Source organism: Lemur catta, chromosome 17, assembly GCF_020740605.2.
Source record: "Lemur catta isolate mLemCat1 chromosome 17, mLemCat1.pri, whole genome shotgun sequence".
Lineage (NCBI taxonomy): Eukaryota > Metazoa > Chordata > Mammalia > Primates > Lemuridae > Lemur > Lemur catta.
In genome coordinates, this window is record NC_059144.1 from 19,139,851 (window position 1) to 19,284,029 (window position 144,179).

Below are 144,179 nucleotides of genomic sequence, written 5' to 3' on the forward strand. Positions count from 1 at the left end.
TTTTAAGGTTGCTGTCGAGGGCAACCTTACAATTGTAGCTATCGATGCCCCTATTAGAATGTTTCATGTAATGTGTTTCTTTTCAACTATATCTGTAGCAAAATACATAAAATGAAATGGAACCTATTATTGCCCCATAGAAATTGACCTATTTCTTCCTTTTGATAGACTTTCCTTTCAACCCTGGCCACCAGGAAGCTTAAATACATTACCCAATTATAACAACTACATTACTCTTAAATTTAGCACACTTAATTCTCCAAAGATTCAATTTCCCTGTGCATATATTCATAATGTTCTTTCTTATATGTCATGTGTTTTTGTCACCTCAAGTCCATTTTAGAATGCCTTGTGTAGAAGCAAGCAAGCCTTTTCTAATAATTGTTTAACAATAGTTTAGAACAAAATGTCCACAAACATTTGTCAAATCTAGACCAAAGCTATTTCTTAAGGACTCCAGAGTAATCTCTGAAACCTTCTATATGGTCTTTCAACCTTGACTTTGGAAAAGTCATCAGGTTGTCAACTGCTTTAGGGATCATAAAACAAAGTTTGTTCCTAAACAGAGGAAAAGGCTCTAAGAAGGAGAAACTTACACACAGAACGTGGGGTGAGAAAAGGTCTCTCCACAGGGTTGCTGGCACGAATCCCACACTCATGTTACCAGGAATATTTACATTAAAAATATATCTCCGACTTGACCAACCGCTCTAAGGTCAAGCTCCAACTCCTGCCTGGGAGTTCTTCGGTTTTATTACCATGTGTCAGTGCAAGTTTTGGCTGTGATTTCTCTGCCTTCTGAGGCATGAAGGAAAATAGGGCAGAGTGAGGGCTGAAAACAACAGCCCCGATGGTATGAAGCGGGAAGAAGGGGCTTCGGAGATTTTTCAGCAGGAAATGTCTGGTTGCAGGTCTGATAGCCAAGAAATTCTCTCTCACATACCGACCTTTTTACATGCGAGGGAACACCTACACCAGGAGGTGAGTAGGACTGTGTCTTACCTTCTCTTCTAAGGCCTGCTTCTGGAATAAACTTATTTGGTCCTCTTTCCCCATCCACCTGGAGCCCCATGAGAGGCCTTGCCAGCTGTCAGAGGGAGAGAGGGAGAGATTTATGGAGTTTCCATTGTAATTATAGCCTTTGTTTTCACTAGGTTGCTACTCAACCTTAAATATTTTATCCTGAGCCAGACATGAGTGAACACCATTCAGGAAGGCATGTAAAATATACTTTTATTATTATTATTTTGTTTTAAAACCATCTATAGATCTATGTTTAAAGAAAAATTTAGTGAATAAACAATTCCAACTTGGCTCTCTCTGTAACACCACCAGTTGAAGTAATTCTGTGAATGATCACATGGTACAGAAGAAAGATCGTGGTCACATAGAATTGGGGTTGGGGAATGCCACCACTATGTTTATATGTGAACAACATATAAACAAAGCTCCAGCTCTCACTCCTGTTCCTAGTCCTATTATGAACATCTTGTCCCAAATTATGTCTCATATTTCACTCAGGGAAGCTCTCAGGCTTCTTAGTGGATTTCTTCTTCACCAGTGTTGGCCAACTTTTGCAATTTGAACTTGACAATAGGCACTGATCATTTTTTTTTTCAATGCTGCATTCAGATCTATTTTCCAGTTCATAGATTCTCTCTTCAGCCATGTCTATCATGGTGGTCAATTTGTTCATTGAGACTTTTCTCCATTCTTTCCCACAAGTATTATTTGGTTCTTTTACAAATATACCTATTCTTCTCTTGTACCATATTTTCATTGTGTTTTCTATTATATCATTTAATCTTTAATAACACTTAACATAATTTTACTGTCTAGACACTTCCAGACTGTCATACTTATTTCTTGGAGTTAGCAGGCTGTGTGTATGTGTGTGTTTTTAGTGTGTGCATGAGTGAGTGTATTGCATCATTGACTCTCTTCTGAATTTATACCCTAACTCCTGGTTCTGCTCCCCCTCTAGGCAGCCCCATGGGGAGAGCATATCCCTTCTGGGTGGTAATAAGGAGATGGGAGAAAATATATATACAGGCAGCAGACTGCCTAAATGCCTCCAATTCTAGGCTAACTGTCCCATAGGGAGCAAGGATTTTTTTCATTTTCTTACAGCACAATTCCCTCTGGTCAATCACATGGATGAAATGAACAGGGAATAGAATGTGGACGTGCAACTTCTTGATTAATCATCTACATTCTCTTGAGACAGTAGGAAAAATAGCAAATGAACAACAGTACCTAGAATCTCTTTGGAACGCATAGCCTCAGGTTAGTTCTTACAATGATCTTATCCCTTTGTCTGTAACACAGACTGTTCCCAGTACAGCCCCTAGGTGGTGCTCACCAGACTGCAGGTGGCTCTTGCTGTCATTCTTGGGTTCTTGTGAGAAGGACGGCCCAGGAATCAGGAAGTGAAGCAGGTACACTGTAGTTTCCGTTGGTCTCTCTGCTACATTTAATCAAGTGTGATCTTGACTCATCTGATTATTGAAGGTGCAAGAATAAGTGCTTTAGGCAGTTTTCTTGTCTTTATTACATCTTTGTATACTGAAGATTGGGTGACTTACAGAAACGCCCCTGTTTTCAAATATAAGGAAACAAAGGCTTAGGAACAGTTTGACAATTTCTTAAGGTCACACAAGAGAGCAAAGGAACCGAAATCTGAACACTGGTCTTGCCGGCTCCAAACTCTAGGTCCATTTCTCAGCATGTCTGTCAGACGGGGTGGATACCTAAGCCTACTGGATAAGAAGCCTTCCAAAATTGAATAATAAGGCCAGATTTGTTTTATGTCTTTGATTCTGTCTTAAAAACTCATGTGAATTTAGTATTCTACTTCATAATATTTTGTGTCAGTTTTAAAAGGAAAGTGAGATGGTTTTAAGTGTGTGTTAGTACTGCTGCCTGTAGAGTTTGCTACGACTGCTGTAACAAATCACCACAAATTGGGTGTCCTAAGACAACAGAAACTTATTTCCTCACAGTTCTGGAGGCTAGAGTTCAACATCAGTTTCATGGACCAAAATTAAGGTGTTAGCAGGGACTCACTGCCTCTGGAGGCTCAGGGGAGAATTTCTCCCTTGCCTCTTCTAGATTCTGGTGGGTTCTGGTCTTCCTTGGCTTGTGGCTGCGTCACTCGAATGTCTGCTCCATCTTCAGATTGCACTCTTCTCTGTGTTTCTCTAACGCCCTCTGCCTATCTCTTACAAAGACTCTTGTGATCAGATTTCAGATCCACCTGTATAATACAAGATCTCTCCAAGTCAAGATCCTTAACTTCATCATACATGTAAAGACCCTTGTCTTCTATTAGGTAACTTTTACCAGTTGCAGGGATTAGGAATCGATGTCTTTGGGGGGGCCATGAGTCAACCTACTAAACTATCCAAATGGCTTGAGCAAAGTTCCAGAGTCAAAGATGATCCAAGAAAGAGCTTTGGAAGTGGGGAGGATGGTGAGCTGGGGAATACTAAAATATTCCATTAATTTCTTTAGAGATAATGAGAAAATATATTTTACACACATGAACATACACGCACAGTGAGGAGAGAGGTTTAGGAACTCTGAGGGGAGTCTGGAGCCAAGCAAAGACCCTCCTGAACAGCACCTTTGCAGGAGGCAGCCGTGGGCTCACCTGTATTTCTTTCATTTGTTCAGTCAGCAAACATACCATCCAGCACCTACTATAAATCAGACATTCTGCTCTGCACTGTGATACATTGGAAAAGATGCAAGCAGAAGTCCTTATCTTCATGGGGCTTACATTATAGCCAGGATAAATATGAACAATACACTTAATTAGTAACTAAATCGCGTGTAAATAAAAATATCCCATGTGTCCAGTTTCCAATCTCCTGGCATCTCTCATATTTCCTTGACTCCCTGAAGATTAAAAGTAGAAACCAATAAATCACATCTGGGGACTCTCCCTTCACCTGTTTGGCATTTGGCTTGTGTTTAAAATAGTTGGCTCTTCTCCTACAAGTATTTTTAATTTCTTTTTATTTTGTGTACTTTCTTTTCTTTCTTACTTTCTTTTTTTTTTTTTTCCAGCACATAGAAAGTTGTTGCATAATTTCCTATGGATTTGTGGGTTAGAAAGAAATTTCCTAGGGCAAAAATGCACTTTGTGCCAGACAGCTACAGCTGCACGGCCTTGTATTTTAGTATTTATATGTTCACTCATCTTACCTTGCATCGTTACACTCCTCCTGCCCTCCTTTCTCCCCATTTCTCCCATTTAAGCTCACACTGGGCTGCAGTGGCAGCCAAGAGACAGACAACTTGTCACCGCCCCTCCGACACCCGGCCACTCCTGTCTGCCCCGTTCTCGGCCCAGCCAGATGAAAAGATGTCACTGCAGACAAGCATTTAACCTCCTCACCTCTCCCCTTTGCCCTCTGCCTTGTCTGAGCAGCAGTGGGGGGGGGGGTGGGAGTGAGAGAAGAGATTAAATCAGGTGGTTGAAAGCTAATACCGTCTCCCAGCAACTCTCAAAGTGAACCCAGGAATTTAGACTATAATATTATCCCCCAGGAGAAGGAGCAAGAACATGAGAAAATCAGTGTCCTTCTGGGTCCGGCGTTGGGGTGCTCAGGCAGGGCCGGCGATGGATCGGGGCCTTCGCTGAGTTCTATCTGGGAGAGGAAGGAAAAGCGGGGCTCACACAGACATCCCTGTGGGAGCGATCAGCATCGTGCCTGCCAAACCTCCAGGGCTCGGGGAACGTTCAGAAACTCCAAACAAGTGCATGGAGAAGATATGCTTTGTTTTCTTTTTGCCCCCGCTGAGAAATGCTGCCCATTGTGTTTCCGTGGCAGGCTTTGGTGGCTAATTTTGAAAAATGAAGTGCACAGGTAAACTGGAGCTAATGGCCTCAACCCTGGGGCAGACATCTGGGGCGATGTTGACTTTGTTGCCGGAGAGCCAGCTGGCCTCTGCACCTCACTGCCCCAAGAGCCCGCGCCCCGCTGGCCTCCAGGGGGGCTTCGGCTTCTAATGAACCAACTGTGGAGTCCCTGACGCTGCTGCTGCTGCTGCTGCTGCTGTAGCCCAGGCTCTTGCTGAAGCTCCGTAAATGTTTGTTTTATGAACAAGCATGTGCTCGGCACACCTTGAGAGGTGACAGTTTCCCAACTGCCCTTCCTTTGTCAGAGGAAAAGAGCACCACCGGAGAGAGCCTCTGATGGCAGAACTTGGGACAGAAGCATTCCTCCTGAGTTTCTTTTAATGACAAAATGAGGGAAATAAAAATAATCTCCTATATGCCGGATGCTGCTCTGGATAGAGGCTCAGCACAGCTTATTGTTACAATCGTGGGACTCAAGATTTTCTTTTCATTTGTAGATAAGAAAAGTGGAGTCCAGTGCATGGGGCAGACCTAAAACCACAAAGTCATGTAGTGCTGAAGTTGGATGTAAACATGAGTCTAATGATTTAGTGCAATGCTTAAGAGTGTTGCTCAGGAGGTTGACTGCCTGCCTTTAGTTCCAGATGTGCCAGTGACTTGCTCTGTAACCTCAGGAAAATGAATTTACCTCTCTTACGTGTTGAATGAGAAGGATAATGGTCCCTGCCCCTTGGGTTGTTGTGATGACCGATGAGATTATAGATATAGAAGATTTTAAAAAGTGCCCCATGCAAAGAAGTTCTCAAAAGCCGTTTGCTATTGATACTGCAAGGTCAGTGATCTTTGCACACAGCTGCAGATTGTGTCTAAAGAGCAGAGAAAGGCTTGGTTTCTAATAAATACTGGAGAACACTAAGTATGTGTGGATGCTGCAGCTGGGCTGTGGTTGATATAATTTAGATAATCACACGTAGGGGGGACAAAGTGGCCTTCTCCATTCAGAAGCAGGGTCTGCTACCAGCGCTGAGCACGTGTGTGTGCCGGGAGGTGGGGAGAGAAGGCCTTGCCACACCTAAGCTGAAGTGTGAGGTCTGGTTTCCCTACGTTACCCTGGTTATGGGAGCTTATCTGTCTTCGGCACCAGAAGTTCACCTTCCCAGAATTGGTAGTAATCAGCCCATCAACAGGCGGGTCCACAAGGACATCCTAGAATGGAATTCCCTCGTGCTTCTTTTCCTATCCTTTGCCTTAGTCTGGTGCCATGAACAGAAAAGACAAAATGAGAGTTGGCAGGTCCCTTTCCCTGCTAAATGCTCCCATCTCTGGACAATTCATTCATTCGATAAATTTTCTCAGCATTCCTCATGTACCAGCCACGGTGCTAAGCACAGTACAAGCAACAGAGAGGAAAAGACATGTACAATTACACACAGATATACGTGCACTGCAAGAAAAGCACCCAGCCCCTCGGTAGGCTTAACTGTTGATTAGAAGTTTGGTCGTATACACAGAGGCTTGAATCCAAACACACAAAAACACACCACAAGTGAAGAGCAGGGAGACCTCTGTTGATGTGGACGTCACTAATCATTTTGTTACCCGCACAGAGAATTCTTGTGTCTGCTTTTCCTCATCCACCCCTGCCCTTAGGCTTCAGATTTCCCTGTCCCAGCACCCCACTGTCTGCTCCCTCTGCACAGTGGTGTCCCCCTGACTTCACGTTTGAGGTTACTGGGACTGGCAGGCAGGCGTCAGAGCCAGCCCCATTCTTTCACAAAGGGCAATTCTGCATTTCCTTCCTCCGGAGCATCAAACAGAGTGTCTCCCCCGGGCCCTGATATCCTTGTTGCCACCTCATTAATGACTCTCCGGAGGGAAGTTTTATGAGGTGTCAGGGCAGATGTGAACAGATAGGGGGAATGGATGTCTTCTTGCTGACATCATCATGGGGCAAGAGCAGTGCTGTCCTTTCTGTGTGTTTCCCATGTCATCAGCATGGATTCCCTGGGCTTTTACCCTGTGCCTGCCACTTGTTCACGAGTCTGGGAGACATGAGAAGGCACAGTTACTTTGCTGGGGGAGTTTGATGGCTCAACTGCAAAGCACACTACAAATTCATGTGACAATAGACTTTCCATCCTTCCTGCTGTTGCCGTGGCTGCGGTAGAGGGTCACAGTGTTATTTCTGTGTCCAGAATAGCAAAGGCATGGATACCTCAGTTTCCCAGTGGTGTTATCTGGTGGCTGTCCACAAAGTGGATGTTCAATAAATATTAGTGGGATGGGCCATTCAATAAATTAACGAATGAGCAAGTGATGGAGGGGTGGCAGTGCCTGTCCCCAGATGGTGATGACAGGAGTCAGTACAATCTGGAGATACAAGGTAGGATGGGCAAGAGGCAGACTCCAGAGACAGCCAAGATGAGTTAAAACTAAGTTCTGTGTATTCCGCAAAGGGGACAGGGCTTCAGGGCAGGTTTCCAATCATTGCAGGGAAACTGAGGCACACGCCCAGTCATCAGTACTAAGCCTAAGTAACTGGTGTGATAAAAGAAATAAAAATACTGCCTAAAATATATTGAGCTATCACTATATGCTAAGAACTTTTTAAATGCTTTACATTTACTCTTCATAACCAAATGCTATCGCATAGATATTCTTCATATTTTTTTTTCCAAATTTGTAAAAAGCTGAAAAGAAAGAGAGAAGTTAAAAAAACTCTTGCACTCTCTTAGTGCTGAGGTTCAATCCAAGTAGCCTGACTCCAGAGCTTGCATTCTTCAGACAACTATTGGGGCAGGGAAAAAATTCAATTGAGTAGGCAGGTGAGTGTCTGGGGCTCCTCCCAGACAAAACAGCAAGAGCATGTCCAGACTCCGCCTCTGGGGGGAGCTCAACCAGTCCTCCAGGGCTGGCTCAGGGACTGGACAGAGGTGTGACTGCAGGTGGCCATCTCCCTTCAAGGCGGGTGGGGAGCAAGCTGTATCGGCTGCAACTGTGGACAGTGGTGGAAAATGATGCACCTGACCTCTCCTTTCCTTTCTCTCTAGTCTCTCAGCCCACATTCTCATGTTCTTGCAGAGCTTTGGATCTCAGCTGCATGTAGGGGGACCCCCAAATCTACATCTCAACTCCTAATTTATCTTCCACATCCCATGGTACATTCCCAAATGCCTTCTGACTGTGCCCTCCTAGCCCTACTATGCCCTGCCAGCAGCTCAAACGTTCAAGGCCCAAATCCGAGCTCATCTTCCTCCCCAACTCAAACTGTTCACCTCCCGCACCACTTTTTGTCTGTCCCCGACACTGTCATTCTCTCAGTTTCTAGGGATCCAAGCCTCAAAGTCTCAAGATCCAACTTTTCCCGTTTGCACAAGAACTCATTTATGAACTCTTGATTAATGCTCCTCTTTTGACTTTAAAAAATTAATATTACAGAAAGATCTGCTAATGTTCTATCTCTGAAACTGCTTTTTCATCCGCATCCCCACTCCTCTGTCCATCTGTGAGTTCAGTTGCTTCTTGTTTGAAATAGTGCGTGGATTCTAGTTTATTTTTGCCTGTAGTTTCGCCTTGGATCCTTCTTCCACCTGCTGCCAAACCAATCTCTCTAATATACATTTCTGAACATGTCACTCCCCTGAGCTGCAAGCTTCCAGGGCTCCCCATCGCCTGCCAGGTAGCGTCCAGATTCCTTGTCGTGGCTTTTCACATCCACTTAGATCTGGTCTCAACTCAGTGCACATTTATTGAGTCCTACTTAGAGCCAGGCCCTGCACTAGGTGCTGTAAATGTAAAAATAAACCCCAGGCTGCTTCCAGCCCTTGGAGAAGAAAAGGAAAATAAGTTGGTCCCACAGTCTCTAGCCAGCACTTCTTCCCGGTCCTGCCCACTGCTGAAAGTGTAAAGTTGGATTTTTTGCTGTTCTCCACAACATCCTCAGTGCTTTCCTGCCTCTGCATTCGGGAACCTTGTCATTTTAATCTCCAGCCAAGCCTCTTCTGTTTTAACATGTCTTCCTTCGTGAAGCAATCACACATCTCCCTTTCAAAGATGAATGCTCCTTAGCGGTTCCCTGTGCACATCTTTTTGTGATGGATCGTGATCGGTGTGCATTTCACAACAATCCAATGTGTGGCTACTAATTTTAACCCATTTTTCAGATTAGGAAACAGAAGCTCAGAGCAGGTAGGTAACTTCCCCAATGTCATTAACATGAAGGAGGTAGTTAAACTGCAGCCTGAGTGCAGGCTATCTAACCCCAGAACCCACGCTCTTTGGAAGAAAAAAGTCTGCTTTGAAAATCTGTGATCCTCTTTCCCCTGCCACATTCATAATGGCCCGTGATTCTTGAACACACTTGTGATTCTGGTTTTGTGGTCAGATTTTGCATTTGTGCTTTGAAGCTTCACAGCACAGAGAGTAGAAAGAACACCGCTACACTGCTTCTAGGCTCAGGAGACCTGAGTGTATGACCCCAAATCTGCCTTTAATTAACCATGTGTCATTAGGCAAAGAATTTCTCCCCTCTGGGGCTCAGTTTCCTCAGCTGTAAAATAAAGCGAGGCTGGAGTCGTTGGTATCTGAGGTCCTTTAACCTCTCTTTACCATGCTCTTCTCTTTGCCAAGTTTCTGTGATTAATAGAATTAGATGAGCCCTTTGTTACCCATTGTATCTGCCATCAAGAGCGCTGGAGCCATCCCTCAAAGGAATCCATGCCATGGTCAATTCACTGTGTTGACTCTGAGGCCACTTCAGTGACCTACAGCCACTGGCAGCATGAGAAGCAAAAGCACTTATCTTTTACCAAATATGTTCTTCCTTTATTAGAAAAAAAAGTTTTAAAAGTTGTGGAATATCAAATAGATTTCAAAATTTTATTTGAACGATGTAAGTATAAATAAGTAAAAAATAAATAAAAAAGACCAGATGGGATGCATTTCCCTTGCAATATATATGTGATTAAAAATTGCGAAGAAAAATGTTTGTAGTGAATATGTTTTGGATTTCCTGAACCAAAAGCTCTTGCAGAATCATTTGAGACGTCCAACCCACCAATACGCAGCTGCTTTGGCCATCCTTCAGTGAACCATCAAACCCCCAGTTGTCTTGGAAACTCGCCTGTATCCTGGGATGTGTTCTCCATTGAGCAGCTAAAATGGCTTAAAGTCTTTCAGGGTAACTTGGTTCGACTGTAGTTTACCCCTTGGGAACCTTCATAAAAACAAGATGTCTATTTCCTGACCCCAGAGCTGTAAGTGGCACGGCTTAAAGAAATAAAACAGCAATTGAGGCTAATGGCAGTTTAGGGGATTTTCTAAAGCAAAGCACAGAATTTCAAAGATGGAAAATTTAGTCTGCAAAAAGGGTTCCCACTTAATCATTCCTACTTAGAGAATGAAGAATTCTGAATTCATGGAGAATGAAGAATGAAAACCTGAAGATTCCCTTGTTAATTAAATACTCTGAGACTGGGTTTCACAAGGCTTGGATTTTAATGTGAGTTCTGCACTAGTTAGGATAATGCTCATTGACATGATTTGGATATTTGTCCCCTCCAGATTTCATGTTGAAATTTGATCCCAGTGTTGGAGTGGGGCTGAGTGGGAGGTAGTTTGGGTCATGGGGACAGATCCCTCATGAATGGCTTGGTGCTCTCCCACCGTAATGAGTGCGTTCTCGCTCTGTCTGCTCACTCATGTCATGTGACACATCTGCTCCCCTTTCCCTTCTGCCTTGAGTGGAAGTTCCCTGAAGCCCTCATCAGAATCAGATGCTGGCACCAAGCTTCTTGTATAGTCTTCAGAGCCATGAGCCAAATAAACCTCATTTCTTTACAAATTACCCAGCCTCATATATTTCCTTTACAGCAACACAAAACAGAATAAGAACACTAATGCTATCATCTTAATATGGCAGCTAGCATTTATGGAGCACTTCCGTGCTACATCTTTAAAATAGATCATCTTATTTATCTTTTTAACATGTGTAGCAGATACTGTTGGTGTCTGGCCCCATCACATCAGCTTACCCCACAGGTCACCTGGCAGCAGTCCCCATAGATGCCAAAGGGGGCTGCATCTCTCTGTCACAGAGTGTCCTCTAGCCACAGGAGAACTTTGGCCCACTACACTGGACAGACAGAAACCTGAAGGTGCTAACACCACCAAAAGTAACTCCCTAATAATCAGGAATAAGAGTTGGTGAATAAAATATCCCAACTTCCTTGCCTGGCAGTGGGCCAGGTCTGAGGCATGTTCTGCACAGGCTCCCAGTGACTTCCTAGAGAGATCAAGCCCCGTTTCCCATGGAGGTAACACACTCATTAACACCCCCTTCCTTGCCTTTCTGCCCTTCACTGTCTCGTTTCCCCACCCCTTCACTGTGGGGTCTCCTCCCAGATTAACTACTTTTACCAAAATCCTTGTCTCAGAATCTGCTCTTGGGGGATATTCAACTAACACAACCATTTTATGGTAGAAGAAAGTGAAACTGGGAGAGGCTAAACAGCATGTTCCAAGAGCACTCAGTTATCCAGTGAAAAAAACCACCCATGAGACATTCTACAGGGAAAAGCCCAGAAAAATTTGAGTCACACTGATCTGGGTACCACCCAAACTGGAGATTCAGAGAGCAAAAGGCAGTCACTACTCTGGGTTTGTTGATTATCTATATGGGTCTATGTGCCACAAAGATATCTTGGAGGATAGCCTCGGGGCCTCTCCAAATGGCTTAGTGGCATTGGAGTTTTACAAATGTCACATTCAAGAACCATACTTCTGGTTTATTCAAAAGGAAAAAAGAAACTACTATTTTCATTGTTTTTAAAATAGCATTTATTTTCTAATTATAAAATAAAATATGTGCATCTTATGAAGTATGAAAATATCAAGTATATACCCATAATCTTTCTACCCAAAGAAAAGCACTGGTAGTTAATGCTTCCTAAATGGATTTCCTTGTCCGTAAAATGGGGATAATGAAGGAACATACTTCATTGACTTGTTATAAGAAATAAATGACTTAGCGCTTATATTTTGCTTAGAACAGTGCCTGGCACAGAGATTAGCTATCATTATGATTTTCAAAATATTCCAAACATTGTCCTGTGTAATTAACATGGCATTGTATTTTATCTTCACACACACACACACACACACAAACAGTCCATGTGAGAGGTTTACCAGCTCACCTATGTACCAAATGAATAATCTCAGCATTAAATGTCTTCATATTTTATAACTAGGATATGGCAAAGCTAGGATTTAAAATCATCTCTGCCTTCCTCTGATTGTTTTCCTGTAACTCATCATGTGTGTAATAACATGAAAATGTTCTCGAACCTTCATTACTTCCACATATTTGTTATCCTTGTTCTTCTTTCATCATTTCTCTCTAGTTAATAATTAGTAGCAAAACCACTAAAATAAAAATGGCCACTATTCTTCTCTTTCTTGACAGCAAAGCACAGGAGAACAAAAGATCCTGTTCTGGGTCACTTCCTTCTGTGCCACAGGGAACTTGCTCTAACGATTATCCACTCTCTCATTTGCTGTTTCAATTTATCTTCCCTGGCACTATCCCCTAAGCATCTAAATATAGTCAAGGCCTTCCCATTCTAGGGAGAAAATCTTCCCTTAAATTTTACACCATATATGTGAGTTACCAACCAACTCCAAAATCTCAGTGGTTTTATGCAATAACAGTTTGCATCTCACTTATTTCTGAGCACAGTGTGGGTCTTTGTGGAGGGTCTCTGCTCCATGCAGTCTTTCAGGGATCCTGGTTCATTCCCTCTTGTGGTTCTGCTCTTCTGTGGGCCCTTGTATTCCTCTCCATTCTGCTGCACTACAGGGAAGGATACAACGGAGAATCTTTAGTGGGCAGCTCTATGGCCCAGAATAGTAAATCCTGCACGTTACTTCTGCTCACATCCCATTGGCCAAAAATAATCACTTTTTCCCACCTAGATACAAGAATGCTGGAATACATAGGTAGACCGCTATGGGGAAGAAAAGAGCCCAGATATTGTGAGTCCTATTCATCCCATCGATACCATCTCTTTCTATTCTTGCCCTTCTATAACTCTTAAAAGAAAAATAAAAGTCACCAACCTCAGTGTAGTGTGCTCATCACCAGATATTAATTCTTCATTCCTGGAAATCCTGCAACACATAAATGTTGCCCTTATCATATTCTGTCCTTTAATATGGTTGTCGCCACACAGGGAATGAGGCCCCTCTGGGCACCTAAGTGATCAGCTGAGGTTGTCTGAGCTTCAATTTAAGCAGAAACTCTATGAGCCCTGTAGAAAAGATGGTGATGATGATGATGATGATGATGATGATGATGATAGAGACAGAGAAAAAAGAGAGGGTGGAGAAGGAGAGAAAGGGGGAGAAAGAGAGAGAGAGAGACTTAATTTCTTATTTTAAATTATTCTTGTAGCGAGCTCTATCTATACCTTATCTGTAGTTTGGTATTTAGCTGCAATCTCACATTGTAAAAATATATCCCACCTTTTGCCTGAGGTAGTGTGAGTTGGTATATGTCATGTGAACTAAAAAATGTTCCACCTAATACGCAGAGAGATAATATGGGTTGAGAGCCTTTTTATGCCTCCTCACATTGGCTTCTGAGCCAGACTTGGCCTACGTACATTCCTCTCTCTCTCCTTCCTTCCTTCCTCCCTCCCTCCCTCCCTTCCTGTCTTTTTCTCTTTCTTTCTTCTTTTTCTCTCTCTTTCTTTCTTCTCTTCCTCCCTCTGTCCCTTCTTTTAACATTTTCTTGAGACTCTCCTCTATGCAAGACTGAGTTCCTGAGAAAACACTGTAGTAAAAGGACCTAGAACTTATTCTATGACGAAGTTCTTGCAAGATGGTGATGAGAAACTAAAGAATGTGTGGCTTAATACCAAGAACAGGGGTTTTGGCTGAAGCAGGCTTGTATTAAAATTCTAATTCTGTCACTTACTGTCTGTGTGATCCTTGGAAATTTATCAGTACCCTGTGAGTTCCAGTTTATTTTTTTGTCAAGGTTTCCTGATTGGGAATATTTTGCCCCCACAACCCTCTTAGATTAGGGCCAGGACTAGGGTGAGACAAGAGGGACCCTGAGGGTGCAGACGTCAGGAGGTGCTCGCTCTTCACAGCCCTGGTGGGGGGCACGTGCCTAAGTGTGATCCCTGGGGGCTCACTCACCTCACTGTAGTCTAGGCCTTGAGAATGGTGGTGAGAATTGAATGACTTATTACTTGTAAAGGGCTCGTAATAGGAAACAGTAGATAGTAAGTGTTCAGTAAACACTAAGTATTATTGTTTTATTATAATTACTATAACTTCTATTCCTTTTTTTAGTGTTACCCACCACAATCGCCATTATTACTATTTCAACTACCATCACTAATATAAGTAATGCATTGATTCTCATTTGGGGTTATAACACAATTATTTTAACTTTTTTGCAGGGCATCTTTCCCATGTCTCATAGTTTTTGAGCAAAATGTCAACCAAACACACAGCCTGGAATGATGTCGCTCTGCAGGGGAGGGAAAGCACTGCTGCAGCAGAACTGAGGAGAGTTTTATCAGTACAGCAGCAAGCTTGGAGCAGAGTCTTAACCCAGCTGGCTTTGGGAAGGATGTGCCCCAGAAATGTAGAAAACTGGGAGACTGGTGAATCCCAGAAGGTGTGGCAGCATGACAGTTAAGAGCTCAGGCTTTGGCGTTCCCAGGCTGATAACTGGCTTCACAACTTCTTGATTGTGTGGCTTTGTGCAAGTCACCCCTTCACTCTAAGCTTCCACTTTCTCCTCTGCAATAATGGCCCCAGCTCAGTGGGGTGCATGAGGGCTCAGCACGAGGCATGGCACGTACTCAGTGCCCCACTTAAAGGAGCCACTTTCCCTCCCCACATTCTCTGCTATCACTGCTGTTGTTGTGTTACTCTTACCCTCCTGTCCGTCGTCCGTCCCTTTATTCTTAAGCCCAGTCTAAAATCACTTTCTCCAGGCTAATGTGACCTGGGAGACCACGGCATCCTAACCTCTGTCTGCTGCCTGGTCGCAGGGCCCGGGAGGTTGGCCTCACTGGTATCTTCCACCACGCATGACACATGGCCACCACCCATAAATGTGAGTTGGATTTAGAAGTCCAGCTTCTTCAGTCAAGGGAGAGGAACACTTTAACTCTAAATTTTCTTTGCTACATCTAGCCAGAAATCCTCCCCTCTATTTTTTCTGGTTCTCCATTGGCCCAGTTTGGTTAAGTGGCTGATACCTTGGTGACAGCTTTCTGCCACCGTCCTTCAGCTCCTGATTTGGAGATGATCATGCCTTCCATAGGCCCCTGTGAAGACCATGCATCTCCACTGATCCCCTGGGGGGAGATGCCTTGTTTATATATTTTCAGTTTCAAACTAAGTAGAAGGCAGGGATGCAGGGTCAGACACTACATAGGACTGGATGGGACATGGATGAGACTGTCCCTGACAAACAAGACACATACTCCGCCTAGCCACAGCCCATTGGCCCTGCTGTGGTCACTTTGGGAAGTGGCTATTACAGAGTTTTGTATTAGCCTATAATTGGGTTTCTTTCTTGAAAGATGTCCCAGACAATGCATCAGTAGAAGCAGTCTTTGGCATGCACCTAATAGAAGGGGAGAGAAATGCCAAAAGTGGCCTTGGGATCACTGCCTCTGAGCTTTCAGTCTGAAATGCTATCTTGCTCTCTGAAAGCAACAGAGGAAGAGGTTGGTCTAGACCAAGGTGCTGCAACACCAGGCCTCTTGGCTGAAATTCCATGTACACCAGGGTGTTCCTTCCCTCCCACATTGCTTAGGGAACCCACACAGAGGCACATCTGGCCAGATGCAATCTACAAAACACGCTGTGAAACATATTAGCTCCCTCAGGCCGACGGGGGCCCACCTAGTAAATGAGCAGAAAAGGGCCCCCAAGTGAATTCTGGAAGCTGAGATCCATCCCACATGGGACCCATCTTTCTGTAAAGAGTGAAGTCCAAGCCAACAATTCATGCTGACGTCTGACAGCATCTGGGAAGCTGTCTTAGGAGTCAGGGCCCTCAACACAAGGGATCAGTCAGGACCCGGGGCCATCATCTTCCAGCTTGTTGCAACAGAGAGGAGCCAGGGGAAGGGAAAAGTAGCCCTGCATTGTCAACAGCAGAATATCCACCCACAAGGAGCTAGCCTTTACTCAACAATTACTGTGTCCTTCAGTGCTGTGCTAAGTGCTTTAGAAGCAACATTTCATTTAATTTTCACAACAAGCATTGCTCTATCTTTCCCATTTTGTGGATCAGGCCTATGAGGCAAGAAAAGATACAAAACTCACTCCAGGCACGTGGCTGGTGAGTGTGGAGCCAGGAGGAAAACCCAAGTCTGCCTGCCCTTCCAGCCCTTCCTGATAGCCACACTGTGAGTCAAGCATCAATTTTCTGCCTCTAGACACCTTCTCTAGCTCCCACTCCAGCTTGGAACCCTCTAGATCAGGAGGGGACCAAGTTTGCTCTTCTCCAAAGCACCATCTCCTGGGGCATTTAGAATGTGTGTTTATATTTTCTCAGGGGACCGGGATGATGGATAGGTGTGGCTGATTTCTAGGGTTAAAGGTGGACATCTGTCTGCAGAAGGGGCCCTTTTCTCACTGGCCATTGCTCAGGTGTGAAGACACAAAGGGGGAGGAAAAGGGAGTAGTCACTCATAATTAATTGAACAATTAAAAATGTTCCAAACTTCTGATTCCAATTAACCTCTGAACTTGGTGCTGGCCTGATGTGCCGGCTCTCAGCACAATGGACCAAAGCCTTAACTCTGGTCTGGGGTGTGTTTCTTGGCTTCCACAGGGTCCTGATGAGGAAAGGAGAGGCTGAATCCATGACCAGGCCTGCTGTGCAGGAAAACAGGCCAGTGATTACAGGGAGAGACCTCGGGCTTGGGGAAGCTGGTACAGGGCCAGCACCTCGGTTGCTTTCGAGCACAGAACATCGGAGGACAAACAAATGACTCACAACCGTGAGCCTGAGACCTGAATCAGCAATACCACAAATAACCACCTGTCCATTTGAACTGCTCTCTCCCACTTAACTGCCTCATTGTCAACATCACACTTTCCGTAGCTCTTGTTACTTCTCATTTACAGAGATTGATGGGAAGCGGATGCTCCTTGGAATGGTTCCAGTGGACTTTCTCTCCACAAAGTGAACCAGGACACAAGATTTGGCATTAAGGTGGTCTGATTCAAAGTCTTGCTGCCTCTCTTCCTACCTATGTGACCTTGAGAATAACATTTAAACTGTCTAAGCTTTAAGCTTCAGTTTCCTTATTTATGCAATGGGGATAGTAATTGTATCTATCTCAGAGGTATTTGGGATGGACAAAAATAAATAATGCACATAAAAAGACCTAGCACATGGCTGGTGCATAAGTCTTGTTCAACTCAGAGTTTTTGTCGTTATTATTCCTACTATTGTTATTAAGAGTATACTTAAAAGTGTATTACTTTGCTAGGGTTGCCATAAACAATAGAGCAAAATTGATGGCTAATACACAGAAATTGATTATTTCACAGTTCTAGAAGATAGGAGTCCAAGAACAAGGTGTCAGGAAGGTTGGTTACTTCTGAAGCCGGTGAGAAAGAACCTTGTTCACACTTTGTCCTAGTTTTGAGGTTTGCTGGCAATCTGTGGTGTTCTGTGACTTGTAGCTGCATCACCCTCTTTTCTGCCTTCATGTACACATGGCATTTCCCCTGTGTATGTGTCTGTCTCCAAATTTCCCTATTTTGTAAGGACATTAGTCATATGGCATCAGGGGTCCTTTCATCTCTAGTATGACTGCACCTTAACTAATAATATCTGCAATGACTCTACTTCCAAATAAGGTCACATTCTGAGGCATAGGGATTGCGACTTTAACGTGTACGTTTTGAGGAGACACATTATTATTACCCATTATAAGTGTAATATTTACTTAAAATTATATTAGACCTATGTAATCATAGCCATGTGTTTTGTGAAGGAGTGCCACATTCAACGTCCTTCAGACTGTTTGTTCATATTTTAGGATGGCCATGTTGTCATGTTGGGACCTAAGTAGCAAGACCGGGAGAAGATGGTCAAGAAGCCAGAATCTGTAGCTGGGACCACACACATAGCTGGATCGTCTTAGTGAGTGGAGAGCTCACGTATGCAATAGACAGTGCTCAAAATAATCTTGCAAAAGCAAGTTTGATTCAGATTAATGTAGCTATCCAAGGCATTCTGATCTAGTGGGCTGGGCATGGGAAAACTGTGACCAGTAAGTACTGCTACCATTCTAGATGGACAGATTAGACAGAGTTTAGCCACAGCTAGTGAACAGCAATGGGTCTATAGAAGATGCTCTGGCCCCAGGTGGAAAGAATGGAGCTCTGAAGCGCTCACCATCTGCCAGGCAGAACCAGAATACCAGGAGGGGCAAAACACTCATTTCACGGCTTACTCACAGTTAGTATAATATATAAAACATGTTTTCACTTTACGGTGAATGAGAACATGCATTGAAGGGATGCTCCAGTGTCTGAAAACCAAATATTTCATTATCATTCTTTCTTGCTTTTGTTTCTTCTCCATGTTGATATTTCACACTTATGCACATGTATATACATATGCATATATCTCTCAAAGCATTTTCTGGAATTTTTTTACATAATTTACTCTTCACAATAACTCTTTTACATAGTTCTACTATTATTACCACTTTATAGATTTAGAGACTGAGATATAGCGATACTATGCGATCATCTTCACCCTACCCAGCTGTTAAAAGAAAGAGGAAAAGAAGAGGGAGAAGATAAAAGAGGAGGAAAAGACAAGGAGAAGAAGAGGTAGGAGAAGGGGGAGGACTGAGAAGAATCCATTTCTGATGGCAGGTGTGACCCCAAAACTCTTGGCCATTTATTAACCAACACTAAGATCATCTAAACCAGGGGCCCACAAACTATGGCTCATGGGTCAAATCTGGCCCACCAACTGCTTTTTCATAAATAAATTTTTATTGGAACACAGCCATGCACATTTGCTTTTGTGCTGTCTGTGGCTGCTTTTGAGGTGGGATGACAACGTTGAGTATTTACAACAGGTACGGTATGGCCCACAGAGCCAAAAATATTTACTAACTGGGCTTTTACAGAAGATATTTGCTGACCCTGTCCTAAATCAACGGGTAATGTTGACCTTTCAGACCCATGTTACGCAGGTGCTCTATGAGCTTCATTTGAGCAGTGGAGCTGGGTTTGTTCCGAATCATTCCTGTTTTTCTCACCATGGTCCTTGGACTTAAAATACCGTATAGGTAAAATGGTGACCAGAGTGAAGCGTGCAGCCAGTGGGCTAACCAAAACACCAACTGGTCCATGGACATCACTTCTCCCAGCCTGTCCCTTCCATCCAGTGAACTGTCAGGGATCCAGCCATGCTGCAGTAAAAAGCCCACCCCAACGACTGACACCATCGGTAACTTTCATCTCAACTTTCTTCTCTAAAGATTGCATAAATTATGACATATATGCAAATATGACTATGACTTAATTACTAGAGCTGATTGGTGATTAATTTTTTGGTTAAGATCAATCACTCCTCACAAATCATAGGAAAACACTCAGGGCAATTGGCAGGATGCTAATAATACAGGTTTTCTTCAAACCTTGTAAGAACCCCCCAAACCGGTCAGAATAAGCTCTGCTGTAATCTTCATTTTGGAAAAGAATTATCTGAAAAAGTTCATATGGGGACAAAAGTCAATAAAACTATGAAAAATGATTAATGTTACTCATAAATAAAGAAATGCAGGATGAAGGGAGTAATGATTTTAACTCATCAATAAACATCGATGTAATATTTTTGAAGAGAATTTATCAAATTTGCCCAAATTTAAAATGGACTTAGTCTTAGACACAACAATATCACTACTAGGAATTTCTTCTATAGAATTTTTATAAAATTTATTTTATGAATATATATATGTAGGCATGTGTATGTGTGTGTGTGTGTGTGTGTGTGTATATGTGTGTGTGTGTGTGTATATATAACATAATACAGGCTTTTTATTTTAACTTTATGATACTAAAAAACTTGGAAACAGACATCCATGTGGGATTGCTTAATGAAGTGTGGTATATACATAAGATAAAGTACCAGGTGGCAGTTTACAGAATGTATTAGATATCTATTCAATGACACAGAAAGTTGCCCAAGTTCGGCTAAGTGAAATAAGCAGGTTTCAGAGTTACATGTAGAGTCAGAATTAATTATGCATCAGAATCACCTGGATGTTTTGTTAAAAGACATATTGCTGGGCCCACCTTCAGAAATTTTGATTTGATATCTGGGGCAAGACCTGAAATTTGCATTTCTAACAAGTTCCTGGTACCACAGTTTGAGAATCGTTGATGCAGGCTAGGATACCACCATATGCCTGCTTACATATGCACAGGTATTACATATACATATTCTGAGAGAATTCAATATTGCTGGTTTCAGAGCCTACGACTGGGGAATCAAAGATAGTTTAAATTTTACTTTATAATATTCATACTATTATAATTTTTATTATTAACATTTATGACTATAACCACATTCATATTTTTTGTTTTCTAAAAAATAATTCCTGTCAATCACTTGATTCATCATCACCTCCCTTTTATGCTAAACACTTTTCTTACGATCAACTTAATAAATTTCAAATTTTTTCTCCTTGTCTGTAAGGAGAGAACACATTGTTGATATGGACTGTATTTGTTTTCTACTGCTCTGTAAGAAATTACTATAAACTTAGCAGTTTAGCCTTGGCAACAAAGATTTATTATCTCATACAGTTTCTGAGCTTTAGGAGTCCAGGTGCACCTGGGTGGTTCCGGCTCTTACAAGATCTCAGTCAGGATGTTGACTGGGATGAGCATCCTCTTATGCCTTGAACTGGGGCTAGGAAGAGAATCCAATTCCAAGTTTACTTATGTCACTGTTGTCAGACCACCTACATGTCTGTAGACAGATGAATGGATATAAGAAGTATGCGATATATACCTGCAGTGGAATATTATTCACTCTTAAAAAAGATGAAATGGAACAGCATGAATGAACCTTGAGCCCGTCACAGAAGGACACACACTGCATGATCTCACCTAATATGAGATCTCTAAAATAGTCTAACTCACAAGCAGAGTGTACAATGGTGATTGCCAAAGGCTGCAAAAAGGGGAAATGAGAAGTTGTTAGTCAGTAAGTACAGGATGACTAAGTTCCAGAGATTTGCTGTATAATATGGTGCCCATAGATAACAATACTGTATTGCACAGTTAAAAATCTGTTAAGCAAGTAAATCTCATGTTAAGTGCCCTTATCAAAATAAAATAAAAGCAATAATAACAACAGTGAATATTTCTTGAGTGTTTAATATTCAGCAGACACTATGCTAAGTACTTCACAAGTACTATCTTATATTTTCTCCTAAGAACAAGACACGTATTTATTTTACCAGAATTTTGCAGAATGAGAAAATCTAGGCACAGGAAGATTTATCAACCTGCTTGTACACACACCACTCACAAATACTGGAGTCAAGATCCATTCTAGGCCTTTACATTCAGAACCTGTGTCTTAACCACTATGTTACATGGATGCATCATTTCATCTTAGTTCTCACAGAGATATCCTTTGAAGAAAGGGGTGGAAGTGGTGTACATTGTTGAGAGGGCAGACACTCTTCAACCTTATTCAAGGTGCCAAGGAGGCATCGAGTTCCATCACGTATTTTCAGAATAAAAGATGATGATGCTGTTCAGAGGTGACAGATTCAGTATGACCTGTCCTTAGAGACAGGTGTCTTTCCTTTCCCCTCCCACACCACTAGTGAAGATGCATTTGCTCTGAATCATTAACCCTCCCTGGCTGGGTTGCCCTGGTGACCAGTGGCATTTGCAAGGCAGCTGGTGAAGGCCATGGGTCAGGCTCTAGCTATAGAAAACACACCCTGGCCTTTGCCTCCTCAATAACCAAGCTGGTCTTACCGACTGGGAGGGCTAATTGGCCCCATCCCTGTGAAATGAGGACCTAGCATCACTGAAAGTTAATAAAATGTATCTAAGAGGGCACAGGTCAGTGGTTTCCAAACATGGCTCACATCAAAATCACTAGGGAGGAGTTGTGCACATGCAGATTCCTGAGATCCTCATGAATCAGGATCCTTTGAAGGAGATTCCAGAAACCTGCATTTTTTTCCCTTAAGTTACCCAGGTTATTGTTATGCTCAGCTAGATTCGGAAACTAGTAAAGGTAGACTCCCCATCTCCTGTGCTTCGGAGGATGATCAGGGGGCATCGAGCTGGAAAAAAGTGGAGGTAGAATCAGCATGAATTATATCTCAAGTTTACCCCTCAGGAGTGCCTGTGCCTGGAGGGGGAGGTGACAGTAATAGTGGACAGTGGCACAGGCACAAAGAGGCAATTTAATATTCCTGCCTTGCTGGGAAGGAAGGAGCTGCTGCTTCTGGATGCTCCCAAGGCCCAGATGGCAAGTGCTAAGCATATAGAAGAGACTGCTGATGGAAATGCTATGCCACACCCCAAGTTCCTGCAGAAGGACCCCATTTGATTGAAGCAGTGGCACCTGTAACTTTCCATTACTCCCCAGGAGCCCATGGTGCAGCAGAGGAAGGCAGCAGTCATGGAGAGCCTCTGTTCAATGGAGATGATGCCATCCTTGACTCTCGGTTACCCTGTTTCCCAAGCTGCAAGGGGCCATTTATGGAGGGCAAGAGAGGCTGGCACCAATTTAAGGTCTTTTCCCTGAGCGACTTTGGCAGGCAGCTCAGATGAAGCCCAGGCCTCAGGCTTTCCATCTCCCCAGACACCTTAGTTTCCCTTAACATCTGCAGGTATCTGAGTATCATACTCCTGCAACTCTCACTTTCTAAACTTGAAGTCACATGGGGACTGGCAAGCTGGCCTCATTCTGAGTCCCTGCTATGCCTCGAGCATTAATCCTTGCCATATTTATCAAGAAGCGACTTCCAGCATCTCTTCTAGGCATTTCCGTGTGCTGTTGGTATGTTCCAGCATTAGACTGGGAACCCAGTTCTTACTCCTAACTGGGTAAGGAGTTCCTTCCCCTGGAGTCTGGGCAGGCTAGATGGTGGCTGTGACCAACAGGATGCAGCAGAAGTGACCCAGAACTAGGGTCCAGGACCAGGTTGTAAGAAAGCAGCAGCTGCCACTTACTGTTTTTGGAAATGCTCGCTCTTGGAGGGCTGAACAATCATTTTAAGAGGTCCAACACCTGCTGAATAGTCACTGGAGAGGACCTGACAATACAAAGAGAGGGAAAGGAGCTCAGGTGAGTGCAGGCTCCTAAGGGAACTTGTCATCTCCAAGGTGCCAGACACATGAGAAAAGCCATCTTGGAACTTCAGACAAAGCCAGTCATCAGCTGAATACCTCCTAGAGATCCCAGGCAATGTCTTGAGGAGCAGAAGAACAGCCCTGCTGAGCCCTGCTTGAATTCCTGACCCACAAAATCCCAAGGTACAATAAGAGAGTTGTCGTTCAATAAGATGGCTAATAAGACTGGGGTACTTTATTACAGAGCAATAGAAACTAAAACAGAATCTGAAAGTCTAAGTAAAGCCCTCCTGAAATGGTGGGTGGTTATATTCCAAGTCAAATCCTCCTCAAAGCTACGGTGTCAGCCACACTTCACCAGGTGAGAGACCCAGCACTTCTGGGAGTAGTGTCCATTAGTTTCCATATTATGAAGCTGACATACACACAGGAGGCCAGATGGATCAACCTATTCCACGAAACTGCCCTCTCCAGCACAGGTTCGTCATCTCATTCTTTCCCTAGGAGTGGATGAGCCTTTAAGGAAAAGCTGTCAAACATTCCACTTATAAGAGTTATCCCTAGTCAAAGGTTTTTATTGAAATGGGGTCAAAATAAAGGAAAGTCCCTGAAAGTCCAGGAGGGGTAGTTTGGAAAACTATAATGCAGTCACTTTTACTATGATGACTCAGCTGACTTAATCCTGCCCCACGAGGAGGCTAGGTCAGGGGATAGAATTTTGCTTCTGGAACCCAGAGCTGAAGGCAGAGGATTTCAATCAGAACTATTATCCAGTACAGGTTCCAGCCCCACCATCCCTCAGAGAAAAAAGGGTAGTGATTTTTCAGCTAAAACATGTACACATTCTCTCTCTCTCTCTCTCTCTCTCTCTCTCATTGTTCTGTAGCCTTCTTGTTCGATGAAACCAGAAGCACCAGGATCCCCTAAAACCTCAGCCCCAGAAAGACAAAGGTAAACCCCCCGGTCGTTATGTGCAACAAAAACCAGATCCGTACATGCAAAGAGGAAGTGCCAAGGCAAGGGCCCTGCTAAGATTACGGGCTGTTAATAAGGAAAGACAGAAGCCAGAAGGTTTGATGTACAACCCGACAAGCAGAGGTTAAGGGGAGAGCCGGGGCAGGCTCATTTGCAAACTTGGTCCTGTTTCATTAAGTGAGAGCAGAGACAGCCTGTCTCAGTCCAGCAGAGAAGGAACTCATTATCCACGTAGGGAGTAAGAGATAAGAATCTTTTAATAATTGCTGGGAATTTTTTTATTATGATGTGGAATGCCAATTTAGGCCTCTCCTCACAGACGGGATACAAACAGCCTCCTTGGGAGTTAAAGCCGCTCCCCCCGGCTGTGGTCATTAAGGACAGCGAGGAGAGACTGATGTTTGCTCTGAGACAGCTGCTGTGGAGGGGTCCCCGCTGGCTGCAGGAGCCAAGTCTCCACCGGGCAACTCCTGGACTGGCCGTCCTGCCTCCAGATCCTTCCCAGAGCCCTCAGAGCCCGGCTGCCGGTGACGGCCATCCAAGGCCCCGTCTCCCTTCCTCCAGCTGGCCCTGGGGCTCCTCAAGACGTTCAGAGTCTCCGCAAAGGGCTACGCTGTTATTTCATTTCACTTTTCAAAACTGAATGTAGAAGATTTAAACAGAAACTCTGGATCATTGCTTGAGAGAAATGACGAAGATTCCAGCTCGGAACAGTTCACTGAAAATGAGCATAGTGGAAACTGGACAATTTTAGTCTGCGCTACCTGGACAGCCGGGGTATCTGCCTCTTCGTTTAAACGGGAGCTCAGCAAACGGTTAGATGTTCTAGACACACTGGCACTAACCTGGTGCATCTCCCTTCATGTAATCTGAGGGACTGAAAGAGAATTAAAAAGGGAATGGCTTTTTTTTTTCTTGATGTGATTCTACCCCACAGTCTGCAGAACGATCCAGATGTATGGCGCTCTCGTTTGGGGGTCTCCTGTTGCAAGGCAGAGCAGGCCCCAGTGAGAACCCCGTGTCTACCCTGAGACAGCATTCTGCAGGCAGGGACTCCCCCTCCTCAACGCAGAGGAGCGGTGAGACCCAGGACTAAAGAGGCCAGAGCATTGCTGACCCTGTGGCCCTGGGTGGTGCTGGGGGCTGCCCTTTGATCCCTCCCAGCTGGGCTTTTAGCCCCAACACCCCAGAGGATTGCCACAGAGTGGGTGTCTCACTCTTTCCCCCGGCTCCTTCCCTGCCTCCCGCCCTGGCTCTGGGGGGCCCTTCCCTTTCTCTGCCCTCCTCTCTCCCCACATCACGCCTGGCAGGGTAGATGCTGAGCGACAGTGATGGTGGGATTTAAGTCCGAGGTGTCAGGGGCAATGAGGCATTTCGAGTCAGACGCGCCTCACTGTTCCCATCTCCACCAGCGAGGGCACAGTGCCCAGGGCCGCAGGCTCCGGGAGCCGCCTGAGTGTTAGCTCAGCGCCTGCTCCTTGGCTGGATTCCAGAGTGGCCCGAGGAAGCGAGGGGTGTTGCTCGCTCCCTGGTGGAATCTGTGCTGACAGCTCTCAGGCTCCAGAGGATCTCTGGTGCACTGCAGACAGCAGCCCCAGGGTGGACGTGGCCAGTGAGCTGCCCTGATCCTCACTCCCCTACTTTCTGCTGCACTTCCAGTGTTCCCCCAAAAGCAGTAGATTTCTTGATCATAAAGTAATACTTATCTAACAACCACAGCTACTGGGTGTTGGGAGGCAATGCAGTGCTCTCATAAAGAGCAGGGTGCCCTTGGGTTTAGTGACGCATTGGCCACTTCCTAGCAGAGTGACACTGGAGGAATTGTTCAATGTCTCTGAGCCTCAGTTTGCCCATCTGTAGAAATGGGTATGTGCAGTGCCTACCTCATTGGGATTCCAAGAGACAGAGGCAAAGCTGACTGCGACCTAAACCCGTGTGCCTTGAGACGCGGCAGTGCAGGAAAGGACGAAGTTGTGCACAGCTGTGAAGACCCAACACTTGAGTCCAAACCCTGCTTCTCTCCCCTTCCGTGAACCCCTCGGAATCTCAGTTTCCTTATCTAGGAAATGGGATAATCATACCTCCCAAAGATGTTTCACAGATATTATATAAAAAAAAAATCTTCCATGGGGTGTTGGGGAATAAGTCCAATTAACACCAAAGGGAAAAAAGAGATGATACATAGAGGTGCAGGAAGAGAGTGCTCAGATCTGGCTTTCCAGGGCCCGGATTGCTGGTCTCCTTCCACCGTCCTGCCCCTAACCACGACGCCTCGCCAGCACGGGCCTGCTCCAACCTGGCCGCCTGCACGAGTGCAGAAACCAGTTCACACACCCTTGAAAACCAGCCCAGCCTCTTTCTTCTTGCTGGATTGTGCATCTTTCTCCTTTTCATCAACTGCCATCACATAAATCCTTATGTCGCCTCCTTCAAAGAGATTTCCTTGACTGGTTTTGAACCCTCCAAAGAGAAGAGATCAACATTTTCACATAAAGTCACTTGTTTTTCTCACCAAGGTGTTAAAAAGAGGTGGCCCTGGAGCTGGGTGAGCTGCCCTGGTCCCCTGCTCATTGCAGGCCTGAGCCGCCAGCCCTGCTTGTCAAAGAATGGCTTCAGAGTTGACATCCAGATTGTTTTGTTTCTCCAGTGACTTGGAGCCAAGGAAATTCTCCAGTGGTGTGTTCTCAACTCCCGAGAACATCAGGAATAAAACAGAATGTTGCAAAAGGAGGCTTAGTCCACGTGGTTAGAGATTTAGGAGAAGAGAAAGAAGGCCGTGTTCCTAGGTCACATACATGCACCACGGTATTCGAAATTAAATGTCCGAGACAGTGTCTCTGCCACCCTGATCGTGTGCACCCCCAGACATGCACAAGCTCTTCCACTCTGCAGCCACCAGCCTTGTCTTCTGACTCCCTGAGTGAAGCCCTCTTTCCTAAGGTCCCCCAACGCCCGGCTTCTTCCCTTCCTCCTGGCTCCCACTTAAATGGCACTTTCTCCAAGAAGGCTCTTCTGAAGATGCTATCTAAAACCAGGCAACCACATTATTTTCTCTCCCTGCCTCCTGTTATTCAATATTCTTTGATGATACCTATTATAATACAAAATTATTTTATTCTTTAAATACATATAATTATTTACTTGGTTGTATTTTCATCTCTCCCTGTACAGTAAGAGTTTCAGAATTTTAAAGCCTTCCCCTCTTTGCCACCGTAGTCCCAGTGCCTACAACAGGATCTGATATTAATGAGCGTTTGATGAATGAATACATGAGGATCAAAAGAAGCTCTGGGTGGACCATAGAATATGATTTTTCACTTGAAGAAGTAACTGAGTAAAAGCAGTTCATAAACTGCCCAAAGATCCTTGGAGGCATCATCTTTGCTCTCTTTGCCCTTGCCCGCTGCTTTTAACCACAAATAGTTGCCCATAAATCAAGGCCAGGGCAAAATTAAGACTCTATAATATAATGACTACTGATTAATTAAGACTTCTTTTGTGTCTGCAAACTACGTGGGTAAAAGAAGGACTTGGCTTGGATGGTGAGGTTGTTAAGTAGGATTTGGGATTGTGAAAAGTATTGTGCTAAGTCATGCAGGTCCTCCTTGTTTTGCACTTTAAACTGTTGACATCTCAGAGAAGCAAGTCTGTAAACCCTACCGGAGCCAGACACTCCGTAGGCTCTGCTGCCTTCTCCTACATAATTCCTCAGTTCACTGCAAGCCCAGACTCAGAGCTCATCCCATACAGACCAAGAGGTCAACATCCCCCCCTGTGAGAGGGGACATTTCTACAGGGGCTAAAAGCTCATGTGTTGAAGCTGCACAGAGTAGGCTTTAAATTCTGGCTCCCACATCACTATTACTTGTAAGACCTTGGGCAATTCAATTAGCCTCTGTAAGTAAGCCTCAGTTTGGCATCTGCAAAATAGGAATAAAAATACCTCCCTAATGGGATTTATGTGAAGGGCAGGTGCATCAGTCTCTAACACATTTTACACATAGGAAGGATTAAGAAAAAACCTGCTAATATTATTATAATGTGTTTTGGGATTTTCTTTCTCTACCGTAGGGGTGACTTACTGTGTCGTTATATCCTTTGCTTATATGATTTGCCTAAATCTACTTAGGGTACTCTGCAATCAACAATACCAAATGCCCAGTGCATGGTGCATGACAACATGGAACAGCTACTGCCCTCAAAGAGTTGATGTACCAGTGTAGGATAATGCCACACACAGGGATAATTGGAAAATAATTTGGGAAATCTGAAATGAAGTTAAGAAAAATGTCTGGTGTACCTAGAGGGGTAAGTGATCTCACTTCCTGGGCTACTCATGGAAAGCTTCATGGAAAAAGTGACTTTTGAACAGGATGCTGGGTCATGAAAATGACAGGAGAGAGGGCATGTGCAAAGGCAAACAAGTGCACCTGGGGACAGTGTCCTCCCAAGGAACAGAGGATTCAGGCTGGATGTCAGAATACCAAGCAGTGGAGTGGTGACTTGCAAGACAAGTTACACGGGCTCAGCTGTATTCTCTTCTGGGGCCCTGGGAAAATCAAAGATGGGAGTCGGGTCATAGAGCACTTGCTCAGGTTTGGACTGGAAAGGGGGAAAGAATGATGGCAGGAGGAACGTTTAGGAGGCTTGTGCATTAACCCACTCCAGAGATGCCTTCACCAGGGCATCAGGGGCAGAGGGAGAAAGGCTGGAGGGATATGCAGAAGGTGGATGGAAGGATGTAGTAACTGGTTGCATAGTAGACATCTGGGTGATGGTGGCTTCTTGGAGCAAAAAGCAACCAAACTTAGTGAACCTTATTGGAATGGGACTGTGTCTGCCAGCTGTTTGTCATTCTCAGGAGGAGAGGAGCTGAGGAAGCCGAGAGAAGCCCCTTGCTATTGCAGTAAGCCTTGGAAGATGGGGCCAGCTTATGACCTGAATGCCAAGGAGATCAGAAGGACAAACTAAAGGGACAGTCCAGAGCTTGCCAGACCATCTTCCCAGAGAATATTGTCTTTGGAACATACCTTTTCTAGCTTTCCCTTTGATTGTTAATTTGTGGCATCATCTTTGAGGTAGAGTAGTGAGGTCTCAGAACTGAAAAGTTACAGGAACTGATACCCATTGGAAATGGCCTCTCCTTGCTGAACTCGGGCTGGACTTCAGGCCACATATAGGTTGGTCTGACCATCGAGTAGGTCAGGGAGCAGCAAGGAGAATGGGCAGAAAGGCGCTCCATAGATAGGGAGACCAGCTGGGTTTGCATTTGGGCCCAAGCCTGCCAGGACACCCTGCTTTGGAACACTTGTCTCTAGTCATTAGCACCAGCACATGGGGGCTGTGGATGTTCCCTAGGGTGGGGTGGACCCTCTGATGATCCAGCAGCACTAGCTCCTCAGGAGAAGGGGCAACAGGTGCTCCCTAAATAAGGATTGGGAAGGCTGGGCCAGGATCCTGCATGTGTCACAGGTGCAAAAGGAAGGCGTGACAACCAAGGGAGGGTTAATAAGAATGGCATAGGAGAGGCACCATTTCCTGCAGTCTTAACTTGTGCCAGACAATACACCAGTGAGGATCGTGTGAGTCAGGAGTGTTACTATCCTCACCGTCTTTCCCCCGGATACTACAATGAGCTCCTAAGAGGTCCCACTTTCATCTTCACATGATTGATCCTGCATACAGTGGCCAGAGATACCCTGTCCAACCGTGAGTCAGGTGGTGCATGGAGTTGCCGGTTTCAGGGTCTTCTGAGGACTCCCCATCCATCTCCTTCAAAATAACATCCAGAGTCCTTATCACGATTGCTTAGGCCACCTGCTTTCGCTCATCTCCTACCTGTCTCTCCTCGCCCACCCTGCTCCGGCCCCCTTAGCCTCCAGGCTGCTCCACCTGTGCTCACTGAAAGCACAGAAGCACACACCTGCCTAGGGGCCTTTGCACTTCCGATTCCTCTGCCTGGAACCTCCTTCTGCACATATGCATAGCTCTCTCCCTTCACTCACGTCTTTGCTCAAACATCTCCTCAGGGAGGCTTTCCCTGGATGCTTTAGCTAAAAGAGTCATTCCCGTTACTCTCTATTGCCTTAGCCTATTTTATTTTTCCTTCCTAACACGTATCATCTAATCTATCACATCTTTGTTTGTCTTTGCCGGGTATTTCCCTCCCCAACTAGAAGGTAATTTCCACGGAGGCAGGGATTTGCTGCTACTGTTTACCGCGGTACTCTCAGGATTGCAAATGTGCCTGGTTCCCAGAGAATGCCTGATATGAATAAATACTTGCTTGGTAAGTATTCCTCTTGCTGAATAAGAGTGACTAGAGAACTTATTGTGGGCCAGGATAAATGCCTTTAAGTTATTTCATCCTTCCATCAACTCGATGAAGTATGTTCTGTTACTTTTATTGTATGAATGATGAAATAGAAGTTTTCAGAGATTGAATAACTTTCCCACGACAGCACTGCTAATGAGCAGCAGAGCAGGGATTGGAACGCAGGTGACCCAACTCTCTGGTCCACTAGGTGAGGTGATCTGTGAAAGACACCTGGAAGAAAATGATGATAAATTAAGTCTCCCACCCCTGAAATTACCCAGGTAAAGACTAGTTTCATTCCCAGGTATTTGCAATCTGGTCTCTTCCCAGAGTGAATCCCTTTGGGGAAAAAAATCACACTAATGCTTCTGTCTCATAACCCAGAGAAGACAGAGGCTGTAGGAACTGCTCCTAGAAGACACAGCTTGTAGCTTCCCCATGTAACCTCAGTCCTGCAGCCTTCCGAGCACCTCTGATTCACCCCTGTGAGCTGACTCCACCTCGGCCTCAAAGCCAACACCAGCAAAAGGCAAACAATTCCTTTAGGACTTGGCAGTGGGTATTGGGTCTGCATTGTTTCTGATGCTACTTCCATCTTGCATTTATGTCTGGTTTTCTTGTGGTAGGAGCCTCACTTTGTGCCCCCACTCAGGATCCATGGCTTGCCCCAAGTCCAGCCTAGCCCCTTTAAGGCATTGCCAAAACTCATCTTTTAATATGATCCGGCACCTTCTACCTGCTTCCAGACTTTCTCAATACCAGCCTGCTACCTTCCCAGCCCCCTCTCCCACCTATTGGGACCTTTCCAGATGCCCACCCTTTATGTCCTTCCCTATGACCCCCACCTGCATGTCTTTCTCATTTCCTTCTCTGGATTCCAACCAACACACAAACCCGGATGCCACCTCAGTCCCAGTTTTGATATCTTAGCAGAAATTCAACACTAGTATTTAGATGCTGGAAATTTGGTATCATTAACAGAAATTGCAGGGCCCAGGATACTGGGGGATACTAAAGGAGGGGCTAATTTAAAATTTAAATTATTTGCACACTCTGAGCCTGCACATATATCCTGGTATTGATCGTAGCTCTTTGGAAGCTATTTATGTTTTCAGCACACCTATAAGGTTGAGATTTATACTGCATTTGGTGTTTAACTAGCCTCTTAATGCATCCTGTTGAGCCATAGTATTGGTGGGCGTATTGTAAATTTCAGCCTCAGCACTGAATTGATTTGCTTAGTGGAGTTGAATTTAGGCCATTAAAATAAATAAATAAAGTGAATAAGAAGGACTTTCAGGACCTCCTGTCATATTAAAATCAAGCAAAGTCAGAGATGCAACTTCAAGAGTCATACTTGTGTATGGCATACCAGACGCAGGGCATGAAGGAGTCCCTCTGATGTGGCCTCACCAGAAATGTAGAATTAAGGAAGGGACCAGGGTGCAGGATATGCCATTGCTGATTTGAAGTTAAGAAGACCTGAACCCAAATCCCAACTTCATCCACATACACATAGCTAGATTGTCTTGTTCCTGGTTGGCAAAGTGAGTGGCCCAGCCCAGTGATTAGCTAGAGTTCTAGTCCCCTTCCAGGAATCTCATCCTATCATAAGTAATCTTCCCATGCTCAGTTGGATTCTGAGATATGCCCAGGCCTTGGGTTGGAACGAGAAGAGAGCAGCTTTCAGCTCTTGTCTAGGGTTGAGATTTGAAGGCATCTCTTGCTTTCATGATCCTGCAGAATCATTGAGAAATCTCAATTACATCAACGTTCTAGTGAATCTGATGGCCTCAATGTACCTTAGGCTACCAGGATCCAAGCCAATTAGAACGCAGACCACCTATTTTCCAAAATATTCACTCCAGATGAAAGACTTATTTTGCCTTCTAACTAAAAATAGTCCCAAAATCAGTGAACAATTTATAACCTCTTGCTGTTCTCCTGGTTCTCTGAAATGTTATCATTTTCCTTTGTGGTCAGTATAGTGATGCTGGTCATTTGAGCTGTTTTTTTTTACTGGGACTCAAAACATGTTGGTCACCAGCCATTTTCAAGTGTGGGCTGCCAGCAAAGTTTTCCTCTGATGGAGGAACAGGTCCTTGTTGTGACAAGGGTCCTGGTGGCTCCAGGGGCAGATCAGCCAGCACCAGCAGTGTCCTCTCTCCTCAGATGGGTCAGAAAAGGTCTTCATCACACTCATTCAGCCTGGGGTCCCTTGACCACCCACTTAAGAATTTTCCAAAGGGGGCACAGTCCTTTCTTTTGGTGTGGACCAATGTCTCTGTGAACACTTGACTCTGAAATAAAAGGCAGACTTCTTTTATCCAACCTCTCAGTAGTCCTCCCTCTAAGACTGATATATGAGCAGATGAGTCTCATAGAGGAGTTACATATTCTTGAAAATACTGGAGCAATAGATAGCAAGGGACAAAGAGGAGAGAACATAAACAGATGTTGGTATTTGTGCACCTCCTTCAAGTTTCTTTTATGTTTTCAGTAAAGAAATATTTACTAAGCATCCTCTCAACAGCATGAGTAGGTCTTTGGCATGTAGACATGTCCAACTGGAAGATAAATGACATAGCAGGACCCTGGGGATTTCCTCTAGCTGAAACCTAGGACATTGGTGTGCAGGAGGCCAGGTAGGCAGATGCTACTCGGAAGGGACCTATAAATGCCAGGTTATGGAGTTTGGACATTATTCTGTAGGCCAGTGGCCAATAGAAAAGGGGTTTTGAGCAAGGAGGTGACATTATCCATTTTGTATGTTAGAAATATTTTGCTAGTAGTGATATGAAGGGTGGATTGGACATGAGTGAGCTTGAAGGCACAGACTGTAAGTAACGACAGTGGTTCTGGGTCAAAGATGATGAGGCTCTGAAATCATGAGTAAATTTTAATGCCACTTACAAGTGAGAAGACATATGAAGCCAATTCCCAAATTTAAAATTATTCCATTTACTACAGATACACACATGCATTCTCTCCTTCTCTCTCTCTCTCACCCCTACCTCACACCGTGCCTCCATACCACAGCAATTGTATTCATTCACTTCTGAACTATCATAAAACATCTTAAAAACTCATTTCAAAAACAATATGGCTCTTAGATTTCTCTTCGAATGTGATCTTTTCAAAACCTCAGGCCTGAGAGGAACTGGAGTGAGAATCAACACTGCTGACTCTGTAGAGTTCTTTTTTGGCTTCCTTCTTTTTAGTCCAGCATGAGCATTCGGCTTCCTCTTTCCTCCAAGGACATCTGCAGATCGGGCGAGAGGTTGCCACAAGCCTCTTCTATGAAACTTGGGTCCTCTTCAAAGCAGTGATACTGTTTCAGTAAAAAGTCTGCACAAAAGCCCGCCCCATTATAAAAATCCATTTAAATAGGCTCTGGTTTATTTACTGTAACCAGAACAGAATGGAACTGGAGCTGGGATAATCAAAGCCTAATTTATCAGCACTTCAGGGAACAGCACATTTGAAATGGAGAGCTTAAAATTGGGATGAATGGCCAGCCTGAGGTAGGCTGGCTTTGGCTGGATTCTGAAAAGGGGCAAACATTTTCATGAGTTGTCCACTAATCAGACCTATACAACCTGTGGCACGGTCCAGTCTAAACACCAGTTATCCCAGGCCTCACCTGCCATGATGCCCTCATCTGGCTGCAGGGAATATGGGGCCAGCTGGGGTCATAGTCCACCTTGGGGATTTTATGTACCTCTCATAGGCTGAAAAATGGGACAGTGGATGTTGGGAAAGCATTGAGCATCTTCTCTGTGCCTGTCACTGTGCTACTTTTTAAAAGTAAAAATAAGTCCTAAGTTACATGCCAAGAAAAATCTCTTTAAGATGGATTAAAGAGATATGTTGACAGCCTACTGTCCACACTCATTTCTGGCCATGCCTCTGAGCCTATCTGCCTCTCCCTACCTACTCAAAAACACCAGCTATTTCTGGGACAGACTGTGATTTTCTGCCTGTCTTTTGCACATGCTATTCCCTTAGCCCTTCCCTGCATTGTTCCAATAACTCTGACTCCTCCAGGCATCTCTCAAGTATTTCCTTCTCCAAGACTTTCCCAAGAAGAGTCATGTCTTTCATTCTGCTCACTTCGATATCCATTCATTCATTTGCTCATTTGTCCATGCAATCAACAAATATTGATTGAAGCATTTAATTACATATCAGACATGGTCCTAGTTTCTGGAATTATAGCAGCAAACAAAACAACACTCCTGCCCTCATGGAGCTTACATTTTTGAGCAGGGAAAGGAAAGAAAAGAAAAGGTAATATATCAGGTGGTGATATAACTAGGAAGAAAACAGATATGGGGAATAGGTCTGGAGAGAATGGGGGTTATTTTATATAGTGTGGTCAAGGAAGATGTCCACGACAAGATTATATCTGAGCAGAGAGCTGAATAAAGTTAGGGGGCCAGCTTTGCAGATAATTGGGCAACCAGTATTAAGCCATAAGGAACAGTCAATGTGAAGGCCCCGAAGCAGGACTGTGACCCTACTCTGACCTATTTCTATCGTGCACATACATAATGTATGGCCTTGCTAGTTTCCCACCTGTTTTCTCCCTAGATGGCAGGCCCCAGAGATCAGGGACTGTATTCACATCTGTGTCCCCAGGGCCTAGCGGGGCTTCTGGAACATAGTCAATGCTTAATAAATATTTGTTGAATAAAATAATACATAATCCCGCAATCCTAGTAATCCTTTTAACAATCATATGAAAGAGTTTGATAGTTGAGGAAACTGAGACACAGGTTAAGTAACATTTGCACAGCTACAAAACAGGCAGCGTTGTCTAGATTCTGACCCATGACTGTCAGTCTCAGAGCAAAAATACTTTCACAGCAGTCTTGCTTGTGGGGTCCAAGCAGATCCTTCTGGAAGCTTGGGGTCAGGTGCCTGTAAGGTGCAGTTAGTGTGGTATCCACGGACATCCCTGAACCAAGCTGGCTCTGCCCATCTGCACATCCCACCTCTCTGGCAACCTTCCAGCATGTCCTGGGGAGTGACTGATGCCACATTTGTGACATTCAGTCTTCCTTGTGGCCTCCTGGAGAGTGAAGGGTGAACAGAGCAGAGCTCATATGGAAACTATCCTGGGCTGTGTCCATCTCCATAGCTGGGTGATGGAAGGAATAAAAGGAATTCAGAATACCCATGGAATATGGGTAAGGGCTGGAGTGGAGCAAGGGACAGGGTGCAAAGAATAGAATAGAGCAAAGGTTCGACAGAAGGGAAGATGGAGAAATTCTCTGTCCACCTGCCTAAAGTGTGCTGAGTCAGGTATAGCTCCAAACAGCAGGGTTTTCACTGGGGCCCAGGTTGGGAGTGAGAAAAGAGGGAACAGTGGAACCATTCCTGGGCTGGGCAGGTAACAGAGCAACAGGGCCATCTGGGAACAGGGGCAATTGGGTAGCAGGAGAGGGGCAGGGGATGGGGGCCTGCTGTGTCCACAGTGGGCAGGTGCAGGCGTCCACGAGGTGCATGCAGTCTGGTGGGAGGTCCCAGGCGCCTGGCTTTGGTTGGTTTACCCTGGGCCTGCATGTTTGCCTTGGCAGCGCTGGAGCGTTAGCCTTGGCCTCGGCATCACTCCCCAATGGCCAGGCAGCAGGGCCAGCACACCTGAAAGTCATTAGCTTGGGGTCCCATTTTGTTCTCACATTTCCAAGCAATGACCCGCAGCCCTGTGTGTCGGGGCAGGCACTTTATCATTTGTACTTCCCAGCCCACCCCACCCTCTGCACTTCCCCTCCCACCAGTCCCTGCCCAAGGCCGACCAATCCCCCAAAACCCAGAGCTAACAAGGACCCTTTTCTTTCCTCTTTAATAAATATTTATAAGTTTGACTATTATTTTCACAATCTTTTAGTCATTCTTCATTCTTTTTCCATTAGTGAGGACATAGAGGCTCTGAGTGCTTAAGTGACTTGTCCAGAACCACACGTCGAATCAGGAACGGAATTTAGACAGGTGCCAAGGACTTTCTGATAGTAATGGGCCCAACCATTCTACCAGGCTGCTTCCCACCTGTGACATCTGAGCCCACCTTTTCCCCTAATGTTACCTCATTGCTCAATTTATCTAAACATCAGTTACTGAAAAATCAATTATATTTTGGGTGTATTTGTAATCACTTGGGCATTGAATTACTTTTACCTTTTTTTAAAATTGTGATTCTAAATGTATTCCTCTAGAAACATATTTTTTCTAGCTTCTGTTTGTATTTCTTTAAAGCAATGGTTCTCAACCAGGGACATTTTGCCCCCCTGGTGACATTTGGCAATGTCTGAAGATATATTTGGTTGTCACAGCTGGGGCAGGAGGGTAGTTCCTGGTATCTAGTAGGTAGAGGCCAGGGATCTGTTAAACATTCTAGAATGCACAAGAAAGCTTTCCAACAGTTTTATATATATATGTGTGTGTGTGTGTGTGTGTGTGTTTTTGTATATATGTATTTATATATATTAAAAACTCAAGTGTCAAGAGTACCAAGGTTGAGAATGTCTGTTCTAAAGCTGTCAATAAGTATACATGAATATACATTCTTTAGACCATTCTATTTCTGGAAATAAATACTTAGCATGGATACCATGACACAATGAATCATGTAGGTAGCATGTTACAGCCAGCTTATACCAGCTCACTGGGGCCGACTGTGTGCATCTCTTCCCAACTCCATGTTCAGTGACAATGTACAGAGCTTGAAATTGACCAAGGTGGAGAATATTTATACCATGGAAAGGGACAAATGCTATATCAGGGCTTTTTTTTTCATTCCTTCTGGAGAGCCAGCTTCTGAGCACACTGTTAATAACTTTCTATGTGATAGAGATTGTGAATTGTCTTATTTAATCTTCACAACAACACTCCGAGGTAACTAACATGGTTATCCCAATTTAATATTAGGAAACCAAGACACGGAAAGTTAAAGCAACTTGTCATTCATAACAGCATTATTATGTGGTGGGGACAAGATTTATAACCAACCAGTCACACTCCAGAGCCTACACTGTAAGTGCTGCACTATTGATAGAAACAGAAGTTACAAACAACTGGGATGCACTGTGTATCCCTGAGTCGGTCCACTGGCGACTGAAGAGTGGATATTTACATTAAGCGCATCATACTCCAATATCATCTTACCAATTTCATACCTTGATAAACAATAGACTTGGTATGAAGTACTTCCTTTCAGGTAAATGTACACATTTTAAAATGGATGATGATTAAACAAATTCACTAAAGAGTTCTTAAAGTCTTAAAAGTCGTTCTCCTTCAAATTGCCACATAAATGTCATCTTTTCAGTGAGACCTCTCTTAATCAATATTTTTAAATTGCAACCCCATTACCTCTCAGAGGCACACTCTACCCGCCTCCCTTCCTTATTTCTTACATAGCATGGACTTCTTAAGGCTGTGTTTTGTTTCGTTTTATTTCACTTCAATATCTCCAATGCCTAGAAAAGCATGTGGCACATAATATACTCTCCAAAAAAGATTTGTTAAATGAATAAATAAACGACAAACACAGAGGCTTCCCTAAGAGTAGAAAGCAATCCCATCACTCATGAAAAGGTCTGAGTTCAATCCATACTTATGAGAAATGCAAAGTAAGGCAAGATATACCCTTAGACAAATTTGTTACACATCCTTCTAATAACCAAAAATGGAAAAGACAAATTATATGCCTAAAACAATTGAGCTAGTTTAGCTGAATTGATGCTGGTCTCGTGAAACAGTTGGAGCTTCTCCCCAAGGTCACTTCCCAGAGCAGTGAGCATTTGCCACCATCATTTTTGGGGTAGACCTGGGACCCAGACAGCCGTCAGTCATAGGTACTGAATACATGTATAGAGAATTGAATCTTTCAAATGCTAAGCCTTGCAGAAGACCATGTTTATTAAAGAGGGACTCCCTCAATATCACTGCTCCCTGAGTGACTCACAGAAACAGGAGTTCAAAATGTACCCTTCGAAAGGAACATAGTCTTGGTTAGTGTTTCAACCCACCCAGTATTAGATAAGTATAGGGAATGGGGTTGCTAGATGTAGCAATCAAAAATACAAGTTGTCTGGTTAAATTTGAATTTCAGATGAACAACAAATACTTTTTCAGTACAAGTCTATACATATATATTGTTTATCTGAAATTCAAATTCAACTGGGTATTTTATATTTTATCTGGCAACCCTAGCAGGGAGCTCAAAACAAGTCAGACTCTAGAGTTGCCTGGTTACTGTCAGGCCCTCTGCCACCTGGGGTGCTGAGGCCAGGACAGAGAGCAGGGACAGGAAGCAGTCTCCAGGACACGGTCAGTCAACAATTCTAGGCACAGGCCGTCCCTCCCTTCTGCTCCAGAGGAGCACAATATTTGAGCATCAGATGGCACCGTTCACGGCACTCACCTACAAATCTTGTTTTTGTCTTGTTTTCATTTCTAAATGCACCCACTGTTTTCTCTCTCATCACTTTGATTGTAGCCACAAGGAGAGTTCTGTTGGGCTCACAGAATACAAAGGACACTTTTTAAAAATGCAGATTCCAGGTCCCACCTAACAAGTAAGTCTGGGATTAGACCTAGGAATCTTTTTTTTTTTTTTTTTAATCTCTTTGGGAGATTCTGGTAATTAGCCATTTGGGGAAACCACCTGTTTTAGGCGTGCTTGCGTCTGAATGCCTGAGTTCCAGCAAACATTATACATTATTATGCAGTTTCATAGGAACAGGGATTGAGGCTGGAGTCAAATTTGGTCCACCCAGGGATTGGGAGAGATATGGCTCATGAGGCCATGAAAGGAAGGACAAATAGCCTGGTATATGGAGGGTGGCCCCACAGCAGAAATTGGTGAAAGCTGGCACATGGAATGCTGGAGAAACCGGGATAATGGGAGTGGAAAGTAAAGATGAAATAGGGTGGTGGCTGCCATGGAGAATCTAGCCCACGATTCTAAAATCCATAGAGAAAAGCAGTTCGTGTAAGGGAGGCGGTGCCTTGGGCTGTTTGGCAACAGAAAATCAAGTGATCTGAAAAATCAATTCACCTTTTTAAGCTCGAATGTCCTTATTATAAAATGAGAACTTATTAATATTTTCATTCATTTATTCAATGTGAGTGCCATGGGCCAATCATCTACTGGAGTGTTGCAAATACAGCAATGAATAAAATATGCAGGATGCCTGCCTTCATAGAGCTTTCAGGCTTGTTATTAATATAACTAGTTATAGCTAGTTATTGCTAGTTAATTCTATAACGGGAACAAGCAATTATAGTAGAGGATGCTTTCGATAAATTAAGCACGTGCACATACACATAGACAAAGCTATAGACGTGTGCTTATAGAGGACAAGAGGTAGAGAAGCCTCTTGGTTTAGTAAATCCAGGAAAGCAAAACACATGCCAGGAACTTCAACAGAGAGAATTTAATATAGGGAATTACCTTCAGGGTATAAGAAGAGCTGAAACAGCAAAGAAGAGATGAGGCAATGCAGAGATTAGAAAGTGACTACCTCATCTAGAGCTGGTGGACAAAGGAAGGAAGCGTTTTTGCAGAAGCCCAGGAGCCCTGTGGAAGCTGGGACTGTGGCAAGCCTGATGGGCCATCAAGTGACAAGCTGTTCAGTGAGAGCAGGAGCCACAACAGAAGCATAATTTCTGCCAGAGATGCTACCCCAGTGGGGAGAGGTGGAAAATTACCCTGGGTTTGTCCTGTCCTAACTCTTATCAAGTTCTCCGGTTGGCCATATCTAGCCAGAAACTGATAGTCAAGAGCCTGAAATGCAGTTTCCTGGAATACAGAGAAGGTGGAAAGAAGGGTGGGAAACGTATGTGAGTGCAAACAGAAAAATGAGCCACACAAGTAGTAAGTAATAGATTGGACAGGTGGGATAATGATGGCACCAGTCTTGTTGGGTTGTTACCATGCGGGAAGGATCACAGGTGTGAACTGCTTAGCACAGCACTAATATGATTGTGTCCCTGGTGTATGGTACATACTCAATGCATATCAGTTTAATGACCTAATATTAGCTCCTGGAAGTTTTGACAACTGAATTTATGCCTGGTGTCAGGATATCAGGTCAAGAAGGATGTCAGGCCAGAGACAAGTGGGCATAAGAACATGGCAAGGACACAGACCTCAGAGAGAACTGTCCTGCCAGATGAACAGGATAGGAGCTATAAAAGGGCCCTAGAAGGTACGTGGCTTCATTATAACTCTCACAAGTCAGACTGTGCCTGACATTAGAGCCAAGGCCTGGCTCTCAGAGCAAAGCATGAATCATGTTCAGCCAACTGGTCAAGGTGAGTTGATGGTGTGCCCACCTGGGTGAACAAAGTTGCGTGTGGAAGTTAAGAAATCCCTATATTGGATTAGGTATTTGTCTGTTCCCTTTTCCCACCTATAGTTGGTCATCGGGCAGAGATAATGGCATGGATGTGATGGGGTGAGCACAATGAGAACATAACATAGAAATGTGCTCCACCATATACAGCTAGTGTCAGAGCTGCAGTGATGCAGGGAGAGAGTAGGTGCATATATACTCCCATTCTCTCTTCTGCCTTCATGTCTTTTACCAGTGCCTTCTTTTGTCTGCACTCAACCAGAAGCAAGAGGTCTAAGGACCATGGATAGTGCAGTCCTCAGGAGTCAGCCTCCAGAGACACTGGGTTTTAAAAGACAGATAACTGATCAGGGATGAGGGTCGTGGTGAACAGAATGGACCACACATAAAGGGTCTCAAACTTTGATAGCATCAAGAAGACAGCTGGTTCACTCTTAGTTGTCCAGCCAGAATCTTGAACCACATTCCATCGGGCAGTTTCACCAGAAGACCTTCCTTTCTTGAATTTAGGACAAAGATCTGAGTAGAATCTAGAAAATGAAGGATTTATTCAAGAGAGAGTCTCCTAAGTGGTCTGCTGAAGTCAGGTTGTAACCGGCTCATGAGAGCTGATTGTTAAACTTACAAAAATTTTGTGTGCTAGTTATTAGATATAGCCATTAATAAAAAATAAATTAATAAACTTTCAATTAATAAATTGCATTTAAAAAGGTAATCATCTGCAGTCCCAGATACTTGGGAGGCTGAGGGAGGAGGATCATTTGAGCCCAGGAGTTCAAGGCTTAGTGCATTATGACTATGCCTGTGACTAGCCACTGCACTGCAGCCTCGGCAACATAGTGAGATCCCATCTCTTAAAAAATGGTAACAAATAAATGCTCATTGAGTCACTGTTTCTGATTATTTTACTACATTTTATTATTATCAATGCTTGTAAGGTTATTTACATCTATTTTATCCATTCGATGGAGAAGAAAACTCTATATCCTTGCTAGGTCTTCAAACAATTAGAGCAGACATGAGTCTGACACTCTGGAATAGAAGGGTAAATTGAAAAGGTGCCAAGAGTGTGTGAACTGGCAGGAACTAGGATTAGGCAGCATCTGTGGTTCTGTTACACAACTCGCTGAGGTACAGAGAGACATACAAAAGTGAGAAAATCTTTATTTATCAACTTTCCTTCTTACTGGAAGACACTATGGAAGAGGGAAAACTGAGAAGTCAGAAAGACCCGGATTTGGATTTCTCAGCATGGAATATTAGGGAAAGTTTCTTCTTGTTTCCTTGTCTGCAAGTTGGATAAAAAGGGTGGAAAAGATAGAGTAATAAAGTACATAAAAATAGTTGACACAATTCATTCAGTTTCGGACTCATTTAGCAAATATTATCATTCTGTATTCAAAGAACACATTGATGAAAACCAATGCAGAACTGCCCTCATGGAGATCATAGCTTGGCAAAAGAAACATACAATAAACAACTGTACTTTAAGTAATTTGACTATTGTGATGATGAGCCTACTGAAGGAACACAGGTGTCAACTGAGCTAGACCTAGAAGGATCAGGAAACACTTGGCTTCTGAATAACACTTGTGTTTTCTCTACTCCGTCTTTCCCTCCTATAGGAGACAGTATCAATGCTTGCTCATATGTCTTGGGCCTCATCCCTTCATTGTGCTCAGAATATGCACATGTGTCCACAACCCTTTGCTTGTAGCTTTTCCCCAAAGCAGATGAAGGCTGCTCTGTGCTCCAGCAGGCAGGGAGGAAGTGATGGAAACGAAACCCTTGGGAGTATCTTCACCCATCATGGGGAATAATGCTGTGGAATTTCTTGTCTGCCAGTGTGTCCTCAGTGGCATCAAGCTCCAAGTGTCCAGGGCTTGCTAGCACACTGGTTTTGGCTGTGGTCCCTTTTGCTCAAATCTCCATTCCTCTACAGGTGTCTTCTCTCCCTCCCAAGTACACTACTTGCACCTAATTGACTCAGGTCTGGTCTCATGGGAGCCCAAACCAAGAGAACTCATCTCTCAAACTTGTCTATATTCCAAAGCCGTCATGTCTCCCCAGATTGGGCACAAATGTGGCCTACAATGCAAGAACAGACTTCTGGGAATAGATTGATTGTACAATGTACGAGCTACACCAGGACATCGTGAAGGGTAAAGGAGGAACCCTTGAAAGCAGAACAAAAGCACGACAGGCATAAACCGGGACTACCTCAGGTGAGCTGTGATGCAGGGCCAGCCAGTCTCAGGGAAACTTTAACCCTTCCAGGAAGATGTCAAGGCCAGGGTGCTGGGGGCTGACTGGTGGAGTCTGCGCAGTGCTCAACAGAACGCTGCCCCGCTGTCCAAACCTCAAGACTTCTCATTGCCGGAGCTGGCAGAGCAGCTGCCCTCCGCGCACGGGGCGGGAAGCATATTTCGACCCAGATCCCTCACACAAACTCACAGTTTTTAGGGAGAAAAACAACACAGATTTGTTAATGTTTTTCACCTCTTTTGGGCAGCTGCAGATTTTTAAGAGCCAACGGGTCTCCAGTGAATGCAGCTCACACCAGCGCATGAGAAATGATTGACTCTGAGAGCTTTACTGAAATGACTGCTAATGTTGAAATCACACTCGGCTCAGTACGTTTCCTGTGCACTGGGGCTGCCGTGGGTGTGTTGGGGGCAGGCAGGGGGGATTCCCAAAGAAGGAAGTTTCTATGCAAACCCTGCAGCAGGGAGAGATCGGGTTTCAGCCTCCCTTTGCTAATTCCCCCTGCATTTTTCTTTCCCCCCAAACATTTAAACTTAAATAGCTATATAAGTTCAAATGTTCTTTTATAGAGTGAAATAAACAGCTTTTATAGCCTGAAAACAGCAAGCTTAGAGATCAACTGTTCACCACTCAAGCGGGCATGTTTAAGCTAAAGAAATAGATGGCATTCTCTTCCTTATTGTTAGCTGTATTTTTCCCCCCAAACTAAAAGGAGGTAGCATATAAATTAGCTACCATATAAGTTGTCAGGGAAAGAAGTTATTGCAGCCTTCGGGCATTTTGCTACAAGGCTGCCCCCCTCTGGCTCCCACCACAACCCACAGCATGATTTGTGGAGACAGCAAGTTATGTTTAAGAAGGAGCAGCTCTGAGTTGGGGGAAGTCAGTCAGTCACAGTGGTTGGTCACTCTCTCTCCACCTCCTGGTTACTACTCTGGGCTTCTCAACCCATCTTATACTTTTTCTAAGTTCCAAAAGATATAGCTGGGCTTAGAGTGAACTTTAACAACCTGTGGTTCCTAAACTACACATGATCAGCAAGTTAGGTTGAAGGCAGGGAAGAAAGAAGCACAAAGAACACACTTTGATCTTTGCTAGGGCTGACTTTTTCATTCCAGGGAAAATTATAGTGCCTTGCCTTTAGGGCTCTTCCTCCATCTGGGGACTAGAAAGCAACTAGAATTCATGCGACAGGCTGCATGGTAAAGCCTGATGCTGGGTGTCCCACGTCTTGCGTGTTTGCACCAAAGTAGTCAATTCTTGTTAATTCATTCAACAAGTAGAGCTTTGGAATGTCTATTGATGCCTGATCTTTCTCTATAGCCACACTTCATATCACTCTCTAATATGCTTTCCAGAAACACGAGACATTTTGACATGCTCCCCTAAATTCATTTTCCTCAAGCAAAGGAATCCCTATTCCTGCTCATCAGCCTGAAGGACCAACCCTTCTCTCAATCTTTGGAACCTAAAACATGTCTGTATCGGTGTGCTAGAGCTGCTATAACAAAGTAGCACAAACTGAGTGGCTTAAACAACAGAAATCTATCCTCTCACACTTGCAGAGACAAGTTCCTAAAGGAAGCTGTCTGTCAGCAGGGCTGGTTCCTTATGAAGGTTGAAGAAGAATCAGTTCCATGCTTCTCCCCTAGTTTCTGGTGTTTTGCTGGCAATCTTTGGGGTTCCTTGGCTTGTAGAAGCATCACCTCGATCTGTGCCTTCATCTTCATGTGGCATCCTCCCTGTGTGCATGTGTCTGTGTCCAAATTCCCCCCTTTTTATAAAAATACTCAGTCACATTGGATTAGGGCCCTAACGACCTCAGTTTAACTACTTACATCTGCAATGACCCTGTTTCCAAATAAGACCACATTCTGAGGTAGTGGGCGTTAGGACTTCAATATACGATTTTGGGGGGTGCAAAATATAACCCATAATAATGCCTTTCCCATGGGTCAATACAACAGAGTTGAGGATGCTCCCTCCTCCCTTGTCACCTTCCTGGACACTCATTTAATTTTGTACAGTGCCTATAATACTGTAATACAATGATCCTATTGAACTTCAACTGTTTGTTCAACTCTCTCCTGGGCTAGTCTCCGGTCTGCAAGTTGCCTGAAATCGTGACCCCATTGATTCCCTTCAGATGCTCAGTGAATATTTCTTGTATGAATAATAGCCTATTCCAAATTCTCCCTCTTTGCTGAGTGCTGGGGAGAAAGCGTGCCGAGTAAATTCATAAAGACACCTCCAGCCACCTTCCTTTATACAGGGGTCCTAAGGGAGGAAGGGGTTTTCCTGGGTTCCCAGATTCACTTCTTCTCCCGGCTTCCCCTTTAAAGTCATTATCCTTCTACCAATTTCTCCTGCTCGTGCTGTTTTGTTTTGTTCTTTTTCTTTATTTCCAACCCTGCCTACTTCCAGCTACCACCAAGACACTTTCTACATACATCCCAATGTGTGTTGAATCTAAATAGCTATTGTCATGAGGTTGAGGGGAGGATGGAAAACTGGGAGTTTATCAAAGTATCCCTAATACAATTTATATAGGCTGTCAGCAGTTGTTTATGCCTTCGTATTAATTCTGGGATTTATACTTATTTTATTCTGATGATATAATATGATGTATAATTGCTTTTGAGAGTATGGAATTGCTTTTGTGGAAATATGGGGCTTGAGTCATGAATCCTAATGCCATGCTGCCAAAAGGCTTTTGTCATTCTGAGGAGGATGCTTCACGTCTCTTCTTATTCAGAAGAGAAACTTTCACACCCTAGGGAGTTCATAAAAATGGAGAGGGTGTGTGATTTTGATCTTGTTGCAGGTTTTCTGGGAAGCTCTTAGTTGGGGCTACATGTACTATATACATTTGAAGTGCTTCCCAAATCCATAACCCTCATTCGGAAATGAGTCTCCCAGTCCAACCTAAAGAAGTAGGCCAGGGCAGCCACACTTGTACCAGGCGACTGGTCTTATCTGAAAGGAATATGGGCAGGTGCCTGACTCAAGTGGAGCCAATCGGCTTTATTCCTGAAAAGATCAACAAAGCCTCACAAAGTATGCTATGAGATTGGAATTGACTCTGGATCAATAAGGTCATATAAGGTTAGAGCCTGGGTTGCCACCACAGACCAAGTTATAGGGAAGCAAAAACTCACAGCCTTACAAAGGAAGTGGGCTGTGTAGAGGAGAATGCAGTGGGTGTGCAGAGGAATGCAAGGACACAGAGCCACATTGACAAATGTCTACCTTCCAGGCTGCCTAATGACATGTTTCCCTTTAATATGCCACTGAAAGGTCTTCTATTCATTGTGGCAACACAGTCCATGATGAAGATTCCTTTGTGTGGAAGCTCCAGGAAAAAAGACACAGCATAGGTCTATTCAGATACAGAGTTCAAAGTAAAGATAACTTACTCTCACACAGTTTCCATGAGTTGGGAATCTAGGAGCACAACTGAGCTGGGTGGTTCCAGCTGTTGAAGTAGTAAACGGGCTATTGGCCAGGTGTTCCTTCATACAAAGACATGATTGACATCATTAGTCATCAGGGAAATGCAAGTACAAAGTACAGTGAGGTATCATCCCACCCCGGTTAAAATGGCTTTTATGAAAAAGACAGGCAATAATGAATACCAGAGAGGACTTAGAGAAAGGGGACCCTTGTGCACTGTTGATTGGAATGTAAATTAGTACAACCACTATGGATAACAGTGTGTAAATTCCTCAAAAAACTAAAAATAGAGTTACCATATGACCCTACAATCCCACTGCTAGGTATATATCCAAAAGAAGGGAATTCAATATATCGAAAGATTATCTGCACTCAGATGTTCATTGCAGCACTATTCACAATAGCCAAGATTTAGATTCAGTGAATGAATGTACAAAGAAATTTTGGTACATATACACATGGAATATTATACAGCCATAAAAAAGGAAATCCTGCCATTTGCAACAACATGAGTGGAACTGGAGAACATTATGTTAAGTGAAATAAGCCAAGCACAGAAAGACAAATCTCACATGTTCTCACTCACATGTGGGAGATAAATATTAAAAACAATTGATCTCATGGAGACAGAGAGTAGAATGACGGCTACTAGAGGCTGGGAAGAGTAGCGGGAATGGGTGGAGGGATAAAGTGGGGATGATTAATGGGTGCAAAAGTATAATTAGATAGTTAGATAGAATGGAAAATATTTGATAGCACAATCAAATGACTGTAATCAATAATAAGTTAGAGTACACTTCAAAATAACTAAAAGTGTGGAATGAGAATGTTCTTAACAGAAAGAAATGATAAATGCCTGAGGTGGTGGATACCCCAGTTGCCCTGATTTGATTAATTCACATTGTAGGCCTGTATCAAAACATCATGGGTACCATATAAATATATATAACTATTATGTACCCATAATAATTAAGAATAAAAAAAAATTAAAAGACTTGATTGATCTGCGAAATTCACTCCTGACGTGTCTCACTTACCCACCCGGAGAGTGAGTGCTGGTTGCTGGCAGGAGGCCTCACTTTGTCACCCCATGGCTTCTCTGCAGGACGGCTTGAGTGTCCTCACGGTATGGCTGCCGGCTGTCCCCACAGCTGGTGAGCCAAAAGAGAGCAAAGTGGAAGTGTATCTTATGATCCAGCCATGGAAGTCACACCTCAATTTTGACAGCACCAATTGGTCACACAGATCAGCCCTACTCTGTGGGAGAAGGGGATATATAAGACAAGAAAACAGGGAGGGGCAGACCCCTGGGGGTCACTTTGGATCCTGGATTCCAAGTTCGTGACCAAGAAAGTCCCTAAATGAATTTGTAAGAGAACAAATTGAGGCAGCTTCTTTCTCCAAGCCTGTTCCCAGACATTACCCATGTGCACATGCTCTATCTCCCAGATACACCTGTCTTCCCCCTGGTATACATACCTTTCCTGTGTCTTCAAGGTCCCCCCTTTCCAGTCTTCCCTAAGCTCCCTACTTATCCTCATCCTCCAACGCCTGTTCATATGTCACACCTTTTCTATTTAGATCTCCCTGATCTACCAACACCTGGCAAAAATAGATTGCAGCCTTTTCCCTGCTTCACAGCACTCCCTGCATAGCTCTCTCGTCACATTGACTCCATTCTGTGGCTACATCTTGAAACAGAAACTATGCTAAATATTGAAGACGGGAAATAAGGCAGGGGTTAGTTAGACAGGTTTTGGAAAGGCTAGAAAGCCAACAAGCACAGTCCTTCCAGCCCTGTCTAAGACTCAAACTGGGATATGAATCCCCAGAGCCCAGTGCTAGCCTTTGGGTTAATCTCAAGACTTCCCTAGAACCACCAAGTCCAACGCAAGACGGCACAATCTGCTGAAAGCTGAAATGCACAACACTCAGTAATTCCAACCCAGCCTTGAGAACATCTTAGAATATGTGTTCTTTCTCCACTCTTTCAAATTACTAAGCTGCTCTCATCTGTCACTTTGTGGTGAATAAATCCAGAGTGATTCCCTGGAAAGACTGAATTGGAGCTTATGCGCCATTGGGCCAATGACCACAGGTTTCCTCTTGCTTTTTCCTCTCAGCCTCCTGGGAGGGAAAATGGGTCAGGAGAGTCCCCATTCTCCTCCGGGGAATAGGGGAAGATGTTCTGGGGAGAGGGGTATGTGTGTGTTTTCCTCGTAAAGAAGTGAAGTATATACCAGGCCCTGGGAGGAGCAGCGGGAGAATGGATGAGACAGTTCTGTTAGAGACGTGTTTAGCAAAATCTAGGTGCAACTTTTTATTGGGATCTTCCCACCCCTGAGAATTAATCCTGTTAACTGTCATTTATTGCTACTTATTATGCACCAGGCACCAGGCTGACCCCTTTACACACATTGTTTCAATGGAAACTTATGTTAATAACCCTGGCAAGGTAGGTATCATTATTGTCATTCCCATTTTACACATAGGTGGACTGAGGCTCAGAGAGGTGACACAACCGACTCAGAGTAAAGTGAGGTGGTGGAATTTGAATCAAAGGGGTCTTTAATTCTGGGCCCACACTCTAACAGGAATGCTACATTGCTTCAGCACTGAGTCTCCACAATATCCTTGACTCTTCAGGTCTACCATTGTTTACCTCTTAGTGGAGATGAGTGCATGATTCTTAACACCCAACGCACGTTGATAAGTCAGTCAACAACTGCCTCCCTGAGAGCGGGGAGGTATGAGCAAGGCCACTGTTCTTCCTAGTCCACCCAGTTAACGCCAGTTGCCTCAGTGTTCTATTGGCTTTAGAATTTGTCCCACCCCCTATTACCCTCAAAAGTCCCAGTTTAGATGACACATCATACGATCACTCCATGTAGAAGCCCTCTTTGATTCAGTGCCTGGAACGGAATAGCCTAATGAGAAATATTGGCTAGTCTGAAAGACATTTAGTGCTCTGGGGAACAGTGTCATGCCCAGGCAGAGGTGGTAACCCCTAAACACAACCTGTTCCTCTTAAATGAAGCAGATGAGGCCCCCACAAGTAGAAGTGCGACCCCCCAACCACAACTGCCTGCCCCAGTATGTCCCAGACATGTCACCTTTCAGAAACACATTGGGGACATAGGTTCAAGTGTCCATGGCTTAACCCAATGTCACGGAGCCTGAGGGTCCCACACCGTTGACCTTGGGTCCTGGCACCACGATGTGTCTAGACCTTTTTCCTCCCACTTTCCCTCTTTCCTCTGGCTCCCTGCACATGTGTTCCCCTCTCTCCCCTGAGCCTGGTAACTAATACTGCTCACTCCTGGTGAAAAGCCCAACTCTGTGGGAATCACACAGCAAAGGAATGTCCGCGTCTGCAGGCCTCCTGGGTCACGCGGGTGTCAGGGGCCTCAGCCCTCTCTGTGGTCACTGCTGGCCCAGGTTTAAAGGCATTAGTCAGTCCCAGCCATACCCCCACCCTTGGGGGCCCACACCTTTGATCCTTTGCAGGCCTCTGACCATAATAACCACATCCTAGGCTCTCGCGAGTTGTAAACTGCTATGTCTGCCCTCTTTGGATGCCTGTGCTACTTGGTGCTTCTTTCTTCCATTTCACTCACACTCGCTGGCCACGGTGCCTGGGTTCTTCCCCTAGATCTCTGTGCGGCTGGCCCTTTCTCACACTTTCTATCTCAGCTGCCAAGCCACTGATGCTAAGGGGCTTTCCGTGACTACCTTACCACGTTAGCCCTAAGCACACAGCTTATTAAAAGTCAAATCACTATATTTAGTTTTACTGTTTGCCTTCTACCCTGGAATATAAGGCCCACAAAGCCAGGTACAATGCCTGACTTCCCCTGCTCTCTCCCCAGTGTCTGGTGCTGGCTGAGTATCAATGCTGGCGAGATATAGACATATTTCCTTTTGCACTTGGCTTTATCTCCCAGGGCTCTGACTATTCATATTCCTCCAAAAACAATCACTTCGTGTTTCCCTTTTGCATTCGGCTAGGGAATGATTCAACTTTCTATATTTTTCCATCTGACACCTTCTTAACCTCCATGAATTCTCTAAAGTTGAAGACAATAATTCATGCTTTCAAGTGGTTACTTTATTATCCTAAGATGAATTGTTGATAGTTATGACTGAATGGGATTGGGTGAAAGTGAGATTATGAAAATTATTGGTTTTTGAGGGCTATTCTGTGCCAAGAACTGGGCAAGGAATTTTATATACTTCAAAGCAACTAATAAAATGCATGGGAAATTGCTTTGCAAACAGTGATCTGGTATCTGGAAATCTGTTTAGAAATGTTAGTTTCCACGGTTTGGTGATGGTTACGGTTAATCTTTGCAGCATTAACTTACCATTTCTTGCTTCTCTGTCCTATCCTTTGTTTACAATATGCCCAGGTTTCCTTCATGTCTCATTGTAATTTTAGCCATCCAATGATCTCATATGTATTAGGACTTTTATAGTTGCATTGAAGAGATACTTTAACTCAAACTGGCTTAAATGATAAAGGGAATTCAATGGTTCTTGTAACTAAACAGCCCAGGGGTACTCACTTCAGGTGCAATATGACCAAAGATTTAAATGAGCAATGAGGACTGGGTTTCTACCTTGTTTTTCTTGGTTCTGCTTGTTCACTGTGAGCAGCATTTTCTGAAAAGCTCTTCTGTAGGTCTGATAAACATTAGCAACAGCTTCCAAGGCTTACATCTTTCTTCCTGGCTATCCAATGGGTATATGTTAAGGGGAGGAGCTTCTAACTTCATTCTGTAAAGAAAGAGAGTGTTCCCTCCGTGCAACCTCAGAAAACACCCTCTTGGACCAAGGATACTGGTTGGGTTACATGCTCAGTCCTGAAGTCACCACTGTAGCCAGGATGGAATAGGCTGGTTGTCCTAAGCCAATCAGAGATGCTGAGCTGCCAGTCAACCTCACTTCAAATGCACAGTGGGGTAGGGGGCAGAAATGAGTTCCCCTACTGGAAATTAGCACACAGTTGGAGAAGCCAGTAGTGAGTACTGGGAAGAAAAACAAGAAATGTCCCTGCTATAACCTACCTATAGAGTCAGATGAGTTTGTTGAGATGCCAGTCAATTGTTAATTTGTTCAGTGGAGAGACTTTATTCTAGCACCTGCTGTGTAGCAAAGGAGCTGAGGATACAGAGTTGAATATATGGGACAGTTGCTAGTGAAGAACTCGCAGTCTTCTGTCTGGCTTTCTTGGCAGAAAAGGTTGGGTAAAGGTGGAGAATATAGGGAAGTCCTTGCAAGGCAGAGGACTGTGTGTGCAGAGGCATGTTGGCCTTGACAAGCAGCGTGGACACCAGGAGAGGTGGAAAGTGACATGAAGGCAGAGCCCAGGGTGAAGAGATGAGAGTCACAGGAGTGAAAAAGTCAAGGTGGGCCATGCTGCCATAGGCCAGACACACCACCGTTCAAAGAACAGGTGATGTTTTACAGCAGTGGAGCTTTAATCACAGATCAGAGAGAACTGGCTAAACGAACAAACAAACAAAAAGTTAGCCTTTTGTCTTTCACTATAAAAGAATATAAATTATTTATTGCTTAAAAAATTAAATTTCAGAAAATGAAAACATAGAAAAGAAATCTTCTTGGCCTAGAATAGACATTGTTATTGAGTATTTCACAAAAGCTGAAGATCATAATGACTATTAATAAAAGGGAGGCATCAATATTTAAAGTCTCTTAACATTAACAACTAAACATATAAAATAAAAACTTTTTAAAAAGGGGGAAATATCAGCCATATACAGGAAAAGCAAATGTTTGAGATCTTTAATATTAAAAGAGATCTTATCAATTCATTAGAAAAGAGCTACAAAGAAATAACAAATGATTGGGGAAAGAATAAACAATAAGATCATGGGAATGTGTTCATTCTTATTCTAATGAAATGAATGCAAATAAAGTAGATCATAAGGTTTCTATCTAATTGACAAAGATATTTTGTTCTTTTTATTTTGTTTGTTTTACCTGATACTTACCCTCCTACTAGCATGGTCCTTCTCAAGGACAGTGTCCCAAAAGCTGTCAAAAATGTTCACGACAAGCCTTCAATGTCACCGATTAGAACTTATCTAAAGTACATAATTAAGGATATGAACACAAATGTACACACAAGCATGTTTATCTCAGGATAGTTTATAATAGGAAAACATTTCAAGAAAAGGAAATAATCTCACATTCAGTAACAAGTAAAATCACATAGGGCTATCTGCACCGTGTGATATTGTTCAGTCAATTAAAATGGATTTTGTTGATAAATACCTATTGACATGAAAAGATAGATATTAAAGTTTAAAAGTATGTTTTAAAATGTTATGTGTATTACAATACCAGTTTTGTTAAAATTTATGTGTGTCTGTGTGTGTGCAAAGAAAGAGCAGTCATTTCTGAGTGGTAACATGGTAGACTTTTTCATTTTTTGTGTATCCACATATTCATTCCTTCATTCATCTTTGTCTTTCTTTTCTGCTAAATATTAAACATATAGTATATAATGAAATATATCACTTTTATTTAAGTTATTAAGTAAGTCATTTAACTTAAACGCAATGACCGTCGTGGTCAGATGAGGAAAGTCTGGGTGGGGAAGAGGTAGAAAGGAGAGATGGAGATGTGAGGAGTGGAATGGAAGCCCCAGAGGGCAGGAGTCTGGCAGAGAGCACTGAGCTGAATGGCTGTCAGAAGACCCAGGACACACATAGCGCTGGGGTGGGGAGGAGGTGCTCAGTGAAATCTGCAGAGATACAGATCAGGTAGATGGGTGATTAGACAGATGGTTGGATGACAGAAAGCCTAAGACCTTTAGTTTCTGCAAAATAGGGATAAGAGCCCTTCCCCTTTTCCAAGAGTTTCACTGAAAATCAGTGACATGAGGCAGATTGATTAATAGGAGAAAAGCTACACAAATGTATTTACCATGTATACACGGGAGCCTTCAGAATGAAGACCCAAAGATACAGGGAAAATCGTCCATTTTTATGCTTAGATTCAACACAATACAGACAGCCATGTAGAAATATGATTGGTCAACAGGCGTATGCTAAGTTGGCCTGATGCTTGTAGATTGAAACCCAGCAAGGCCCATCTGTCTAGATGCTCCTTGGCCTCACTGAGCGGCGTTCCCTCCTTGTGGGTGTGGGGCAGGGCCCTCTCTGGAATGGGGGGGTCTTCCGCCCCACAGTCAAATAAGGTAGGTCAGATAATGTCGTTATGGCCAGTTTTTACACAGACTATTTTTAGGTTTTATGCTTTTATGCTATTTTTTTATGATTATCAAGAAAAGGGGTTCTGGTTTCTAAGACCCATCTTGGGGAGGTAGGATTCTAGTTTCCGTGGCTTGTCTCAAGGGAGAATGAAACAGAGAGACAGGAGGAGAGGAGAAAGTCAGAGCAAAATGTTTGCTTCTGAGGATGCTTTTGGGGCCTTCATTTTGGGGTACTGTTTTCTGGGCCCCAACATAAGGGATTCTCAACATATTCTGAGTATGAAGTGCTTGCAAGCGTTGATGGCATAATCAGATATGAGGGATCACTACTTTCCCTCGATATTGATGACTGTCTTGGGCGTGATTAAGGGTGGTGTTTCCAGAGTGGAAGCCTCCGCAGAGGAGGAACTCTGGCAACACAGAGGCTCCCTTCTTTTCCCCCCATAGGCTCTTACTTAACATTTGCTCACACTCATATAGGGCTTAGCCAAGCAGGAGCTTAGCCAAGCACGAGCTTAGCCAAGCACTTATATATGTATTAACTTATTTATTTGCTTAAGAAATGAGGTACAGTGCAGTCATGTGATGAAGATCTCATGGTTAGTAACAGGCAGAGCAGGGTTTTGAATGCGGGCATTTTGGCTCCCAAGTTTGTGCTTTAACCTCTGTCATTCCATGTCACAGGTTTGATCCCATATGCAATGGGACAGGTGTATGGAGGAAGAAAGATACAAAGATTAGGTGGGAGGAAAGAGAATGAACATTATAGAAACATTGCCCTATGTGAGTGACAAGCGATATTGAGGAGACTATTGAAAAAGAGATCAATCACTTCCATTTAACTCATCAGGCATTTTGGGGGCCCTTCTCTGGCAAGGACCAGAACCATAGAGGGGTGAGCAGACAGAGAAGGTCCTCTCTGTTCCCAGAGAGCTAATAGGGAGAAGCAGTTTCTAGCAGCCACGTTTGCTTCAATAATCAGGGAAGACTCTGTTGAAAGAATATTTTCTCTGTCATAAATTCACAAATTATTCTCTCTGCCTGGCTCAGAAATGTGGAACTTGACCTTGCCAAGAGGGAGAGGTGCACCCTCATGGCCCGAGGCATCCCTGAAGGCAGGTGCCTGGCTGACAGAGGAAGCTTTCCTCCTTAGAAACCATAGATGTGGAGCCTGGGGTCTGAGTGTCTCCAGCCCAGATGAATATTCTTGGTCCTCCTCCCTCTGTGGGTGCAATGTTCCCCTGAGGACTTAAGGATTCTTGCTCAGCGAACTTACACAAGAAACAGGCCATCCTGCCACGTGCTGAAGGAATGTTTGCTCCAATCTGGAGTAGGGATGGTGCTTTAGGAAATGCAATGAAAAATTGGTAGGCTGTATGTGCTAAACTAAACCAAAGCCTCCACCATGATCCAGCAATCCCACTCCTTAAGACAGATGACCACCATATTCACCAAAAGACATTTATTAAATTTTAAAAAATGCTAAAAAATGCTTAATTCAAATAGCCCTGAACTGCAACCCATGTAAGGGTCCATCAACAAAGTAGATAAAATTATTGTGGTATATCATACCATACATAAAATGTTGGTACACACACGACATAGATGAGTCTCACAGACTTGCCCAGAAAAAGGAGCCAGACACAAAGACAATACACTGAATTTATAGGAAGTTTCAGGACAGGAAAAACTAATTATAGGGTTAGAGGTCAGAGAGATCCCTCTATGAGGGATATTTATTGGGGAGGAGCAACTGGGAGCTTCCTGGGTTGCTAGAAACATTTTCTCTTGTGTTCTGAATGGTGGTTACACAGGTGTCTACATCAATCTGTATAGCTGATTTGTGGACTTTACTGTATGTAAATTATGTCTAAAAAACTGCAAAGATAACTGGGCAGAAAGACTTGTAATGTCTTGTTTAGTGTGTCGTGAAAATGTGTATGGAATTTAAATGTGTAGAAGTTGAATAATTGATTTCCATATCCTGAGTGATTCATTTCCCCCAAAGCCAAAATAGATTATAAAATTCCAAATAATATTAATACATTTCCAATATGTCATGCATATTCACCTTTGAACACAACACTGAGCCCAATAAGAAGCATTTCATTAACAGTAATGACAATAGCTAATGTTGATATAATGCTTACTGTGCAGTGTGCATGGTCTAAGTCCTTCAAGTACTCCATTTAATTATACAAGAAAGCTATGAGGTATCACTGCCACCAGGAACATTCCTATGTGCTATATGCAGGGTGCAGAAAGTGTAAATGATTGCCAAGGTCACATAGCCAATAATTAGCACCAAGTTCCAAACCCAGGCATTTTGGCTCTAAAAGTCATGTGCTTAACCCTACCTCATAGTTATTCTACTTAAATAGTCCCCTCTCTGCAAGTCTAACAGTTGCTGTCTTTATCTGAATTACATTATATTTAGGAAACTCGCATTTTTCAGTACTGGCATTAGCTTTTTAATTTGTCTGTATTCTATTCAACTTGAAATAATATTATGTGCAAACTGCAATTAAAGATTACATTCCAAATGTTTTATTACAGAATTCAACATCTCAAATAAAATTTTATCCTGAATCCCAAAGTAACTAAAAATTTGAGCTCTTTCAACTGAAGTAGAATGAATAGGTTGGAGGGAGGGGAAATGTAGAGATTTTGGCAGCTCCCCCGACCCCCCACCTCCAGACTGCACCTAAATTTTCTCCTAGGGAAGCTTTGAGCAGTAGAATCCCAATAATAGTGGCAAAATAAAAACAAAAACAAGCAAACTAAAACAAAAAAAAATATGAAAACCTGCTAAAAGAGAACTGGAAACTAACAGGCGACACCATACTGTGTCAGTTTGAAATTGGCTTTTACCAGCTAATGCAAAGTAGCTGAATTTGGTTTAGAAATACTGTTGTAGAGTCTCACTCTATACTGTATGAAAGGGTGAGTTTGAAAGCATTAAATGTAGTTAACCTCAGGACCACATGTACTTTAGGATAGACAAAATAGAGTTTTGTGGCCGAATTTCCCGGCTCTCAAGTTCTTAAATCAGACCATCTACTTCCTTCAGGAAATCTTCTCTGTGCTGGGATGCTATGTGATTTCCAATATACAGACATCCTTGATCTTCCTATGATCCAGTTTGAAAAATCTGCACTTTCAAACCTTATTTTTGACAGCCCTGAACTAACTTTTCTCTGTACATACTGTTTTTAGTTTTTGATTTCTTTTAATTAAAAAAGTAATATGTATACACAGTTAAAAATGAAATAAATAAAATAAAAACTTCAAGTGGCGTTGAAGGGTCTCATGAAGGTAAACTTTCTTCCCATACGAGAATACTAGATGCAAACACTGTAATGGTTCCCATTTTACCTTTCCAAAATTTTCGCTGACTTGTGTGTGCATGTCTTTTGTGTTTTATTTTATACACTCTTCTAAATCATGTCATCATTTTAATTTGTTTGTTCTTCTGTTTGTTTTTACTTGGAAATGTATCTTACAAATTTTGTAAAAGTTTGCTTCATTCTCTATTGAGATGGGACATTTTCCTGCCTATTGATGAAACAAATTATTCAAGCAGTTTCCACTGATGGGTATTTAGGTTGTTTCTGATACTTTGTCATTGTAAGCAAAGCTACAATAAACCTCTTCATATATATGTCATTACAACACTATTCAAGATGCATTTCTGAAAATCTAAGTGCTGGAGCAAACTGTATGTGCATTTAAAAAACTGATAGATGTTGGCAAACTGCCCTGCAATTCACACTCTGAATAGCTTAGGACAGGCAGTTTCCCTCCACTTTTTCCAGCACTTCATTTCGTCAATTTCGAATGTCTTCACTTCAGCTAAGGAAAGGGGACTCGGAGGGTGGAATGTAGGTGCTCTTTGCTGGTCATTAGTTCAGTTTCTGCGGAGGCACGTCTTTGTCTATAGAACAGTGATTATTTGGGAAACAATCCTGGTTATAGACCCACTTGAGAAGTTCTCCAGTGTCTCTAAGAATGGGGAGGCTGAAATGGGGTCAATTGCATCCTATTTTGGTTGGCTCATGCTGCCTGGAAGATACTGGAGCCTATATTTATAGTAAATGTTATCATGGTATGGTGGGTAATTTCTGAACACTAGAGAGAAATCTGAGAAAACCAACCACGATATCCAGCTGCCTCAGAAGCAAGGTTCTAAGGTGAGCAAGGCCAGTGAGTGGGGATCAGTTAGTGTCCTCAAATCCACAGCTACCACACACTGCATGTGAAGCACGGAGCCAAGCTGGGACCACTTTCAGCACCTTGAGAGCAGCCTGCTCCTCAGGTAGGTAGGGAAGCCACACCTGCAAGACCAAGGCAGACAAACCTGCCAGCCTTAGGCTTAGATGGGCATGATCTTCATTTATAAAGTTCCTGCCTCAGAGATCAGTTTAAAGAAAGTCCTTAACACAAAACCTTCGGGTCAATAGGCCAAAGTAGGTGTGGCTAAGTGATTAAGGAGAGACCTCTCTATCAGATTTCTACCCCAAATTCAACATTCATGGAGATAGCATTAATGAGATTTTACTATGCAGAACTCTGAATGCACAGAATAGATAAATCAGTAGAGGCTTAGTGTGAGGCTCAGAATTCACCCTGGGCTCAATTTAAGAAGCTCTCTATGTACGTACATTCAGAATAAGATTTAATTTGCTGGGGCAGCTGTGGTGCAGGGAGAAAACCGGGACCCATTTTCCTGGCAGAGTGGCCATTTATGGGCTGTGAGGCGTGGGAGTAATAACACCTCCCACACAGGTGTCAACGTGAGCACCGAGACAGATGATGTATGCGAGGGCTTTGGGAAACCAGAGTGCTGTAGCACATGTGCAAGCTCGGCTTCCCAGGCCACGGCAGCCCTGAAGAAAAAGCAGGTCATGCACACACATGTCCAGTTCTGCCCCAAGGCCTCTCTTCACTGTGGAGGTCTGGCCTAATCCACCTGCATGACGGTCACCTCTTAGGAGAGAATTATCACCTTCTAAAGAAAGGCTGCCATTTTAGGATTGTCCCTTGAGTGAGTCATTAATAATGACCCTTGAAATTTTAATAATGTCCCAAGAGCTAAAGCACCCTCTTTTCTAGGACACAGTGAATGATCCATCTAGATGATAGGGGACCTAGGGAGGTACATTGGGCTGATTCTTATCACAAAACACTCAGTGAAGAAGTCTCTAAGACACACCAGCTCATCCGTCTCAAGTGCTAATTGGTTTGCAATTCCCCTAATTAGTGTATCATCTACCTGGACAGCTTAGCCGTTGGCTGGAAGCCCAGACCCTGCCCAGACATATTCACAGCTCCCAGAATTTGGAAATGCAACAGCAGTGACAATTCCGCACCTCGTCCACACGTGGGCATGCCCACCCGCACATACGCACCTTCTTGCTAACATGGAACGATAACAGGTTCTCACAACGTTGCTAACAACCTCATTAGGCTGTTTGGTGTGAGGAGGAAATCTGAGCAGTTCTAACTTTGCTCTAACACTTTGTGAACAGACTACAGAGTTGCTCAGATGGGCTTCATCATTATTAAGCGAAGGCTGCATTTATGGGTGAAAGGTGTCAAGGATGCTCAAAGCTCCCAAATATCTCCTCCATCATAGATACGAGACACTGTACCACAGGATATATTAGCCCCTGGGGGTTAAGAACTTCCTTCTGTCCACTTCTCACAAGTTCTTTCAACAGCTGGGACACTTCTCAGAGTCCCAGGCTTTTAAACTTGGGTAACATAATGGTCTTATATGAAGGAAAAAATAAGTACATGTATGTTCAGTGTTGATATGAATTATTTCTGTGACAATATAGCTTCAGTGTATGTTAACATAAGGCTCTATCTTAACTGTTTATGTTCATGCCTCATATTCAACTATAGCAAAAAACACATTTACAACTTGAGTAGAAACAAAACAACAGTAGCCATTACATTTTAATTAACAATATTGATTTAGTGTGTCATCTTATATTGTGTTCTTGAAACTAAGTTGCCATTTGAAATCCAAACATGACACCGATTGCTATGTTTCTATCTTTTCTGTCTGGCAAGCCCGTGCTACAATGCTGCTGTGAGATGATTAAGTTCCCATCCCCAGCCCTTCACGTGGCTTGTCTGTTTGAACTGCTATGAAAGCTTTGTTCATGCAAACGAATCGAGGGTGTTAAAGGACTTTCCCTTGGAATGGACACTTCATTTATTCAGTAAGATCCCTCATCCTTTTTTTTTTTTTTTTTGGTAAAAACACGAATGCAAGGATAGGGAAATAAAAGTAAAACTAGGGGTAGTGATCTTTGTGATCCAGAATATATTTGTATTGATGTTTTTTCTATTGTTATCAAAACAGTAAAGACAGTGTTGGTCAAATAATTAACACTTGCTCCTTGTGGAAAATTGCACCCTCTTTCCCAGAAGGTTCCTTTGCTCTGCATGCAAATTGGTCCCCAGCAGACTTCCAGATGCCCCTTAATATTGGTGTGAGTGCATCTCAGACTAATGTTACAATTCTACATTTGTGCAATTATGGTCTTTGCAAGATGTGTTTTTCAAACCAAAGCTTTGTAAAGCCCTGTGTTTCTCTAATGTAACCTAGAATAGGCTAAAGTCACCAAGAAAATGAGACACATACATGCCTGGAGAATAAGACAGCAAATATCAGGATCCTCTTCAGTGCACAGAAAAGTCTGCAGAGCCGAGGCTGCTTGGGAGAAGCTGGTGTCTGCTCTGAGAAAGGTCCAGGACTAGCATAAGTAAGTCACTCAGTCATAAAATTCAAGAAGTGTCAAGAAACTCTGTAATTAAAATAAAATAATAATTTAAAGCAATTTTTGGATATCAAAATTAATTCAAAAAACTCCATGATATACAAAATATCAACATTTTAAATAAAGATCATTATTCTATTGAGCTATATTGAGCCTTCGGCAACAGAGAATTAATATGTGTCTCTATACATGTGCTTTTATGTATTTTGTTAGTGTTCTTTTTTGGGGGAGGGGATTAAAGTAGTTGAGAAAATACTGAAAAATGTAATTGTCTATATTAAAACAAATAACATTATTTCCAGTTTAAGTATTTTATTTTTACTAAAATAGAATTTATGATCATTTTACTTCAGCTTAAGTTAATTAAAACTTACTTAAAATTGTCACTTGGTAAAGAGAAGTTGTCAACGTGACAGTTTTCTCAATTGAAAGTGAGATAAGTAATGAAGTAGATTTTGAAAATATTGTTGATATGTTTGCATCCATTAAAGCCAGAGCATCAATTTTGCCTTCTGCCTCAGGGAACAATAAGTGCTTGGCACTGTGGCATCCTGGGCAAGGCAGAGGGTAGATTCGAAAATTAAGTAATGCCTGGAACAGAATAGATAGTTATTAAACATTAATTTTTATCATCAATATCATGATCTCTTGCCATGTACTCCAGAGAAGAACCAGGACTTCTGGCTGACTATGCAGACACAAGTCTGAGCAATTGAGGGGAAGATGGGGGAGCAAGCTGGACAAGAATAAAGGTTTTTAAAAGTCTCTAAGTGCCACCCCTGACCCATGCTGTTGGCTTCTGTTCTGCACTGTCTCCATGACAACCTCAGGTGTAAGGTGCCTCACACTTCCCCTTCCCCCAGCGCCCTCTCCCCTCCTGGAGCACATGGGCAGGGGAAGATTCAAATGGTCAAGAAACATGGAAAAATGTTCAACATCACTAACCATCAGAGAAATGCAAAATTAAAACCACAATGAGATATCATCTCACACCAGTCAGAATGGCCATTTTAAAAAAGTCAAAAAACAACAGATGTTGGTGAGAATGCAGAAAAAAGAGAACAGATACACCACGGGTGAGATTGCAAATTAGTGCAACCCCCATAGAAAACAGTATGGAGAGTCCTCAAAGAATTGAAAATAGAACTGCCATTCCATCCTGTAATCCCACGACTGGGTATCTACACATAGGAAAAGAAATTATTATTTCAAAAGGACGTCTGCACTCGTACTTACGGCAGCACTACTCACAGTAGCAAAGATATGGAATCAACCTAACTGTCCATCAACTGATGATTTGATAAAGAAGAAGATGTTTATATGTAGACACACACACACACACACACTCACATACATATATCATGGAATACTACTCAGCCATGAAAAAGAATGAAATCATGTGTTTTTGCAGCAACATGGCTGGAACTAAAGGCTATTATCTTGAGTGAAATAACTCAGAAACAGAAAGTTAAATACTGCATGTTCTCACTTATTGGTGGGAGCTAAATAACGAATACACATGGCTACCTAGAGTGGGATAATAGACATTGGAGACTCAGAAGGGTAGGAGGTAGGTGTGGGATGAGACATTACCTGATGGGTACTCTATACACTAATTGAGTGAGGGTTACACAAAAAGCCCAGACTTCACCACTATGCAATACATGCGTTTAACAAATATGCAGGTGTATCCTATAAATCCATAAAAATATTTTTTTTAAAAAGAAAACATGTTTACACTTGCCTTTTATTACTGTGTATGTAAAATCGTGTAGTACAAACCAATGGGAAAAGACACGTGTTCTAATAACAGAATATATTCTCATTCTTGATGTTTGCTTACAAACGTGTTACTCTGTCAAACTCTTCCATTTACTGAAAGAAAACAGTTTACGATGCCTCTTAAAAAATTCTTTGGGAAAGAGAAGGAAATGAAGATAACATACTGTTGCAGAAGGATTTGGATTAGAGTCCAGTTTCCAAAATTTATAAACCTATGTTTATCCTTGTAAAATGGGGGTATTAAAACTTACTTCTTAGGAGATTGGATCAAGTGGCTGAATAGATGCGGGTAGTGTGTGCCTCCTCCACAAAGAGGAGCCAGAATAGTAAGTGGATACTCAACATTTCAAAGGGATTGTCTAGGAGAGAATGCTAGGATTCACCATAGAAGTGATGGGCACACGAAACATAAGAAGAGGGTTCAGGGCAGTCTGCCTGGCTGGGGACTGGCTGAGAGCTGGGAGAAAACCATAAAGGAGAAATGCCCAGGGCTTCTTCACACTCCAAAATGGGCTTTTAGGATCTTAGCTACAGGAGAACTTTTCAACTCACACAGGCCTTGGGCCTAACATGGGGAGCTGCCTAGAAATTGCACAGAGATACTGCTCCAGAAAGGGAACCCACACGGAATCCCACAGGCATCCAAGCCTGGAGCACCTCCAGCTGGGCACCAGTCTGAGAGCCTGGATATCAGGAATCTACAGAAGTGATTGTTGCTGCACCGCTCTGAAGAGGAAGAGGGGAGGCTGGGGGCTCCTATGCCACTCTGGGGAGTTCCCTGCCACCTGCTGCGGGATGCTATTGAGACTGAGACCGGGAAAAGTTAGGGGAAACTCTTCTGGACATTGATGTAAGCAAAGAATTCATGACTAAGACCTCAAAAGCACAGACAGCAAAAACAAAAATAAACAAATGGGACTTAATTAAACTATAAAGCTCTGCCCAATGAAAGAAAAAAATCAACAGAGTGAACAGACAAACTACAGAATGGGAGAAAATATTTGCAAATTATACATCTGACAGGGGACTAATATCCAGAATTTACGAGGAACTCAAACAACTCAACAACAATAACAATTAAAAAAATTAACCCCATTAAAAGATGGACTAAGGACATGACTAGATATTTTTCCAAAAAGGAGAAACAAATGGCCAATAAGCGTATGAAAAAATGTTTAATATCACTAATCATCAGGAAAATGCAAGTTAAAACTACAATGAGATATCACCTTACACCAATTAGAATGACTATTACTAAAAAAACAAAAAGTAACAGATGTCGGTGAGGATGGGGAGAAAAGGGAACTCTTATGCAATGCTGGTGGGACTGTAAATTAGTGCCACCTCTATGAAAAACAGAACAGAGATTTCTCCAAGAATTAAAACTAGAAGTGCCACGTGATCCATCAATCCCACTTCTGGGTATCTACTCAAAGGAAAAGAAATCAATATATTAAAAAGATACCTGCACTCATGTGTTTATAGCAACACTATTCATAATAGCAAAGATATTATAGAATCAACCTAAGTGTCCATCACCTGAGTAGTGGATAAAGAAAATGTGGTATGTTTACACAATGGAATACTGTTCAGCTGTAAAAAAGAATGAAATTGTGTCTTTTCCAGAGACAAGGATGGAGCTGGAAACCCTTATCTTATGTGAAATAACTCAGACACAGACACACAAATGCTGCATGTTTTCACTTATAAGTGGAACGAAATAACATGCACACATGGCAGCGGAGTGTGGAATGATGGACAAATGAAGACTCAGAGGGGTGGCGGGGGTGAGAGAGGGGGATAATAGGAGGCTGCCTGGTGGGTACAATGTGTGTTGCTTCAGTGATGGGCACACTGAAGGCCCTGAATTCACCACAATGCAATATATCCATGTAACAAAATTGCACTTGTACCCCATGAATATATGCAAATAAAAATAAATGGGGAAAAAACTTACTTCTTAGCAATGTTTTGGGAATTAAATGTCCTGATTTTTATAGAGTGTCTGAAGCATAGCACATACTATGTCAGCAATAAATGTTTATTAATGGAAAAAAAAAGGAACAAAAGGATGTTTATTCATTTCCTATTGCTACAGAGCAAATTACCACCAGATTTAATGGCTTAAAACAACACTCACTCTATCTCACACTTCTGTAAGTTTGGAAGGCCAGGTGGGCTCTCTGCTTAGCACCTAGAAAGTCTCATGTTAGGGTGGCAGCGGGGCTGGGCTGCTATCTGCAGGATCTGGGGAAGGATTCCCTTCCAAGCTCATTCAGGTTGTTGTAAGAATCCAGTTCCTTGTGGTTGTAGGACTGAGGTCCCCATTTCCTCACTGGTGGTCAAATGGCGGCAACTTAGCTTCTTATTTTTCATTACACAGCAACCCCCATCTTCAAAGCCAGCATCTAATTCTTATGATGAAAATCTTTCTGACACCTTCCACATTCTTCTTCTGTTACCAGCTGAAGAAAACCCCTAGTTTTTAAAAGAGCTGATAAAATTAGACTAGGCCCACCCAGATAATCTTTCTATCTTAAAGTCTTCTGTGCCATAAAACAACATATTCATGGGGGTGCTATCTCATAGGTTCTAGATATTAGGGTATAGAAACTCAGTAGCCATTATTAGAATTCTGCCTACCACAAGATGGAAGGACAGAAAGAAGAAAGAATAAAATAATAGCATATTCTTCAGAGGGCAAGGCTGGTTCCATGCAAGATCCTTTCTCCTTCACTTAAACTTAGTAACAGCATTACATGATAAATAATGCTCTCATTTTATAGACGAGACAACTTTAGCCATTAAACCACTTGTCCAAGGTCTCAGTGTTATTAATTCTAATCCATGACTCCAAATATTTATCTGAAAACAAGGAGAAGAACACATTGAATGTGAAAATTAGAAAATAATTAAAGACTTGAATTCTTCTATGGAAAATGATGTGATTATTGACAAGCTTACCCAAGACAACTATCCACCATATTATCCCTGCTTCCATAATTTCACTTCTCTTCCCCCAACTCCTTGGTAACCTCAGACCTATGGATTTTATAAACTCAATAAGCTGTAACATTCCCTGAGTATTCATTTGCATATGACTTCCTTTTCTAGTCTCCCAGTTTGGAAACTATAGTTCTGGTGCTCAAATACTGGAAATTCAAAGATTTACAAAAGTTTTTTGGGAAGAACATTCTGATAAAATGTAAGTGCATGTTCACTGGATCACCTACTTTATTCCAGATTTTGTGGAGCCTCTGGAGATTCATCTGTGAACACCACGGACATAGTCTTAGCCCTCATTGAGTTGGGAGTGTTGTAAGATTATGGGACTATACCTTGGTCCCTTTCCTATAAGATGGAATCAGAAAGTAGTCAAAATTCAAAAAGATGCCACTCCACCAAGGGCTTTCCCTAAAAGATAAAATGGATGGATGGTATAGTGGTCACTACTTTGGGTCCCACTATTCCAACTTGGACCCCTTAATATAACTTGTACTCAAAATTAAACTTGATATAAACCTTTGGGGTCTTTTAAAACTATTCACATATTTAACTTTTTGATCTCTGTTTTATTCTTTTTCTCAGTGGAAATTCTTTTTGAAAAATTCTAACTTCTTCTGAAGAACCAAAAGGAAGATGGATTCTTTTCCCCCCATTCAGTCAAGAGAGACAGGGAAGCAATGTGACCCTAGATCATTAACTCAGGAGTTCTGGCTGTCCTTGGGAGGGAGCCAGTGGCCCAGGAGAGAAGCCAGATGGAGTCGGAGACCTCAAACTGACAGATGTGGCAGAGGAGGATTCCAGGAAGAAAGATCAGAGGCTGGCCAGGACAGAGAGCCACTTGCCCAGATGCAAAACCCCAAAGAAGTGAAGGTAAAGGCTTGGGCAGTGTTTTGGCTGAGTCATGGGGGAAACTGGTCATCAGCTAGGGTCAAGTTTAGGACAAAGAAACACCTCCCAGGGTGCTTGAGAAAAGAGAGGGAGGGCAGGGAAGAATGTGTCTGTAGGACCCTGAAGAGTTAATAATATTTATATATAATGGTTTCATGTAACCCCTTTTGTGGTCCTACCATATATATCTTAATGTGACAACACATCCATCTCCTGAGAGTCAAAAACTAATAGGGGCGGCAAATAGATCTGCTTCACTGTACATGGGTTATGAAGAAACTAAAAAGCAAGAAGTTACAGAACGGAGAGCAAGAAGGAACTGTCTTTAAAAATTGCCTGCTCTTTCCTAATTGCACCTTCACAACATTAACTTTCATCTGGCTAATTTGCTGACCCAGAAGCAAAGATGGGGCCAGGTGTGACCCAGTCCTCTACCTCTGAGAGAGGTAATATTAGAGAGAGGAAAGGATCAAAGGCTTTATCCTAAAGTCTTTCCTCAGTTTATGAAAGAAGATCTTGGACCACAGTTTATTTATTCTGACGAGTTTTGCAAAATGTCTTTGCCTAGGATACTTTTTCAAAGTCCTATTTAAATTACAGTCCATTTAAAGTTTATCGAACAGCACATTCTATTATGTCTGAATGTTTTCTTCTTTAAAACAGTGTTCTTGCTTCTAATGTTTTTACGATAATTCAAAGCAAGTAACTAACTAAAACAACTCACACAACATAATACCTTCTTTGGACCAGACTGACCTAGGCAATGAGGACACAGATGGAAAAGATAGGTCAGCATTCCAACTAATAAATACAGAAAAAAAAAGATGGAATTAGAAAATCATCCCTTGGCAACCACAAGAGTAATAATTGTTTCAGGCAAGGATCTTCAATGGATGCTAAAATTAGGGGGTGCAAGTATTATGAGAAACAAGATATTTGCATAGTCTCAAAGTATTTCCCCACAAGATACTAATTAATTACCAAAAGAAAAATAGTAACTTCACAGTAGAGAAGCCTGGCAGACACCACTTTAATGAAGCAATTAAAGTTAATATCACAAAAAATGGGACAAATCCACATCATGTACCTCATGATAGGATGTACCGAGAAAGATGCAACATGACTTCTGTGGCTTTTCTGTCAAAATTGCATGGTCTGCATCTAATTATGAGGAAACCTCACACAAACCCAAATTAAGGGACATTCTATTAAATAACCAGTCTCTACTTCTTAAATGTGCTTTTTAAAGTTTATAAAAGACAAAGAAAGGCTGAGGAACCATTCCAGATTCAAGGACAACAAAGGGACATTAACAGATCAGAGACACATGATCACTAAATGCAATGTGTGATCTAGATTAGACCCTGGACACAAATCCCCGGGTGTAGTGGAACAACAGGTAAACTTTGAATAAGGCCTTTAGATTAAATAATAGTATTGAATCAATGTCAATTTCATGATTTTTGATAACTGAACTGTGATTATGTAAGAAAAGGCCCTTGATTTTTGGAAATTCACACTGAAGTATCTAGAGATAAAGGAGTATCATGTGTCCAACCTTATCCACATATTTTAAAATTAAGTGTGTGTGTATAGATAGGTGATAGACAGATGGGTAGATACATAGAATGAGAAGCAAATGTGGTAAATTTTTAATATTTACAGAGAATCTAGGTAAAGGTCATATAAAAATTCTTTGTATACTCTTAAAAATTTTTCTGTAAGTCTGAAATTATTTCAAAATAAAAAGTAAAAGATAAAGATAGTTTAAAAAAGTAGACATGGTCTCTGCCATCACAGACCTCACAGGTTCGTGGGGACAGAAGTGCAAGTCACCAGAAAGAAATAAATGTACTTAAGCAAACTGAGGGTGTTGTAAGGGCACAGGGCACAGGATATAATTTCTAGAAGTAAAAGAGAATAGACATTTTCTAGAAAAGACATTCAGTGTGAGTTAAGCAAACTCATTGCCTTCTTAGCCCTTAGGAAAATATTTGGGCTCATAATTTTGAAGAGTCAAGTGAGTTGTCCCATGTTGATAAAAGAAAGGCTTTAGCTCATAGAGCACTCTATCCAGCCTTCCATATATTCATCCATATAGCAACATGATTGCAATGTTGTGACACAATAAGAAATATACATTTGGTCTCTGCCCCCAGTTCCTGGCACAGAGCTTTTAAAATCCTTCTAATTTCCGGAGTGATAGGGTTCTAGGAACATCTTTTATTCTAATATTTGGTCTTTAACCCCAATTCCTGAAACAGAGTTCCTAAATCCCTTGGAATTTCCTGGGTAATAGGAGCATCTTTGGTTCTAATGAAGTGACTCATGGTGGGCTCCCTGATGGGGGCTGGTCACTAGAAAGACCAAGCCACTATTATGAGCTTGGAGCTGTCAGCCCCACTCCCATCCTCTGGAGAGGGGAGAGAAGGTGCAGATTGAGTTAATAATCTATCATGCCTAGGCTGAGGAAGGCTCCATAAAAATCCCTGAACTATGGGGTTCAGAGAGCGTCCAGGTTGCTGAACATGTGGAGGCTGCCTGGAGGATGCCTGGAGAGGACATAAAAGCTCAGGGCCCCATCTCTCTCCCTCTGGTCTTTTATCTGTGTCTTTTGTAAAACTCATTCTAATAAACCAGTAAGTGTAAGTAAAGCACTTTTCTGAGTTCTGTGAGCCACTCTAGCAAATGATGGACCCCCAGGAGCATGTCGTGGAGACCCCCATTTTATAAATCATCAGTCAGAAGCTTCAGCAGCCTGGATTTGCAATTGGCATCTGAAGTGAGGAGAGGGTAGTGGAAATCTTGTGGGACCAAGCCCTTAACCTGTAGGATCTGACTCGAACTCCATGTAGATAATATCAAGATTTAATCAAACTGTAGGACACCCAGTGGGTGCCCTGCCAGAAAATTAATGTGTGTGTAAAAAATCCACACATCTGATGTCAGAAGTGTTCTGTGTGCTGTGTTGAGTGTGAGGGTAGGAAAAGTAGTTTGATTTTTCTTATGTCATCCAATAGTCATCTGTCCACTCTCGGCTCCCCTAGACCATTAGCATAAATTAAGCAATTTTACTATTTATACCCAACATACAGTGGCACCGAACATTTCTTTCTTGGTCAACAAAGATCTTAGTATTTTAACATCCCTCTTTTAATTGTCTTGAGGTTCACCATAGGGATAGGATTCCATGACATAGTCCTCAGTCTCATTTAACTTCATGCTGACCAATCCAGATATATGTCCACTTTTCTCTAGGAAGGGAGAACTACATACCTGCTAGATATTGACACAGGTGTCTACATAAGTAAAGGAAAGTGTTTCCAAGAACTTCCACTGTGTCTGCTGAGGTAAGGAGATTTTAGTACCCCTGATGACTGGGTATGAGTGTTCAGAAGCCAGAGGAGAAGAGACCTTTTGGCAGCTGACAAGAATGGCTTCCCAAGGTGATGTTACCTGGCTGGAATAGGAAGTCCCTGGTAAGCTTGAGCCACTGAGAATTTAAAATGTATCTTCTTATCTTCAACTCCAATAATGTTATTTCACTTTTTCAAGAATCATTGGCTTTAACTGAATTAGTAAATTAATTGATGTCTGAATTCATAATATAGATGACCAGGCAAACAAGTTTTGGAATCCAAACAGAAACAGAAGCTTCTTGATCCTCCGTGATCTAGTTCTGGTCAGTTCTAGGATGATATCTTCATTTTTGTCACTGGAACCTTCCACAAATATTTATCTATGACTGAGTGGTCATGAGTGCTGTCATATGACATGCATGCATATTTTACTTAAAACCAAATTCCCCCCAAAATTGTCTTATTTGCTCATTCAATATCTGTTCATTCAACAAGAATTGAATGCTTCTCTGAACCAGATTCCAATTGCAGGTTTGTTGACATGTCATGATAATTGAGGAAAAGCTGGACTGAATGTCAGAAGGTCTACTATGAGCTCCAGTTATGCCACTGTGTGTGTACAGGTCCTTGGGTAAACAGCTTCTCACCTCTGGACCTTGGTTATCTCACCTGTAAAGCGAGGATGCATTAATAATCACCTTAGTACCTTCCAGCACTGTGGTTTCAATAATTATTAATAGAATTGATGGTCCACCTGATGCTCCGAAGGATATGCCTCACACTGAAAATCTCATTCAAGGGCAAATATACTAATGAGGGTCGGGCATAGACACTGCTACAAAATTGCTCAGTACAAGTAGGAGTGTGATTTCCCGAAAGACGTGGAAAGAGACTTCCAAAGGAGGTTATAAGAAAGATAAGCTTTGGGAGAAGAGAGAGCCTGACCATGTCAGAGAGAAGGGAGGATCTGCTCAGATGAGAGAATGGTTGTCTCTTCTAATACCTGGGCAGGACAGATGCAGACGGAGTGAGGCATGGAAATGAAGCACAGACTGGAGTTTGCTTGCAATGGATGGAATTAGCCTCTAAAAATATTATAAGGAAAACTTTTGAAATACTCCTTCTTTATAAAGTGAAGGATATTTTCATTGACTTTGGAAAAAGTCCTAAAGATGACTTATAAGATATTTTGAAGGTCTGAGATGCTATGATAAATCTCACCAAGCAACCACATTGATATTGGACTCACTGTTCCAGAGGGAGGAGTATTTTCCTTAAAGACACTTATGATGTTTAGATACTGGATCTGTCTCCTTTTCCAAATGTGACAAGATGTTGAGTGATTGCTTCATGAAGGAACTAGAAACCACCCTGAGATGCTGTTTATTTCTTAACTGCTCTGCTGTAAGCTGCTGTTTTAAATTCTAAACAGCTTAATAAAACTTTCCAACAATTTCAGCATTTTCTAAATTCAAGAGGCCATCTTTATGGCTTTTGGAAGAAAGTCCAGGAGTATTGTCACTAAGCAATTTCAGGCAACAAAGCTAATTTTAACAGATGAAATAATAACAAGTGAAGTGATGCCATTTAAAATCCCCTAACAACTCAGTGTGCATGTGACAAACACCCCATTACCTCACCAGCTGATTCAGAGAGATGAGTGTGTGTTACACAGGAAGATTTTAAATGTCTACCTCAGCCGCTTTGCCTTTGGTCAATGGAGAAACTGACTAAATCAGCTAAGTCATTGAACCCCAAACTGTGGGCTTTTAGGGGTCCATATGGTTTTGGACCAGCAGAGTAGGGGAGGGAAGTTGAGGAAAAGCCTGAAGATGGGCTCCCATCTGAACCCTTTCACTCCTTGAAACTACCTAGTTGCAGCTTGCCAAGCAGACCTGGAGCCAAGCCACGGGTTTCCCAACACGTGTGGCAAAATCACTTCATCCACACAGCCATCCAGAGTAGATATCACACTTTCCACTTTTTCAAAAGAAAATGAGGTTCAGAGAGGTGAAGTGACTTGCATTAAGCTCACTTTTTGCAGAGCTGGGATTTGAACTGAGGTCAGACTCCAAAGCCCCTTGGAGAGAGGCTGTTCTCTGCCTGGGCTCGGGTTGAGATCTTGCCTCCTTCAAACTTGACTTTCTCTCTCCTCTTCCTTCCCCTGGAGACATGCCTACCCCTATCCTTGGCTGTTGGCAAGGGACCCATCTCCTTCCTTTTCAGACTATAGTTTCTGCACCTATCCACCCTTTCTTGGCCCTGTGATATGTTATGTCCAGAAGCTGAAATGCAAGTAAGCTATAAATGGCTGATCTTGGCAGCAGATCCATCACAAAATCAGTCCAGAAGCTGTTCTCTTGCAAATGAATAGCTGAAACAGACAGCCCTGTAAGGATGGACCACTGTGCTCACTGAGGGGGGAATCTTGCTTTTCAGTAGATTTCTCCTTCCTGTTTCATATGTCATTATTGGCACAGAAGGAAATGGGGTATAAAGGTTTGCATTGTGATTGGGATTTGGCAGGGCTTGAATTGCTTGAGTTAAATATTCAGATGCCCTAGACTTGCCCTCCAGTTTCAGAGCTGATGGTTATTTTCCTGTGGATTGGAGGTCACATCAGGCAGCTGGCAATAATGTATAGCATCACACGGAGATAGAAAGAAAGGTCTTTCCCTCATTCCTGTTCATAGGGAGACAGTGCAGGCACATTATGAAACTTCTGCCATATTTTTTGCTGTCTCGCTGTATGAGATCTAAACCCAGTAACAAGTACTTGGCACCTTCATCTCCTTCATCTGTCCCCGTCACGGCCAACCCATTACATATAAAGCCCTGTGAGTTTCACCTCCAAAATCTTGCTTTAATTCACCTAAGTTTATCCATTTCCATTGCTGTGGCCTTATTCCCAACCACCACCATCTCTGTACCGGTTGACAAAGTTATCTCCCCATTGGTCTCTTTGCCTTCACTTTGCTCCTGCAATGACCCATTCACGCCAAGTGGCCAGACTGAACTTCTCAAAATGCACATCTTCTCAATCTGCCTTCTTGATTCTGACATTTTAGTTATTCACTGTCAACAGGCTACAATTTTAATGATATAACTTTAACTGGGAAATGAATCTCATCCTTGTGAGAACTGTAGAATCGGTCTGCAGAGTGAATTCTCTTGAGTGTTGCCTGCCTAACAGTCGGTGTTATTTTGTTTGTAAACTGCTTGTTTAGCATTGATTTGGGGTGGACTTTTAAAAATCATTTTTATTAGTACCCCTAAAGGGCTTCAAGTTACAGTCACAAACACCACCATTGTCAGTACTGACTGACAATGACAAATTGTCAAAGTCTCTTTACTCTTCTTCACTGATTCCGTAATGTTATCCTAACAAACATCACCAGCCACCATAGTGTCAGCCTTGAATGAACTTTGGTGTGATGTATTTCACCCAGTCTCTATCTCATGTATGTGTTAAAAAAAACTTAAAAACCTATACAGCGAAGAATTTTAAAAGATTCCTGGCTCCCTCCCAAACGTTTTCTCTTAAGCTGTGAGATTCAGATACTTGAGAAGAGTAAAGCCAAGCTGGCCATTTTGATGCCATTACCTTCTCCCTATCATGGCACTCTTCTTTGCTCCAGATTAATTATGGGCCAAATGTAACACCCCCCAGGCTTTGAAAACTCTCTGTCAAAGCAATATTTTAGGAATAATGGATTGTTTTTGTACACATCAGTTGAGTTTAAACACCTCAAACACCTTGTCTGTTTACAGGCACTCCACAATCCCGGAATTATTTCTTGATTAACTCAAGATATTTCTATTTGACTCTAAGCATGTTGTTTCCTTGGCCACCCAAAGATGTATTTGACAGAGATTTCTGACGGCATCTGAAATGCATCAGTTCTGTGATTTTGGTTAGGCATGTGACTTTCCCCTCTGTGTTGCTATTTTCTCATTTGTAAAATGGGGATAATAACCCATGTTCTGCAGAATTGCTGAGAGAATGATGGAAGATGATGGATATGTTTAGCAAAAATCATAAATAGTTTCTTTCTTCTACCAGGAAATGTTTCAGAAGAAGTGTTAAATTGATCTAAGAAGAAAGAAGTAGTCTGCAAGGAGCAATCTTAAGAAAGAAATTGGTAAACATATGGCAAATCTTTTAAAATTTCCTTTAAATGTAATAATCCTACTAACAATGCCTTATTTAGTGGGTAGCAGATCACGGGGGAAATGAGATGCTAGAAACAGTAGCATAAAGGTGAAGAAAGGATAAAACCAAGAATATTAAGGTCCTTCTGAGGCTGTGCAAGGAGATAGTTTGCTTAATTAGAGACTTTAAGATAATTACACATGTTAAAAACTTTAATGGTGACTACTAAAATAATATGCAATATATAACTTCCAAACAAAGACAAAAATAAAACATAATATAAGCTAGATCATCCCAAGAGAAAAATAGGAAATAGAGTGAGGAGAGGGGTGAACAAAGAAAATACATGGTAAGTAGAAAACACAGCAGAAGCATATTCAAATCTGTCAGACTGAAATAAATTTAAAACATTCACATGTTACACACAAATAAGTAATGTATGTAGTAAACCTTAGGAATACTTTTAATGGTCAGAGAGGATAAATAACAAATGTAGAATAATAGTTACCTTTGGTTTTGAGAGGAGATTGATCAAAGAGAACAAAAGCTTGAAGGAATAAAGCTAGAAATCATTCCATCAGCCAGATACCCCAGCATGTGGAATTACAGGACACCCATCATCTTTAAGCTGATACTTTCAGGTTGATTAATATGGGTCCCAGCGTTCTCATAGGAAAGAATTTCAGCCCTGCTTATGAGTGAAGTTCAGACCCACACAGACAGGTCTGATGGATTGCTTAGAATCAGCTTTTGGCTGACTGTAAACATTCTCCTTGAAAGTAATAATTGCAAACAGAGAAAACCCTTCAGAGAGAGTTGCTGCTTTTCCTAAGAGCCTCCAAGGAACCAAAAACCTTCAGAAGTCCCAAGGACCAAGTCCCAAGAGCTAAGATGAACTTCTATACTCTGTCATTTCTAGAACTCATGGCTTTTTTTCACTGAGGGCCTAGTGAAAAGAAAGTGCACAAAGAACTGGGTGCTTTTCTCTTTTATGTTGGAGAAATTTGTTTTCCTTTCACCCTTCATTATTGCTCCCTGCAATCTGGCTCCCAACCTCTCATCTGCCGTTCCTGTCCCATGACTTTGACTCTCTCGTGAGGCCCACATCTCATCTCTGATCATTGCCAACTGCAGGAGTGTTTGGTTTAGCCCATGTCCCATCCTCCTTCTGTGATGTCCCACAAAATGTCCCCCTCTAATTGGAGGAGTCAGTCTCAAACCCTAAAGCCTTCAGGGGTCAGGCAGGTAGAATAACTGGAGAAGACAGGCTGAGTGGAAGGGGGTGGGAGGTGGGCAGCTGGTGGTCCCTCATAAGCAGAATTTGGTCTTTAGGGAACATGGCATAAAATAAATGAGGGAGACAGAGAACTGGAGACACCAATTATCAAGATGGCTGAAACTTCCAGGGACTACACCTGACCGACCAACTCCCTTCAGTCCTCCCAGGTAGAGATCTAGGAGTGAATTACTCAGTCATGTGGTAAATCAACGTTTAACAATTTGTGGAACTTCCAGACAGTTTTCCAAAACAGCTGTACCATTTTATATGCCCATCAGCAGTATATGAGAGTTCCAATTCTTCTACCTTCTCACCGTCACTGGTTATTGTCTGTCTTTTTTATTATATTCATCCTAGTGGGTGTGAAGTAGTATCTTCTTGTGGTTTTGATCTGCATTTTCCTAAAGTGATGCTGAGCACTTTTTCACGTGCTTAATGGCTAACATAAGCTTTTAATATTGGATATAAATGGTTTCTCCCAAAAGGGACATTTCTCTCCTCAGGGGGGCCACGTGTCTACCCAGGGGTATGACATTCAGCCAGGTTTTGAGACTCACCAGTTACTCATTTCCACACTTCCAGGCCAGAGAGAGCAGATTCCCAAGCAAGAGGCAGAAGGCCAGAGATTTATGCCTCTGTCGCTCTCTTTTCTCCCCTTCCTGACAAATGCAGCTGGCCCTTTCCTGGAACAAATTCCATTAGACAAATTCTCCACCAGACCATCAACTCAGGAGGGCAAAGGAGGAGCTTGTTTTTAAGAGTTGGGGCCAAACCACCCAGTGCTTCCTGTGCCAGGTGAACAGGAACAGGGGCCGAAGTCACCCATTACTAACCCCTCACCCATGACTGCCTGAGAGGTATTTCTCAGGCTTTAACCGTGAAACCTGCTTCCTCTCTCCCCTCCAAAGCCCAGCCCATAGACGTATGATAAAATCACTCAGCAAATGGAAAATATTTTGTGCTTATTCTGAGAAATGTGATCCATCAAAAATGAGCTGACAAGTCCTTTCATTTCCAAGGACAGTGTCCACATACTCCAGGCTGCCTCTGGACCTGGAATTAGACAAGTCCAAGCCACAGGCCAGTGAGGACCATAATGACATCTTTATGGGTGATACTCTAGCACAGTTTTAGGGCACCATCTGCACAGTCAGACTGCCCGGTTTTCAGCCAGCTCCTTCATTCACTAGCTGTGAAAATTGGGCAAGTTGTTTAACCATCCCTTCATGCCATTTTACCATCTTTAAAACAGCATAAAACTCCCTTCATCATATGACTGCTTTGAGAATTGAATAAGGCCATAACCGTTTTATTAAATAAGGGCCTGGAACATACCAATCAATAAAGAAAAAAATGATATTAATATGATTTTGCCCTCAAAATGAGGACCCTTCTGTTTCTTGAATCTGTTAAGTTGTGTCAAACTCCTGACTTCTTGTTAACAGCTGCAACATACTCTGTTAAATGTAGTTAGGTTTGACAAAATTACATAACTCTTGAGTTAACTAACTCATACTTGGTAATCTGAAGGAAATGGTAAAATCTACACTGAATTTCTTGATCATCAATTGAACAACTGTGGAACTGGGGAGACCAGCCTAAATGGCAGCAATATCAACTAACTCTTTTTTAATAAAGGTTTATTTAGAGTCTGGGTAGGTATCAGTTCAGAGCGCTGCCTTAGAGAGTCCAGGTTGCTTTGGTGGGCACAGTGGCTAGCTCTAGGCAGGCTAAGCTTGCTGTACATTTCCTTTGCTATGGCACAACCACAACCAAAACACAGCCAAAGTTTTAGGAATCCCATTTTTTTTTTTTACAAACTGGATAATAAAATCAAGTTTTTAAAGTATCAGGGAACCATGCTAAGAAAAAAGCCAGGTGTAGCAAAAAGCAATTAATTAGTCTAAAAACAGAAAAGGAAAAGAAATGTGGTAACTCATCTTCACTATATGAATTTCCTATTTCTGCTATGACAAATTACCACAACTTTACAGGCTTAAAACCACACAAATGTCTATCTTACAGTTCTGGGGAAATGTGAAGCGGGTCTTCCGGGGCTAAAGTCAGTGTCGGCAGGGAGGCTGTCAGGGAGAATCTGTTCCTTGTTTCTTCCAGGTTATGGAGGCTGCCAGGGTTCCTTGGCTTGAGGCGCCCTCCTGCAGTGGCAGTGCTCCGACCTCTGCCTCCAGGCGCTTCTCCCTCTCTAACTCTAGCCTTCCTGCTGCCCTTTTATAGGGACCCTTGTGATTGCATTGAGCCTGCTCAGATAATCTGGGATAATCTTCCATCTTAAGACCCTTAACCTAATCACATCTGCAATGTAATCACATCTGTAATGTTCCTCTTGCCATGTAAGGCAACAACTCATAGATTCAGGGGATTAGGATGTGGACATCTTTGAGGGGGTGCATTATTCTGCCTACTGTCTATTAACCCAATCTATGGTGTTTGTGATTAGAATTCTTAATTTTGATGGCATACAATTTGTACCTTTTGAGACTCCTTAAAGAAATCCTTCCACACTCTTAGGTCACAATAATACTATTTTCTTTGATTCACCTTAGAGTTTCACCTTTTAGATCTCTGTCTTGTCTGTAACCCATCTGGACACCCTTTTTGGCAGTGAAAGGATTTCTATTGTAATCCATAGAGTGAGTCAGGTTTCTGAGCACCATCAGTTAAAACTGATGGATGAAACATTATCCACTGATACCAGTTGTCAATTTCATTATCTATCACGTGGTCAAGTGTGTGCATATCTGCCTGAGAGATTTCTTTTCTGTTCCACTGATGTGTTTATTTATCTTGGGGGCCACTGCCATATTGTTTTTACTTCTGTATCTTTGTAATATATCTTAGTATTTGGTGTAGTCTATCATTCCTCTTTGCTCTCCTTTCCCCAAATTGACTTATTTATCGACTTTTATAATCCCATATATAGTTTTATGCATTTTTCTTGTCTTTAGATACTTAAAAGTATCTTTGCAATTTTGATTGTCACTGCATTGAATTCATAGTTTACTTTGAAGATAACTGATAGCTTTAAATATTAAGACACCTCATCCATAAGCATGGAATATCCCTCAAATCATGACATCAACTTTTATATCTTTGAGTAGAGTTTTAACATGTTCTCCATAAGTTTTATATATTCATTATTAAGCTAATTTCTAGACATTTTGGAATTCCCATCACTGTCTGGAATAATCTCTTACTTTCTTTTTCTTTCTTTCTTTCTTTTTTGATTGATTTTGCTGGTATAAAGAAATGCTATTGTTTTTGTGGGTTGATTCTACTTTTCTCCTATTACAATCCTTGCCTTATGAGAGTAGTACTGTTATTCCAGTTTATAGGTAAAGAATTTCAGTAATTGGCCCAAGCTGATTCAGTTAACAAGGAGTGAAGCTAGTGTGCAGTGGGAATCAGTGCTTTGCATCACAGGAAGTTTTGATTGAGAAAAAGGATAAATAGTGACTGTCCATTATAAACTCCCTTGCACTTGAAGAAGTGCTCAATTTACAAAATGAAACCTCCCATGCAAATATTATTCTTTGGCTATGCCTCTACTGACTCCTGCTGACTTTCAGGAACATGGCTAATGCAAGGCATGCCATCCACGGCCCTGCTAATAACAGTGTAAAGAGAAAAAAGAAAACACTTCCTTTCCCAGTGGGCCATTCTAACACACTCCTCCACCAAGTTAAAACTGGCCCTGTCAAGGCAGCTCTGAATAGGGCTTCCCCAGACCCCCTGGTCGGCTGGCACCTCCTGTCATTTCCCTTGTCATTTCTGCAGAAACCTGGCCCCAGCCCCCACATTAGCTCTCGCTTGGAAGTCTCCTGTCTGGAGCCAGTGAGGTTTGTCTGCTTTCTTGGGTTTGGCTAATAAATTGGGATCGTGGGGTCAGGCGGCAGGGGACCTGGCACCCAGGGAGCCCCTGACACTGGTTTTATTAGATTTCTCTTTGCAAGGCCCAGGATGCCATCCCAGCAGGGATCCCGCAATCGCTCGGTAACCAAGATTTTGTCGTCTCTCATTTGACAAGGTCATTTTTTACTAGAGGAGGAAAAATCCCACATTAATTATACAAGCAAGCTGGGGCCAAGGCCGTCAGAGCTGGGCTCCCTCTTCTGTGGGGCGGGGGGAAGGAGAGGAGGTTGGCTTCCTCTGCCAGTGGGGAGTGAAGCTGGGAGAGAGGAGCGGGTGTGTGTGCAGTTTGAACTTCTCAGACCCTCAGTATCTGAAATGCATACATGCTGTCTAATTCCTGCTACTCTTTAGAATGTATGCTTATCTAAAATAAATTGCAAAGAGACTGAGCAGAGGACCAAGCATGATCATGCCTACACTCATTCATGCATTCAACATATTTTCATAAAGCATCTCTTAGGCACCAAACACAGAGCTAAGCGTTGAGGAAAAGAAATGAAAGAAGCCTAGTTGCTGTCCCCTTAGCGGTTCTCTCAATGTTGCATGAGGGCTGGTTCTCTGTTCTCTACCTGCATGCCCTACCCATCCAGGCCCTGTGAGGCAAGGTGAGCACATCATCACCCTTTTTCTGAAGTCATAAAACCCTTGTATCATATCTGGTAAACTCTCATGCCAGCTTTACAAATCCTGAACTATTATGCCACCATATTTTTTTATTTGCAATTGCTGTTTTTATTGAACTGGCAGGAGTAACTTTGAACTTGAAGCCTAAATTCTTCCTAAAAACTTGACGTCAATCACTTGGCTTATAAAGATAGAGGCACGAAACAGAGGTTTTTATTTCACAGCTGGCAATACTTTGTCCAGAAGTCACAGTGAAAGATTCAATCAATCTATGAACATTTATGTCAGTGTTTGCTGGTGTGAACTGGACAGATTTCCTGTATCCCTTTCCTATATATCTCCAGTCACTATCTTACTGCATGATCTGCCTTATAATCAGAGACAGTCCTTCACCCCCCATCATTACCATTGTCTTCCCTCACACCTCTGCTGCACTGTCTGCTTTGAAGTCTCTAGAAAGCCCGTGGTTCCCCATGTGCAGATGCTCCAGCATCTACAACATTGCACCTTGGGTGTCTTCCACCTTCTGAAAGATTTCCCTTGGCTACACTTGTTCATTTCATGTTCTCCAAAAAAAGGGGCCTTTCTTCTTTGGCCTGTTTCTATTTCCTAGGCTAGACCCACTTTCTCCTCCTGAGGTAGACCCGCATGTCCCCTGTAACTGTCCCCAAAACACACTTGACACAGAGCAGCAAAACAACGCAGGCAGAGAGCACGTTTCCCATGGCATCTGCAGAAAAGTGCTCCAGAGCACCAGCAATTAACAGCATGGCACAGGACCTGGGTTTGTTTCTCAATTCTGCCACTTCCGGACCGGGTGACAATCAGCAAGTAACTTAATCCCTCTGGATATTTTCAATTTTATCTGTAAAACGAATGTAGATAGAAACAAAACCTCACAAGAGGATGGTGAGGCCCAAGTGGTATGATCCATGTAAAATGGTGACTTACTGTCACCAGTAGCGTTGCTACTCTGAGAAGCCCTGCTCCTGTCTTGGTCCCAGCAGATGGGCTGAGCACTTGCATTTATAAAAAGGTCAAGGTTATCTGGGATGAGAGGAGCACCTTCCCCTCATCGCCTTCTAAATGTGAGTGGAGGTGCGTTCCCCTCATGATCTAATGATTCCTCTACCACTGAACCATTTTCCTTTCTTCTTACTTTATAAGAGGAAGGACAAGCTCCTATAAGGCCTTCCCCAGCCAGTTTCCTGTCTACATCTCCAGGTCTATCTGAAACTCTCCTGTGACACTTCTACATAGCCTTTTCTCACATGCTTCCCCAGCCTGGAATGTCACCTTACTCCCTTCCTTTCCTTAGTTCTACCTTTCAACCACTTCCAAGTCTTCTAAAAAGACTTCATTTGCTGAGCCTTCCTGTATTCTATTATCTATCACTGTGTAAAAAATTACCGCAAACTTAATGGCTTGAAATGACACACATTTATCGCCTCACAATTTCTGTGGGTCAAGAATTGGGGCACAGTTTAGCTGGCCCTCTTCTTCAGAGTACCTCAAAGTGCAACTGAAACTGTCAGCCAGGGTTGAGGGCTCATCTGATGGCTGGACTGTGGAAGGACTGGCTTCCCGCCTTGTGCAATTGATGGCAAAACTCAGTTGTCCCTTAAGGGCTGTGCAACTGAGAGCCTCAACTTCTCACCGGCTGTAAGATGCCCTCAGTTCCTTTCCATGTAGGCTTCTCCAACAAGGCTCCTTTCTTCATCAAAGCCAGTGAGAGTCTACTAACAAGGTAGAATTCACAATCTCATGTGACCTAATCCTGGAAGTGACAGCCCATGAATGTTGCTGTATAGTAGAGCTTAGAAGCAAGTCATGGGTCCTGCCCACACTCAAGGGGAGAAGGTTACACAAGGGCACGAACACCAGGAGGTGAAGATCACTGGGCCATCTTAGAAGCTTCCCACCGTATCCCCTTTGCCAAATTGCTTCCTCAATCCATAAACTGTGTTTAACCACTCCATAATAATATGTGAGAGAGACCGAGGGAGGGATAAGATATGGGCACTTCTCTCCAGTTACAAAGGAGATGGACAATGCAAGGAGGTATGAGGTAAAATCTCTAAACTTACTACAAAGTGTTCATCCCCTCAGTTCAGAGGAGGGAGAGAAGACTTGTGGTTGGGACTCTCATGGGAAGCTTAATGAAGGAGCAACATTTGAAATAGCAGTAGATCTTTGAGAACAGGCAGGACTCCAAAGAGCAAAACTGGTAGATGGGGGAGAAGCACATTCTAGGGGATAGCAAATCCAAGGGAGATGAGAGTGTAAGAAATGATCAGAAAATAAGAATTAGTTTGCTGCACTACAAACCCTGTAAATACTGGAAAGCAAAAGTGAAACCAAGAATAGGTCAAAATGGGTGGCTAGAGATGCCGGGTCATTGGAATCAACCAGACAAAGAATGTGACTATTGTATTCTCTGTTCCATCCTGAGCTCCAAGTACAAGTGGTGGATACATCTGAGCAAATGAATCATTCTGGAAAAGCATTTACAAAGCAGGATAACTAATGAGGGGGTTGCAGTTGTCCAGGTAGGGGAGGATCCGTGGGATGACATTAGGCCATTGCCCACTAAATCTCTCTAGTTTCCTCTTCCGAAAATGATAATAATAATAGAACGTATCTGATAGAGGTAGTGGAAGGACTGAATCAGGTAGTACTTTAACAGTGTTTGGATAAGGCCTGACAGGAAGTAAGCTCTAAATAGGTGTTAGCTATCACTTACACTATCATTCATGATCTGCTTCACCAGGGCTTGCCTTCTCTGGGTCACATTGTGCTGTTCCTTTGCTGTTCTCTGCCCCTTCCTGGCTCAGAAACACAGTGAGTTTCTCTTTACTCTTGGCCCTGGGATCCCCCCACCCCCTGCCAACACCAAGCCTTCCCTGATGGGCTGGCATTTCTGCCTGAGTCTCTGCCTCTGATGTGGCTCTGCAAGAGTGGCCCAGAGCACCCCAAGCCTGGTCATCACCTCCAAGCTGAGCTCAGCGCTGGGCTTTGAGGGTGAGTGACTGACTCCCTGGTCGGCACTTTTATTGTGGTTTCCTGATTGGTTCAGGATGGCTGGGCCTTTGCTACCCCATCCCCAAGTGGATTCCCAGTCTTGCCAGAGGCTGAAAGGAGAGTGACTTAGTCATTAGCTCCTCTGGCAATAGCCCTGGCAGCAGTTCAAGGCAGCTTCGAAAACAGGGCAACAAGTGGCTGCAATATGTATTTCAAAAGCCTAGCAGACAAGAAAAGGAAATGAAAACCAGAAAAAGCATGGATAGTAATGTCTGAACCTGAAGGCAAATCCAGACACTACTGGGCACCACAGACAATGCTGCCGGGCCCTAGAGGTAAAGGATATGGGAGAGCAGAAACAGTAGGGACTTGAGTCTGAACAGCAAGGCTGAGGCCCATAGCTGCGTTTGCCTTCTCCCATGTGTAAGTCAAAAATGAATGAAGAATTCCTGGGCATCCCAGAAGAAGATGTCCAGATACCCCTGGCTTGGGGGTTGTGTCCAGAGCACAGGAAGGGTGCCCTGTTCTGCACCAGCCCCTTGCAGAACTCTTTTGTCTCAAGCATGTTGATCATTAGGGCTTCACTGAGCTGGACCTTTGGAATCCAGCCTCTCCCAAGGAACAGACACACAGGGAACAATGATAAATGAGCCGGGGTCTCTTCCATTGATTCCATCCTAGGTCATGTGACTCTTACATCACGAGATGGGTGTTGTTCTTGAATCCATTTCACAGGTGATGGCAGAAACTAAGGCACAAAGATGTTGCACAACCATTGAATTAACTTCTTTGTTATTTGCCTTCTGCCTATCTAACCAGAATAGAAGTTTCATGTGAGCTAGGACTGTCTTTCCTGTTTATCACTTTATTGCAGTTATCTAGGATAGTCCCTGGAATGTAGCTGATGCTTAAAAAACAGACTTAATGCGTGAACTTACCAAAGATCACAGAGTTTTGAACAATGTACTCCCCAAGTCCTAGTATCTATACTAAATTTTCTTTGATTTGGCTCTGATGGAGGCTGTGGTATTAACAGGATTTGGGGCAAGAAAGGGGTGTGGTGTCCTCCACAATCACATTTCCCCAGTTGACTCTCAAACTTGGAGGCTTTGAAGAAGAGCCCCTATAAAAAGTGAGATGATTGTGTTTACAGTTAGAATGTGGGAATGCTCCATCCTTGTTTGAGTTAGCCCCTAGCATATTCTTATAGCTCAGCAAACCAAATAAAGTATTTCTCGCTCTGTGTGTATCTGTATGTCAACTTGAGAGAAGGTTCTGATTGGTTCTGTGACTATGTGCCCATCCCACTGCAAGGGAATGGGAAACTGACATCAACAGTCCAGCCGAAAACAATTGGAATGAGGGAAGAATGGTTTCACCTGGGAAATTCCAGACTAAAATCAAATAAACAAGCAAAATAATAATATCCCCAGCATGATTTCATTCCACCAAGGTCTTTGTCAAGATCTTTTAAAACGAAGACTAAGCTGTTAGCATAATGGCCTTTATTGACATTCTCTTACCTCCCTTTGACCACACTCAGAACAATTACTGCTAATCAGTCAGGATGCTCCCTGTTGAGCCCAGATGTGCCTTCAAAAACATCCCCACCAGTGCCCAGGCACCTCCTCTATTTCTCTGTCTTCTGCTAGTCCCAACACACCCATCAGACACACACATTGCCAATCCCGTACCTTCTCAGCCTCCCTTTTCCAGGTCTGGTCCTCATTTAGAGTGAGTAGATAACACGGCAACCCACATATGTAGTTGGGGAACAGAGAAATACTCCTGTAAAGCCCCAAATATCACCTTAATTGTCTGTCATTTTGTTACCATTTCTCTAATTCAACTGGCAATTTAAAAGTGGGATTTAATAGGATTCAAATCTTGGTTCTTACATTTAAGTCTGATTGGTCTTAAACAAGTCATTTAACCTCTTTGAGTTTTACTTTTATTAAGATGCGGATAATAATCTCAATCACCTTTTCTGCTACCTTTTTGATTGGAGTATCCCAGCTCCTTGGGGAAATTTCAAGGTAGCCATTGTTGGTTCTTTATCACACTAATTTTCATAAAATGGAGTGCAAATAATGGGTACATGTGCTGTCACTCCCATCTACTGTCCATGGTAGACAAAGCTGATCAATTATGATACTCTTTCCTGATGAACTCAGTCTTCTTTTCAGCATAGGATCTTGCTTCAACTGGAGGAAGATTAGTCATAGAATAAACTGTGTTCTGGTCCTGCCTAACAAATGTTAAAAGCAAAGTTCTAAAGAGTTAAACTGTTTTCAAGTAACCTAATTCAGAACAAAGGTTGAGAACACACACACACACACACACACACACACACACACCTCAAACATCCAAAAAGGCAAACTTCACAATAGCTAATATGCAATCAAGAATTAATAGACATTAAAATAAAAACTAAAATAATGAGAGGGGATAAAAAGCAATCAATTAAAACTTCCCAGAACTGACACAGATATTAGAATTAACAGACAAGGACAGTAAAATTTCTGACTTTTTTCCATATGTTTAAAAATTAAGTAGAGATAGGATAAATATAAACAAAATTTCTACTGATGAAATCTAAAGTGTTTGAGAGAAAAATCTATAGTGTCTTCAGTTTAGACAAATTGAAAGAAAGAATAGTAAACTTGAAGACATAGCAATAGAAATGATCCAAAACAAATACACAGAGAAAAAAGTAATAAATAAATAAATAAAGCATTAATGATCTGTAGGACACTTTCTTTTTTTTTTTTTTTTTTGAGACAGAGTGTCGCTTTGTTGCCCGGGCTAGAGTGAGTGCCGTGGCATCAGCCTAGCTCACAGCAACCTCAAACTCCTGGGCTTAAGCGATCCTCCTGCCTCAGCCTCCCGAGTAGCTGGGACTACAGCCATGCGCCACCATGCTCGGCTAATTTTTTCTATACATGTTTTTAGTTGTCCAGATAATTTATTTCTATTTTTAGTAGAGACGGGGTCTCACTCAGGCTGGTCTCGAACTCCTGACCTCGAGCGATCCACCCGCCTCGGCCTCCCAGAGGGCTAGGATTACAGGCGTGAGCCACCATGCCCAGCCTGTAGGACACTTTCAAATGATCTGATATACACTAAATTAGAATACCCCAAAGAGGAGAGAGTGGAAGGTACAGAAAAAAATGAGAAAATTTTCCAAGTTTGATTAAAACTATAAATATACAGATCTGAGAAGCCCTATAAAACCCAAACAGAAAACACAAGGTACAGCATGATCAAATTTCTCAAAACCAGTTATTAAGAGAAACTTTTAAAATAGACAAAGAAAAAGGATATAAATACAGAAGAGCGAACATAAGGATAATAGCAAATTTTATATTAGAAATAAGAAAGACAAAAAACAGTGGAACCAGCTTTTGAAGAAATAAAAGGGGAAAGGGGACTGTCAATGTATAATTCTATACCCAGCAAAAAATCTTTCCAACATGAAAGCAAAATAAAGATTTTTTTCAGATACATATATAATATAAACACTGAAAGTATTCATCACCTGCAGATAATAAAGTTACCCTACAAAATACAGTAAATAAAATATTTCCAGCATAAGGAAAAAAATACAAACAAAATTATGCATCTAAGCTAGTGTTTCTCAAATATATCTCATTATAATCCTTTAAGAAGTCTTTTTTTAGACATTATTTCCTAATTATCAGCTTATAAAGTTTTAATGCCATGGACATACTATATATGTTTATATACTGCATACATATTTGTGCTTTACACAGAAAAAGTAATTTTCAATTACCCGTATGTTCTTGCATGTTGTCTACTTTTTCCTTAAAGCCTTTAATATATTAATCATAGCCATTTTACAGTATCTGTCTGATAATTACAAAACCTCTGTTATATCTGAGTCTGGTTCTACTGTTACAAAAATCATCCACTCCTTGGACACATTTGAAGCTCTGACACGGGGGCGGGAGGGGGGGGAGCAAGGGCAATATACGTAACCTAAACTTTTGTACCCCCACAATATGCTGAAATAATAATAAATAAATAAATGATTAAGACGATAAAAAAAATCATCCACTCTTTTTATTAACTTTGCCTTCTGCTCAATTTCTGATGGCAACTTGTTCCTCCTCTTAAGTAACTTTTTTCTTCTGAATATAAAAGTAATATATGCTCTTTTGTAAATAAATTGAAAAATAAAGAAAAAGAAGACATAAAAGTGAAAAAAAAAAGAACAGATGGGTAGCATAATCAAGCAGAGAGATGGGGAAAAAAAACCCACTATAACGGAAATGAAAAAATGGACTCATCAGTAGAGTGGACACAATCAAGTAAAAAAATCAGTGACCTTGACTATATGTCAATAAAAAATTATTCCCAAAATGAAATGCAAATAGAATGAAAAATAAATAAATAAAAATACAAAATAGCCAAGAACAGTGGGACAATTTCCAAAGTGTAACATATGTGTTATTGGTATATTAGAAAGAAAATAAAGAGAAAATGGAACAGAATAACTATTTGAATAAGAGCTAAGAAATTTACAAAATTGTTGAGAGACACCAAACCATAAATCAAGGAAGCACAGAGAGTACCAAGCAGGATAAATGCCAAAAATCTACACTCAGCCATATACAATTTAAACTGCAGACACCCAAGCACAAAGAGAAAATCTTGAGAGCAGCCAGTGGAAAAGAAACATCTTACTTGGAGGAACAAAGATAAGGATTATAGCAGACTTCTTGTCAGAAACTTTGAAAGCAAGAAGAAAACAGAATGAAATACTTAAAGTGCTGAATTAACAGAGGGGAGAAGAAAAGGGACAGGGAGAGGGAAGGGGGAGAAAAAGAAAGAGAGAGAGAGAATGTGCAACCTAAAATTGTATATCAAATGAAATTTATCTTCAAATGTTAAGGTGAAGCTCTTCAACAAGCTAAACATAGATTTGACATATCACTCGGAAATTCCACTCCTAGGTATAGACCCCCCAAAATTGAAAATAGATATTCAAACAAACACATGTACATTGTTCACACATGTTAATATCGGCACTACTCACAATAGGCAAAAGGTGGAAACAACCTAAATGCCCAACAATGGATAAATAGATAAGCATATTATGATATATACATACAATAAAATGTTATTTAGCTAGGAAAAGAATGAAGTGTTGATACATATTACAACATAGACGCATATTATAAACAGTATGCTAACTGAAAGAAGCATAGACACAAAAAGGTTATTGTATGATTCTATTTATATGAAAGGTCTAAAATATATAAATCCATAAAGGCAGAACTCTGATTGGTGGTTTTCAGGGCCCAGAAGGAGGGGAAATGTGTAGCAACTGTTCAGTTAGCACCACATTTCCTTTTGGGGCAATAAAATATTTTGGAACTAGATAGAGGTGGTGATTATACAACACAGTGAATGCACTAAATACCACGAAATTTCATTAAAAATTTGTTAATTTTATGTTATATAAATTTCTCATGAGTAAAATAAAAAATTAAGGAGGAATAAAGACCGTAATCAACATACAAAGACTGAGCAAACTTATCAGCAGACTTACTATGCAAGAAATATTAAAAGAAGTTCTTGAAGAGAAGGAAAATGACATAGGTCAGAATCTTGGACTTATAATACATTTAAAAGAAAAACAAGAAAAGTGTCCAAGAAGAAAGGAATAAAAGCAGAATAAAGTTTTCTTTATTTTTCACATTCTAAATTGATCTAATAGACAATTATTTGTTCAGAATAATAGTAGTAATGTGTATTGAATAATTATATCATGTGTAGATAAATGAAATAAATGACAGCAATTTTACAAAGGACTGAAGGGAGGAAATGGGAATACCCTGATACGCCCTTGAAGTGGTACAGTGCTATTTGAAAGTAAACTTACATTAATTGTCTACAATTACCCTATTTCAAAATTAAGTCATATTTTGAGGTGCTGGAGGTTAAGAATTCAACATGTCTTTTTCTGGGATATAATTCATCCAATAGTATGGGATACATGGGAGCTTTCTTTATCGTCTTCTCAAATTTTCTATAAATCTAAAAGTGTTCTCAAAACTAAAGTCCATTTAAAAATATTATGCAGGGACTATATTAACTTCAGATTAGATTTCAGAGCAAGAAAGTTTTCTAAGGATCAAAAAAGTCATTTTATAATGACAAAGATATTAATTCATCAAGAGATGTAATAATCCTAAGTATTTACACACCCTAAAACAAAGTTTCAAATATATGAATCAAAACTGTCTGAATGACAAGAAGAAAAAGACAAATCCACAATTATAGGCAGAAATCTCATTATCTCTTTCTCAATAACTGATAAAGAAATTGACAGAAAATCAGTAGGTGTAGAGAGTGAACAACACTATCAACCACTTGACTAAATTGATATTTAGAGAACACTCCACCTAACAACAACAGAATACAGATTCTTTTCAAGTGAACACAGAATATTTACCAAGATAACCCATATTCTGGCCCATAAAATGAGTCTTTAAAATATATTAAATTAATTTAACAAATCTTAAAAGTTTTGAGTTATATAAAGTATGTTCTCTGACCCAGGTGAAATCAAATTAAAATAAGACAAAAATATCTGAAATATTTGGAAACAGATAACATACTTCTAGATAAGCTGTGGACCAAAGGAGAAATCATAATAAAGTATTTTGAACTAAATGAAAATTAAAACAATACATTAAAATTTGTATTTGTATAAAAAATATAATAATAATAAAATTTGTATTTGTGAGATGCCCCTAGAGCAGTATTTAGAGGGAAATTTATAGCAATGAATGACCCTTCTTTTCTGGTGCAGTGAATATTTCCCAAGAGAGTACGTGTCCTTCCTGTGGATGGTGCCAAAGGCCAGCCCTTATTTGTACTAGCACTGTCCATTTTAAGGATGATGGCCATGCATGGCAGAGCATATCTGTTCTGTCCCTTCCTGACAATGACCAGCACATTTCACCTACTTTATCCTGACCACCTACATGTGCATTTCTTATTTTCAACTTAATTCCTGGTATATACAGGGTGAAAGAGGCAGAGAGGATGATAAAGGAAACCTTAGATTGCCCTAGAACCCTTCTGCATATGTTCTGCCCTAAAGAATTTGGGTTCCCTGAAGTATGACAGGACCCTATTCCCTTCCTGCTATTAGGGAAAGAGGATCTCTCTGCAAAGTGCTCTAAAGGGATCCTTTGCGTCCCTTAGAAACTAGTTTCCCCTTTCCTTTGACAATACATATAGTTGTATTTTTCAGAATAATGTTGGCTTTCCTGAATCTTGCATATTTAGCTGCACCCATAGAGGATTTAACTGAAGCTTTGAAAAGCAGACCAAGACCAGAAATCTCTGCTGGGACAGAGCCTGGCACATCAAAAGTACTCAGTAAATGCTTGCTCTATGAATGAGAAAACAAATGAATTGATTTGTGCCTGCAAGTGTCTGAAAACCTATGTTTGTATCTGTCCTACCTTGGTCTCTGTGACCTGGATTTGTGTGGATTTGTGTGTGGTTACACGCACACACACCCTATACCCTATACCCAAAGTTGATGAAATTGAGTCTCAGATCTGATTGTGCAACTTGACTAAAGGTGCCACACATCAGCTATGTTAAACCATTTCCCCTGATACACAAAGGCAAACACAATCTCTTTGCGATCTGTAAGAGGAACTGTAAGAGCTCTAAGGCAGAGCTTTGAAAAGCAGAAGCCTTAAAATGGAAATATCAGAGAAAGTAAATTTGTCTTCCAAGTCAGAAGACTGAGTTCAAATCCTAGTCCTACCACTTACTAAGTTTTTCAGTTGAGTAAGTGAACCTAGTCTTCTCATTTAGAAAATAATAATAATAATAATGATAGTACCAACTGCAAGGGGATGTTTGGAAAATTAAATTAGATAATCTGTATAAGCACTTAGCATGCTGCCTGGCACATAATCAAGGGCATTCCTCGAGCAAGGGAATCCACTATTTAACCACCTAGTTGAGGAGTAAAAAGTCAAAACAATTTCTTCTACGAGTGTCAAGTAGAGTCTGAGCACCCTTACCACATCCTTGGGGTATGACTAAGATAAAGATGCTAGGAATGGACTGTTCTAAAAGGAAAGCTGTTTACATCAGAGCTCAGATTCCATACTCTTTCTTTCAGTAGACACAGAACTCTCTAGATCAAAAGGTAAATACTGACACATTAAAAGTCAACTAGACCAAATGCAATCAGATATCCCAGATTTGATCCTGGAACAAAAAAGAACATTAGTGGAACAACTGGCGAAATACAAACCGAGCAAAGGTTAGTTAGTGAATGGTAATTTACCAGTGTTGATTTTATAGTTCTGACAAGTGTATCCTGATATGTAAGATGTTATCGTTAGGGGAAGCTTGAAGAAAGATATCGGTAACTCTGAACTAGTTTTGAGATCTTTCTGTAAATCTATTCTATTTTTTTTAAAGTTGTTTTTGGAAGAAAAACCAGAAACAAATAGATCCCTTTGACCTTTGGGAGAACCTTCCACAATGGACTTCTTAAGACTTAAAGTCTTGTCTTTAATTTTTGGCTTTCTGGGTGATACCAGAAGCGGGTGGAGGGCCTGAGTTCCACCCCTTCCCGGGCAGAGCCAGCGTGAGAGTCACTCGCGCTGCATCATCTTGGCTGTTTTCCTCATTTCTCTAGGGCTGGCTGTGGCAGGGGCAGGGCTTGCTCCAGGCTAGGGCCTGGTCACCAGTTCAGCTTAATCCTAGAGAAAGATTAGGTGTCAGAAGGGGAAAGTGGCCAACATTTTGGTTTTCCTGAGCTCATTTTTCTCAGAAAAGTCAATGAATACCTTATGACTATGCACCCCTGCAAATACACACACACACACACACACACACACACATCCAGCCCTTGGACAAGGTGCCTGACTGTAGTCAGGAGAATTCCTAGTGGCTTCTTGAAAACCCGATACAGGCCCCTGAATCTGTAGCCCCAGTGGGTAAGACAGGGAACAAAGAGGGTGAGATAGCATTTTATTGAGCAGTTATGCTGGTTCAAGAATAGCTTTGAATACTTTATGTACTTATGGAAGTCTCATCTAGGGGACTTGACCAAGGCCACATAACTGTGGGAGAACCATAAAGAGTCATATCTACACAGGAATCCCAGTTTCTCCCACCTCCCTCAGATACATGCACACATTCATATACTCACACTTCTTCCAGAGGTCAGGGTGTCCCTGGCTTCATTAAATATGTGCTGGGCAATTGTGCCAAGTGCTTGACAGTCCTAACAACACTTGCCTATTGTTAACCCCATTTGGCAGAAGAGGTAAATAAGGCTTAAAGAGCTTTAGTAACTTACTCAAGGTTTACATAGTTTATAAAACGGCAAGGCTATAATATATATACCAGCCAATCTGATTCCAACGCCTGAATGTTTAATCACTCCATGACCCAATGAGTATTTGCTGAATGAATGAATGAACAATTTTGTTTGAATGGACAGTTTTGGGGGATGCTTGCATCATACTGTCAATACTACTGTGCTCTTAATCGCATGTCTAGAGTATGTGAAATAGTCCCAAACTTGCTAGAAACTAAGGTGGAAGCTGTGAATCTTTCTAGTTTTGGTTAGAATTTTGAGGGGGATGTTGAGGAAAGGCAAAGCAAGGTAGAGGAAGGAAAAAAAAACAAAACGAAAGGACTTGTCACTACCATTGAATTTTTAAAAAAATAAGCTGATCAATGGTGACAGCTAAAAACTGAGTACATCTAACTTTTCAAAGCAGAAAAGGTGTGAAGAGTAAGAGAAGGAGTCCAAAATCTCCATCTCTCTGTTCTCCACTCCCAATGTGGTTTTTCCCAGGTGAGGTCTGGAAAGAAAACATAACGCGCCATGAGGAAGACTCCAGAGTATCTTAGGAGACATGGTGGATATGGATAGAGCGTACAACGTAAGTTCAAACCTCTGCCCGCAACTGGGTGGCAGGAACATGTCTCGGAAGGTGGGTGGGCTGAGCATCGTCTCCTGCAGGACTCCCTGTCATTCCTCCTGGAGCCGACAGTCCCAGCCAGACCAGGGAACATTCTGCTCCCCTGGTTCCTGTTGTCTTTTCCTCTTCTCTCCCTTCTCTGGGGACTTGATAGGTACTTAGTGTGTGGCAAGGAGAAAAATACTGCCCAAAATACATTCAGAGAGAGCGAGCAAGAGAGAGGGAGAGAACAAAAAATGTAAAGGAAATCTCAGCCCTCCTCACTAGCAGTGCGTGTGTGACTTTGGGTAAAGATGTAAAGATACTCAGCCCCCTGGGCCTCTTTCCTTATCTAAGAAGTGGCATAATGGTCCCTAACTAGCACGGTTATGAGAATTAGATACCATCTCTCCGGAGTCTCGAGCACGGCAGAGTAGATGCCCCGTGCAATGTGTTTTTATATTATCTTTATCTTCATCATTGTCTATTTTATAAACCTGTTTACTTCAGCAGTCTCACAGCCACATGCCACCCAAACAGAAGGGCTGAGGTCACATGTCCCCCAAATCCTGATGCCACCCAGGCAGATGAAAGCTCGAGCCTTAGCGAGGCTTATCCTCAGAGTGGTGAGAGGAGAGGGTGCAGCTGAGCTGGAAAAAGAAAAAGTGTGTCCAAGTTGGCAGAAAGAGGCCATTCCAGAGCCTCTGAGTCCATTGCCTGATCCTGTGAGCTGGGGGCGGGGGATGCCATCCCAGATTTGGCTGCTCTGAAAAAATGGTCTTTGTTGTCAATAGCTGGATTGGCAATAAAATTCAATCTGAGATCTAGACTTGGGAGGATTGATTAGCAAGAAGACCCACAACCTGCAAACACAAAACTAAATTAAATCTTATCTTTGTAAATATTACTTTAGAATCTATTTTTGCTTTCTTGGTTTAGCACTAATGAATTTGGTTTAAAAATAGGACAAAACAGTTTATTAAAACCCAAGAGGGTGTTGCGGGACTCCAGGTGGGGTACAAAAGGCTTGAGAGAGAGACCAAGCTCTCTCAGTCCTGAGCACCTCCTGGCAAGGACTAGGGTTGGCATCAGTAGGATAGTGACCAGCACCCAGGCCATCCTTCTCCTTGAGGAGGAGATACAGGATACAAGGCAGGGCTTGGGCGGGCGGTACTTTACAGCTGAGGTTTCGGGAGAGGGATGAGTGCTTCTTGGAGTTCAGAGCAGCAGTTTTCTGAAAAGAGCAGAATGGAAAAACTGCATAACATCAACAACAAAGGTAACAAAAATAATGAGGATCAAAAACAGCAGCAATGGCAATAATAGAAACTATCTGAAGGGAGCTTTCAATGCAGACCTACTGAAGGAGGATGACAGGGAAAAAGATGAGAAATAGAAGGGACGAAAAGGAAGAAAGAGATGGAGAGAGGGAAACTAACTTTTTTTAGTCCTAATTTTATACCAGATAACAATGCAATACTTTTTACCTTGTTTTATCCTCACCAATATTTCGTGAGTTGTCCACCACTTTTAACATAAAGAAAACTGAGACAAAGATACTGAAAAGCTTCTCCAGTCTCATAGCTAGTATGGATCAGAGAGGGAACTGTTGACCAGGCCTCGTGATCCACCTCCTGGGCAAAGCTTGGGACCGAGTGTCACATGTCAAGCTGGAGTTAGGGGCACATGTCAGGCTGGGGTTGGGGGTACATGTCAGTCTGGGGTCGGGGGCGTCTCCCAAGACAGCATCACACCCCTTGGAGAGATGGCCTGATTTTCCTGCCAAATTGCAGGAGCAAAAAGATGCTCGTGATCCCCTCTCTCACTGCCCAGCCGACTGCTGTGATTTTTTTTAGTACCAACATACACTCAGATACACAGCTTTAGGTGGCCCCATTGCCGGGTAAAAGGACACAGAGACTCGGATATTCTGGGCATTTGTTCTCTGGACACATTTTTTGTAGGACTGGGCCCTTTCTTCTTTTTTGTTTTATTGCAATGATTCTCATCTGTCTTGTTTTTGTGTCCTCTCATCTTCCTTCTTCTTCAACAGAAGTGATTTTTTTGCCCTTCTTTCTAGACAGTTGTTTCTAATAAATCCTCACTTGTTTTCTTGAAGTTGTTCAGTTATTTTCAGTTCCTCCTTCCACAGTCTTCTGCTTCCCATCTGGGCCACTCAGTCCTCTCCCTTTCTGGAATGAAGACAAGGGAAGGTATCAGACAGAAACTTACAGAGCCTGGCCTGCTCCTGGGAGAAGAAAGACGTGGCCAAGGGGTAAATCATGTTTGCCGATCTTTCCAGCACTTTTTTTTTATTTCAGCAAATTATGGGGGTACAAATGTTTAGATCACGTATATTGCCCTTGCCCCCCCCAACTCCCCTGAGTCAGAGCTTCAGGCGTGTCCATCCCCCAGACGGTGAACGTTGCACTCATTCTAGCACTTTTCTTATACCTCAGATTGACCAGTAACACAGGTAGAGACGGCGTGGCTGGCCACTAGGCAGGCTAGGTCAGCACTGAGTGGGGCCTTTCATCCGAGCACTTCTATGTGTGTCTGTCAGTGGGATCACAGCAGAAAGCAGACAGCATACTCAAATGGAGTCATTTTAGAAGTGTTTAATAAAGCAACAACTTACAAAGGTGTAGGCAGGTTGCACAGTGACGGTGGGGGCAGTGTAGTGTCCTGGGGATAGCATCAGAGCACTGTGCCCTAAACCTGAAGGGATGAAGGCAGAGAGCAGTTCCCTGGAGATAAAAGGCCATATGGTAGGAGCTGCAATCTTGGCCAACAGATGCAGCCACCCACGATCCCTTGGCAGGGAATGGCAGAACACACGCTTTCACATTGCTCTTCCTTCTCTCTGAACTTTCCTGCTGGGTCTCCCCATTGGTGGCCTCCAACAAGAAACCCAAAGTTAAGAGAACCCACTGAGGCTGTTGATACTGGTCAGACATCTGGGTCACAAACCACGGTGGGAATGGGTGGAGAATGGATCTGGAAGGGTCAATGGAAGTTATCCAACACAGTGTGCATGCACATGCATGCGAACATACCTGTGTGCTCATGTATGCACGCACGTATGCACACGAGTAGGTGTTAGGCTGTTGAAGAGAAACAATTGTTTTTCCTTTAGTGGAGGAATCATTCAGGGGCTACCCTTGCTCTGCTTGGCCTCTTTAAGTTACTAAGTACCTTGTTTTCTTTTGGCTCTAAGTGCTGAATATTAAAAGACCAGAGAAAAGTACTAGGAAGTAGCAAGCTCTCTGGGATTATGTATGTGTTGAAAACTGTCTTCAGATATCAAGATGACAAAAGTTTGTCTAAGGCTAATACGTGTCAAAAATAAAAACCTGTTCCTGCTTCTAAAGAACTTATTCCAGAAGAAGTAAAAGTCATATCAGAGATGAATGCTTTTCTTTGAAGAGGCACACTCTACCAGTTCTCCTGAGCAGGTGAAAATACAACCTTATTCAACTCATGGGCTATTAGAGAAAAGGGGGCTTTTTCTGGGAGCTACAATGAGACTAAATTCAACAGCTGGGTTAAGTCAAGCACTTGGTGGAGACAGTAAGTAGCATTCAGAGAAAAGACCTTAAAGGGATGACAAGTTGGCAAGTCACATAGAGTAGGCATTTAATAGTTGGCACTTTACACAATCCCCTTAACACAGCACAGTATCTGTAATCCTGTTATAGCCTTTGTTGCTTTGTGGTGTGTTGTTGGCATGTCTCTCTCCACCATTAAGTCATAAAGGCTCCAGAAGTATTTTCCTGAACTTGCTGACTGCCATACCCCTAACGTACGACTTGGCACAGAGGACATCCACACAGGCAATCTATGGAAGAATGGACACTGATATTTGCCCATTTCAGGAACTTTACATAGGACCAGTGTTTACCTCTGAATTCTACTGAGTTGGGCCAGGAAACATCTGTCCTTGCCACACAGGCTTTACTTTAGCCAACTGTTCCACAAGGTCTATGTCATGAATTTATTTTCAAACCCAAGGGAGGCCATCCCTCCCATGAGTTTTCGGGTGGATGAGACTCATCACATTTGACCTGTGCTCCAGCCTTTTCCGAGGTCGGGCTCATTCACTCTTCTGCCTCTGCGCCAAGGCATACCATTTGGATTCCAGCCTTCAGATTGACCACCCTATGCATGTTGCCTTTTTTAAAAGTCACAATCAGTTTCCTTTTCTTTTTCTTGAAGACATGTGTCTCTCAAATTCCATTTTCTAAGGAGTTATAGATAACTGAGATGAGAAAAGGAGGTAAAGATATTCACGTGCTGTTTAATCTTTGCCCTTTCATTTCCACTCTGATATTACAATCCTCATCCTACGAGGCAGTAAGCTGGTGATCACAGAAATGGTATGACTTGTCCATGGTCTCATGCTCAGCCAACAGTAGTGCTGGAATTAGGACAATGATCACACTCTAACAGCCTTTGGTCTTTTGGTTTTACAAATTATGATGGAGTCCCACCTCACCCAAAGTCCTTTTGTAACTGTGTCACTTTGAAAGAAGTGAGGGTGAAGGAAGGGCACAACCATCTTTCCTTGGTAGACTCTGTTTCCATTAGAATTTAATTTAGATTTAATAAATGCTTAATGAATCTTAATTAAACCCAAATTGAAATTAAAAATGGTTTAACAAGGTTTAATAGTGATGTGAGAGATCACACAATTCCACTTCAATAAATATTTTCCTAATAACAAATAACCATTTCATTAGTGAGGAAAAATGTTGCCATTAAGTCTAAATTAAATTAAATTATCCATAATTTACTGGCATAGTTAACAGTATGCATTAATGAAAAATATGTAAAATTCCTCCCCCCAAACCCGTTTGTTGAAAATTACTCCAGTTTAGAGAATGTAAAAAGACATCAAATGTAATGTAATGGGCAGATGGTCTGAAGCCAGTGGAGGCATCTCTGACATTCTGTCACATCTAATAAGAAGACGAAGCCGGGGGAAGAGAAGACACGGGACTTTCCACCAATGCTGTGTGGATTTCCACTAATGGCACAGCCATAAAATGGGGTACGATGAGGGTGAATGGAAACATTGTGAACCTAGGGGCATGTAGGCTCATATGTATACAATGAGTAATGGCTGATGTGATAGGGAGAGATTGAGGATGCTCTCTGTTACTCGTTTGTTTATGTGTGTGCTTGTATTTCGTATTTTAAAACTATCTGTATGGCTGACCTTGAAGAGTGTATTATGAAAGAGATGGTTGTAGCCGGCTCCAGGGAAAGAAATAGGTTTCCAAAACAGAATCAGGTTCCAGAGAGGGAGATGAGTTTCCAGCGAAGGGGTTCAGGTTTTAGGGCAAGGAAAATGAGTTTCAGAATAGGTCCCTAGTTTGGTTTCACTCCCGAGAACTGGTGTGGAAGAATAGAGAAGGGGATGTGAGCTGAACCATGTAGCTTTTGCAATAATTTGGGGGGGGTGGCAGAGATTCATATCCCCCACCAATATTTCCCAAATCTATGAAGTAGCCCTTGCTTCCTAAAACTCCTGATTTCCAAAGTTTCCAGACTAGAAAATGGAAAATATCCTATATTACTCTCCATTGCCCAAGGGATATTATCAAGATTTACACTGACTAATCGTGCAACCAGGAGCCACATGGGGCCATTGAGCCCTTGAAATGTGTTTGTTCCTAACTGAGATGTGCTGTGAGTGTAAAACATACACCGGATTTCAAAGACTTAAGAAAAATTGTAAATATCTCATTAGTGATTCTTTTATTTTGATTATATTAATAATTATTTTGAAACAATGACATACTAATATATTGATTAAATAAAAATATTTTTAAATTAATTTCTCCGATTTGTTTTTATTTTATTCAGTGTGGTTACTAGAAAATTTAAAATTGCATACGTGACTGACATTAAATTTCTATTAAACTTAGCTGATCTAGGTGGGTCTACCTAAAATAAAGAGATAGAAAGATTTCATTCTCTTTTGTGTTAGCACTAACACACATTCTTTCATGCATCCATTTATTCATTCAACAAACATGTCTGAACATCCATTAACACAGAACCTATGCTAGGTATTAGAGATACAGTAGTGAAAATAACAGAGCTGGTCCCATGTAGCTTAAGCACACACATACACATGCACACACACACATATCTACACAGTGACACAGACTCATGCACATGCAAATATGCATACATGGACACAGATGGACCTGCAGCACATGAACATGCAAACATATGCAAAAATGCCACTGCAGGGTAACATGAATTAAAAGCCCAAATCAGGTCCTAAAAAACAAATTTTCTTAACTTAGTAGACTTCAACTCTTCAGTTAGGTTTAGCTATTTTGGTAGCCCGCCAGGGGCAGTCACAACGCTGCATTTCCTGGAAGAAAATCAGAGTATGTAAGTGTGATCAGGCCCTCTATGATTTTGTCAAAGCTAGTAGATCCAGGGTTCCAAGTGAGAAAAACAAACGTTGTGAATTCAGATCTATTTGTTCATAGCTAAGCAGACCAGGAAAAGCCAGCAGGGGTGGGCTGGTGGTATGTCCGTTTCCGTGGAAGCTTGTCTTCTTAGGCCTTAACTTCCTAGGGGCTGAGAAGAGCTCACCCTGAGAGCTGAGAACAGAGATGGATCAACTCATCCCAGGGACACCGGCTGAGCTGATGTTGGAACAATTTGGTGTGACCTCATTCAAATGACTTTCGTGCTCACCCCTCAGGTTGCTGGCCCAGGGAGTAGGAAAGGCAAAAGAGGTATATTGGACAGGTACAGTCAGGTTCTTATAAAGGAAAATTTAATATAAAGAACTACATGTTGAAGAATGGAAATGACAAAGAACACCCTGTGGTGTCAAAAAGTAGCACCTGTAGGAGATAGCTACCACCCCCAGGGCTGTGGGAACTAAGGAAAGAGATTTCAACTAGGGAAACTTGAACGCTTGGGGAGGAACACCCTGGAGCTGAAACTCAGACGACTGAGGAGGGCTCCCAGCTGGCCCGTGCTGCTTAGGGGAGTAGAGTGACATCACTGGTTCCACAAGTGTCATTATAAACAGTGCTACCAACTGCATTCAGCAGCTGAGGCAGGAAAGCACTATTGCTGCCAGGGTAAGGAAGCATTGCTTAGGACGGACTAGGAGAACAGGAAGCAGAAAGCAGCAGGGAAATAAACCTGTGCCTTCCTCTTCTTCCAGTCTCCTGCTAGCTCCCCCTCCTGGCAGAACCTAGATGGAGCCAGGTGATAAAGCAGAAATGCTGTTTCAGAGCTCTAGTTCCAGCAAAACAAAGCACAAAACACCACCATGTGTGGGTTTGAACACTTGACAAGTAGTACCTTATTAACTGGCACAGGAAGGCATATGTCAAAATGAGGGATGGGAAAGAAATGGACTGAACACCATCCCCCAAAACTTATTATGCACAATTTTATTCCCAGGAAAAAAAAAATTCACCAGCATCAGGGTCAGAATGAGAATTAAGAAACATTCATGATATCACACTGTTGGAGGTTCATAAAGCTGCATTGGAAGAGCAGATAGTACTGATAAGTCCTGCAGTAAAGAGACACATTGTATTTCATTTAACCCAGAGTTGCCCAAATGACCACAGATATGTTTTTTTTTGTTGGTTTGTTTGTTTTCAGAACACCTATTAATTTCCAAAGTAACATATGTTCTGCAAAACTTTGAGAAGCATTGTGCTGGAGATGCTATAGGCATTTAGATCACAAGACACATGATTAACTGCAGACTATTAATAGTGTGGCTCATATTTGAATAGGTTGCACTTTTTCCTCAAATGCTTTAGTCCAGTGACTGCTGAAGCTAAGTGTGCTGGCAGGGGTAATTATTCTAATGTCACTGGGATTTCCTCTAAAACAGAAGTCATGTGAGAGCAGAGGACATGTTTATTTTTCTTCACTATTGTGTTTCTAGCACTCATCACAATAGATAGGGCCTGATAAACATTCACTAATATGCCCTGAATGTTGCCAGAGAGAGGAAGGAGAGTAAATTATTAGCCAAAATAATCATTGTCAACTAATGTGTTAATGAATACGGGGAGTGACAAGCAAGAAGTGCAGTGCTGGCCTATACAAATGCAATGAAAGCCATTAAGAAATTTAAAATTTTCTGGTAACTACATTTTAAAAAAGGAAAAAGAAATGATGCCGGTGGAATTAATTTTAATAATATATTTTATATAGCACAATATATCCAGCATATTCTTTCAACATGTAAACAATATGAAGATATTAATACAATATTTTGCATTCTTTTTAATATAAATTTCTTGAGATCTTGTACATACTTTAAAATTACAGTACCTCTTAATTTGGGCCATCCACATTTCATGTGCTCAGTAGCCACATGTGGTTAATAGCTACTATATTGCACAGCAAGGGTCTAGTGACTTCCAAAGACCAACACAAAAATGTGGGTACATGGAGAAAACACTCAAATTTCCAAATGAGTACTGAGTCAGAAATTACTGTCTAGTTACAGGCAATGAATATTCTGACAACACCCGGCTTAACTTACATTGTTCACACATAAGACAGTGGGTTCTATTAGAAAGGCTAGGGATAATTTAACATTTGGGGAAATGATGGAATAAAAAGTTTTAGAGAAAATAAAGATTAGGAAGTAGAATCAGAATTAGAAGGTCCAGAGGTAGTGATGTCAGCAAAATTGGAGTAGGAGTTTTCTGGCTTCTCTCCCCCGACAGAAATCCAAATAGCAACTCTCCAGGGGCAAGATTACCACCCTGAAAATCCTAAAACTTGGGAGTGAAGTTGTGATGTACACTTGGACCACAGAGCAAAGAAAAAAACATTCTCTTTGGCTGCAACATTCTTCCCTCAAGTCACACAGTACCATACAATGAGAATTCCCCTAGACTCATGGTTTCTACAGTGGAAAAAGTGAATTGAAGGTAGACTTTTGACTTCCCCACCGTTCTGGGACCCTTTGCAGGAGGCTTGCTATAGTCTCATCTTTTGGGATGCATTGTGTCTTTCAACAAGCATAGCCCACCAGGGGTCAATTGGAAACAAATAATAGGGGTGGGGCACACAGCAACCAGCACACAAACCTTGGTGCCAGCTGCAGAAAACCTTAACTTAAGGCATTCTCTAGCACTGCAACAGCTGAAGCAGTCATGGGCTTAAGGACCAAAACAGACAGTCTGCTCAGAATTTCTGGACATACCTACTGTAGGAGAAAGTTCACAAACGAAACTTAACTGTGAATACTGGAATAAATACCTACATACCCAATGTGCAGACATTGACAAATGACAACAGGAATCAAGAGTAATCAGAGAAACATGACATCACCAAAGAGACAAAATAAGTTGCCACTGATTGACCCTAAAGAGATGGAAATTATGATCTCCCTGAAAAATAATTCAAAAAATCTGTTTTAAGGAAGCTCAGAGAACTTCAAGAAAATAAAAGAAATGATTCAGAAATTTAACAGAGTGGTTGAAATAGTTTGCAAAAAATCAAATAGAAATCCTGGAGCTAAAAGGTATAATGAACAAAATGAAAATTGCAACAGAGAGCATCAGTCGCAAAATTGATCAATGAGAGGAAAGAATCAGTGAGCTTGCAGACAAGCTATTTGTAGATATGAGATCACAGGACAAAAAAGAAAAAAAGAATTAAAAGGAACAAAAGTAGGTTATGGGATCTATTTGACAACGTCAAAAGAGCAAATGTTCAGGTCATTGGAGTTCAAAAGAGAGTAGAAAAAGACAAAGGAGTAGAAAGCTTATTTTAAAAAGCAATAGCAGAAAACTATTGCAGAAAGATAAATATCCCGGTATGAGAAGATAAAAGGTTACCAATCAGATTTAATTCAAATAAGACTACATCCCAAGACATAGTCTAATCAAACTGTGAAAAGTCAAAGACAGAGGAAAGATCATGAAAGCAGATAGAAAAAAGAAACAAATTACATATAAGAGAGTTCTGATACACCTAGCAGAAGACTTTCCAGCAAAAATCTTATGGACCAGGAAGGAGTGAGATGATATAGTCAAAGTGCTGAAGGAAAAAAAAAAAAAACCTGCCAACCATGAATGCTGTTATCAGTAAATCTATCCCTGAGACAAACAAAAGCTGAGAAAGATCATCAACACCAGACCTATTTTACAAGAACTTCTAAAGGCATTTCTTCAAGCTGAAAAAAAAAAAGAACACTAATAAGTGACACAAAAACATCTAAAAGTATAAAACTCACTGATAAAAATAAATATATAATCAAATTTGGACTACCCTAATACTGTAATCATGGTATGCAAACCATTTATATCTTTAGCATGAAGACTAAAAGACAAACATTTAAAAAATAGTAATAATTACAATAATTGGCTAAGGAATATGCAATGTAAAAAGTTGTAAATTGTGAAATCAAAAATACAAAATGTGATAAGGGAAGGAAGTGGAGTTAAAGTATAGAGTTTTTATTGTTTTTGTTTTTACAATCAAAGTTAAATTGTTATAATTTTTAAATAACCTGTTATAACTGTTAGATGTTTTTGTAAACTTCATGATAAGAAAAACATAACAGATACACTAAAGAGCAAGGAATCAAAACATACTATTAAAGAAAACCACTTAACCATAAAGGAAGACAGCAAGAGAAGAAAGAAGGAAGAAAGGATCTACAAAACAACTGGAAGCAATTAACAAAATGGCAGTAGTAAGCCCTTGCCTATCAATAATTACCTTGAATGTAAATGGATTAAATTTTCCAATAAAAAGACATAGAGTGACTGAATGAATAAAACAGAAAAGTTCCAATAATATTCTGCCTACAAGAAACTTCACCTGTAAGGACACACATAGACTGAAAGTGAAGGGTTAGAAAATATATTCCATGCAAATGGAAACTAGAACAGAGCAGGAGTAGCTATATTTATATCAGATGAAATAGACTTTAAGTTAAAACTGTAACAAGAAACAAAGGAGATAATTAAATAATGATAAGGGAGTCAATTCAGCAAGAGGACATAACAATTGTAAACATGTATGCACTCAACATCAGAGGACCAAAATACATAAAGCAAATATCAGCAGATCTAAAGGTAGAGATAGACTGCAATACAATAATAGCAGGGTACTCTAGCACCCCACTTTCACCAATGGACATATTATCCAGACAGAAAAGCAACAAGGAAACATCATATTTAATTGCACTCAAGACCAAATGGACCTAACAGACCTTTACAAAACATTACGTCCAACAGCTGCAGAATACACATTCTTTTCAACTGCACATGGAACATTCTCCAGGATAGATCTTATGTTAGGCCACAGAATAAATCTTAACAAACTTAAGAAGTTCAAAATCACATCAAGCATATTTCCTGACCACAATGGTTTAAAACTAAAAATCAATAACAGGAGGAATCTCAGAAACTTCACAAATACATGGAGACTAAATAGCATGCTCCTGAATAATAGGTCAATGAAGGCATTCAAAGGGAAATTAGAAGGTCCTTTCTCTTCTTCCAAATCCAATCATTGCCATTGCCATTAGAACCCTAGAGCAGGACCATCTGGTTTCTCAGGGTTTACAAGCAGTATGAGGATGGCTGCCAGATCTGCTCTACCCATTGATGAATCCAATGCTTAAGAAAGTACCTGTATCTTAGTAGGTGCTCAAAAAAATTATTTCTGGAATGAGTAAAATGAAAGAAGGGAGAGTCGACAGAAAAAGCACATGCCGTTTTTCTGAGAGCTGAAGACAGTGATGCAAAACCAGAAAAGAAAGTCCCAAGTGAGGGGAAAGGATGGTGCAGCTTCTGTACAGCTGTGCCTTTTCCTCACTCTCATTCCAAGGGAGTGAGACAATAAAAACATTGACAGCTTTTTGGCCCAAAGATGTTTCTTCATCTTCCTTGGGGCTGAAATAAAAAATTATCCAAAAATATGGATAATGTCCCCAACCTCCCAGACTCTAGTTTCATTGACCTTCTGAGCTCTAGTTTTACTCTCTCCAATCTGTTCTCCCAACTGACCAGAGTACCACTCTTGACAGCATGTGACCTCCTCTAGCCAACTGCCGTTCATCTCCCTATACTCATACCCAGTGCCAAGCACAGTGCATTTGCCCTAGCAAGCCCTCCAAAGATAGCAATTAGGTATATGTAAATGAATGAATGAATGAAGAAAGAAAGGAAATTAACAAATGTCACATCAGCATTTTCAAGATGTCTTTGTACCTTACCTGGACATTATTTTGATAGAATATAAATTTTGTATTCTTGACATCATTTTAAACTACATGTTCAAATCTAAAGTATTTGTCTGTCAGATCAGGGAAATACATTTGCTCTGCTTTCTACAAGCAACCCCAATGGGTCAATAAAGAGTTGGGTTTTTTTTTTTCATCTTGGCAAAGTTCTTAGGTTCATGAATCTCTAAGACATTTTTGAATATAATTGTTCTGCTTATTCTGCCTACAGGGAATTAGAGACAACTTGACATTTGCATTACAAGAAACCCTCTTCTTAAGGCCAAGTGATCCTAAATGGTTCCCTGTTCTTAGACACAAATGATCTTTTGTATGACCATCACCTCTGTAATTGAAGAGTTGGACTACAAAGCTTTTAAAACCCTCTTGCCCTAGGTAAACAATACTGTGAGCTATTCCAAAAAGGAAAACAAAGTACTCTAAAAAGGCATAATTGTAAAATACCAATTTGTAGACATACTAGGTGTTTTCTCTATAAACCAAGCATATCAATTAGTGGGAGAAAAAAGACCGAAGGCCCTCTCTGTCTACGCTTTGTTATCTATTATTAGTTTTTCTGTTGGAGAAAAGTGAGGATATGGAGTGTAACATTTAAAAAAAACTAAGAAGTATTTCAGCTGTCTGGGTATTGTGAGCTGAAGACATCTGTATTTTTAATTAGTCCTTTCATAAATGTGATTATGGGATGTCATGTGATCACCCTTGAAACCAACACCTGGAACTTGGAAACGATGACAGCCGTTTGGTGTCCCAGGGTTTGGACAGTGCACACGGGGAAGTCCTGGCAATTTCATTAGCAGTGTTATCAAGACGACTCCAGGTCCAAATGATTTTCCTGCCTGTAGACTAAATAATAATATGAAAACAAGATCCACTGGGTCCAACAGGAAAGCACAAATATAACAGTGAGGATTTCCTGTCATGGGGCCATTTCAAATCACTGTTACCAAAAAACCCTACTGAGTGGAGCCTGATGAAGTCCTGAGCCTCAAGAGACTGGATTAAACGGCACCTTCAAGTTCCTTCCAGTTTTGCCAGGATGAAGAGAGCGAGGTCTTATGGAAGCCAAAACTAAGCCTGAGGAGCGGGCAAAGGGCATCAACCTTATTGCTATGGAAGGCCCTTTCTGGCTTCTAAATTCTCCTGGAGAAAGCATCATTGCTAGTGGTGGTTGATGTAATTAAATATTTCTCTTTTTCCCCCCCCTAGGGACTCACCTTGAGAAATTATACATTGTTATTTTCAGTATACAAAGGGCAGTAACTATAAAAATGAAAATCCTTCCACTAGATAGGGCCTGCATTACCTCTCAGCCCTCTTCTCCTTGGTCACAGCTGGAGCAATATGCCAGGGCAGCAGGGGCCCCCATCCTAAGTGCAAAGGCTCGAAGTTGCACGTTCAAGTTCTTGCAAGTCCCATCAGCCTGATGGGGGAGAGCAGAGCATGACCCAGGTACAGCCTTCACTGATCTCAAATTCGTAAGGTTCGTAGGTTCACTGTGAACATTGGCAACATGTTGCTAATAGTGATCAAACCTAATCAAGGACTATGTGCGTAACACATCCACTTCTCCATATGACTTTTTGGATGTCAAAAATATTTTAAAATTCAAGTATTAAAAAAAAGAACAATAAAAGATACATTTTAGAGAACTGATGTGTTTGTTCTCAACAAACTTAAGTAAAAGAAAACAAAACAAAAATTGTCTTGAATGTATGATGACTTAAGTGCACACTTATTAAAACATACAAAATGATAAAGCCCAAATGTACACTACAAACTCCAATTATTTTCTACCAAATACAGCACATTCTAGCAAAATTGAAAGAGAATTTTGGTAGCTTTAAAACCATCTCTTACTCAAACACCTGGCAGTATATTTCAGGGAACAAATGCAACAAAATTCTTAGAATTCCATAAATGTCTCAAAATTGAGAGGGATATTTCTGGAGACATAGGAATGGGGTTAGAAGGTCAGAAGACATCCCTGTGAGGACTTTGCTCCAGTTTGTGATTTTCAGGGGTTCGTGATTTCACTGCACCCACAGAAGGTGAATTATTCTCTCCCAAGTTAGGACAGCAGAGTAGTTCGTGAGTATAACACGCACTCTTGGAGCTGGACCCTGACAAAAGTGAGAGGTTCTGGAATGGTTCTGCTTTATTTGTACCGAGGCAAGCAGACATGCAATCACCATCTTTCTCTCTCAGAAACACACAAAACGCAAGATTTCCCGGGGGAATCTGAGTTGAAGAATGCAGCTTGTACAGTTTTCTTTCCTCATCTTTGCTCCAAACCTGAACCCCTGCATGATCTTTATGTGGGAGCACCGAGGGAAGAAAAGGCCTGGGAACAAGAGAGAGGAAACATCAGTGCACCTGCCATGGCTCTGCCCGTTATCAGGAGCCAGAATGCAGGGGCAAGTGGCTTCTGAGGGTCCCGACCTATAACTAACAATCACCTTCCCAATCATAAAATGTGGTTCCATAAATCAAATTCTTGGCTCCTTAACACTTATGGCAGAGCCTGCAAGGGGGATATGGCCAGGAGTATAGAAGTGGGAAAAGAAATGTTCCTTCTCTCTCACCCTTAGAAGAATAATGTCAGGACAGCAGGGTGAAAGCCCCCTGCCCCTTCTCCAAACATTGCAAAAATACTTGTTAAGAGAAATAGCTCATGCCCTTTCTTCTGAAGTGATAGATCTTTTCCTCATTGTTGTGTAAAGGTATTTTACAGTATAAAGCTATCCTTTGGCACAGGTATTTGTATACTTTAATTTTATTAATGATTGTTTCAGTATGAAAATGTTTAATTTTTTAAAAATTTACCTTTTTATTGAAGTAAAATCATATGCAATATACCACTTTCACCTTTTGCACGTGTATGGTTTACTAGTAATAAATTTATATTCTTTATCTTTCCTTCATTCTCCCCACCCTCCTCTCTGTCCCAGACGCTGGTAATCACCTTTCTAACTCTATCTTCATGAGGTCCACTTTTTAGCTCCCATATGTGAATAAGAATGTGAAATATTTTCTTTCTGTGCTGTTCTTATTTCACTTACATAATGGCCTCTAGTTCCATCCATGTTGCTGCAAATAACAGGATTTCATTCTTTTTATGGCTGAATAATACTCCATTGTGTATATACACCACATTTTCTTTTTCCATTCATCCGCTGATGAACACATAGGTTGATTCCATATTTTGGCTATTGTGAATAATGTTGCAATAAACATGGGAGTGCAAATATCTCTTCAATAGAATGATTTCCTTTTTTTTGGCTCTGTACCCAGTAGCGGGATTTCTGGATCATATGGTAGTTCTATTTTTAGTTTTTTGAGGAACCCACATACTGTTCTCCATTAGTGGATGTACTAATTTACATTCCCACCAACAACATGTGAGGGTTCCCCTTTTTCCACATCCTTGCCAACATCTGTTATTGCCTGTCTTTTTGATGCAAGCCATTTTAACTTAGAGTAAGATGATATATTGGGGTTTTCATTTGCATTTCTCTGATGATTAGTGATGTTGAGCATTTTTCATCTTCTTTTGAGAAATATCTGTTCAGATATTCTGCCTGTTTTTTATTTGGATTATTTTTGTTTTTGCTGTAGAGTTGTTTGAGCTCCTTATGCATTCTGGTTATTAATCCCTTGTCTGATGGATAGTTTGCAAATATTTTCTCCCATTCTGTGAGTTGCCCCTTCACTTTGTTGGTTGTTTCCTTTTGCTATGCAAAAGCTTTTTAGCTTGATGATTCCAATTATCTGTTTTTGCTTTGGTTAGCTGTGCTTTTGAGGTCTTACACAAAATAATCTTTGTTGGGATCAATGCCATGGAGCATTTTCCCAATGTTTTCTTCTAGTAGCTTCATAGTTTCAGGTCTCAAATCTAAGTCTTTAACCCATTTTGATTTGATTTTTGTGTGTGGTAAGGGATAGGGGTCTAGTTTCATTCTTCTGCATATAGTTATCCAGTTTTCCCAGCTCCATTTATTAAAACGACTTTCACCATACTATGTTCTTGGTGCCTTTGTCAAAGAAGATTTGGATTTATTTCTAGGTTCCCTATTCTATACTATTGGTCTGTGTGTGTGTGTTTATGCTAGTACTGTGTTGTTTGGGCTACTATAGATAGCTTTGTAGTAAATTTTGAAACCAGGCAATGTAATTCCTCCAGCTTTTGTTCTTTTTGCTCAGGATTGCTTTGGCTATTCAGGGTTTTGGGGTTCTGTATGAATTTTAGTATTGTTTTTTTATTTCTGTGAAGAATATCATTGATATTTGGATAGGGATAGCATTTAACCTGTAAATTGCTTTGGGTAGTATTGTCATTTTAACAACACTAATTCTTCCAATCCATGAGTATGGAATATATTTCCATCTTTTGTTTCCTCTTCAATTTCCTTCATCAGAGTTTTATGGTTTTCCTTATATAGATCTTTTACATCTCTTGTTAGACTGATTCTTAAGTATTTTATATTTTGTAGCTATTGTAAATGGAATTACTTTTTGATTTATTTTATAAATTGTTTGCTGTTGGTATATATAAATGCTGCCGATTATTGTATGTTGATTTTGTATCCTGCAACTTTATGGAATTTGTTTATTAGTTCTAAAAGTTTATTTTATGAAGTCTTGAGGTTTTTCTAATTATAAGATCATGTTGTTTGTGAACAAGGCTAATTTGACTTCTTCCTTTCTGATTTGGATGTGTTTTATTTTTCTCTTGCCTAATTGCTCTGGCTAGGACTTCCAGTATTGTGTTGAATAAAAGTAGAAAAAGTGGACATCCTTGTCTTGTACCAGTCCTTAGAAGAAAGACCTTCAATTTTTCCTCATTCAGTATGATTAGCTATGAGTTTGTCATATATGACCTTCTATATCCATTTTGATAAGCGTTTGTGTCATAAACAAATGTTGAATATTATCAAATAATTTTGAAGCATCTTTGGAAATAATCATATGTTTTTTCTTCTTGATTCTGTTAATGTGAGACATTATGTTTATTGATTTATGTATGGTAAATCATCCTTCCATCCCTGGGATGAATTCCACTTGATCATGGTGAATGATCTTTTTAATGAATAATAGTCTCTAATGATTCTTTGTATTTTTGAGATCTCAATTGTTATATCTCCTTTTATCAAATTGTTTGCATCTATTGAAATAGTCATATGGTTTTTGTTCTTGATTCCATTAATCTGATGCATCACATTTATTAAGTGCATCATTAAGTTGTTTATTTAAAGTCTTTTCACTTTTTTGATATGGACTTTTATTGCTCTAAACTTCCCTCTTAGTACTGCTTTCTATGTACCCCAAAGATTTTGGTATGTTGTATTTCCATTTTCATTTGTTTCAAGAAGTTTTTAAATATCTTTCTTAATTTCTGCTTTGATCCATTGATCCTTCAGGAGCATGTTGTTTAATTTCTATGTGTTTGTGTATTTTCTGGGGTTCTTAGTGTTATTTATTTCTAGTTTTATTCCATTGTGGTCAGAAAAGATACTTGATATGATTTCTATTTTTTTGAATTTGTTCATACTTGTTTTGTGGCGATATGGTCTGTTCTGGAGAATGTTCCATGTACTGATGAAAAGAAGGCATTCTGCAGCAGTTGGGTGTAATGTTCTGTAAATGTCAGTTAGGCCTATTAGATCGAGTGTGTACTTTAACTTCACTGCTTCTTTGTTGATTTTCTGTCTGAATGATCTGTCCATTGCTGAGAGGGGGCAATAAAGCCTCTTACTATTATTGTATTGCAGGCTATTTCTCCCTTTAGATCTATTAATGTTTGCTTTATATACTTGGGAACTCCAGTGTTGGGTGTATAGGTATTTATAATCGTTATATCCTCTTGCTGAACTGACCCCTTTATTATATAGTGACCTTCTTTGTCTCTTTTTACAATCTTAGACTTGTAGTCTATTTAATCTGATACTACTGATCTTTTCTGGTTTCCAGTTGCATGGAATATCTTTTTCCATCCCTTTACTTTCAGTCTATGTGTGTCTTTATAGGCGACATGGGTTTCTTGAAGGCAGCATATAGGTGGATCTTGTTTCTTTATCAATTCAGCCACTCTGCACTGTTTAATTGGATAATTGAGACCATTTACTTTCAGTGTTATTATTGATAAGTAAGGACTTACTACTGCCATTCTGTTTGTTGTTCTGGTTGTTTTGAGGATCATATTTTCCTGTCTTCTTTTCTTACTGTCTTTCTTTGTGATTGTGATTATCTCTGGTAGTAGGTTTTAATTTTTTGCTTTCTTATTTTTAGTGAATCTATTGTAGGTTTTTGCATTGTGGATGCCATGAAGCTCACAAAAAACATTTAATATAAATAACAAGTTATTTTAAAAATACGACAACTTAGATTGCTTATAAAAGAATAGAAACAAAAGCAAAAACACACACACACAAATTCTACACTTTAACTCCATACCCCTACATTTTGATTTTTATTTGTCTCGATTTACATATTTTTATATTACCTATCTTTTAAAAGGTTGCTGGAGCTATTATTGCTTTTGATAGACTTTTGTTTGGGGCTTGATACTAGGGTTATGAGTGGATTGCAACCACAATAACAGTAGTAGAGTATTCTAGGTTTGTTCATGTACTTAATTTTGTCTGTGTGTTTTAAAACTTGGGAAGTTTTCTTTTTGCATGTAAGTGTTTTGTTTTGTTTTTTTCTTGAAGATTGAAGAACTCCCTTTAGAATTTCTTGTAAGATGGGTCTCATAGTGATGAATTGTCAGCTTTTCTTTGCCTGGGAAAGACTTTATCTCTCCTTCATATTCGAAGGATAATTTTTCTGGATACAATATTGTTGTATGACAGTTTTTTTTTCCTTGAGCACTTTGAATATGTTCTGCTCCCTCCTGGCCTGCATGGTTTCTGTGAAGAAGACTGTTGTCAGATGAACTGGAGATCCTTTGTATCCTGTTTGCTTCGTTTCTATTCCTACTTTTAGGATCCTCTCTTTGTTCTTGATCTTGTGGAGTTTTATTATTGTATGCCTTGGGGTAATCTTATTTGGGTTGAATCTGTTTGGTGTTCTTGGATCTTCCTGTACTTGTATATTTATATCTTTCTCAGGTTTTTGAGAGTTTTCTATTATTATTTCTTTGAATAAGCTTTCTAACCCTTGCTCTTGCTCAACTACCTTTTGAGCACCAATAATTCTTAGATTGGATCTTTTGAGGTAATTTTCCATATCTTGTAGGCAGTCTTCAGTCTTTTCTGTTCTTTTTTTCTGTTTGCTCCTCTGACTGTGTATCTTCAGATAGCCAGTCTTCAAGCTCTCTGATTCTTTCCTATGCTTGGTCTGTTCTGCTGTTTAGAGCCTCTAATGAGTTCTTCAGCTCAACAAATATATTTTTCAGTTCCAAGATTTATTTGATTATGATTATTATGTCAATCTTTTATTAAATTTCTCTGATAAATTTCTGAATTGCTTTTCTATGTTATCTTGGAGAGAACACAGTTTCCCTAAAACTGCTATTTTTAATTATTGGTCAGAGACTTCACAAATCACATCGCATTAGTGTCAGTCCTTGGGCTTTTGCTTTGTCCTCTTGGGGAGGGCATGGTTCCCTATTTTCTGTTGTTTTTTTATGGGAATATGTCAATGTCTTTGCATTGGAAAACTAGTTATTTATTCCAGTTTTCTCTGCCCAGCTTGTTTAGTTTTTTACTGGCAATATTTGCTTAATTAATCTTTACCTCTATGTCCATGCTTCCTTTTTAGTTCTAGGTGGTGCCTTATGTCCAGGTTCGCGGTGGCTCTAGTAAATAACCAGAGGGCTGTCTTTCCCAAATGAGGGAGGTTGCAAAGGGACTATCTCAGAGTGAGGGAGGGCTGGCCAGGGGTTTGTGCCTGGAGGATTTCCTATGGTGTGATGCTGCTGAAGAGTGACTCTCACTTGGCTTCCCCTCTGGCTAAGTTACAAAGCAGAGTTTCTAGAGCTAGCAATGGTCATCCTGCCTCTCCCCTTTGTCTTTGCCTGTCCCCAGGGATATTTCTCACTTCAGGAAGATGCTTCCTCTGAGGTAAAGCTAGGACAGATATCCTGCCATGAAAACCCAGAGGGTGGAGAAGCTGGTTGACCACCTCAATCTCATTTTTTTTTTTTTTTTTTTAGTGCAGAAACCAAGAGTTGGGAAGAGATTTTCCACGTTGTTGGAAATGTGGAAGGCAGAATGAAGGAGAGTAGCATGTGGATGCAGAATTCTGGTTCTCTTAGACTCTGCTTGGAGTTTTTCCACTTCCTTGTGGCCTCAGGAACTGTCTCATGCTCATATTTGAGTTCTGGGTTGTTGCTGGTAAAAATCTCAGAGTTCTGTATTTGTTTTTGGTTTTCTGTTGGAGGGAGTGAAGCCAGCTTGCGTCAATGCTGCCATTTGGAACTGGACATCTCTGTTTAACTTTTTAATATGTAATCAAAATCTATCAATTCATTTTCTTTCATGTTTTTTGCCTTTTGTGTCATCCTTAGGGTGATTAATTCTACATAGACTCTATTCATCCACATGGTCTTCTAGAAGATTTTTGAAGAGCTCCCCAAGTCTGATAGTCTGAGAATCTATTCAAAGTCACACAGCTAGTGACAAAGTTGAAATCATGATGCAAACCTGCATTAGCACAAATTTTGAATTCCATATATTATACCGCACTGCCTCTCATTCACAATCAAGGGGTTCATTCATTCATTCATGTTTCCATTTGGAAAGACAATTTTTCCTTCAGAAGCTCCACCCTCCCTTTATGGCACTGAGTCTTTTATGTGACATCTTTCGGTTAGATTATCCTGATTTGAAATAACCTCAACTATAAAATGAAACTTGCATCTTGTGGGGAGTGGTGCATACATTTTGTAAAGGGAAAAGTTCAATCTTCTAGTTAAAGTTTCTACATAATCTTCACTTAAATCTCAGCCTTTGATGAGCATCCCAGCATTTCTGATTTTAAGTAACTGAAAAATAGTGATGTGAAATACAGAAACTCCTTAAAAATAAGGGCTGACTGGTAAAACTTTCAGACTGGCATACATGTGATCACATTGGAAATAACAGGCCAATTTTATTTAAAATGCATATTATTTCAATCTGGCATCATAAAGAATTATTTATTCACATATACTTAATTAGCAAATATTGCTTTACAATAACAAGGAAAAAATAAATATATGGTAAAACATACATTAGAGACACCCAACCATTCAGTATCCACTTCCAGAATAATATAACAGTAGAATTAATGCTTGGTATCATCTTCTGAGTGCTTCTTTTCACTTTGTATGTATGTATCTTCACATATATAAGGTCTTCTCTTATGAAACAATAAATGAAAGGGATTATTCATACAAAATCTAAGGAAAATCAACCCAAAAAGTGATAAGAACAAGGTTGCTGCCATGATTATAAATTTTTATTAGAAATAATTCAGAAAAGTACAGAGAAGAAGAGAAAGTGGGAGCTGCTCAAGGAGGGAGGAAGAAGGGAGGCCAAAATTAAACACATCAAAAACAAGTGTAGTTTGGGTTGAAATTTACTTTAGAGTAAAAATTACAGCATTTTAACAAGAACATTTTTTGTATTGCATGAATAGGCTTGTTTCTTATTGAAATTCATTCATGCCTTTCCTCTTTGAAATGAGTTGAGGTAGTTTTGTGATGGATCAGTTTTATATGTGGAAGGCTCCTGGCATGAAACTGCAGGAGGCTGGATCTTAGGGTATCTGGGCTGGAAGAGACCTTGGTGAGCATCTAATACAAGCATTTTAGATTTTAACTCTAATTGGAACATAGCCCTCATTTATAGGTGGGCTGAGACTGTATTTTAGCTTCATCAGAAAGAGAGCTGTCTTTGATTTGCAATACCTGCTAATATGTATGCTACATATTTGACATCTCTGATTGAGATGTCATTGTACAGATGAGAAAACTGAGGCTCAAAGATTGCTAAATGCCTTGTCCCAGCTCTCAAAGCAGCAAAATCATGAGAACAGCCCCGTCTCCCAGTCACGTAGTGACAGGTCTGCAACTGGACCACAGACATCCTCATTCCCAGTCCTAAGCCTTTGCATTCCTCCCCACTCATCTTTAAATAATCAAATGTTTTCAGCTAAATTTATGCTGTTATTTTTCTATTGAAAACATGTTGCTGATTTTAACATGTAAATGAACAGAAAATGAAAACTGTAAACTTCACTGTGCAGCAAAGAGTATCTGTAGATGCTAGCCTTAAAATAGAGATACTGAAAATTATATCTCACTCTAAACATTGTCCACTTTGAAAATGGAGCGTGGGGGCAGATAAAGGACAAAAGTCATCTCTATAGTCTGCAATAGAAGGTATTGATTTGGCAGGGCCAAGAGGATGTCAATGTTATATATGGCAGTGAACCGGATTGGTGCACAGCAGATAGTATTGTTCAATAGTAATAAATAATAATTATGTACAGGGATTGTCTCACTGATGCTCCATTCTCCTGCCTTCAGTAATAAGCAGAATCTGGTTCTTCCAGAGACCTCCTCTCAGTCTTATTCTAACAAGGCAGTAATTCATTCTAAGCCCATGGAAGGCACATACATCTCTCCTAAATGTGTCTTCCATACAGGCACATAAGGTGATCATAAGTTTAATTAAAGGTCATGACAGCATCTTGGTCTCCGGTGCCTCTTAACTCTGTATTGTTCCTACTGACCTGCTCTGACACCAGGCATCTGGCACATCAAGGGCTAAGAACCTATGAGTTTCCATGTCTATGTGCTGGTCCCATAACTCCTTAGGAAAAAAAAAAAAGATTCTTTTTTTTAATTTTCTTTATCTTTTTTTACAAATGTGTCTTTTTAATTGACAAATAATAATTGTACATATTCGTAGGGTACATAGTGATGTTTAGATACATATAATATATACTGATTAGATCAGGGTAATTAGCATATCCATCATCTCAAACATTTATCATTTCTTTGTATTGGTAACATTCGATATCCTCCTCCTAGCTATTTGAAACAATATAACATATTATTGTTAACTATAGTCCTCCTACACTGGTATAGAACACCAGAACTTATTCCTCCTCTCTAGCTGTGGAGGTGAAAGAAAGGTGATCTCATTGAAGTAAAGAGTAGAACAGAGGATACTAGAGGCTGGAAAGCATAGGAGGAAAGGAGGGGTAGGGAGACATTAGTTAAAGGAAAAAAGAGTTTCAACAAGCTTTATTTATGGACTTTGGGGAGAGGCTTAAATCACCATCCGGGTTCCAGTTTACAGTGAGAGACAAGAGCTCCAAATTCTCTTGAAATGTTTAAAATCACTGTAAGCGCCACAACAGAGCTAAATGAGGATATTTCAGTTAAAACTCCTCCCAAGCATGTATGACTACACTCAGAGCATGACTATGTTGGGCCAGCACTCAGGTGATGCAGCACCCAGATCACTCCCCCTTTAAAGATGAGGACTGTTTGAGTTTCATAAGTAATAGCAAACATAACACACCTGTAATTGATATAAAAGATGAATTAATACCTTTTGCAACAATCTGGATGGAACTGGAGACCATTCTCCTAAGTGAAGTATCTCAAGAATGGAGAAACCAACACCCCATTTTAAACAATTAGCAATCAATCAATATTAATACAGTTTACATGTAATCAAAATTATTTTAAATCACCCAGAATTTAAAATATTTAAAATCAACCAATCACACCTGTAATTGAGCACAGCTTTCTTAATTAGATGTATGCCTAAAATCCTCAGCACTATCAAAAATGTAACCTTTCATACAAAGAAAAACACGTTTTTGTGTCAGATGGGCTTAGCTTTGATTCCTGTCTATGGTATGTGTTAGTTTTGTGATTTTCAAGTCATCTCTTTTTCCTCTCCAGTAAATAAAGCTTATAATAGTTATCTCACAGAATTTGTAAGAATATGATAATAACACTTTAAGGAACTTATGATGAAGTTCTATGCAAAAATTCTGGGTGATTTTAAATAATTTTGATTACATGTAAACTGTATTAATATTGATTGATTGGTAATTGTTTAAAATGGGGCGTTTGTTTCTCCATTCTTGAGATACTTCACTTAGGAGAATGGTCTCCAGTTCCATCCAGATTGTTGCAAAAGGTATTAATTCATCTTTTTTATGGCTGAGTAGTACTCCATGGTATACATATACCATATTTTATTAATCCACTCATAAATTGATGGACATTTGGGTTGATTCCACATCTTTGCAATTGTGAATTGTGCTGCAATAAACATTCAAGTGCAGGTGAAATAAACAGCACATGTACTCACTATTAAATTAGAACTGATGAGCACACATGTGCACAGAGGGAAGTAAAACTCAGAGGAAATCAACCGGCGGGGAGGAGGCAGGAGGAGGTGGGCAAAAACCTACCTAATGGGTACAGTGAACATTATTTGGGTGATGGGCACACCTATAGCCAGAAATCGAGCATTACAAAAGCTATCCATGTAAGCAACCTAAAACATTTGCACTCCTTTAATATTTTGAAATTTTAAAAAAATGTTAACTTACAAAAGTAAAAAAAAATAAAAATAAATTGGGATATTATCATGACGTGGCAAAATTTACTACAGTTTGTCAAAATGCAAACTTTGAAATTCACCTTTCATACCATTCGTATTTCCTAGATGATCCAAAAACTTGAAGCAACCAAAAAACTAAAATCCAGGAAAGGTGTGGTTGGTAAATGGAGACATACCCTTTTCCAGTCTGCAAATGCTCCCCCCAGGGGAATATCTGCCGTCACAGGAGGCAAATGCAGTTGTCTAATCTGACTTCCAATTCATCGTTCGCCACTGAAGAAAGAGCCCTGCATGGGCAAGGCCTGTGGCAGAGCACCCAGGAGCTGGAGGACGGGATGCAGGGGAAAGAGGGGAGGAAGAGAAGAGTAGGCAGGAGACAGGGAGTTGGCGGATCAATAAAACCACTTTAGGATAATGGCTGCAGCTGAAGGGGGGAGCGGGGATGGCCTGCAGACGAGCTCCATCACTGCCAGGAAAGGCCCATTTATAGGAACAAAAGGCATCCTCTGTCCTGTCAGGCCCAAGACTCCACTGAGCAGCTCCAGCTGCAGGACGATGACGGCCCTTAGTGCACCTAGTGCTGTCCTCACAGCTCTTCCCCGGAGCTGTGGAAACTCTATGTAAATACTGAGTCACTGACTCAGGGGACAGACCACGGGAGGGGAGGGGCTCGCGTCTAGGCCAGCTGGCAAGGCCAGAGAGCCACAATGGGGGGTAGGACTCACGGGTAGCTGCGGACAGGAAAGAGAACCCCCACTTTCGCCAATGGCTACAAGCCCCTCCGCCACACAACCTTCTAACAGAGCTACTTTTAAAAAGTGGAAAAATTCGCTGGTTTGTTCTTCAGTCTTTGTTCCTTCCCAAGTTCCTCTGTAAAGTGCCAGAAAGGAAAACCAACTGCATCCGGCACAGGGAAAGGAGAAAGGGCAGGGCCACTCCGCGCACTGGAAGAAATGACAACCGGGCAGCGAAGGGCCAACAGTTCAGGATAAACACACTCAATAAATACCTAGTGGTTCTGAATCACAGGTGATGAGCCAGGCATAGGGGTTGGACACTGTCGCTATCAGCACAATTTCATTAAAAACTAAGCTTAGAGGGGCTATGTGATTTGTCTGAGGTCATGTAACTCAAAAGCAGGGGAGTTAGGGGTCACATCTAGGCAAGTCTGCCCAAGGTTATAGCTCCTGCTCCCAACTGTCACCCCACATCTCCTGTAGTGGGTCTGGGTGCTTGGCAAATACCATAGCAATGCTCAATGTGTTTACTGTCTCTTAAATAAATGTGGCATATGAGTATGCCTTCCCAAGAGCTCTACTTGGGTGAACTTCATGGCTATAACATTTGAAAATTGTAACAGATTTCTGGAAAAGATGGTCATTGTATCGACTGTCCTAGTTGAGTTCATGTCCTGCCCACAGCAATGATGGGAGATGATATGGGTGGTAAACATAAGAATGCTGAAATGCTGAACTATTAATTGAGCATCTACTATGTGCTGGGTGCTTTACGTCAAGTTTCACATTTAACCTTTACAAAAATCCCTCTGAGGTTTTTGTAATATTATTATACATAAAGGAAACAACTTTGGATGTTTACCTGCAGAAAATCACGCAGCTGGTGTACGACAGAGCGTAACATCAAACAGGATGATCCTGCAGCCTTACAAGCTGATCGGTTTTGGACTTGCTTGGGACCCATGACCCCTTTACTCTTTCCAATTTCTCCCTTTTGAAATGAGAATGTCACAGATCCCATGACTCCCCTACTATTGTATTAATATTTGAAAGGAAATGACTTGTTTTCTAGTTTCACAGGTCCACAGATAGCAGTTTTGCCCCAGGATGGACCATACCCAGCATCTCACTCATACCTAATGCAGATGACATAGATGATGAGATCTGGGACTTTTTTAATTGATAATTTTTACATGAGATTTTATATGAGTGAATACTAGAATGGGTTAGGACTTTGGGAGCTGTTGGGATGGGGTGAATGTATTTTGCATGTGGAAAGAACATGAATTTGGGGAGCCATACTGCAAACTACTATGGGTTAAGTTCTGTCATTCAAAAAGATATGTTCAAGTCCTAACTCCCAGTACCTGTGGATGTCACCTTATTTGCAAATAGGGTCTTTTCAGATATAATCAGTTAAGTTATGATGTGATCATACCGAATTACGGTGGGCCCTAAATCTAATGACTGGTGTCCTTTATAGGAAGGCCACGTGAAGACGAGTCACACACAGAGAAGAACACCAGGTGAAGATGGAGGCCGAACTTGAAGGTACAAGTTAATGTCTCCAGGACACATCAGCTAAGAAGCTCATGAAATCTCTTATACATCCTACTTGATCTGAGAATCAATAATTCTTTTGAACAGGGGAAGACTGGATATAAGTTCTTGTCCTGACATGTTTTTCTCCAAAAGGAGCTTGCTTTCCCCCCCAAAGGCTGAGGAATTCTTGAAACTCATAGAAAGTGGTTGATGAAGTTTATAAATTCGGCCTTCTCAATCCCAGATTTGGAGACTGAGGGAGAGTGATGGGTTCTAACCCCAACTTGATCTTGGTTGTTGATCATTTAAATCTGCATGTAAATATAGACTATTACAGACAAAATTCACATATCATCCCATTCTTGACAATGGATTCAAGAAATATAATCACAATATTGCTCAAAGATTTTTATTGGTTACTAGTAATTTTCTTTGTGCTCATATGGTTTTGCGTTTGTATTCACTGAAGAAATTGCTTTGAGTATTTTTTTTCCTCTCTGAAGACAGCTCTTTACCTTTAGCACTTATCAGGTGCCCACTGTGGATCAGGAATTGTTGTGTGCTTTAGGGAAGTTATCTGATTTAATCTTCACAGCAACTCTGAGGAGTAAATGCCATTTCTCCCATTTTAACAGATGCTAAACAGAGACTTTGAAATTTGAAGTGACAGAGTTGGAATTCAAATTTAATTTCTCTTGCTCTAAAGCTTATGCTTTGTATACTACACCATGCTTTGTCATTGTAATAAGACTTCAAATCTATTTTAAGGAGATCATTGCACACTATCTTTTACTCAAAGGGCCCTGACTGAACCCCATATCTCTAACTTCCCATTTGGTCACCCTCATGCCCAGTCTGTTGACCCAGTAGGTAGATGAAAATGTGAGGTCGAAGTTTGATGAGCCATTAGCGTAAAACTGAGAGTAGATGCTCAGGGATTCCTTGCATGAATCCCAGGCCCTATGATAACCCCCTCAGTCACTGGCTAAGTTGTGGGATAGGAAGACATAAAATGTCATGGGGAAATAGAATACTTCCTCTCATGCTATTTTCTATTTGGGTTTCCTTCCTCCACATTATAGGCTGTTCTGATAATTGGTTTGTAAAGGAAATGTGCCAAAATCTTTCTGTAAAATGATATCCCTGGGCCAGACCTGGAGAGGTCGAGCAGGTGACAGCCATATGTAGCTGATGACAATAGCAATTCCCTCTCTCATCTTCCCAAAAATGAATTCTCAAAGTCTGCAACCAAACACTTTTTATGGCTAAAGGGGCTTCCAAATGATGTTGTTAAGTTCCTACCATTTATTATCTAATCCCTTTCTCTACGAAAATGGAATATCTGTAGTTTTTATCCTAGGTACTGTGGCTTCAAGGATTATGTTAAACTCCAAAAAATTATCATCACTTTTTATGTCTTGATGTTTGTATATTTGGTGGGGAGGGGATAGGGTCCAAATTTTTCTTTGCTTTTTCAATGAGGTCTATGGCAAAGGCTGCCAATCATCCCTCAAATCTAGTTCCTTTTTTTCTTAATCACATCAATAGATTATGTCCCCAGCCTCCCTAGCAGTTAGGTGCTTCCATGGGATTGAGTTCTGGTCAATGAAATTTGGGCAAATGTTGTGTACCTCTTTCAGCCTAGCCTGTAAAACTCCTATGGGGTCTTTCATTCTCTTCCTTCCCCTGGTGGGTGGATATTCATGCACATGGTATCCTTGGAATCCACATCCTAAATGTTGCAAAACCTGTGGCAGCCTAGGATGCTTAGTAACTAAACACAGACATCTTCACCAATTGAACTTGATATGGACAGGAAATATTCATATATCTGTTACAGTACCCAGCATTACTATAATTATAGGATCAAACACCCCAAAATGGGAAGAATAATTGCTAGAGTTCTATACCCCTTCATAGCTCAAGATGCCATTCAACCATGAACAAGTTCCCCCAAATAACCCAATATCTTCCTAGGAACATTTATTCCACAGAGAATAGACTGTATATGTTCGAGGTCACCCAAGTGGTTTGGGAGGAATCTGGATTGTTCCTTATGTTTTCTGATTCATTCTCTGTTTCCATTGAACTTCTTATCTCCCTGCTGTGTCAAAGGAAAACCAGAAAAGAAACTCCTGGCCATTGGAAGCATTGGGTATATTCACAAGAGAAGGGAGTTCTAACTTAACAAAAAGATTCTTCAGAGATTTGGGATCCTAGAATGGCATTCCTCAAGGTCAAAATCCATAAGGCAGGAGTCCAATCAGTTTTTGCTCACTGGCCTTCTGAGGTTTGACCCCAGCCTCACTCCAGAACATTTAGGGCCTCAAATTAGGAAGTTTCAATTTTGTCAACAACCGTCCTGGACTTTCCCTCATTGAATCAGAAGCAGTGCCTGGCCATTTCAGCCAGCCCTGAAGCAGTGCTAACGGCAGTGTCTGATGGCATGTCCTTTCCTCTAGGACAGCTAAGCAGACTACTCAGGGCTCGGGTGGAATGATGGGGAGGGGGAGGAGCAAGGTGGGGAAAGAGCTAGCTTGGCCAAACAGCATGGTTGCATTTTCTCCCTGACTCTTGAAGGCTGAGATTTGTGGATACCATAAAAGGTTACAGCCTCTCTTTGGAAGCCACAAATAACCCTGCTTGGGCTATGACAGCTCAGCAGCCCTTGGCGTGCCATTACACGTTTCTGCCCGGGATTCCAGCAGTGCGTTCGAGCAGCTGGCCCCAAAGTGTGGTCTCCACAGAGCGTGTTGTAGGGCTCTGGGTCGCTGGGGAGCCGTTCCCTCCTATGAGTCAGTGCCCAGAGACAGAGCTCCATCTAATGAAATTACATACTTTCTGGGGTGATTAATAAACATGGTCTATTTCTCCATATGGGATGAATATTCTTAAATGAAAGGAATGTGAGTACTTTGGGGTGCAGTCATGTGTAGCTCCACCCCTACCCAGCAATGGCTAAGACTCCGTGGCCCTGGCGCAGAGATTGTAAGAAAAGACAGTCCTTAAAAGCAGAGGCAACTCCCCATGCCCCAACACACACCAACACACAAGAATTGTACAGCCTGGTGAAATCTGAACAAGTGCTGGAGTCAAGTTAGTAGTATGATATCATATTAAGTTCTCAATTTTGACACTGTATTATGGTTATGTGTGAAATTATTCTGAGGGAAGCTGAGGGAAGGGTACATAGGAACAGTGGACTATTTTTACAACAACTTATGAGTGTTAAATTACTTTAAAAATTATTGTCACAGTAAGGAAAGTTATGATACTACAGTTACAACACCATCAAATGTATGGATAGAATTTTAAAAACTCTACTAACCAGACATCATAATCATTCATAGACATCATGGTGTAAAACATCCATTAAAACATTGTAATGATTTCCAAATCAGATGCTGATGTTTAAATATTTTTGGTGTGGTCTTTTACTGGATGTGGGTCCCTAGCTAAATGATGTCCTTGTCTGAGCCATGATTTGACATCAAAATGGTATAAAACATGTCCACTGACTCTCCCAAGAAATTGAGTCATTAGGCTATTGATGTCCAGTTTTCATTGCATTCAAGGGCAGCTGAGTGCTGACCTCAGGGTACGCCCAGGCTCACCCCTGGATGTCAGCACTGTCCACCTGACCCAGATCTGGAGTGCTGGCTCCTTGACCTCTCTTGGCAATTCCTCTGCCAAGTCTGAGTCACTCTGGAGCAATATACATACAAGGTCACATGCCCTCACACTGATGTCACATTGGTGCACTCAGCAGTTGTATGGGGTTGCCAGAATCTGCGTGCACACTGCCCTCAGGACCTGATGCTGGTGGCCACCAAAGTCACGACTTCATTAGATACGCTTAGGATCAGGATCACTAAACAGAAATTCTATTTCTTTTCACCAGAATGATGCTATTCATGATGCGGAAGCCTCCTCCAGCTTCTGCTGAATTAATAATTACTTCAAAATTTTCTAACCTTTATAATACTGTCTGAGGTACTCCTTTATTCAATAATTTTTGTAATCGAATAAATCACTCTATGTCAGAAAACCTATTTAACTATGACCATTGTGACACCCTATATGATTATTAACTTGAATTAATGAGTGTATATTGGAAATTATACTATAAACTAATTGTATAGTTTCTCACTGTTACTATTTTATTATTTATCAACTGACATGGAAGTATTTATTTAGTTTACCAAGTAGTTCATTTGTGTAAGTGCATATGAACTGAATATCAGCTTTGCTTGAACCCAATACATGGTACCTGTACGGTTAGTGAGCTCTCAGTCACAGGAAATATTTATAAAGAAAATATCCAAATGCTTTCAAAGTGTTGCCATAGAGAGGATTTGAAGAAACAGGTCTTCTTGCATAAGTATTCAATAAATGTCCATTAAATGCTTGGTTCAATAAATCAATGAGTAAATGAATGCTTAAGATCAATATTGTAAATTTCTTTTCACCCTGCCATCCAAGGATTCTAGCCCCTCTGTTCAAGGTGTTAGGAATTCAGCCATAAATATGACAGATAAGACCCTCATCTATATGGATTTTCATTCTGGTAAACAAATGAGAAGGAAAGGGAAAATAATATAATCTCAGATATTCATAAAAGCTATGAAGGAAAATAGAATGAACAAAATAAAAGAATGAGAGATTGCTTTAGACAAAAATTTGCATAGTATTTTTATCTTTGTTTGTTTTAAACAAACAGATCAGAGCATGTAACTCCAAAAATACGTGGTCTTCTTCCCAACCCATGGCATGGTCAACCCTTGCATTCAATTCTGTTTCTATTGTGAAACTGATACTGTGGAGTATTCTTTCAGCACATCTGGCATATTCTTTTCACTCTCTTAAATTCTGAGAAAATCGTGCTCCTGGTGTGAAATGAGTTTTATGACTAAGACAACAACTAAGTAGTCTATGGTCTCAGACCTGGCTCCCTAGAAAACAGGCTGACATAAAGGTTCTGTGCGAATGTTTTGTTGGGAGATACAATCACAAATGGTGAATAGGAAAAGGGAAGGGCAGGGAAGGAAGGCAAATATAGCATGGCACTTTAATAAACTGGCCACCACTTTATGAGAACACATATCTGATTGCTGGTAACTAACAGGGTTTCTCTGGACATGCCATAAAGAATTGCCACACCTTGGGACAGCCCATCAGAGAAAGAAGGGAACTGGAATTTATCTGTCACTCCCTCCTGTCCCTCTGTCTCTTTAGTCAAGTTTTCCCCATGGGGCAGTAACTCTCTCACACTTTAGGCTTGTGTCACCCAGGCCCTCTAGACAGAGAAAATGAACTCCTGTGCCCAATGCTAGAAAACGCATCTCAGCTTGGAAGTGGAGGGAGAAGCCATAACCTGTAATGGTGGCTCTATTGGCCTAGGCTCTCACTGTGGAAGGCTCAGTGGAACCCATATCAGAGCCCCACCCTCATCCCTGGAGAGACTGAGGCTGATAGCAGTGCCAAGAAAGACACGATGATAGGAGCAGCTGTAGTGTCCCATTGAACAAGTGGCTCAGAACTTGGCTGGCAGGCATGACCGAGTGAATCCAATAAAGCCCACACATCAGATCCCATATGCCTACTGATCCCAATTTGTGACCATGCAAATGGCCCTGGAGGCAGTTCTTAAAAAGGAGTCCGACATATTTGTTGAACAATGGTAGTCTTACGTGATTAGTTTCTCAAGGAGACTGCTTTGAAGATAACATTCTCATATATAGACACACAATGACTGATCTGTTTATTACAAACAACTCTATCATTATTTTATATTCTTTTCACTTATCTCTAAAGCTTCCCTATGCAAACCAACTTTATTAAAATATGCTGAAAATTGTAGAAGATAGGGCCAACTGGACCTATACATGTGCCATTAAACTTAAACTGTTTAATAGAGCATGGCAACATGTTTAATCTGCTTCAATGTTCAGAGGCCAATCTGCTATCATGAGTATGTTTCCACTGAGTTCAGTTGGCACAGATGCCTTTGATTTCTACACAAACATTCAAGCAAAATAACAAAAACAACTAAGATGCAAAATGCAAAGACAATAATCTAGATACCATTGATGGTAATTGGACCCTCTGAACACTGGAGTTAGTAGCATCTGGTACTGGGTATAAATGAGATGAGCAGAGAGGAAAACTATTTTAAAATCTCTATCTGCCACCTCATTTCAACATGGAAGACTATGTTCAGGTATATCGTGACCCATTTTAATTTCTGTTACATTTTTATAGTATTTTGAGAAGTGAACAAGAAGATCAATGTGAAAATGTGAATAAAAGAACTGAGAAAAATCTTTTCACAGACATGGATGATGGAGCCTGGCTTATGTTGAGCTCATGTTACCTCCAACCTTCTGTCCTATAAACCTATTATATGGACAGTTCAGAGAAGAGTGAAGGTGATACTGGCATGGACCACCATCCCCAATGGTGGAGAGGGTTCACCATGGAATTCTTCCATGAAGGAAGGAATTCAAGTGTAGGGGCATGAGCAAGAGAAAAAGGGCTCAGACATGAGATATGAGCAAAAGTAGAGAGGTTTACTGTAAGCAAAGTACACTCTTTTAGAGGGAAGCAAAAGAGTGAACTGATCCAGAAATGAACAGCGCCACCTCAGGGTTAGGGTCTGTCATTTTATGCTAATTCCTAATAATATGTGAAACTGGGTGTAGACTATTCATGGTTTTCTGGAAAAGGCGTGGAGAGTTCTTAGAACTGGGGACACTCCCCTTCTTAAACCATACAGGGTAACTTCCAGGAGTTGCCATGGCATTTGTAAACTGTCATGGCGGTGGTGGGTATGACTTTTACTATGTTAATGAGGGTAGTTCATTTAGGGACACTGTTGTCTCAATTGTGTGCATGCTCCAATTAAAGGAATTCCCCCTTTGACAATTCAGATAAAGGTAGTGTGGCTAAAGTAAAATAACTAAAAGGTCCCTATTGGTTACATTTATCTCAGCTAAGCATGTTCACTTTCTTGAAGCTTTCTTATCTTGTTGGCCTTCTCCTTCTGACCCCTGCCCTGGCTGCCTGAAGGACATCTAACTCCTGTCTCAAAGCCATCATGTAGGGTATTATTTGCTCTCGTCTTCTACCAAGTGATTTGTGGATATGTTTATCAGGTAAACCGAAATAGTGATCAATTTTATCTCAGCCTTAATGCCTTGGAGAACAAGGGAGCCATTGGAGCTCACACTCTCACCTGATTTTCTAGAACTGTTGTGAAGCTCATAGTATCACTCACATAAATAACACAAAGTAATAGTGGCCCCTACCTTGAATGCCCAGCTAGACTGATGCCTGTCCAAGGCTCTCAGGAATCCTGCCTAACAACCCACAGTCCTCCTCATCTTTCCAGCCTATCTTCCAGTTACTTTCCCGCTCTCTCCCTATCACCCACCTGCTTCTCAGCCTCGATCCCACCAGCCTGCTCTTCCATCTGACCATTCCTTCACGTCCCCAGGCAGGTTAGTCGCACCATAGCACGGGTGTCCTATGGAGAGCGATGGTTCCCAACCATCAACGTTCACTTGACCCACCAATGGATGTTTTAAAAATACACTGATTTCCAGGCCCCACTCAGAACTATTGAATCAAATCTCTAGGGGTAGATCAAAGATATATATTTTTTAAATTTTTCAAAATCACCATAGACAATTCTGAAGGACAGATATGGTGGCAAACCACGAAGTTAGAACATGAGGTTTGTCTCCTTAGTCTCTGCTATTGCTTCTGCCTCCTTCCCTTTGCCTAGCATCTTTCTGCCTTGCCCTTGACTTGCTTGTCTTGGCGTATCCTTTCCTTTATAATTGATCCTGAACCATCATTTCTATCCAATTTACTGGGTGATTTCACCTTAGAGCTGGCTGCATCATAACAGCTTAGAATCTCAGACCTAGATAGTAACCATGATTCTGGAGAACATTCCGGGATAAATAAAATAAGGAGAAAGAAAAAGAGAAGATAGTAACCAAGAGATTCTCTAGTTTTATCATCCTCTCTGATGAATGTTTTTATAGACTCTGCATCAGAGGTTCTTAACCTGAGGTATGTAAACTGCAGTAAAAAAAAAAATCACATTTTCAGTTTTATTAACTCCTTTCTGAGATTTAGCATCTCCTTCTATTATGACTATAGAGAATCATCAGAGCTGTGTTAGCAATCCCTTTAACTTGGTCACCAATAGATACCACAGATAGTTTCATAGCAATGCAATTATCATAGCTGTGTTGAAATTTTATGAATGCTCCTTAAGGCTCCAAAAATATAAAATTAAATAGATCTCATACTAAATCTTACTATTTGATGTTAATAAAGAAGCACACACAATACTGTATTTCAAATATTTTAATTATTCTGATATTTTTCAAGATAAGTATTTTTCTATATCAATCTATCTATTTTATTTTATATATTTAAGAACAGCATTCTCCACAATGAGATATCACTACACACACACCAAAATGGCAAAAATCTAAGAGGTTGACATCACTGAATATGAACAAGTATGTGGAACAATCATACATTGCAGGTGAGAATATGAAATAGTACAACCATGTAAGGAAGGTCTAATTGTTTCTTGTAAAATTAAATATCACCTGTTCAATGTCTGGAAGTCTCTTAGATATGTATCCAAGAGAAATGAAAATGTATGTCCACAAAAAGACTATCCAAGACTGTTCGTTGCAGCTTTATTCATAATAGTAACAAACTGGAAACAGCCTAGTTGTCCATCAACAATAGAAAAGATAAACAATCTATGGATTATTTATACAATAAAGTACCATTCAGGAATAAAAAATAATAATAATACATGTAGTCATGTATTATTAGCATGGCTAAAACTCAAAAACATTATGCTGAGTGAAAGATGCCTTACCTGAAAGAGTACATATCGTATGTTCCGTTTATCTGAAGTTCCAGAACAGGCAAAATTAATATATGGCAGGAAAAAAATCAGAAAAGTTTTTGCTTCTGATAATATCAAGTTGGGGACTGACTGGGAAAGAACATGGGCAGAGCTTCTTTCACTGAGTATAGTTTTCAAAATTTATCCTTGTTGGTACATATAGCAGTAGTTCTATCTTTTTATATTGCTGAGTGGTTTTCCTTGTATGACTACAGCACAGATTGCTTATCAGGTTTCTACTGATGGACAGACACCTTGGCTGTCGTGTTTTGGACTATCATGAGCGAGCTATTCTGAGAATTCTTGTACAAGTCCTTTTTTGGACCTAGAGATCCTCACCTTTGGAAGATGACTGGATGCTTTCCTTTCGCAGTGGGTGGTCTGCCTGAGCATCCTCATGAATGAGTCCTATCCACAGCACAGCCCTCTTCTGGGTTCTCAGCCTTGGCATTTTTTGCATTGTGTCCTTGGCAATGGATAAAAATGTGCACCTGATAAAGTTTTTAAATAAGTTAATGGGTCGGCTGGAGACAACCCATTCTCAGCCCACATGACTTCTGGCTAGAGCTGTCTGAAAGGGGAGCTGGTATCTGCTGGCCTCTTTCAAATCCTTTTTCACACGTGCTCTATTTAAACCTGGGCTATCTTCAAGCCTCCCAAACTCAAGGCTCTTCTTCCAGACAATCTCAGCTACCTAAATGTGAGTCTATTCTTTGGAAATGGACATGATTTTTAATTCTGTAACTTCTCAGCACTTGAACCCAGAGCCCATTCTCCGGCCACTCTCCTATGAAGCCCACCACTGCCCTTAGCTGACTTCGTGTTGCAATACCACATTACTCTTCCAGAATACAAACCTCCTGAGGCAACTCACCTCTATACAAGCCTAAATCTAATGGTTGACATCTGAACGACTCTTGTTATCCGCTGGGCTTCTGTCCAGCTTTCTATGCCTGGCCCTGAAATTGGGCCACCTCTATTTTCTGTTGCCAAAGATTAGCTTAGATCTTAAAAATGGACTGATTTCGACCCTTACGAAACCTTTCCATGTCACCTCTGTGACACTGCAATGACTTGACGAGAAAGGAGCCATACGAATTATTTCACGTCTTCTCTAAACTTGTCAAGATTTCAGTCTTCAGTTCTCACTTAAAACAGATATTTCACCAAAAAGGAGATAATTATCCTCCTGAAAATTCCCTTTCAAATGTCTTCTCCCCTACTTTAAAATAATTTTGTCTCTTTTGTCACTCTAAGTTTACGTGAGTTTCTAATTAAGCATATTCCCATTAGGTGAGATGGTGAGTAGATGAGAAAGTGTGGTTATCGGATGCCTGTGTGCTGGTCTCTGGGCTCCGTGTGAGCAGAACACATCAGTTAGGCATTTGGTCACTTCTAGGGACAAAGACTGGAAGTAAAAAGGACATATATGAGATTGAATATTATTTCTCTCCGGGGTAAAAGAAGTCCATTGGTAGGCAACCCAGGATTGGTGTAACTGCACCACGAACCCATCAGGGATCCTACATTTCTTCTATGTTTAGTCTCCACCATCCTTAGCTTGTAGCCTCTAATCTCAAAAATGGTTGCCAGAGCTTCAGTTATCACATCTTCACCCCAGAGAGCAGGAAGGATGCAGCAAGGAGTCACTCCCCAGCTCTGTCAGTTCTCTTTAAGAAGCCTTCACATCACATTTTGACTTATATTCTTTTAAGCAATAATTAGTCATGTGACCATGCCAAAATGCAAGAGAGTTTGGAAATGTCAACTTCTAGTTGGACACTGTTATTCCAAATAAAATTGAGATTTTTTTTTTCCCTGAAAGCAGGAAGAAGAAAACAGATATTGAGTGTGACATAGAAGCCTCTGCCAGGTGGCAGAATCTAGACTCCAGAATTAGGCCTGTTTAATGCTAGACCCAGGCCATGTCTGTGTTGCTGGAGCTCTCTGGTGTGTTTTCTACTTATATCTTTGGAGAACTTCTAAATAATCTTCGTGATGTTAATCATGGCCTCTTTAGCACGACATCTTAGCTTTGCATCTCCTTCTAGCATTGCAAATACCTGGGCACATTTATTTCTTTCCCACTTAAAGTCCACCAAGACCAAGTGCCTGCTTGACTTGTATTTTTATCTGTCCAGCATGGTACAGAGCCCAGCCCAGGGTTTTTTTTAGGTGTTTGGTAATTGATAAATGGCTGTAGATCTAAAATGTATTTGTATGTCTTTGTGGGGCACATCCTCCAACCCCTCAGTGCCAACTTAACAAGGAATAAATGGTTTTCATCTTTGCTATCCCCAAATTAATTTGTTCTCCCATCATTTGAGGTAGAAAGAAAATGATTCCACCAGAAATGCATGTGTGATGACTTGGTAGCTACCAGTCGGGATGGGAATCTTGCCAAGCTTTGTACATCCATTTGCTGTCGGAGTGTCAGCACCACCTCAATACGCTGCTCCTTATCTCTTACAGCTCAGTCTTAAGAGGCATTATCTCATCCATCCCTGAAAGGTATAACATTTTAGTGTCGTTACACTTCGGAGGGAAGAAAGAAGACAGAAAGGCTCACAGCTGCCTAACTAATGCCATTACAGTAGATTACAAGGTGAGAGTGTTTGTGTAGCTTTTTATAACACAAAACCCACTCATAACACTATCTGGAGATTGCAAAAGGAAAACATTAATGGCAGGAAATGCTAGAGTAAAAATATTCTCTATGCTTTGGAGCACATTATGGAAAGATATGTTTTATAAGGACAATATTACACTGTGTATTTGCTGTTGTCTGCAAAAGTAGTGGGAGTGCGTTTAGAAATTAACTCTTACCATGCCCCCCAAAGGAAGATGGTGGGTATGAACAACCAGTCTCCACTGTAAAAAAAAAAAAAAAAAAAGCTGAGGCAAGGAGGTCAGTGACTAAGTGTTGCAGAAGGGTAGAGATTCAGACCAGGGAGCCTTGGCTTTCATGTAGCCCTCAACTGCCAAGCTGGTAAAGACAGAGCTCTCCCAGCTCAAGAGCCTTCAGAGGAGGGTGCTCGGGACATGGAGGTACAGCTGGGACATTAGTAAACAATAAAAGCCAGGAGCTGGGAATGTTTACTCCAGAGGACGCAGTCACCAAAGAGAGGAACAAGATTTGGTTGTAAATATCAACTTAAGGGGAAGGACCAAAATGACGAAGGAAAAAAACCTACAGAAGACAGACTCCAGCTCATGAAAAGGAATAACTGAAGGTCTGAGAATCCCCAGAGAAACCCAGGAGGGAGAGAATTCCCTGTGATCAGAGGAATTTAGCCAGAAAGTAAATGTCTATTTGGAAAAAGATCGTAAATAGGAGGCATTGGCAAAAACCTCTAATTCTGGCCCAGCCCCTCATTATTCTTGCCAGGCTATTGCAATAGCCTCCTGAGTGTCCGTGCATTGGCCCTTGCCTCCCTGTAGTAAATTTTCTACAGGAGCCTGGACAATCCTTCTAAGAGTGAATTCAATCACACTTCTGCTCTTCTCAAAACCCTTCTATGACTTCTCCTCAAAACTCATGTGAAAAGCAAAGTCCATATAATGCTCTAAAGAATTTATAAACAGTGTCTTCCTGCTGCTGCTCTGAACTCGTCTCTTCTTACTCTCTCCCTGTCTCAATTCCACTCCGGCCACACTAGACACCATGGTCTAACTCAAGTACATCAAGCATGTTCCAGCCTCGGGGCCTTTGCACTTGCTGTTCCCTCTGCCTGGAATGTTCTCCCCTCAGCTACCCCTTCTTGGCTGGGTCTGTCTCTTTTCAACTATCACCTTCTCAGGGAACCTTCACAGTCTCCCCCAACTCTTGCACCCCTTCTCCTCTGTTCCTGTTTGATTGTTGTTGATAGCACTTATCACTACTCAACATATTCTAATTTTTTACTTGCTAATTTATTGTCTTTCTCCACCACCAGAATCCAAGCTTCATGGGGGCGAAGGGTTTTCTCTGTTTTGTTTACAGAGTAAATCCATCCACAGTTCCTAGAAGAATGGCAATCTCTGGCATCAGGTAGGTACTCAGGAAATAAGTGTTGAATAAATGAATGAGACTTCTCAAAGACAAGGTTCCAGAGTTTTGTAAATAAGGACATAGGATAAGTAGATCTATGGAATAGTTTTAAATGGGGTCATGATATCACTACTGTAGTGTTTAAAATGACCTCTGCAATAGAATCAGGAAGGGAGGATTAGTGTTGCAAGCCATGAAGATAAAGGGACAGCACAGAGAAGACTAACCAATTGCCTAAACAAAAAGCAAAGAAGGAGAGAGGAGTGTGCATTGAAGAGACATTTTAGGATGTACAACTGGCCATAGAAATTTCATTTGGTATGATTAGTCTTATCTGCATAAGGCTATTTGGTTGCCTGAGAGCCCTGTCTCCGCTGGGCCCCAAACTTCATCCCTACCCGGCCACATGGTCAATGCTTTCTTTTCCAGCATGGTGAGAGGGGGCGTAGGAATGTTTTCCTTGGCTGTTATAGTCCCAAATCAGGATCAATAGGATCAAATCCAGCCAGAGCCCTGCTCCAGAACAGACCAGACATTTGGTGTGTGAACAGACAGCCCAGATATCAACCCCCAGTTTCCATTACAAAAATAATATAAGTTCGGGGGAAATGAGATTGGAAAACCAAAGTAAGTAGAAGACTCAAGACATCCTCCTATTTGTTTTTCTTTTGTTTCTAGGCCCAGAGCCAGGAGGGCCCTCTTCCCAATGGTTGCCTGGTTACAGCCAGAGAGGTTCGCCAGGGTAACATCTGGAATAAAGGTGGGTGGGCAAGGAGCCAGGGCCTGCTCGACTTGAGTGGGATCTGAAAAAGAAAGGAAAACAGAATTTTTTTTCCAATTACTGCCCAACCTTGAGGACAAAGGAAGGAAATATTTGAGATAAACAGAAAATATGTTAAAAGGTTTTCTTTTAAAGGGTTATTACAACTCATTAACATAGCAGAAGAATGGAAGGTCTAAAGAGAGCTCTGGAAGTTATGACCATTTTAATAAGCTGGTTTTTGGACTGGGCATTGTTGTCCATGACTCTGAGTAACTCTGAATTTTGTGTCATTTAATATTATTCTTGAGGGCAGCCTGGTTCTGAGTAAATACTTACCATGTTCCACTAAAGGCTCTATACGAATTATCTCGTTTAATCTTTGTAACCCTTTGGGATAAGACTGAGCCTTAAAGGTGTAGGAAATTTCCTACTGAACAGCTCATACTTACCAGGCAGACTAATTCCAGCACCTGCTCTCTTCTGCCCTCTACTCTCCTTTCTACCAGAAATTACCTCCATCCTCAGTGACCCTACCCAATCATACCTTGCACTACTCCTGTGCATTAGGGAGATGGCTCAACACCATGACTAGGAGCCTGGATATGGACTTCCTGAGTTCCAATCACAGCTTCGTGTTACCTTGAGCAAATAACTTATCCTGAGCCTAATGTATAAAAGGGGTTAATAATAGTGTTTATTTCATGGGGTAGCTGAAATAATTTAATGAGAAAACGTGCAAAGCACTCAGCACATTGTGATTATAAATATTTAATAAACATTTAACTGTGGATATAATTATTGGTATAATTCATATTCTTGATTTTCCAAATAAGGATATACTCAATGAGTACTTACTGCCCCAAAAACCAAGGATGAGAAATGAAACACAACCATGGGTTTGGTGGTAAATCCACATCCTGGTGGATCCCATGTCATCCTCCAGGACTTCAACTTCACTTTTGCAGAGAGAGAGAGAATGTAGGGTTGTCTACTGAATCACACATTCCTTCTCTCCCCACAGCTGTACTTGGGAAATCTCAGGTAAGCAAATGAATTCATTTCCATGAGCATGCACTGCACATTTTTAGATATTGTGGGAAAATACTAAAGCAATTGAAGGCATGTTCTTGTCTACTGAAGCTTCTCTGGGAAGAATGGAAATAGAAATTAAAGCCACAATGGTCCTTGTGTGATAGACTGCCTAAAAATACTCATCTTGTATATTTTAACTGAGAATAGATGTGAACACCAGTTATGGCTGGTATGGCTTGGTTATTCTAGACAATTTCTCTATTTCTGGATTCTTGATTAAAGAGTAAAGGTTCTGGAACTACATTAACCTTAGTTTTTAACCAAGCAGTTTTACCTCTTTGTTTTTCAGTTTTCTTATCTATAAAATATACATAATAAGGATCATCACTCTACCTATCTCACAGGTCTGCTAAGAAGATTATAGAGGAAATGCAGGTGAGTGTCTAGAACAATGACAGGTATTGTATTTAGTGTAAGGTCAATGTAATCTGCAGTAACTCTTAACAATAATTATAATTGATCCTATTATCATAATTTAAGACCACCCTGATTTTAACTGGAATAGGACACCAAAGAGTAGATGCCTGCCTCTCCCCTACACACACACACACACACACAAATTCAAGCTAAATAGTTTTGCTCAGGCAGAAATGGTCACATGAGTAAAACCTGGAAGCAAATGGTAAAATAAAGACAAGAGAGCCACAACTACAATGTAAGATCATAAGGTCAGGGACCATAACTGTTCTGTTTATCACTGTGACTACAGCATACAGCACCAACGTTGCCACCTCGTAGAGGCTTAGTAAATACCTGTGAATTTGCCAAAGAACTGCTGGATTCTGATAAGGAATAGTCAGCAAATAAATCCAAGATGCCCCCGGTATTGGTATGGACTCAAGAAGAAATCTTGTTGCAAAATATTCTACTCAACATTCTACTCAGGTAAATGTTGCTTTCCAAACTAAGACTGTATGAGGTCTTTAGCTCAGGAGACTTGTTTTTTGCTAGTCTCGTAGGTATGAAGGATGCTTATGGAGAGTAATATTGAGATTTATAAAATTCAAAGCACATGCTTATTTGATACTCACAGAGTGCCAAGCCCTCCTGCACTAGGCAACACAAATTCAATAATATGTAAACCACAGTCTTTTCCTTCAAGAAACATGGGGCCCAGCTGGAGAGACAGGCACAGGAACAAAGAAATAAACCCAGTGAATTAAGTGCTATGCCAAAGACATTGGTTATATACACATGGAGGAAAAGAGTAGCTTGAATAGTCAGAAAGACATCAAAGAGAAGTCAAAGTTGAGTTGAGTCTTACAGATGAGATTGCCAATAAGTGAAAGAACATTCTAGGTAGAGGGACCAGCTTGCACAAAGGCAGAGAGGTTTTACCACGTACATAGTGTTGATGGCATATAAGTTGGCATGGTGATGGAAGATAAGGCTGGGATCACTGATTAAAGGGCTCCTACACCAGGTGGGATTTGTTCTCTAAGTAACAGAGAATCAAGGGGAGAGAGGAAACTTTAAAAACAGAGGTAATATTACCAGGAGCAATGGCAGGTTGGCTGCAGATGATCATAAAACAGTAAAAGGCAGTTTACTCACCAGGCACAAGGGAGGAGCACAAGGCTGAGAAAGAAGGTGATGAGCTCAGGTGTGGGGCATGCTCGTGCTGTGTGTCTCCACTGCAGCCAAACAGGCAATGGAGACAATGGCTGGGAGATCAAGAGAGCAGCATTAGCTGGAGCGCATGTTTTGGGATTCATCCTGAAAGAGATGGAGATGATGTTTCTGCTCAGAGCTGGGAATAGGAGATGATATGTAGACAAATGATTCATTCATTCCCTGCGTGAGGTCACAGATGCGTTTGAGAATCTCTTGTAATGCTATGGACTCTTTGTCAAGAAAATGTCAAAAAGCTACACACGTACACATAGCATCTGCATTCAGTTTCAGAATATTCTAAGACTGTAGGTAACCATGGATCCCCAGCTAACAAACCTGGAGTACTAGGAGAATGAAGGTGAATCAGGCTGCTTTCCTGGAGACAGAAAGCTTGGAGGTGAAGAGCTGGGAGAAAATCCAAATGGAAGAGTTGCCAATAACATCCCAATCCCCACCCTCCAGGGCATGTGTCTCCCAGAAAGCCAAGTGACATATTCTTCTGAGTTTAAATGTTCAGGTTTAGCAGAGCAGACTTTTGGGACCCTGTCAACTCTTTCAAGTACTTGACAAATCTCCCTTCCCAGCTTCCCACTCATATTTCTTTCTCTATGTACTGAACCATCCAGGATGTGCCTTTAAAGGAGATCCATGAATGCACAATCAAAACACTGACTGCGAATTCACTCTTTGGATGTGTTCACAACCGTGAGTTACTAAACTTGGGCAATGGAGGAAAGTTTACCCTAGTGGTAAAAGACATTTGGGGTTTTCTGTAGAGCTTCACAGAATGGCAAGAGTTACTTGACAAGCAAAATAAAATATAGTAATGAGAGAAAACAGCTCCTGGGCTTTCTGGTATTCTTGTTTTTCTTACCGCCAGTGCTAAAAATCTCAGGAATGGGGTTTTTAATTGTTGGGCAACTTTTGTCCATAAGTAATGTAGTTACAGGATAGTAAAGCTGAATCTTTCCTGAATGTCTCTGAAACAGTCATGGTTCTTTCTACTGCTGTGGCTGGTAACTGCATAAGGTGGATCTCTCGTGAACATAGTCTTGTTTTAACAATGCAACAGCCCAGTTCACTGGTCTGTCTCCAGTATCACCACCTGCCTTCACCATCCCCCTCCTCCCATCTCCACCCTATCTATCCATCACCCCCCAGTGCCTCTCAAATCATCTTTCTAAAACAAAAATATTCATCTAAACCTTCTTTTCAGCTGGAGTTCAGTCTGCCTACACAGGTGTTCAGGGCCCTTCTGCTCTGGCCCCTGTGCACCTCACCAACTGCATGTCCCTTCTCTCTTCCTGCTTCCCCGCATCCTGAGTTTCAGCCACAACACACCGCCTCAGTCCCCAAGGCATTCCTTCCTCTTTACCACCTTAACACACGCTGCTGTCTTCTTCTAGAATACCTGGTAAACTCCAGTCGAGCTCTCCAGACCCACCTCAACCATTATATCCTCTGGGGTATCCTCTCTGGCTCCTTCCCCACTCTTGGCAAAGACACATTTTCTTTCTGTGAGCTCTCATGATGCTCTGAGCATTTACCTGTAATAGCACGTGATGGAATAAGTGTGATGCACTGTTTAGAGCGGCAGTGTTTGTAGCTCTGCGCCCCCACACGAGACCACGAGCTCCACGAGAACAACTGTATATTGTTCAAAACATGTTTATTCCTTGAATGGATCCATTGGTCTCCCCAACATTGGATTTTTTAATAAAGTATCCTGAACCAGGGAGTAATTCTCTTTTGCTCCTATTTATGATGAATTTGCTAAAACATTGACCAAAAGAACCATGGTCATATTTAACCTATTTTCAAAATGTTTTTCCAAAACAGGAAGGTAAAATGTGAACATGCAAGTAATTTTCCCTTAGGTGCATGAAAATTATTTTTTACTAAAGTGGGGAAAAAAAAAAACTTGTAGCAAAGGGTTTACGTTGCCCTATGCAAATTAGGTAAAATATTATGTCATACTTGTCACACATTCAGACTGTTTTCACCCCATGTGAATTCATATTATTTAAACATGACTTCTTTCCCTCCTCTTCCCTCCTGTTCTCTTCCCTTCCTCTCTCTCCCTGCCTACTTGCACGACAAATGTCAGCTGCCTACTTCCTCCTACACTGTCCTGCATTGGGTGATACAAACCGGTGTTTCCAAAGGTTAATGTGCACACGAATCACCAGGCAGGCTTGTTAAACTGCACAGTCTCATTCAGCAGAGAGATTTTGCAGCTCCAAAAAGCTCCCAGGTAATGTGAAGCACACTTTAAGTAACAAGAATATAAAGGATGGAGGATGAACCAGGCAGACTCTGTGCTCAACAAGGTGACAGTCTAGGTCCAGTCCCTCCCTACTTTACCTCCCCGACAGACAGTTCCCTTTAGCGTCTACCTGGACTGCCTCATCATGAACAAAGTGCATCTTCTCAGTTGAAGTGGAGAAATATGTGAGAGGATGGGTGTGGGACTCGAAAGGGGAGGGGACATTCTTCCCAGCCACTGGAAATGAAGGTTTGGATGGTGAGCCCAGGCCAGACCGTATCCTCACAATATTAATACTGTGTTTACCCACAAGCTGAGCAAATTATTAAAGAGCTGCCTTCATTTTAAGACCTCCAGAAAATAGATAAGGAAGTCTCATGTGCATGGTTCCGCAATAATTGAGGGGAGGGCAAACTAAAAGACAGAATGACTTCCCAGGAGGGTACTCAGAAGCCAAGGGGTTAGGGGCTGCTTCCTACTGTCATCAAACTGGGAGCCACAGGAAGCTTGAGGTTTCTACGGTGAGGAGACTGGTAGGTAGGAAGATGATAAACTCTCAGTGGCTAACCACGGGCTCTCTCTGAGAGTACCAGAGAAGAGGGAGTGATACCCCAAATCCATCACAATGTTACAACAGCATAAAACCAGGAAAAAAAGATGGAAAATAGACAAAGCTTAATTTGCAGCCAACTAGCCTCCTTTCTGTGCTTTCCAAGTTGAGATTTGCATGAAAGAACAGAAGTTCTTGCATTTCCGCCTACTGCACGGCAGCTCAATGATCTGTCTGGACCATTGCTTAAGAGGTTTTTTGTTTGTTTCCTAATGGCATCACCCAGATTATTAGCTAGTTGTCCCTTCCATATTCATGACATCATTCATTCACTTGTTCCTGCATTCGTCCTTGCATTTCATCACTCAGCAAATATTTTTATGGATCACCTACTATGAACCAGACGTCGTATATATGTTTTCACAGAAGGTAGTGAAAGTGAGGCACAATATAAGACAGGTCTTAAGATAGTGCTGCTCTCACTTTCAGCTGAGGTCGATCAGTTTATAGCATCCTTTGACTACTGTTAGCTAAAACGACTTAGACTCTATTCAGAGCATACACCTCTGTCTTATCCGTAAGGGTATCATGTCGTCACATTTCAAGTCTTTGATTAATTTCAGGGACACCATTTCTATTCCTTCTTCTTGAGCTACTGATCTAAAGACCCTTTTTAAAAAGAAAGACTGGTGGTCTAACCTAATTCCTGGTTTATTTTAGCAATTACATGTTGGCTCCTGGTGAACACAACATTCCTATCTAAGGGCTAACCAATTATCTCTTTAGCAGTCCGTTCTCAAATGGTGCCTCAGAGCAATGAAAATCACTGCTGCAAAATTTGATGTCCTCTTGATTCACTTTTACAGAATGTGACTATCTTTGCCTCCAGTCCTGCCTTGCCGTTCACTATTCTTCAAAACCACTCAAATAAATTTAGCCTGTTTTCCTCACCATTTATACACATCATTTAAAAACCCTGAGCTTGTCAGAGAGTTCCCTATGCAACTATATTGGACATTCATAGCACCTTACTTTTCTCATTTATCACAATATTATGCACTTATCTAGTTTTTACCCTTAAAAATTGATATTACATTGGCCTATGCATACAGACAGCCAGAAGAATGCCTACCTGCAAATTTTAATGGTGGTTACCTCTAGGAAGCAGGATTCATTATTTTGTACTTTTTATATCACTTGATTTTTTTCTTGGACATCTAATCTAACAAAAACAAGCTAAGATCTTTAAAAAAAAAAAAACATAGTCTAGTAAGTGTGATAGGTGTGAACCAATAATGATAAAGCCTGGTGATAGCTATTTGTATCCCTCCCTTGCAGGGGAAGTTACAGAGCCACAGCAAAGGGCGCACCCACCCCCATTGCCTGGCCCCACCCAGCCTGTTCTGTCTCCTAGACCTTGTCTGCTTGGCTTCCCATGATGTCTTCATGCCTTTCCACTGGGGGCACCACTGCTTGCCTGCGTCTCAGTTTTTCTAGATCACTGGTTTGTTCTGGTCTGGATTTATCTCTTCCTTCCCAGCACAACACGCTCAGGCTGACTCGAGGTAACTGACCAATAGTTTGACTGGGTCCTTTCTCTGATAAAATCCTTCCAGAGAAAACTAAATGGCTTTGGAATAAATTGTCACCAAAATTTTATACATTCTCATAGAAAGGCTCAGGTATGTATCTAACTAGGTCCAGTGATCCCTTCCCAAGTCATCATTTACTCTTAATAAGTCTTTATTGTCCATCCTTCCCCCCTCTCCCAGTTTCCATCATTTCTACCTCTGTCACCGACCTCTTTGTGATCATACTTAAGTTCAGGGAAGGAGTTTCTCCATATCACTTACTACACTCCTAAGGAAAGACAGGGTTGTAAACCAAGCCAAAAACTTCGTTAGATACTCTGCTTTTGTCAAAAAAGATGCTCAGAAGATAACCTAGCCTTCAATGTCATGAACTGGAAACCACCAGGTGATGACGTTAGTTGGCCAAGGAAGCCACCTTGTACTCTTGGCCTTGGTTCACCAGTCTGGGCCAACCACTGGGGCCCTGAATCCAGCTGCTGCCCCCTTGGCAATCTCATTACATCATTACCATACCTCCTCCAGCCTTCTACTTTTAATCTCTTCCTCTCCACTGGCTACTTACACTTAGGCTACAAGCAGTTCAAGTGGTTTTCATCTTAAAAATAAAAAAAAACAAGCAAACAGTGTCCCCTCGAAAGACCAGAATCTAGTTAAACCAAAATATCTGGGATGAAGTCCAGGCATGAATATTTTTTAAATGCTCTCCAGAGGGTTCCAATGTGCACTCCAAGGTGAGAACTGGTGCAAGAGAACAAATACCTTGAAAAGACAATATTTCCTTTGTCTTCATTCCCTTGCATTTTTTAATTTATTACATTCTGTGTTTGACCATCACAACTCTACTTAGTTAAGGTTACCAATTCTTAAACTAGTGGGTAACTTTTTCGACCTATGTTCTTAGATAAGTGTAATTTGATCTTGTCGTGTCTCTTGCTTCTTGCAACTCTTTTCTCTGGAGTAATTTCCTGATTTTCTTCTAAGACTTGGACTGCTTCTCTTCATTTTCCACCATGGGCTCCTGTTTTTCCAGTTTTGAGGTGGAATGAGGACAGGAAGCAGCCTACATAGCAGGGTTCTCCCTAGGGATTTATATGGCTAAAATTCTTATATGGATAATACTGCTCAGAAAACATTCAGGAAAAAGAAAATTAAGAAAACCAAGCTAATTCCAAAAAATGCAGGCAAATACCAGGAAACAGGGTATAGAAGATGCCAACCAGATGTTGCTCAATGCCAGCTGTGAAAGTTTGGGATCAGACTCCAAGCTTGGTTCAGACAGAACACAAAAGCCAGATTCATCCAGAACAAAGCTCCTCGGAAACTGGGGCCAAGCTTGTATTCAATCAGACGGACTTCAGGGTCAGTGGGGAGAACATGGTGACATTAGTTTCAGGCTCTTCTACTGCAAATTCAAGAATTTGCTTTCCCGTGCTCTTCAAGTCATATTCAGAAAGGGCAAACCCACATCCTACCACCTTGACTCCTGGGAAAAGCACTAAGGATTAAGACCAGAAGGCGAGTCGGGAAGGATCTGAGGCAGGGCAGCTGTAGCAACAGTCCCTCCCAGTCTCCAGGGTCTGAGCCTTATGATTCTGTCTTAAAATAAACTAAGATTCAGATGAACAGAAAGTTTGTGTTTCACATTAACATTGTGGCTTTTTCTCGGCTGGGTGTTTTTATTTTCTCTGTCACTTTGCATTATAGGGATAGCACAGCTTTCCAAGAGAACAGCTCCATCACATAAGTAAACATCGAAGAGTGTGGTATAGTTTGCAGAATTTGAGGCTCCCTTACTCAGGCAAGCCTTGGTCATGAAGGTCAATGGCTCTTGGCCGAGAGCATTAGCTTCAGGTTCAGCTCCAAACTGGGCTAGCCAAGAGGCCATATCTCATCTTCTAGGGCCAGGCTGCCTTGGATTTTCTCATGGGCCAGAAAAGAAGCAGCTGAAAATATTCCATCACTCTACTTCCCCATCCCTTTCCAGCACAGCTGTGGGCACTGACTACTGGCCACTGGCGTCCGTAGCCCTGACCAATCCTAGGGCAATGAAGACCCAGTGTAGGAGGATGTCAGCACCTCCCTGCTTACTAGGAAAGTGAGTTTTAGAAACAGTTTCCATTGTATGTATAGCAGTAAACATTTGTGAAGCTGGGAGAGAATGGACACCCAGGAGTCTGTACCGGCCCTTTCATCCCAAACTCCTATATGTTGCCTAAGGCCTGATGGCCTGCCTGGTCTCCTGTACCAGTTCTGGGTTCTCACTGTTGATGCTTTGGATGATACAGCCCAGGAAAGCGTTCTGCCCTCCCAGCCCAGACCCTCCCTCCACAAGGCTTTGCACTTCTTTAAGCAACCCTACCACATCCTGAATAGGCCTCTTTGCTGAATGAGCCTGACATTGAGAGGATAAAGAGAATTCTGCTAAGATCCAAAGCCCTTTGCCACTATTCCCCACTCCTACAATAAGAGCCTTACATATCAACTTTGACCCAGATGGAACTTGACTTTGCTTTACTCCTTGGAGTTGGTGATTTAAGTGACTGTCTTCCTTCTGAAGCAGTTAGTCCCTAGTTAGTCCCTCTAGGTCCCCAACCTGTGCTGCTTCCATCTCACTGTCTCCTTTCTGTTGGGAAATCCCAGCATGCCCATAGCTAGGGTCAAGTCAACATTGGAGTAGAGAGAGTTACTATGGAAACACTTAATTTTATCACACCAATAGTACTTTGGCAAACATAGGTTCTATCCTGGAATCTTTCACACTGATCACATGATAGAAAACTGTAAAATTCATCCTGTGCCAAGAACTAATATATTTTAATAAATCAATGGGTAAATCTAAATCCATTTTCAAAATACAGGCTTCCATGACAACACATAACATATAGCACAAGAAGAAATGCATGTGATGTTTTTTTACCCTTGCCAATTTATTTCTAAATAGGTAGTCCTAAAAGTGGTTCTTGAATGGCAAAACAAGAATCTGGCTAAAGGAACAAGAATCTGGCTGCAGGGACAAGAATCTGGCTGGAAGACTTGTTTTCTGCTTTGATATCTTAAATTTATTGACAACAAAACATACGAAACATCTATGAACACTTCTGCTCATGGAATTGGTTTATCCAGCTAATTACTGATTTTTAATGTTTTATAATTAGAAGTTTTGAATTTAGAATAATAAAATAAACCCCCAAATACACATCACCCAACTTCAACAATTATAGACTCATGGCCAATCTAGTTTTATCTGGAATCCTATCCATTGGCCCCTCTCAGATTACTTAAAAGTACATCTAAGAGATCTATTATTGTATCTACACATATTTTAATATTTATCTGTATAAAAATAAGACTTCCTTTCTTAAACCTAATCATGATCACATCATACCTACAAAATTAACAATAATTTATTAATTTTATCAAATCCACCATCGGTATTCACATTTTCCCTGATGTCCTTATCATTTATTTTTCCATATTTTTAATAAAAATCAAAATTGAAGTAAGACACATGCATTGC